The sequence below is a fragment of the Phyllostomus hastatus genome, unplaced genomic scaffold (genome assembly GCF_019186645.2).
Source record: "Phyllostomus hastatus isolate PE091 unplaced genomic scaffold, TTU_PhHast_1.1 phas_scaffold_501, whole genome shotgun sequence".
In the NCBI taxonomy this organism is placed as follows: Eukaryota; Metazoa; Chordata; class Mammalia; order Chiroptera; family Phyllostomidae; genus Phyllostomus; species Phyllostomus hastatus.
The window spans coordinates 55,337,883-55,482,061 of NW_025334033.1; the positions used below are offsets into that span (position 1 = coordinate 55,337,883).

General features: G+C 38.3%; 1 long non-coding RNA gene across 1 annotated transcript; it reads right to left on the bottom strand.

The window, feature by feature from the left end:
- Positions 1 to 29,763: 29,763 nt before the first annotated feature.
- Positions 29,764 to 109,536, bottom strand: LOC123808647. Its single transcript, XR_006783811.1, has 3 exons — positions 109,424 to 109,536; positions 30,501 to 30,613; positions 29,764 to 29,837 (listed from the first exon to the last, which is right to left on the bottom strand). It is a non-coding gene; the product is annotated as an uncharacterized LOC123808647 (long non-coding RNA).
- Between the last annotated feature and the right edge of the window lie 34,643 nt (positions 109,537 to 144,179).

Sequence of the window (144,179 nt, forward strand, 5' to 3'; positions counted from 1 at the left end):
GACGTGAAGATATGCAACAGCTATTCTTTATCCTGCTTCCTGTGCTTCTGGATCTCCATCAGAATCTTATCTGGGAAGTTATGACATCAAGGGTGCCTGGTAATACCCCCAACAGGGACACCTGTTCAATGTTTACAGCCAAGTCTAAGGTCAGAATCTGCTTCTGCTCCGAAGACCTTTTATTTGGATCAATCCTCATCTACAATATCATTACTGGGACTGCTTGCTGTCTCTGTGACAGAATCCAAAGACAGCTTCCAGTCTCAGGTTCCCATTAAAGTCCTTGGCACTCTTGAGGGTAATAATACTGTTGGCATGGCAATCCACAAATACAGATGATAATGATGTCTCAGGAAGGAAGCATCAAATGGAGACATTTTTCAAGATCTGGCAAGCCAGTCTCGTTATGCGCCCTATTGGTCACTGAAGGGCTAAGGCTACTTTCATTTCATTAATGTTGAAGCAGTGGTTTAGAATAAAAGCTAAAATTGCTCCAGTTGGGAGGAAAGGAAAGAGAGGGCAGACAAAAGCCAAGGGCTGAGAGTTGAATGATGTGTCAATATAAACAATGGAAATTGTCACCAGACACTGAGGGCAAATTACTTTCATACATAGAAATTATACTGCAATACAAAAGACTGATAGATGCTTACACAGCTGTGGTTATTAGGGCAACAAAATAACATTTGTTCAAAGCAAAGAATAGGGTAGCAGCAGGGTCAATAGGACAGGCTTTCAGATCTTACCAGCAATAGAGAAGGGACAAGTGGCAAGCAGCTCAGGCAATAAAATAATCAGGGAAACATGAATAAAGATGGAGCCCTGGGTTGATGGGATGAAGTGGGAGTGAAGTGAGAAGGGTTTTAACAAGGCCACTCCTCTGATATATAAGGCTTATTCTAAATATCTAACGGGTTACCAGACACTCTCTGGGCTCATGTTTGTGAGTTACTTGTTTTCTTTCTAATTGAAATTTGGACTGTGTAACAACGGGTATCAGAAGGAAGACGGGACACAGAAAAAGGCGGTCATTGGTCTTCTAGAAGGAGAGGCTGAGACATTATTTCCTAGCAGTGCTTTGGAATGTGGAATGTGGGTAGAAAATATTACTGGACATGGTGGTAAAGGATAAGCTAAAATAAATGTGTCTCTTCTGTTAACATCATCCCTTGGTTGATGTTAACAGAAGAAAACGGAAACTTGGTTTTCACTCCTCAAGAAATAGTATGTTTTCTTCTCTTCCCTGGACAAATTTTACCTGAGCAATAGCATTTGGTTTTGATAAACATGCCTCTTGATGTCATAAGTAAGATGATCACTACCTTTATTTACTTCTTGTCTCAACCTGAAATGTGGCTCTGGAATGCTACTTTCTCGGTGAAGGTGCCGAAGAGATGAACAATTTTACCTCTTATAGAAAGTCTATTATCACGTAGTGATTATTACTTAGTCGTTTTTATAAATGTGCAGCAAAAAGCAGAATCTGTAGCCATTGTTAAAAACTTAGTGGCATCATCAGCCAACCAACTCTAATTCAAGGGATGCTATACCCCATTGATCAGAATCTCCTTGCCATTGCTTCTGCAAACTATATGTATTTCAGGCCCCGTGACATGCTTAGAAATGTCTTCTTGCTTCTGAGCCTGAGAGCCCACTGGTCCTGGAAGAGTTAATTATGAGTTTGTAAAGCTTAAATACTTCACAGTCTCATTTGTTTCTTTTTGTTCAACAGAAAGAAGCCTTGAAAAAGTTTGACTGACATTTATGATAATTACATTTGGAGATTAAAATAATTTGGGGTTTCAAAAGGTTGAAAATTTATACACCATATTGGGCCTCACATGATTATGACTTTCCTCATATCACTTCAGTCGTGTGTTGAAATCCATTTGATGTGAATGTAATAGTCATTTTAATGGATATTGTTAATTCCTTGTTTTCAGCATAAGAGATAAAGGGGAATTTAATTAAATTCATTGTGCGAGCACTTATCAGGGGTAAAAAGGTTCACAGAATTATTATTTTTCTGGCATGACATGTAAAGAGCATTGTAAAAGCCATAGAGGAACAGTATCCGAGGGTAGCTGGCGTTAGAAGTCAGGCCAGTGTCATCTCCCAGTGGATGACGTGGAGGTCTCAAAACAACACTAAAAGGTGGCGCCTTGAAGCTACTGTTTTCATAGAAGACCGGGAAAATGTAACAGCATTGCTTGCTTCCTTCTTCAGACCTGTTGGGACTCCTTAAGGTCAGAGTTCAAGTTTCCCCAAAAGTCTCAACAGAGAGCCAAAGCTTAGGTCCCAAAGAAGTCAACTAGAAATATGGCAAGAAATGGCAAGAGCTTTAGTCCCAGTAGTTTCACTTCCTGTGCCAGTTCCAAGGACCATCAGAACAGAACCTCCCTGGGGGTTTTAGGACACTCCTAGTTACAATCCCATCCCAAAGTCCTGGCCTGGTTGCAAAGCAGCTGTGACATCACGGAGGGCAGCATTCGGGGTATCAAAGGTCCACCAAGAACTGCTGAGATGGTGTGTTTGTTTTGGTAGAAAAGGAAAACCTGAATTATTTATTCTGTAGAATTTTTACAACATATTATCTACTGACCATCTCTTTTGGGGTCATTAAGCCCAGAACCTCTGCCCTTAGCTTGCTATTCAGAATCCTGTGTCATAAGTTCCTCAGTGTTGTTAGACTACATCCAAACAGCATAATCATTAAATGTAAAAGTATATTGGGAGCTTCCACCTGGGGGAAAATATAGTTATAAGCAGTTCTAGCCTGTTGAACAGCAAATGCACTCCACAATTAAAACAAACAAACATACAAAAAAAACACCACTACCCCCTATCTAATCTTTAAAACTTTGAGTTAGGATGCTAAAATTTATGCAATAGGCATATTTATTATACGCATACACATAATGTGTATGTGCTAATAGTTTTTTCTGGGTAGAGGAATTATGCACTTTTTTCTTTTCATAGGACTATGTTGTAATGATATTGAATATGCATTACTTTAAAAATCTGCACAAATGCCTCAAAAAATTGAAAAAGTAACTAACTTATATACTAAGGTCTCTTTATCCAATATGTGGTTCTGTGTGGGTATCACTCTTCTTTAGATAGACCCATGTGGATGAAAAAGGGGCCACACACTAAACCTGACAAGCTCAGATGAGGCCCACATGGCAGCCTTACACACTCAGAGACCTAAAGTAACCACACAGGCTGATCTGAACATAGAAATCCCTAACTAAAAGCAGACCATGGTGGGTAGTCATGTCCTAGGCCAGTAGCTTCCTTGACAAAGGTAAATCTTTATCTTTGATATTGTCTGTTGTCTTTGCGCATCTAAGAAAACATATCCTGCCCTGGCTGGCGTAGCTCAGTGGATTGAGTGCGGGCTGTGAACCAAAGCATCGCAGGTTCGATTCCCAGTCAGGGCACATGCCTGGGTTGCAGGCCATGTCCCCATTGGGGGCCATGTGAGAGGCAACCACACATTGATATTTCTCTTTCTCTCTTTCTTCCTCTTTTCCCCTCTCTAAAAATAAATAAATAAAATCTTTAAAAAAAAGAAGTGAATATGTATTTAAAAAAAGAAGTGAATATGTATTAAAAAGAAAAGAAAAAAGAAAAGAAAAAAGAAAAGAAAAGAAAAGAAAAGAAAAGAAAAGAAAAGAAAAGAAAAGAAAAGAAAAGATATCCTTGAAATGTCAGAGTAATGTTCTTTTCCAGACCCCTCCAAGGCACAACTGCCAGCACCAGAGCACAGACTACACTGTTGTCTTGCTGCCCACAAACCTTCCTGATGTACCAGAAACATCCACTATCCTGTACCCACCGCTGGAAAAGATGTGTCTCTGTTTTACCTTTTATCCACTCTCAGAGTTTCCCCACTTGGCTTTCTCCTGCTGCCCCAATCTACCACCACTGAGTTTGGTGTAACCACCTTAACTTCTCTTCCTTTGATTCTGAAGAAGGCCAAAATAAAAATGAATAAATAGATAGACATAGAAATAAAATAAGTTGCAAAACTGCCATTCTCAGGAGCATTTTCTCAGTTCATTGAGATTTTGTTTCCCCAAATTGTCATCAGTTTGGCTCAAATAGAACTTTTTCTAGGCTGGACTTTTTTTAATCCACGCCCAGGTCCTTCCATACCCAACATTTATCTTAACTATCTCTCCAGGATTCAGAAGTACTTGGTGTGGAGAGAAATGTATAAAATGTAATTATAGCACCATATTCCTTAACTCTCCCAAATCAAGTGGAAAGGGTAGTGTTTTCATACACGTTATCTGGGGAGTAAAAGGGACACCATTCACCTCTCTTCCACCCTCCGGCTTCTCACATGAACTCCACAATATTGCTCTTCCTTTTATGATTCAAATTCTCAAAGGTACTTCTTGCCCCACATTTCTCAGTGTTTATCACATGGCTTCTACCTTCCATCCACTAATTGCTTAAAACTCTTCTCCCAAAGGTTACTAATGGCTTCCTAATGACCCACATAAAATATCTTTTCTCTATCTTCCTCTGCTTTGATTGTTCTGCTGTATTGAAGCTTCTCTTCTTCTTTGAAAACCAAAAGCAAACAGATTTTATTACTCAGCACTTTTGTCTTTCTTCTTTAATTCCAATGCCTATCATTGTCTTTTCTCATTTTCATAGCTATTCTCTCTTTATCACCAGTTCTCTCTTTTCCTGACTCTGTTTTCTCCTCCCATTCCCCATGTGAAAGCCATTTCCAGGTCTGTTTCTAATCTTCATGGCATTTTATTCTGATAAACATTATTTAAATACCCATTACATATTTGACACTGAGCTAGGCACTGGGTGTGGACCGAAAATGGAGTAATGTACAAAGAAGAAAGTGGTAGATTCTGTTTGAACATGAAATAACCTCTCCTGGGAAGAGACAAGCACAAGATTTTGCATGTCCTTGTAAGCCATGTTCAAGAGTTTAGATTTTACTCACCAAGCAATTAGAAGAGATTGAAGAGTTTTAAGCAGCAGAGTTACATAAGACTAACGTTTAAAACAAATTAGAAAAACTAAATAAATAAAGTCAACCAGCTAATAAATGGTAGAGCAGAAGGTGAAACACTGAGTCTGATGCCTGCCACTTGCAGGAAGTTTGCAATCTCAGTCCAAGTCTATTAGCATAATCTGAAAGGCATGGTCACAAACTGCCTTGATTTTGGGTGGTCTCACTTCAAATTCTGATGGTTTTATTTAAACTCAGAGACTTAGCTGACAATCTCCTGAATGACATCACTTTCTCTTTGCCTATGACTTTCAAGTGATCAGTGCCTTTCACGTGAGCCGTTAGCAAAGGCACACTTGTCTGCCTTTCAACTCAGGATCATCGCCCTAAATGACAACTGTGGTTTAACAAGGTGTTTGGTTTGGTGCTACTGCTGTTAAAAAACAGCCCCATCAGTACTGCAGCTTACTAGAAACACATCTTAGCTAACCAAAGTCAGCATAAGGTGATGGAGCCTGATTGCCTAAGTTCCAAATCTGACATCACCATTTATTAGCTGTACAACCCTAGGCTAGGAATTCTGAGCCCATTTTCTCATCTATGAAACAGAGATGGTGATAATAACAGTACTTAGCTCATACAGTTGTGAGGATTAAATGAACTAATACAGAATATGCTGCATAAAAGATATCTATTTCATAATAGTTATGAAAGATTATCAAGGGTGTTTCTTAGAAAAAAAATTGTAATCCATTTGTAATCACTTTATAAATATACTAGCCTTTGAAGGAGAAGTATCCAAAACAAAACAGACAGGTTTCCTCATATCCCTGCTGCAACATGTAAAGCTTGTGCTTGCCAGGTGCTTCACGACCACCTTTGTCCTTCTGACCCTACCCGAGATGTAGAAGAGCCCGAGCAACTGGGCTCTGTTTCCATCCAGACTCGGTTGGAAAGTACATCTCAAAGCACCACTTTTGACAACACAGTGCTGGAAGGATTTGAAAGTCATCCAGTAACCAAGTTGATTTCTGGTGATGATCAAATCAACAGCCACCAATGAGGAACAGAAACAACCCTAGAGACCCTGTCAGATTGAACACCTCACTAAGGCACTAAGTCCTCAAAGATTCCAGACTAGAAACTAGACAAGGTACCCGAATAATATTACACCTGGCCCCCACACCTGATCCCTGCAAAAGAGAAGCTGATAGCGATAGGGGACTCAAGAGTCAGAATTTTAGTTTAAAGTAAGAAGTTATAAGCCTAGCAAGTAATATATATGTTAAAGCTTTTGTTTCAGAAATTACTGATAAGGCCCATCCTGGCTCCTGGGAAAAACAGCCGACCTTCTGGGGCACTGCTAAAAATTACTGCCTGGGGACAAGTTGGAGGCATCTGGGCTTTTGTGTTCCAGGGAGAGACAGATGACCACTGCTTCTGGGAACAGCTAACTGCCCAGACAGGAACGTTGCAGCTTCTTTCCTCTAATCCTCCCTGAATTTCAAAGCTCTCACTGTACCTTGTTTATTCCCTGTTATAAAAAGCCTGGCCTGGAAAGAAAAGGGAAGATGGTCTGTTAGGATATGAACCCACCATCTTCTAGGATTGCTGGCCATCTGAATAAAGTGCCCATAAAGATTCAATCGCTGTCATTGCTTATTGGGTTTGGTAGTAACAGGCAGCCTGAACACCGGTCTCTTTTCTGGTTTCAATAGGAGAAAGCTTCCCTGATTCTATTCCTACACTGAAAAAATGAAAGGCTCTGGATCCATTGGTTATTTAAGTAGAATGAGCTCCTTTAGTTTATTGCTGCCATGTTTTGCCAAATGCTGAGATCTAGCCCAGGTGTCCAGGGTAATTTTAATTGTGGGACAGGGCTGTTGTGAGGAAGGGACAGAAAAATATAACACATAACTAAACACAAAAACATAAGTTCTACATATTACAGTTAAAAACTGATTTAGAGAGAAATCCAAGATGGCAGCAGAGTAGGTGGAAGCTACACTCATCTCCTCCCAGGACCAAACTAGATTACAACTAAATTATAGAACAATTATCCTGAATAACCCACTGAAGATTAGTTGAGGAGAAGTCTTATAGACAAAAATTTGCAGAAGAAGCTGCATTGATACTGGTAGGAAGGGCAGAGACGTGAAGAGTGTTGGCCCTACTTCCACAGGTGGCGGCTGAGCTCCAGAGGGATAACTCAGCTGCATGTGGTTTCCCCCAAAGAGTGTGGGGTCTAAACCACAAGCCAGGCTCCCCAGTCCAGAGCACCAGAGTAGGGATGAGGCACCCACATAACAATGGCTGTGAAAAGCAGAAAGATTTCAATCTGTCTGGCATGATTGTCCACAGGCACCCTCTTAAAAAGCCAATTGACGAAATTTCACTCACAGCCACTGTGGAAAACAGCATGGAGTCACCTCAAAAATTAAAAATAGAACTGTGATTCCACTTCTGGAAATATATTTGAAGACACCAAAGACACTAATTCAAAAGAATATATGAACTCCTATGTAGAATTCATTGTAGCATTATTTACAATCACCAAGATTCAGAACCAGCCCAAGTATCCATCAATTGATGAGTAGATACAAAAGCTGTGATACAGTTACACAATGGAACACTACTCAGCCATAAAAAAGAAGCAAATCCTACCCTTTCTGATAGCATGGATGGACCTGGAAAGCATTATGTTAAGAGAAATAAGCCAGTCAAAGAAACACAAGCATTGCATAATTTCACTCATATATGGAATCAATGAACAAAATAAACTAACAAAAAATTGATTTAAAGAATGGCAAGGAGGGAAAGATGCTAGGGAAAAAGAGAGAGGCAATTCCCCCTCCAGCCTGACCCCACTCTTTGCATGAGGCAAGGGGGAGATTAGAGACGGACTGATAAGAAGTCAAGGTATGAGACTCTTCTGTGTACTTTGGAAGTCTACCCTCCCATTTTCCAATTTCAACTTCCTATTTGGAATGTGGACATGAAATCTAGAATTGCAGCTGTCTTAGGATATATATACATATATATTCCTAGCTCATGGAATATGAATAAAATAGATGGTAAGTATATATTTTTACATATTTAAAATAGTTTTGAATTTAAAAAAGTGTTTTGGAGGGACTCAAGCCCCATTACATGGAATGTACCCATCCATTATGAGATGTTTTACAATCCTAACAATAGGAACCCAAGGGGGAAAAGTCTTAAGTACAAGCAAAACTCACAGTGTTTCTGGACTGCCTCAAACAGCATAACAATGAGCAGAGCAATACCTAGAATTATCTTTTTTAAAAAATTAGAGTGTCAGTTTTCTTAGAGAAAAGAATCCTCAGCTCATTCTTCCTGTTGCCTTTATGTCAGGCAACTTCAAACATTTTTAAGGAACGAATGAGTTCTCTTCATGGTTAATTTGGAAATCTTATACAAATCATGGGCACAATAATTGAATTAAAAGAATGAAAATGTGTATATTCCAACATCTAGTCCAAACTAGAAATAAGTTGGATAAGATGAGCTAAAAAAATGCCAAAGGATACGATTCCTTGTGTGATTTATTTGTTGATTTTAAATTGGAAAACATTTTTTAAAATTTGCAATCTTAATATTTTTGTTTACTTATTTAGACCACAAAGCAAGATATGTTTATTGTATAAATGGGATCTTCAGACAATATTGAGGAAAAATTAAAATCTTCCATAGTGACTCAATCCAGATAATCATCATTAACCTTTTACCATGTATGTTTATTTTTCATAGATTTACGTAAACTTAAATAAAATTGGAATTATACTTTATACATTGTTTTGTAAGCTAACTTTTCATTTGATAGTCTTAAAGGGTTACCTGAGTTACTACTTTTCTAAATTATGTTCTTTAAATGGCTGCATATAATCTCCTTGTACTACTATACCTAAAAATTACTCAATCATTAACTCACTGTTAGTCATTTCAGTTGTTTACAATTATAATAATGTTTCAATAAGCATCTGTGACATAATTTTGGGAATATATCACATTATTTCTTTAGACTAAGTACAAAGATGGATAATTATTAGGCTGAAGGATACAAACATTTTTAAGATGGGATACATATTGCTAACTTGTGCCAACTAAGGTTGTACCAACTTGTCTTTCCACTAACAGTATACAATAAATCTAAATTGATTGAAAAACAAAACATAAATCCTTAAGTCAAAGCGACATAACAGTGTCTGCTTCTAGTTAGAACCAAACAAGAAGGTAAAAGCAATAAAATTATAATAATTAAAAGAAGGAAGCCTAGCTCTTCTTAAACTAGTGAGTATATAAAATTGACATATTTATTCATAAGTTCATTCTAATGCTTTCTAAAGCTTTCTTTTAAATCTCATATAGCCCTTTAAAAACATTATAGAGAATAACTCAGACACCTTTTCAAGTGAGAGAGAAATGGGTTCAAGCCCTGGTTCCCTATTTGAAAACTGTGGTTTACTTACACTCTGTGAGCTTAAATTCATTCACATGTAAATGAGCATAAAGGAGGCATCTCAACACTGTTGGGAAGACCATGTGAGATAATGAATAGAAGTTGCCTAGCACAGTGTTTGATTCTCAGTAGGTGTTTACTCCTAGAGAAATCTTCATTTACTTTAAACATATTCTACTGATGGTATTTTTTTATTTATATAATGAGAATATGTTGGTAAGTTGTTGGATGAATCTAAAAACTATTATGCATTTTTTTTTGTTATTGTCAATTTGGTTTCCTTTCAGCAGGAAATATTAAGAGATAGGTCATAAATCCTGATGTAAATATTTAAAAGGAATCTTTATTTGTTCAATGTTTTAAAATTTTTAAATTACCAATTCAAACTGGGGAAAAGCAGGATCTGTCCAGCAAATACTATTTGGCTAAACTTTTTTATGGTTCCTCTTTCTCCATTACATCTCTATGATTATGAAGACCTTTTCCCTAAGGGACCCACCCACTAATACAGCCAGTATTGTATCTTTGTTCTCATCATTGTCACATTTTTTCAGCTCTTCTCAGAAGAATACTCTTTCCCATAAAGCCCAGGCATCCTGATTTCTTCCTTTCTGCTCCAATTTGTGATTTAAATTCCTCCAAGCAGTTGAGGTGGGGGGGCCAAAAATCTTACAATGAGAGACACTGAAGGATAAAGTGGTACATACTTGTCTGATGCTCTGATGAATAGCTAACATAATTGACTCAAACACATGAACAAAGAAAGTCATGAGAACTAAAACTGTGTGGGCATTGAAATATGTCATAAATGGGGGGATTATCCCAGTGAGTCACAGAACCATGCTGTCTCAAAGTAGAATACGGATCAAGAAAGGAAAATAAATGAATTTCTACCTTTTGCTTCAGAATTTTTTTTCATTGTAAATAAATCAAGCTTTAACATTTTTAAAATTCTGAGTGTGAGTTTATATACTGACTCATATCATTTTGTGAACATTTAACGTTCACTGCAAAATTAACTTTGGTAATAAGGCCCCAAAACTGTGAGAAATAAATGTTTTTAAGGCACCCAGTCTATGATATTTTTGTTGTAGTGGCAGTTGACAATATTGATGAAGCTCAGTACCTCAGTAAACAAACAAACAAAAATACTAGAATAAGGGATTTATTCTATGTGATTATTAAGAAATAGAGGCAGGTAACATAACAGTTTCCCAATGATGTCTATTTCAGTTTAGCATATAAACCAGACAATACACTTGCCACATTTCACGGAAGTATTAAAGGTAAAAGTAGAGGACACGCCTTAGCCCTGGACCCAATACTGTGTCTCTATGTTAACCACACATCCAGACAGTCTGCAAAAAATCTATTTGCCTCATTCCTGAATTGCTAACTGTTTTTGCAGTTCTCAGCTATAATTTAGTGCCAGCAGTTACTCAAAGATACAATAAAAATGATTAAAGTCAAGGTAATATTTGCTGAGATAGTCACCATCTCAAACATTTAATCTTGAATAGAAAACACAAATCTTGCATCTGTGCATAGTAGATATCATTGATGTTAGTTATCTTCTTTTATTTGTTTACTTTTTTTTGCTAAGAGAATCCTGATCTTATTCTTGTCTAGGAGAAAAATAGGTGTTCTGAGAAGCTAAGAACTTCCTTAGACTCATTATTATTCTAAATTAATCATGGCAGTCCTATCTCTTTCCTCCAGTAATTATTTAGACATTGGAATTCAGCTCTGAGGGAGGCTTCTAAAAAAATATTTTTAAAACTGCTAAAGGAGATGCAAAAGAAGAAATTCTCATCCTACATATAGATGCTGTTGAGTGAGGACCTGATACTCTGGGTTACAAAAGCCAACTTATACACACAAGAGGAGAGGCAGACGCAAGGGCAAAACCATCACACCAAGGGGTGGCAGGATGGAAAGGCAAAACCCGGAGTTACTGATAATATCCTTATAATACTGACGGAATCCTGAAATTCACCACCTTAAGACTGTCTGTTTAGTAATATAATGCATGTTTTGTTTTGTTAAGAATTTTTAATTAAATGTTCTTTTACTTGCAGTGAAAGTTATCATAAGTTGGAACTGGTTAAACACTAGACATCATTTGCAGGAAGGGTCATAAACTCTACACCTACTTAGCCTGTAACTGAATCCCTCTCTATATTACTAGTCTTTGTCCATTGTGTTCTTTCTTTCTAGCATGCCCTTCCTTTCTCCCCTGAACTACTGGCCCAATACTCTTCTGTAACACTGTCTCACATCTCCTGCAAGAATGAAATTACTCCACTATTTGGGTTTTCTACAGAATTTAGCCACTATCACTGGTGTTGTTATTATTGTACCATTACCAAATATTATATGCATAACTTCTGCCTGATATTGTACTGTTCTACATGTTTTATAGGTATTACATCTTCTGGTAGATTGTCATTTGTTCATAAATATTTATTTGTTTCCCACTTGTGTCATGTTCTAAGAAGGCAACATATTCTTCCCTATCCACTGATTTCCCTATGCCAAATCAAGGCATATGGCCAACCCAAAAATAGTATCTGTGTAAACCAGATGTACCCTATGTCCGAGCAGAAGGTTTACATGCCTACACATAGTCTCACTCTGTCACCCTAACTCTTGTCTTCACCATGAGAACAGCATGTTTCAACATGCTCCCTTAACATGACTCCCAGAATGAGAAGACGTGAAGCCCAGCAGAGATCAATCAAATCCAGCAAAATCACAGAAAACCTGCACACCTCATGTAACAAGAGAAAGAAACACAATTTGATTCTAGAAAGGCACTGAGATATTGGGCAAAAGCTAACACAAGGCCATTTAATCTCAACCTCGTGATGGTATGAGGTACCTACTAGTATTATTATCCCATTTAACAATGGATAAAACCAACTCTACTCACAGGACTTAAGATATATATAGTAAGATATATATAAACATAAATATATACCTCCTATCTGTTTCTTTTCCACTAGATTTAACTCCTTAAAAATGCAGACTGTAAATTTTTTTCATATTTCTGCAGTACTAGAACATTGTTTACTTGATTAATTATGCTGTTGGAAAAAGGAAGTTATGATTCTAGAAAAGATCTTCATTCTTACTAACACATCTTCATGGCTCTTACATTTAAATACTCTGGTACCAATAGTTTGGACTATTCACTATTTCCTCCTCAGTATCCTCTTATTTTAAATACAATATGAATCATTTGCATTTTTTTAAATAAATGAAATAATCTGTACAGTAGTCTTGTATTTTAACTTCATTAGAGCACATGCCATGAAAAAAATCTCAAAAAGTTATGTATATTTATAATGAAAGGTATCTTTAGAAAATTGTTAGTCTACTTTTTACACAGGTTTGTAAAAAGAGAAATTGAATGAAGAAGACACAGTGTGCATACCTTTAAAAAATAACAAGAGCTTCATTTCAGTAAAATCTAGCTTGGGAAGATGCCAGATATTTTGGAAACAGAATGCATAAATATTGATGGTGAATTGGAAATAGGTAGAGAAGGAAAACATAAGGGGAATACATGCAAGATGTATTAGAGTTGTCCAGAGGAACAGAAGCAATAGGATGAACAGACGGATAAATGGATGGATGGATATTATACAGAACTTGCTTATGCACTTATGGAAGCTGAGAAGTCCCAAACTCTGGAGTTGACAAGCTAGAAACCCAGGAGACCCAACCTATAACTCCAGTCCAAAGGTTGGTGGGATTGAGACCCAAGAAGAACTGATTTTTATACCAGTAAAGACCAATGTCCAGATCAAGTATTTGGCCAGGAGAAGTCCCACCCACAATAGGGATGGCAATCTGTTTTACTCAGTCTACCAATTAAAACATTAATATTATTCAGAAACATTCTCACAGACACACTCAGAATAATATTTGGCCAAATGTCTGGACACTCTATAGCCAGTCAAGGCGACACATAAAATTACCCATTATACAGAACTCCTTCATTTAACAAGTAGTCAGTCAATGTATTAAATGTCTATTCCAAGCTTGGAATAAATCTTTCTGTCAACATCCCCATAGTCACTGAATTTTCATCTTTTATCAAAGAATTAAAAAATAAGCTAATTTTAGAAACCGTGTTGTTCAACAGAATCTTTTGTACAGGTAAGAAAATAAAGCCCAAAGACACTAAGTGACTTGCTCTAAGTAACACAATTTTATTGGTAAAGGCAGAGGCAAGACTACAGCCAAGGTCAAGGGCAAAGCTCTTTCCATTATACTGCGCAGTTCTACTTCTCCTTCTCAGTATTTCTCAGTGAACCCCAGTCCCAGAAGGAGAAAGAGATGAATAGATAAACACACATAATATAAGATGTGTGAGGTGTTTATCTTGTTACAGGCACATACGCACAAGTGTCTATGAACACAGGAAGAGATAAAAGGTTTATTATAGCTTCCAAGCAATAGTAAAACACATTTTAGATATAAAAACAAGATTCCTGCAGATAAAAATGTATCCTTTCCAGTTTTTCATTCACTACAGAAAAATACAATAAAACACCTACTTTTTATTCCTGATTGAAGCATTTCAGAAGTTTAATTTTTCTCACTAACATCCAAGTAACCCAATGATGTTCATCTAAAAATGAGGGCAAAAGGTATTAAATTCATCAGCATATAAATGACTTTTCTAGATGTAAAGATGGATCACAGCAGAAGACATCCATGATTTCAAATGTTATTACTTACCAAGGAAAAACTAAAGTCAACTTTTTCATGTTATCATTCAGAATTTATTTCACTGAACTGTTCTTGATATTATCATTTACTGTTTTATGATTTCCTCCTGAGAAACCAACTATAAAATAATGGGTGTAAGTCAGTATTCTTCAGACCCTTACCACATTTCATTTTTCACTGTTTCTTTAAATAATTCTGTTAGCAAAAAAAAAATTGATAATTGACCCATACCAACTCAATACAAGCAGTAACAGCTTAGAGTGAATTTCAAAATGTCTGTCATCTTGTTTTTATTTCACAGGAAATGTGATGCAATCATAAAGACAGATTATACTAGGAATAAATGCCAGTAAATGCTTATATACTCTAGTTCTTTAGTTTTAGGATATAGTAGTTCTGGATTATTAGTTTACATTCTCTTATGAACTGTTAATAAGAGTATATGACCACTCAAAAATCCCTCATAAATTGACCAACATTTAATTGCTTATTTATTCATTCATTCATTTAATCTGCAAACATCTACTGTTAGGCTATCAAGGGTCAGATGCTAAACTTAATACTATTAGATATTTTGGAAGCTGAATTCATAAAACTTAATAACCAATTGGATATGAGTAGGGAAAGACAAATTATATAAATAATATATGCTTCCATCTTTCAGGAAGACACAGCAAACAATAGAGTTCAGGTTTATTACAATAATCTATAAAAGCAAGGTGATGGGATAACCACCTACCTGACAACGATTAAAATGGCTACTCAAAGGAGATGACATCAGGGACCTATCTTTATCCAGCAATGAAGAGGGATGAGGTTATTACTGCAAATGTGAAAAACATGAAAAGATCTAAAGGTATAAAATAACAATATAGTTTCTGTTAAGCACTAAATAGTTACGTTCAAAGACAATAGTGTATGTGGTGAAGGGGACCAAAGTTTTGCCTTCCCCAAATGTTCCTTTTGGGATATTGATTTTTAAGCCAGTTATTAAGAAACAGAAGACTCAGAAAGAACCTCTGACCCTCCCCGTTTCCTGCCTAAGAGATTAAGATGGAAAGGTGTGCTCCAGGAAGGGAATCTTAGGACAGTCTCCTCAGCATTAGATAGGAAGGACAGGAGGGATCCCAGTAGGAGCATGTTAGTTAGGTTGCCCCCTCTGTCCCATTGTTTCTGGGTTGCCTAGCAAGAATTTGTTGGACACACGCTCAGCTCTGTAAATTGCCTATTTCCCCTTCAAGTCCCAGACCCCTATCTCCCTCCTTTCTAATTTGTTCAACTGTTCAATTCTTCCTTGAGTTTTCATATTCTTATGGACCCCCAAATGTTCTTTTATACAATAACTTGGACATTTTCTCCTGCTAATCTGTCTCTGCTAATGTGACTTTTAGCCCAGCAACAAGAATTTAGAAGGGAGAAGAAAAATTTTGTTTTTTAGGTCCCACATTGGATATGAAGGATGGGACTGAAAAGGTAGGTTGGGGTTAATCTATATGTTGTGCTGATATATTTAAATACATTCCTAATGGAGTTAACACTGAAAGTTTTTACATTGCAATGTGGCAAAACCAGCGATGAGTTCTAGAAAACATTGGAAGGAGGAATTAAAGTCAATGAAGATCTGAGATAATGATAATGGGCAAATACTATAATAACTCAGGAAAAAATGGTGTCTGAAATAAACAATGGAGCTGAAGGAAGGGGATTTTTACATGTACAGTTGATCTTAAGTACTTTCAATGTCTGCATTTGCAAGTATGCCAACTCACTAAAAAAGAGTTTCACAAAAAGGAGCAGACTAAGAGAACCAATGCTGTAGAGGATGAGAAGTGGGGAGGAAGAGAGAGAAAGACTAGGAGGAGACCATTGGATCTCATAAATAGGGGACCTTCGGTGACATTAGTGAGAGGATCTCCAGGAATATTGGGAGGGGAGAAGCCAGAGTGCAATGGGAGAAGGGGGTAAGGAGGTTGATCCATCAGGAAAGAAGTATAGGTATTTTGCTCTTTCAGAGTTTGGCAATAAAGGAAATAAGAAAGGTAGGCTCTCAGCTTGAGGACTAGGTACAAAAAGAAGAGAAGAGTTTATGAGTTTTGTCTTCTGTGATTATCTAAAGTTTCAAGTAAAATAAATGTATCATGTTATCAAAGATACATAGAAAACTAGATTTAAATTACTATTTTAATTTTATTTTTTAATTACAGCAATTACCTAAAGCTAAAGTTGACATTTATCATTCATTCATTTACTCAACAAATTGTACTGTGAGCTAATTTGTCTGACATTAATCTAGACTCATATAGCAGTGAACAAAATAGACAAAAGTCCCTGATTATATTCTAGCATACAATGTCTGCCAGTAAGAGAAATGGCATTATCCTAGTCTAATATAAGTGAATAGATGATCTATGGAAGTCAGAAAATTAACATGGAAAGAAGTGAAAAATAAAAAGTATCTCCTAGAATCATATTAGGGATAGGAATGGAGTTTCTCAAAAATCACAGGAAAGAATAACAAGAATGACTTTAACTATAACAAATGGAAATAGCAACTGGTGAGCACTTCTGGCAGTTTTGTGGTGAATGGAATGGCCGGGAATGTTGGCTCACTTCTTGTTCAATCGAAAACTGTAAAGCATAATTTTTCAACTGGCACACAGCCTTTTGAAGTATCAATTAAGTATATATTCCTTTGGTAAACCCTCAATAACCCTAGAGGGGTTTTCCAAAAGAATGGATTCATCTAGTTAAATACCTGAAGGGCATCCTTTTATGCCCTTCAAGGATAGCTAAATAAGAAGATGTGATGGTTCTTCTTTCAAAATCAGAGAGATCTAACCATCCTAAGAGTGGTATGGCCCTGGGCTTGAATTCTAGTATAAACATGAAAAGCCATCTTCAATATTTAAACTGCTTGTTCTTAAAGAGACAGCTGAGGATAGACACTGACAGACGTGTTAATGGATTTTGTAACATGGTTGAGTATCTAGAAACACATTACTAATAGTATAATGCTTTTTGGCAGCTATAGCAATGCATTATAATGGTTAATTGGTTTATAGAAACTTATTTGCACATTATTGACCTATATAAATAAATTGATATACAAATAATTGTTTGGTTTGGAAGCATGTAATTTTAATCCTGGGAATCCCTGAAGATTAAAATATTACAAAACACTTTATTATTTAATTCATAGCTACTCATTTTGAATCTGTGATAGATCAGAAAAAGACTGAAACTAAAGGGAAATGGTATATTAAATCACTAACATGCATTGTACTACAAAGTTTATGTTTGACTAGAAAAAAATAAATTTTGATACTTTATTTTATCACTGCTTAAACAAATAATGTATGATGAAATTGTTCTTATCCATTCACTTTTTAGAAATTTAGCAAATTCCTAAATTACCGGGGAAACACTTTTTTGACCAGTTGTATAGTATATACTTAGAAGATATAAAACTAAATTTTTAATAGAGCTAAATGTAACCATATCTGACTCTCTGTCAATTAATCTGAATTAGTAAGATTTAACAAGATTCTTATTTAGCTTCTAGCTGATTCAGAGCAATTTTTTCTATACATCCTGTAACCTACTATTTATACAATTAACCTTTATCAGTTAATATCAGTAAGTTCACTCATGTGAGATCTCAAGCTATTCTGATTTTCTATCTCCATAAAAACAGGCGGTCCAAAACACTTACATCAGTAAAACAGTTGTCAAAATGTCTCAGAAGGATTAAGCTAGCTTTGTAACTCTGCAGGGACAATCATTCATTTATTCACACCAGGACATGGGGACCTTGATGCTGCCAGAGATTCTGAAGTGTTTGCCAGAAAAACAAAGTGGGATCTAGACCAAAAATCCACTATTTTATGTATGAATAAAGATATAAAATAAGAATTTCAGTGTAAGGTAAAATAATAAAGGGAGTTGTGTTGTTTTTTCTTTTTTAATATGAGTATCAACCTAACCAAACAGAAATATCTAGATATGTATGATTGAGGCAATTGAGAAACCATTTCAAAATGATATGACTTGATACGGCTACACTTAGCCACCAGAACAGCTAAATTGAAAAGACAGAAAAATAACAAAATTGCTGAGGCTAGTGGAGATGCAAAGCAATCAGAACTCACATGTACAGCTAGTGGTGTTGATACAGGAAGCCCCAGGGTGAGGAGAGGGGTGCAGAGGCATTCCACAGAAGGCTGCGTTTCCCCGAGTGACAGATGGGTTTCATAAAACAACGGAGGTGGCCAGGATGAAGCTAATGCCGCTACCCCAGGGCTGAGGCATGGAGGGAAGGGTGTGCCGATGGCAGAGGCTGTGCAGGTTGTTGGTGAGGGTGATTGATGGAGGGTAAGAACCCTCCTACTCCCTTCCAGAGCATGGTGGACAGGGGGAGGTGTAGACTTGCCAGTCCAGCTTGACAAAAGGACAGATTTGCTAGGGAAGCTGAGCACTTCTGGAACACAAGGAATTTGGGGCCAGGAAATTTAAGCAGAGGGAGGGCTAGCTCAAACCTGGTAGGGGGTTAGCTCAAAATGAGGCAGAGTCTCACACACTGGGCCATCCGTGTCTTTCATGGTGCATGGAAGGTCCTGGACGGCACCCTTCTGAGCACAGACACATGGGTCAGAGCACTCACTGGCCCTGGGGGCTGGAGCAGCCTTGGGCATCAGGCCATGCAGACAAAGCCCCTGCATTTGTTTTTGAACTGGTTGTTACCCTTCTCTTGGTTGTTCAGGAAGTGAAGGTATCTACCTATGCCTCCATCCTCACCAGAAGCTGTATGTCATCATTTAAAAATATCATATAAATGATCATTACTTCAAAACTATCAGGACAAAACCCTGGCCAACCAGCTAATAACTTGCATAATACCATGAGCAGTCTGGCCAAAATTTTGTCTGGATGATGTACATGATCACCTCCATAATATTATTTAAGGGAACTTAGAGTGTTTCCTGTGCCTGCTAATGTCTCCCTTCTTCACCTTTGACATATTTGAAATTCTAGACAGGCTATATTTAAACTCAAATATTCCTGAAAAAAGAATAATTTAAGCTGATACCATCTCAGGATGATTTAAATGTACCGCTTTCTTTTGTGGCGGGAGAGACTGAGAGGAAAGGAAAGGAAACATTTTTCTGTTTCTAGTATATTGTGACATTATGTCATTTAACGCTCATATCAGCTCCGTAAAGTAGGACTGATAATCCTCCTCCCGAATGTGAGGAAACAGAGACTCAGACAGGTTCGGTGACTGAGACCAGATGAACAACTTCAATGTGGGAAACTGGATTTTGTTTTCAGGTCTGACGCTTTTCTACTACACCATGCTACCTACCAGGAAGAGAAATAATTCATGAGAAAAAGAAAAAAAAAGAAAGAGAATACCAAAGAACAGCCTTGTCAACTTTCTAATTTTATCCAAAGCTAGCCTAGGTTATCAATTCAACAGATATATCTCACTAGAAATTGTGCTTAATCATGAAATGACTGATATGAAACACACCAAAATTAATTCAAATATTTAGTCCATATTGAACTTTCCCAACAAAAAAATGTGGGGTTTTTGGGGGGTGGGGGAGTGCCTGTGGGGGGAGACAGGTTCATTTTGGAAATTCCTCTGCCTCTAGCTATTATGCCCAAAATGACTCTAAAGCATGGCTGTTTTCTAAGTATTAAAAAAAAAATACCAGGATTATATTTGGTAAGTTATTTCAGTGTTTGAAATCCTTGCTCTCAGGAATTCCTAGACATTAACAAAATTAGTCTTGCTGATCTTTAAGAATATTTCTTAGAGTAGATGGAGACTAACTGGCCATTATCATTCAAATACCAGAAGATTCTCAATATACTTTCTTTCCCCGGGTGAAATAATTCTAATGTCTTTCATTCTGTCTCCTAAATTAATCTAAATTTTTTATACTTTAATAAGAAATGTCAAGGCTGAAAAAGCAACAATTCATCTGAGGCTATTCAGTATCAGCTATGATCCATAATTGCCAAATGTGTCTGCTAATATTAAACATAAACAGAAATTGGTTTTTGTTAGTTTAGTGCATATTAAACTGAAATAACCTAAACTAATGTTTATTAAAACAGGAGAAGAGGACCTAACTATATTACCCAGATTTTAAGATATTATTACTATAATGTTTTAATTTTAGAGACTGAATTAAGTAGAGAGACATAAAAATAGGGACAGAGTTAAGGAAGGGGTAGAGATAAAACAGATATAGAAACAGAGATGAAAATCATGAAATTAGATATATTCTGACTATTTCTAGACAAAATATAAAACACAAATGCTAAAAATTACTATGAATACTACTGTGAGAAATATTCATAACCACTTAGTTTATTACATATTGGAGATTACCTCATTTTTTAACAGCTATATTGATATATAATTTACATACCAGAAAGTTCACTTGTTTAAAATATATAATTCAAAGGATTTCAGTATATTAATAGAATTGTACAATCACCACCATTATCTTATTTTAGAACATTTTCATCACTCCATAAAGCAATTTCACACCCATTAGCAGTCACTCCCCATTTCTTACTCATTACCTCTTCTCCCATCCCTAGGCAATTACTAATGTCCTTTCCGTCTGTGTAGATTAGCTTATCCTGAGCATTTCATATTAATGGAACCATACAATATGTGATCTTTTCTCACTAGCTTCTTTTACTTAGTGTACTGTTTTTGAAGTTCATTCATGTTGTAGCATGTAGCAGTATTTCATTCCTTTTTATGGTTACAACAATATTCCATTGTACAGCTATATTGCATTTGGTTTTCCATTCATCAATTGCTGGGTATTTGGCTTGTTTCCATTATTTTGGTGATTATGAATAATGCTGCTATGAACATTTATGTACACATTTCTGTGTGAAGATATGTTTTCATATCTCTTGGGTAGATATCTGGGAGTGGAATTGCTGTGTCATGTGTTATATCTCTGTGCCTAACTTTTTGAGGAACCACCGAATTGTTTTTCAGAGTAGTTGTTTTATAATCCCACCAGCAATATATGAGAGTTCCAGTGTCTCACAACTTCACTAACAATCATTACTGTCTCTCTTTTTTATTATAGCCATTCAGTCAGGATAAAGTGGTATCTCATTATGGTTTTGATTTGAATTTCCCTAATGACTAAAAATATTAAGCATTTTTTCATGTGCTTGTTAGACATATCTTTTTTAGAGAACTTCCTGTTCAAATCCTTTGCCTATTTTTTAAATAGGTTGCTTGTCTTATTGAGTTGGAAGAGTATATTTTGTATTCTACATTCAACTACCTTATTTGACATATGATTTGCAAGTATTTTCTCCCATTCAGTGACTTGTCTTTTCACTTTTTTGATGGTATCCTTTGAAGCACAAACATCTTTAATTTTCATGAAGTATAACTTAAGCAGTCTTCCCTTGATTTTTAATTTTATTCCATTGATTTACATGTTTGTCCTCTAACAGTAACACATTGCCTTGATTACTGTAGCTTTGTAGTAGGTTTTGAAACTGGAAAGTAGTAGGTTTTGAAATTTGAAAAGGAATGAAATACTGCTACATGCTACAACATTAATGAACCTCAAAAACAGTTTTCCAATTTTGTTCTTCTGTTTCAAGATTGTTTAAATTATTCTGGTCCCCTTGTATTTCCATATGAATTTTAAGATCAGCTGTCACTTTCTCCAAAAAGGGCAGCTGGGATATTGACTCTGTAGGAGGTTAACTCTAATACCTTTCATTAAGTACAAACTATCATAATAAATTATGCAGTGAATGGCTAATTATTGCAAATTTGATGAAAAGTTTAAAATATGGTTACATATTATAAGCAGTTGTCAGCAATAACACTTGTTAAATAGAGAACAATTAGTTGTGAAGCATAAGAGGGATAGAAGTAAATAACCTTAGATTTTTTTGAAAAATGTATTTATGGGTGCAAGACTTATATAGACTACAAAAACGTTAAAGATATAAAAAAATCTATTGGTCCCAAAATATGATACGTAAACTGAACATTTTTAACTTATAAATGCTCTATTTAATGTGCAAAAAAGTGTAATTTTATGTTGAAGGGTCAGAACAGCCTCCCCAATATGTACACTTTGACATGTGGGTTATTTTGAGCCGAAGGCAATCAAGACCCAGCAGACTCAAGAAAAAAATTTCCCTCTCCCTTAATTACCTAGAAGAACTTAGATAGGGAGCATGGCCCAGAAAGAGAGAGCACTTTTTCTCTAAATGACCTATCTGTATGGCAGAACAAACATTTAATCACTAAACATCTGTTCTTACCATTCTGTAAATCACGCTCCTCCTCTTTGAAGGCCCAGGGCCCTATCCCATTCCTTAACTCAGAATGACACCCAAGCTCCACTGCCCTACTTGTCCGTGGGTTTCCTTGTCTTTGTAAGGCCCCCATACATGTGAAATTAAACTTATTTTTCTCCTGTTAACCTGTTTTAGACCAATTTGATTTTTAGATCAACTCACAAACCTAGGAGGGTAGAGGAAAAATTTTCCCTCCCCTACAATGACAACTAGTCAATTGCAGTGTAACTCTTGAAATGCCTATATATCAATATAACAACATTAAGTTGTAATTATATGAGTTGATGCATGATGAACCAAGATTATTTAAAAATGTTATATCAGAGATTTTATTTGGTTAAAAATTTGATAGTGTTGGTGATCATTCTAATTTTAATACATTAAAAATTACTTGGGGTAAGACTTGAAAACAATCAGAAAAACTTATTGTCATTAAAGGTCCTTAACAAGCTCTGGAATCAACTGTAAAGGGATCAAATAATGTCTCAACTCTGCAGAATAAAATACACACTTTTATTTGTTTTTTTGAAATATAAACAAATCATATGATACCTTTATAGAAGGTATCATAAATAGCATTCTATTAAATAGAATTCTATTCTATCTATCAACTGTAGGTTACTCTACAATATAGAAGTCAATCAATATTAGATCATACAATATTCTAAGGAAAACCATTTCTCCCTTTGACCCAGTTCCAACAGCATTTTCACTTGGTTTTGAAGATGAATAAATATGCTTATAAAAATACTGGATCTATTCTTAGCAATGAATTCTATTAATTACTATCTCATCCCTGTTAAAAGTATTTTTTAAATTCCATGTAGAAAAAAGTGCTTTATTGTATAAGCCTCCTAATTTCCCTTTTACTGACTAAATGATTGTATATTGACTGTTCAGAGGAGTCTCTAGTTATGTTCAGTATTTGATTATCCCTTTTAATAGGAATAGAAGCTAAAGATATTCTGAGAGCTGAATGAGTATCATGATTTGAAAAATTTGTAAAGTAACTTTCTTTGTTACACCCTTAGGTATTCCAAAAATGTTTAAACACCAGAACAATCATTTTCTTTAATAAAAACTATGTTTGTTATGTGAGCAAGATTTATAGAAGGTAAATTTTTGCCCAGCCACAGCTAAATGGAAAACATTAGCCATAATCCTTAGTTCTATTAAGACAGAAAATATTGGCAGAGAGATGGTGATTATTTCCTTTTCAAATAGGCTGGCATTTTCTAGCTCCAGATGCACTAGAAATATAAGCCTGGCTGGGGAGAATGAATAATTTCATGTTCTTCATCTAATAAATGATTCAGTAGTCCTCCCCTTAGTACTTGAACTATACCTTAAGTCAATGTGCTAATTGAATAATAAAAATCTTAAGCTACATTTGCAAATATTGCTATTTGCCCTTTTGTATATTGTTATTGCTATTTTGTGGTGTATATATTTGGTGTTGGAAATGTTAAATTTACCAATATCTAAAAGACTATGCTGAAAGAAACTGACAAGTTATTTATCCTCTTGGTAATTTAATAATGACAATTTTTAAAAATTGAATTTCATACATAGACAGTCAATAGTAGCTATTAGTATGAATATCTGAATCTTATGTAAACTTATCAGACTATTCACAATTAATATAAAATTAGAATACCTAAATACTCCATTGATTATTACAAGCATTTCTTATGAAAAGAGTAAATCAACATTTATCAAAATACATGTTTCTTTTTGTATATTGTAGAACTAACCATGTTCTGTAAAATATTAAGCCAGGAGAAACATGACTTCATTAAAATCAAGAAAAACATTAGCTTTAATAGGCAGTGCCAATTTCTATTGGACTCTTCCAACCTGTTGCTCTCCTACCACTTCTACCTGCCTTTGTGCATCCTTCACAATTCCATAAAGAACCCGTTTATGGGTGAGAACACCTAAGTTTTAGAGAAGTTACATAAGTTATTTGAAGTCAAAGTGCAATCAATACAGAAACTTGATTCAAGTTCAAGTGGATCTAACTCAAAAATTACATAGATCTTTTCATTATATCATTACACCATGATTTTCTCTACAGCTAGGAGCAATTCTTGCTTCTACCACTACCACCATCCCTGTCATCTCACCTCCATATCCTTGAAACTACAGATCTAAACCCTAACATCAAAGTAGCATGCATACTCTGGGGCAATTTAAAGTAGAATTGGGGGTTCCAGAGATCAGAACCTAACTTGAAGCCTTCAAAGCTACTAATGTGGAATCCTGCTCTGCAGAATGGAAGCCTCTGAGAACAATGGTTGTTAGAGTAAAAGGGACCAGGAAAAGGCAGACTGTGACTTAGAAGTTCTCAAACGCACCAGCTCTGCACTAGCCCTGTGTCAGTGGACCCTTGTATCTCATAGTTCTTCTAAAGAATTTATCTACACAAAAGCATTTGTGAGCAGTGCAGATTTTACTGAAGATTGTGTAGCAAAGATGGAGGAAGAGATCTAAATTACACATCTCTCCAAAAAGTTTTGAAGGCTTCCATTAGATATTTATTTTCTTTTCCAAATCACTACCAGGATTTCTCTCTCTTCTCTTTATCTGTTCCTTCCCTAGTTTTCTCGGAGTCTTCAAAAACCTCTCCCCTCTAGATTGCTGAAAATTTCAGGTCTTCCTCAGGTGCTGCCTCAAAATTGTACCCTGAACCCCATGACACTCAGAAAAATAAAGACCTTCTAATTTATATCATCCACCCTCCATGGCAGCCAATGAGAACTTGCAGTATTTTATAAATAAGCTTGGCTATCCAGAAATCACTGTCCATGAAAATTATGTAGACTGACACTACTGCTTATATATACTGTGCCTGTTACCATATTAATTCTGGCTGTCCTTTCCTTAATATGATTCTCATCCCCACTTTCTCTAATTCTTATACCTCACGTCTGACTTTGACCAAAAATCAGAATGGATCCTGCTTCAAAAAACATTATCAATAACAATCTAGCATAGTCTCATTTACTTAGCATTCCCTATGCATTTGGCAGTATGGTGAATACTTTAAAAATAATTCTATTTAAACCTCCCAACAAGTGTATGATGTTGATGTAACTTTTTACACCTGCCCCTTGGCCTTTCCCTTGTAATGAAATAAAATTTTATCTTGGCAACAACACTTTGGTGGGAAAGAGACTGTGCTCACTAAGCATCCAGGAATGTGTTACCAAACAGCTGGGGACAGGCAAGGAAGAATTATTCAGTTGACCCTGATCTCACATCTAAATGATTTAATGAGAAAAAGAAAGCATGCCATATTTAATTTTAATTCACTGAAGTTACATACTGCTTAATAACTTCTCAAGTGGGGTCACTTGCATTATCTTCCCTAATTTTCATAACAACATGGAAAAACAAATATTGCTATGACCCCATTTTCACAGATGAGGATAGGAAATAGACATTTTGAGAAACCTATAAAAAAATCTGCTAGGAAATAATAGATGCAAGAGTTGTCTTTATGTCCTTATCATTTCCTTCTGGACTTTAGGTACTTTAAAATATACCACAATTATATATATAATATGTGTATATATATATATGAATATATATGTTTACATATACATATAATAGTATGTGTGCATGTATGTGTGATTGTGTATTTCTTAAAGAAATGCCTTACATTGTTGAATTATTTAATACAGAGACTAACATCAGCTCAACAATTACCTCTCTAAATAAGTAAAAATTTCAGGTACAGTGAATTGATTCAGAAATTTATAACATAAAATTAAAAATCTAATTTAATTTCATCACTTAAAGCTCATATTTCTCATTCTTAAATGAGAGGTAATTATTACAAAATTTTATGTCCTTTCAAATACACTATTTTATTTTTATTTGCATGTGGGTGGATATTGGCATTAGGGGTACCACAGTCTTTTCAGAGCTGAGAGCTTCTAAAATTCTGAACTGAGACCTGATAATATAGATTCCTTCAAGCTATATGGAAACAAAAAGAGAAAAATAAATTGGTAGCTTGGAGAAAATGATGTCAGTAAAGAACAATCAAAATGTGCAGGAACACTGAAATCAAAACAACATTGTACATATATGTGTGTGTATAAATATACAATCAAGAAAATATGAACTACAAAACACAGATTGTATTTCAAGTAAAAAATAACTGTGAAGCAAAATGATGACAATCATAACAATAGTTAATATGTATTTAACACATACATTGTGTCAAGAACTTTATATGCATCACCTTGTTTAATCCTCACATCAACTCCTAAGGTATTATTATTATCATCTTCATTTTGCAGATAAGAAATTCAGATTTAGAAAAGGTCTACAAGAACCCAAAGTCACCCCGTGGTTTTAGCCAAGATTTCCAATGTGAGGCCACCAGCAGCATTTTCTCAGGCATAAAGGGAAGGTGGAAAGTGGGAAGAAGGATAAAACATAGAGCTGTCAGTCCATGGGGTTTTACAAAGAAGTTAGGGTAATTCAAAATAAAAAGTTGAAAAAACTGAAGTAATGCATTGCAGCTCATAAATTAAAAATTAAGGAAGTTCTGTAGCAACATGGGGCCAATAAAAAGCATAAAATTGACTTTGTGAGCTAGATAAAATGCATAATTTAACAAATGTGTTTAAGTTGGTTCTTTCTGTGGAGCAGCTAGGTGCTGGGAGGTGGAAGGGGAGCAGAGAGAGGGGAGGAGGAGACCAAAAAGGAGGACGGAGAAGATAAGGGCTGAGAAGAAGGGAAGAGCAGCTAATCCTAAGAGTAATGCAAGGGATTCTCACAGAGAGCAATGAAAAGAAAACAGGAAAAGATTACACATCATGAAAATCTAAACCATTTGGGCAAGTATTTGACTTAATTGCTTAAGGTAATGTTTGGGAAATGATTCCCTAGCTAATCTCTTTTTAGAAAAAAAAAGAGGAACATTAAGTAATTCAATCATAATCATTACAAGAGAGGTTTATATAAAATTCCCTGTTTCTCAGAGCCTCACCATAACTCTTGCTATTTACGTCACCATTTTTGAGTCCAGAGCATTGAAGCCAAAAACTGTGCAACCGTGAATAAATAGTAAGCATGCTGTGGTGACTTTGTCTTCCTTACTCAGGGTTTTCTGTGGGGTGTATATGATAGGAGTTACATCATGCATAGTCAATTGTATTCAGTCATCAGCTGATTATACACATCTCTCCCAGGAAAGCTTCCATCCTTTATACGCTCAACTCTATTACCCAACTCTGAGGCACAATGTAAGATTCATGAAGACAATGCCAGGGTAGAGGTGTGGAATGGGAAATCTCCAGGAGAATATGAAATTATTTTTATTCATTACTCAATCACAATGTGTTTATATAATACAGTGTGGCAAGCTGCATACATGATCAAAAACTCTATAAACTATAGCACCTCATATTGTGGTTATCATCTCAACAAATATGCAGAATGCTGATGAGAAGCAGAAGACAGCCATGCTTCTGGATAGCTCATATGCATTTACTCCCAAGGCTCAGACCTCAAATTTCCATGTATCAGTTGGTGAGGAGTTCTTAGACTCTCATTCAGAGCATTTTTATTTTTATTTTACATACAACTCTAAAAAAATTGGTATAGCATTGGATCAACCTAAATCTAAATCACAGGTTCTTCCATTTATTAGCTCCCATGTATTAAGTGGTAAGGGATTTAATTTTTCAAAGTCTCCATTTTCTCACTTGCAAAATAGGTATATTTCATAGGATAGGTAAGAAGATGTAAACACATTCACGTAAAGTATAAACACAAAGCAAATACCCCAGAGTTTAAATACAAGTTTTTTATATGTACATATATAGAACCTGGTACCTCATTTTGAACCAACTACCTTATCTGAGGCTGAATCAAAGAAAGAGCAATCCTCTCCAATGCAAAAGAAAAATGGGCTATTCTGGATTTACTATCCAGAATTTCTGGGCTATTCTGAAGAGATGGATTATACATTCCTCTCCCAAGTGGAAGCTTCCTAGGGGATTTTCAGGGTAACTAGTTTATCTGGTTGTCTTCTGTCGCTAGCATTGATATCTCCCCAAGAATTCAAAATGCATAGCACTCTGAACATAACCAGCATAAGAATAAACAGCCCTTCCTAACCTCATTGCACTGCATTCTAGCAAAGCACAATCATCACTGTTCTTAAAGATGAACTAAGCCATCAAGAAAGGATTAGTTGTATGTTATCAGATGCTCTAACAAAGAAGACAAAGTAAACACCAATGTTTAGAAAGGTCACCAGTTGAAGAACTAGAATTTCTAAACAAAATTTTTCAGGAAACTTAGGCATAAGCACTCAGTCAAGAATACTCACTCCTTCAAAACAGAGCTAATCACAGCACTCCAATATAGTACCACAGTCTTTGTACTCACATATAAAGATAGTTTAATCCTTTCTTTCTGCAGCTAGACTCAAGACTACCAAAGTAAGCTATCAGGTGGAAAGAGTGAGTCACCTAAATACCTGCCCTTTCATAACCTTTGCTTACTGTACTATGTTGTTTATCTTTCCTTATTGATTTGTAGTTCTTTACAAAAAACACTTTCATGATACTAAGGATATTAGCCTTTGCTTCTGAAATGTAAATAAATTTCTACAGTTTACCTGTTCTTTTATGGTTACTATTTTTTTTCTTTTTTGGCCAAACTAAGGTCTTAAATTTTAGTATAATAAAACATGATACATTTTTCTTTTATGACACCTTAGTTGCTATCATGAGAAGAAAGGCTTTTTCCAATGCAGGATCATTAAACTACCCTTCCATACTTTCTCTTCTTTCTGTGGCTTTAGTTTCACATTTAAGTCATTAACGCAATCATAGCTTACATTTCTGCATTATGCAAGGCAAACAGGTTTCCAATAAAACATTTTTTTTAAAAATGTAAGTCCTGGCTTCTTAATTCATGTAGATAAAAAGCATGGATTTTTACAATATTCCTAGCTAAAATAAATGTAATAGATATTTCGTGCTACTCTAAATGATCAAACATTAATATCTGTTAAAATAAGTAAACATTTTGGTGTTGTGATGAGAAGGAAAAGGGAGGTGACACAGAATGCTTCAAATGGGCTAAGCCCTGTCCTGATGCACTGTACGTGCCATTCATTGAATCCTCAGGAAGCTGAAGTTTAGAGTGGATAATGACTTACCCCCACAGTCACATAGCTGAAGATGGAGCATTGTTTCAACCCAGTTTGTTCTAACTTCAAAATGTATATTCGTTCTGCACAGAAACAGAGAGGCCTTACCACATGTTTAAAGGATGCATGATCATAATATTTGGGGGTTAATGCTATTTTTTTCAAATGTTATGTAGCCCATTTAATGCCTTAAATAACAGCTATTATTATCATCATGTGATATCTAAGGATAAAAACTGGGGGGGGGAAATGGCAATATAAACGATCTTTTAGTCCTGGGTAACAGGAGGACTGGAAAATGTATTATCCTTTTGTTGTTATTGTTCTAATTATGCTTTCTGAATTTCTAGACTGGAACTCAGTAAGGGGATGGCATGATAGTCCACAAAAGTTCTAGGCAGTTGGGGGATTTTGTACTTCTAGGTATAGCTCCCAACCTGCTACACTCATCTAGAATGATTAAGGACCTAGATATAAACTGCTTTGTGAAATAAAGTCAGAAAATAAAATCAATCCTGCTCATTGTTTTCAAGTAGAGCCCAACAGAATATTTATGTTAATGTTATACACACTAATTTCCCTATTATTACCATATCAATACAAAAAGTTTATAGCTCTACATTGCATGAAAAACATCACCACATACATCATCACAATTCATTTCCACAATTGCCACATGCGAGCAAAGCAGCACAGGCATTATTTCCCCTGTTACTACAAGGTGGCAGAGTTGTACTACTCCTTACCTGGGTCCTAAGGCAGGGAAATGAACAAAGGAGTGAATGAATGAATGAATTAGCAGGGGCTACAACTCAGTTCTTGACATTCCTAATTCAGTTTTTCCCACTGCGATGTTCTCCTTTAAAAAATAAAAGAAAAGTAAAACCCACCATTAATTTTAAAATACAATGAAAGCCTAATAAAATAGAGTTTTTAAATGATTTAATTTATTAACATCTGCTCTTAGATCTACCCTGTTGTAAAAAGAGATGTAGTAATCTCTGTCCCTGGAGCTATTTGAGAAGTTAACAGGACAAGTATCTGTCCTTGAGGACTGAAAAAATAACAGGTAGAACAAAAAGTCTGCTGGATTCAATTCTAGGCCTGTAATTAATATATATAAAGGATTTACAACCACTTTAATGTCTTTTTGGAAATGTTCAGTTTCTAAAATGTTGTATATACCTACTCGGAGCAGGGTGCTCTGAGGGCTACTAAGGATATACAATGTTAAGTGAGATGCCTATAAAAACCAGCATTACTATGTCCATCTCCAAGAGTGTGAGATTATGTGAGTTTTGGGGTTTTTTCATATCTCTACTTTGAAATTTTATGTAATTAGCATGCATTTCTTTGGGAATAAGAAATAAATAATATATATGAAAAAGGGTACAGTACAATGTTGCTTTATATTCCACTGGACTAGTCCTCCCTTGAAAATGCTACGCTGCCATGCTGAAAGATAGGGGAAGCCCACAATGATTGAGCAATTACTGTATTCGGGCATTTTATTAGATGGTTAGAAACATTAATCTCATTTACTTCTCAGCACAACCTGTCAAAAAATATTGTTATTCTCATTTTATGGATTTGAAAACTGAGTCTTAAAGTGAGCTGTATGGCTTTTCTTCGGTCATGCAACCAGCCGTCAGACCACAAACAAAATATTGTTTTCACATTGATGTGACACCTTTCTTTTTAATTCTGCAGACAATAGGCTTATCCCTTGCTGACAATACCAGTCTGATTGATGACTGAAATAGAAAAACATTATATGAAGTCCCCAATAGCTCCATATTTATTTTTAGTTGTATATCCCTAATATACTAAGTCTCAATTCCTGTTGAATTTTCCCTAGTCCCAATAAACTACTGTGTCAAATCCACTATATCCAACCAATTGGTTTGCTTGTTGACCAAATTTTCCCATTGGATAAAATGGAAAAAAATGTCAACTAGTTGTTTTAAGAGAATGTAGTGCAAATAATTGCCCTGAGTGTTTCATAATTGATAATGACTACTTAATACGATCCTGAAATTTTAATTTGTACATTTTAGATTAGAAACAGAACAGAGAGTAAACAGAAATGTTCAAAATGAACCTGGAGAATTTCACTCAATAAAAGAAAAATTCTACAATTATAAATTAGCATAAGGAAAGTATTTTTTTAAAGGTCAACATTTAGTCAGGAAAGTTCAAATTGAATAAACATTGATCATTAGGATGTTAAGATTCCAATATATACAGAAAGACTAGTGTTTACAGAAAAATAAGTAAAGTGAGTAGATATTTATTAGAAATAAAGTGAATTCTAGACATCATGAGAATATTTTCTTCTTGGAAAGGCTTAGTGACTGGAATTAGGAAAAAGAGGGACTTTCTGGTGTCAGTGCTCTCAGTATCAGTTACGTGATGACACTCAGTTTGTGTGTTTTCTGTTTATTATTACAGTTCAATAAATATTTGTAAGAAATGACTTCTAACAGTACAGACTAAAACATACTGAATGTTTTTTTAAATGATGATTGTTTGCCTCTTTGCACTACAGATCTTTTTTTTAAAAAAAAGAATTGTCATGAGAAGAACTTAGGTATGGGAGATATTTATTCTTTTGCAAAAGAAAAAGACAAGAGAAAAATCTCTTGAAATCACTTCACTGAAGGAAAAAAGAAGACCAATCCTCTTAGTCCTTGTATTCCATATGAGGGGTAAGAAGGAGTAATCTAAAATCATTCAAGAGAGGCTCCCAGTTAACTCTCCTTTCCTCTACACACCTGTGCCCTTGTGCACAAACACACACATACACACTCCACTCCATATAAACTATTTCTGAAAACAAGTCTTTATTCTATGAAGAGTCACTACAGAGGACTCATATACTGAATTACTAAGTGTTAACTACAGGAGTATCCCAGTAGCACCCTAGTTCACAAGCCAAGAATGGATTGCAAGATTATTGCTGATCCATAAAATTTTTAATTGTAGAGTTTACTATTTTAATCCCCTATTCTATTCAATGCCTTTTAGAAATAATTTAAAAATTGCACACTTACCTTCAACAGAAGCTAATAGCTCTCAAATGTTCAAATTCATGATGATCATTGAGCATTTGTTAAAAACACATACTGTTAAACTTTTTGTCAGAAACTCTGTTTCAGTAGATTTGTAGAGAGCCCCAGGAATCTACACTTTCCACTAGCATGCCAGATAATTCTGAATCAAATCATCAGCACATCACACCTTGAGAAATATGGCCACTATTAGAACCTCAGATATTCACAAGTTCCTGCCAAACTCTGCACAAGACTCCAGATCACAATTCAAGCCATGTGCATGGATCTGAATAACCAGATGGTTTTCATCCTGGAAATACATCAGTGAATTAACACCATGCTGGAGGAAAGCAAGGGGAAAAGGTATAACAGAACAGGTGACTTCACCATGTCCCCTTAGTGAATTTGTACAGATGTACTCTGGTTTAAGTTTTATACATTTGTAAACCTTGTTCCAGTACTTTTGCAGAACTTTATTTTGTGAGACACAAAGGCTGATGTGACAAGAAAGGGTACAATTCTGTAAACTTTTATGACATCTTGACCCATGGTTGGCTAAATCCTAACAAAGACTTTGGCTAACTAGCAGACAAACTCTGTCTTCTGCAACAAGTCCCATCTATGGAAGCTGTGACTCAACCTGTTGCAATAAGCATATAAATATTACATGTGGACTGTCATGGGCTGTCAATCACCAGAAGACATACTAATTTTTCTGAAACCCAGAACCTCATCATGCCATAAGAAACAGCTACCTTGTTTACTGTCTTTCTTGGGCAATCTTTCTCTGCATTATCATTTTGATAATTAATGTGCTTGGGGTGACAGGAGCCAAAGAAAATTCAAATGCAACCCAGAAACAACAGAAATGTGTCATCCTGGAACACACATGTGATCGGTTCAACCTAGGCACCTGCTTCTCATAATGACTAATGCCAGATGTTTCAGGGAAAGATATAGTCTCTATTACACATCTGCTTTATGTAATTGTGCAATGATGCATCACAAGGGAGTTTCCTTTTTCTGACCCTGGGTTAGCCATCAGTTGTAGCCTGAAGTTTCAGACATCAGCCCTTGAAGCCATTATCATTTCATTTTTTTTCCTCCACTCTCTCAAGATTTAAAAAAATAGAATGAAATCTGTCCAATATGTTCCTTCATTCACTTTGTACAAAAGCAATTATACTTATAGACAACCTTTTCTTGGGTTTCCACTAAGAACATGGCTGGATATTTGATACGAGGGCAATATTTGTTGGTTATAGTAAACAAATGAGAACTAGCTCACATCTGCAAATAGCTTGGAAACAAAAACTACTATACTGGTAATAGCTGAAAGTTGTATTAGGAGCCTTCCAGAATCTATATAGCTGAATGAACATAATTCAGGCAAAACTGCAAATAACTAGTAATAATTCCAAGAATTATATATGCTAACAATTTCTCTTTAATTATATCCTCTTGAAAGAATTCAATAAGCAAGAAGCATAAATGTTTACTCAATTGTTCAACATATATTTACAGAATATCTTCTTTGCGTCACTCAATATGCTAAGTACTGAGGAAATAGTTTGGGTTTTACCCTCATATAGCCTGGGAAGGGAAGTAAACAATGGTTAGGACGTAAATAGATAATATAACAACAAACGGAAATATAAGTTCTGAAGGAAACCAGCATGTTTATGATAGAGGAAAATCTAGAGGAACCTAAGAGTAAATTTTCTCCAAGAAGTGACATTTAAACTGAGAGGAAGGTTAAGAAAACTAAGATTATGCCAAGAGCAAAAGGGGAGTGTTCTGAGTAGAGGAAAAATTGAGACAAGTATTGTTGGTGTGTTTTCGGTACTGAAAGGAAGTTCATGTGCCTGGGAGTAGGTAGAAATTAGATCCTGGAGGACTTTGTAGGTTGTTGTAAAGAGTTTGGACCTTACTTTAAGTGAGACGAGAAGCCTTTAAAGAATTCCAAGTGGAGAAATGGTATGAACATACGTTTTTAAAAGATCACATTGAATGTAAAGGGGAGAATGTAATGAAAAAGACAAAGAAAGTGTGGGAGATCTGTCCCCACAGATCTCTAACTTTAAAGTGCATGTAAATACTTTGGGATCTCATTAGAATGCAGATTCTAATTCTCCAAGTCCAGGGTGGTACAGAGATTCTGCATTTCTAACAAGCTCCCCAGTGATGCCAATGCTGTTGGTCCATGGACCATGCTCTGGATGGATAGGAGAATATTCTTACAATAGTCCACACTTTTGTCTGTTTCAAGATGGCAGCTTGAGCTAGGATGAAAAATGTGGTAATAAAGGAAATTCAGATTTGAAATACATTGGAAGTTAGAACAAACAGATTCTCTATAATATGGCTCTTAATATTATAGCTGTGAGTGTGTGAAGAAGACCTCTGAAACCAACATTTCTGAAAGTAAAGGGGATCCTGAAGTTTTTATCGCTCAATATCGGCATGAATGAAAATAGCAGTTGAGGAATTAAAAGCAGAGGTAGACACTTTTAATAAGTAGGCCAGAATCTAGCTTGGGGGTTGGGGAGAGGGTTGAAGGTGCTGGTGGGTAGAATACAAATGTTGCCTGTTTGTCTGACAGCCAGGGAGTTACCAGCAGTGTGTCAGTAGAATAGAATACTGTACACACGCACAGGAAAGTACCTTGAACCTCAGAGTCAGAAACTTCAAGTCTCAGTTCTCCCACATTCTTTGTCTCTAAAAAAAAACAAACACTAGTCCCTTATACCTGTTTCTTCATTTAATGAAATATGATATGATGAGAGCATGCACATGAAAATATTTAGCATGGTACCTATTATAAGAAGTGATTAATAAATATCAATGGAACGATACTATACATCTTAATGGGGGATGGTGTTCTGCTTCTTCTAGAGATATAAAAAGAAAATCATTTAGGTAGCCGCAGGAGGGAGTAATTTCATATCATGGAGTGTGTCCCTGTGCAATCCATGTTATTTCTGCTCTACTACAGATGTTTACTGACAATAGTGTTGGAAGGCCTTTTCTTAGAGACAATAGATATCTCCTTTAAATTTAAATTGGTCCAAACATCTGTAAAGGCTACAACAATAATTTCCAATTAAATATAATATTAGGTTAATACAGAACTTAAAGAGTTTTTCCAGTCCCTGAGCCATACCTGAAAGGTTCCAAAGAAGAGAGAAGACTCTTATTAAAACTCTTAGGAAATGAAGAGTATGGCAAAACTGCGACAGACTTTTTCAGGTCTTGACGAAATAGCCATCAAGATTTTTCTTGACAACTTGGTATCAGTCTTCTACCGTTTGTCTGTTTGTTATGTTACTTGTATCAAGAAAGAGGCTTCCTAACTTTATCTTTCCAGGTTCAATTTAAAGTCATCCCTCTTTCCCATACTCGCAGAGAGAATGGAAAACAGCTGGTCATACTTTGCAACTCAGGTCAGGTGTGAAGTTAGACTGACTTCAATTACACTTCTTTTGTAATTAACAGAAAATATTTGCACACAAGCAAAGTTCCAGAAGTCCCTCAAAAGCTGTTTGATCTCTAAGTGGGTAAAACATGACCCCTGTAAATGTACTCTGCATCATTAATTCATAGTGATTATAGTCTTCCCAGTGACACAAAGGCATACTCAGCCTCTCAAAATAATAAACTCAAAACAATGAGCTTCTTTACTCTATAATCATAAAGTCATGGGCTTTATAGCTTTCTCACAATAGGGAAGAATTTATAGAGTACCTCTCGTATAGCCCTGTGGGTTTGTTTACTTGTTGAATCCTATGCCTGAAATGAACAACCAGCATCTTCTCCCAAACCTACTGTATCTACCCCAGACAAGGCAAGCATAGTCTCTCTCCCTCTCCTCTCCTCTCCTCTCCTCCCCTCCCCTCCCCTCTCCCCTCCCCTGTCCCCTCCCCTCCCCTCCCCTCCCCTCCCTTCACCTCCCCTCCCTTCCCCTCCCCTCCCCTGTCCCCTCCCCTCCCCTCTCCTCTCCTCTCCTCTCCTCTCCTCTCCTCTCTTCTCCTCCTCTCTCTCTCAGTCCCCTCCCCATTAGAATAATTCTCAAATCCCAAAAGAAGGTTCCTAACATTTCCCTTGGCAATCCACTCTGGTAGAAAAGAAAAAATAATGTTGTTCATTATCATTGAGCACACACTGTTAGGTGACATTTAGGATCATATACAAAATGTCACATGCAACTCCAGTCATCTATAAGAATGTTTCATAAAACATTGCTGAGTAAGTCAACTGCACAGAGTCCCTTAAACCAAAGTAAACATCCAGGTATTTCCTGCCCCTGCAAAATGATCCCTGTCCTCTTCCCCTCACAGCCAGGATGCACCATCAGGGAACTGAATATTCCAACGCCACAGATTATTCGGATCCTACAAACCAGTTGTTCCCTCCACTTGGTGTCATGAGAAATAATACCAAATGTTTGAGTTTCAGAGATGAAAAATCAAATCCTTCAAAGGACTTAACAATTAGATACCTATCTCTTACCTGTACTTCTGTAATGGCTTTGTTCAGGCTCTTCCTGATTCTAGTCCAACCCACTTAAGTCCATTCCATGCACCAACCCCAGAAGGAGACAACCAAGGTGCCAATTTGATCATGGCACTCAGGCAATGGGAGAGCTGAAATTGAATACATCAGACCCACTGATATTCTTGTCTGACTCCCTCACCAACCTATGAAACCTTTAAGCAGGGAACAAATCATATTCATCCCATTAAGCCCGCAACTAACACCAGGCATGGCATTTAATAGGTACTCTGCAAATGCTTGTTGAATTAGTAACTATTTGTTTATCAGAATCACAGATTCCCAGAAATGAAGATGAAGGAAGGCAAAAACATAGGACACAACAGAGAGGCCTAACTTTAGACCTTCTGTCACATCTGCTGGTTCCCCAGAGTAGTTAGAGTTGTATGTGAAATGAATACTTCATGTCACAAGTTCCTGCGGCATCCAGACCTTCTGAGATCACCATCACATCCCAAGTGATAATACAGGGAAATCATATTTTACACCAACACATTATTACTCAAACCAGGCAAAGCTGTGCTCTAGGTTTCAAGTAAATGGACAGAATGGTATTTTCTAAACACAGTTTCACTAAAATGGATTTGAGTATGTATCTTCCAGTGATACTATCTCAATGCCCACATTTGCCTCCCTGTGCCCACCTCACACACACCCAGATGCATACAAAAACACACAAAGTGTTTGATACTACAAATCTTACTGACATGTGGGGAGGGAGGGTTAAAACTTACTCACTCTTAACTGTCATTCCTCCTCAGCTCCCCAAAACTACATTATATAATCATAGTCATTACTGCCATAATAATAGTAATAATGCTTCGTGCTTCTACAGCACTTCTCAGATGATCTCAAAGCATGACTGCATCATGACTATAAACATTAAGGACATTCACCTCCTCTGGAGATGGTGTTTATAATAAGGGCAGGAGCTCAGACTTGTCCGACACCTACAAGTCAAAATTATGAGGAGACTTGCACAGATTTGTTTCTTTTATTTAGCTAGAAAAGGGTGATTTTATGGACACAGGTCAAGACAAGTCTCCAGAAGGGCCCACTGAAGAAGACCTATTTCTTATCCAACACTCACTGATCTTATCAAATACATTTTATACTGACAAGGGTGAAAAAAAATTTTAATGATTCCATGGTTTAAATCTGCAAAGTACCTTTCAAGTCATGACAAAAAATTAACCAGCTGCCCCATCTAGTCTAGGTTTCCAGCCTCAAGCCAAACTTTCTGTATGACTCAAACTCTTCCTCATCCCCATTTCATATGATGCTTTCACAGCTTCCCCAAAGTATCCCTGTATGTTCTACATTGCCATTATTATAATTATCTTCCCATGATCCCAGGGAATCACTTAGGAGACTCTAGAAAACAGAGGGAACCCATTTCACTCTTCATGGGAATAGACACACTTGTAAGAAGTGTCCTAAGTCATGGGAGGCTGAGGCATTTCTGCCCTAATCTAAACTAGAAATTATCCCTTCTTCACCCATCCAGAATATATTCAGTATCTACCAAGTACCTATGAAGTACCAGGTTAAGGCAAAGCACTTGGAACTACAATATGTAGAGATAGTTTCTCTGCTCTTAAGGAGCTCATATTCTTTGTAGGTTAGACATCATGAGAGGGGATAGATAATTAGTCTTGCTTGCACACTGTGGCTGACCCAAGAAGTTTAATCTCTACATGGCAGCACAAAAATGAATTGAAAATACCAAACAGTCATATTGCTCACCTCCTCAAAACCCTCTGATAGTTTCTCATTACACTTAGAATGGTACCTAAATTCTAACGATGATCTCCATGGGGGTCCCTGGTTCTCTGCTGCCTGCAATCTCATGCTCTTCCCTGTGATCCTTCCATGTATGGCACACTGACTTCCTTTTTGCTTATCTAAGAACCTAAGCTTGATCCCACCTCAAGGCTTCTTCTGCATCTGGTGCTTCATCTTCTAACACTCTCCCCTCTACCATCATATGACATGCTTTCTCATTTCATTCAGTTTTCTCCTCCAATGTCAACTTCTCAAAGAAGCGTTTCTTCACCACTTCTGAAATGACCACCCCAACATGTGATAGTTTACATCTTTCTTTACAGACTACTTTGTATTTTTGAACCATACTTATTCCTATCTGACAGTATAAGATATGTTTATCTGGTTGGTTGATCACCACTGGTCTTCTCCACCAGAATATAAGCTTCCTATATACAGTGACTTTGTTGTTTTCATCACTGTAACCCAAGCACCTAGAATAATATTTGATACATAGTATCTGGCCAATAAATATTTGTTAATAAATGAATAAATCATGGAGAGGCTCCCCATACCCACACTTCACCTAATAATACCATAGGATCACATATTTGCTCCAAAATGCCCTAGGGATTCTTTAAGTTCTTCAGGATGGGAAAGAGAAGGAAATGGGTTTTACTTGTTAAACTCAAATACACTACTGTGGGCTGCAAGTATAACCCATGTGCCTGAAGCCATCCTCTACTGCCCATGACTCCAGGGTTTCTCTCCAGTACAGATTAGGCATTATGACTATGATCTTAGGACTGGAGACTGGCTCTCCAGTCATCAGGAAGCATCCTTTGCTGATGTGTGTTGACCCATGGACGTAGTTAAGCCCAATAACTGTCCTTGCCTATACCTGCTCCTTCTATTTCTCCTGAAGAGACTTAAACTTATTGCATTTTCACATCCCCAGAAAGTTTCCCCATGGGAGCAGTGACAGGAACTGGATCGTTTTCATAGAGCTTCATGTCCATCTTGTCAGCCTTGAGGGGTCAAATTTTTGTATCTTGCTTCCTTATGAGGTATTTCAAATTATCAAAATAAGTTTGTTCAACCAAAAAGCTACCTCAGTTGAATTCTCCAACAGTTTGGATGCTTGTCTACAAATGCAAACAATTCTCTGTACAAAACGTTAATGGGCAAAATGTAAAGGCACAAAAGCTCAAGGCCAAAAAAACAAACACACAAATCATGAGATATGCCAAATTAGTGCGTTTGAAATTTTGAGTGGTTCAAATAAGTCTTGGAATTTAGTGTAAATATCATATTCATAATTGCCCCTAATTCTGTATGAAGCTGCCTCTCCAACAAAGATCATCTTCTCCCCAGCTCTCCCCATGCTTAATAAGAATATTGGTTCCCATTGTCAGAAGGCACTCCATGGTGAAAACAGGCGGATGGCACAGTCTTTATATCTCTTTTCTGCATAAACAAACATTTAACAGTTGGCTCGGTCTCATCTGCTGACTATAATACTAATTCAGAAAAGTGGTTTCCAATCACACAGAACAAGGCTTGTTCTGTCAGCAGTATTTCATGCCATCATCTGTCTTTCTAGACAATAAGGTAAAACACTGCACATTTTACCAAAATGTTTAGTAAAAGTCATGAAGTTGCTTTAAAAAAAACTGCATATTTTTCTGAGCTAAAGAGAGTAAGAACTGCTTTTCCATTTCTGAACATAAAAATGAATCCGGAGCTATATAGTCACATACCCATATGCTCGCCCATCCATCTGCCCCCTCAGACATACACTGGACATCTACTCCAGGGCAAACTCTGCTAGAACTCTGGCTCTAAGCTCTAAGTATTAACAAGACACAGTCCTTGCCCTGACTCAATTATCTAATGTTAAACCAAAGTTTTTATCTTCAAGAACAACCTAGCATTTAGGTCCAAACATATGTAGTCTAATGTTTTTCCAATTAATTTCTCTTTCATGACTCTCTATCAATCCCTTAATTTAATCCTATTTCCCTGATTGATTATTCATAGCCTGTAATTTACAAAGTACTTTCACATATAGTATTTCACTTAATTTTCACAATAATGTGTGAGGTAGATGTCATAAACATTATTTTATTGAAGCAGCAGCCGAACCTCAGGGATGCTGTGTCACTTGCCCAAGATCATACATGATCTTATGAGCAGAAATGGCATTTCTGACTCCATATCACTGCACTGTGGCTTCCCGTTATAAACCCTAACATCTCTTTCTAGTTTTGGGTCACACACTCAGTTAGCAAATATTTACTGAGCATTGACTCTGTGCAATAGATTTTGCCAGGCAGATGTATTTCCATCCTTGCCAACTTGCTCCTTTTTTTCCATTCTGAAATTCATAAAAAAAAAAGTTGTTCATCTCTGTGTTCCCTGAATTTAGAATTAATCTCCTCCACAATTTGTAAACAAATATTATACACTTTTATTTGGAATCTCACTTCTCAAGTACATGCTCATCTTAGTGCCACAGAAAGAGTAAGAAATTTCTCCAAAACTAATATCAATTTTTAAATTCTATTCTTATTTTCAGTAGTAGTATTTAGCCCTATCCCCTTTCCCCCATGCTGCCACCTAGAGAGAGAAGTGAGTGGATTAGAGGAGGCGGGTATTAGAGATGCACAGGTGGCTGAGCAGCTAGATGCACCGGGGTCTACAGCAAGTGCAGGTAGCAGTCTATCAGTACAAATGACTCCATCAAGCCCAGATTACACAAATAGCTCTATAATTTCTGCCACCTTTTAACCAAAGCCACTGTCCTCACTGCCTTCATCTTACATTTAAAGGTGTTTGTTGAGCTACTTGAAACCCTGGTTCAGAGATATGGCCGTTAAGAATGAAAAGATGTGAAATTAAATGCAGATGCTTCGACGTACTGGGGTCATGTCTGGGTCTGGAAATGGAAAGAAGGACAGCAGGTTTTCATATTCTCTTGAGCAAGTCCAGGACATTCTTTAAAATGAAGCAGTCAAAAAACATAAACATTTCCATTAGTCAAAGGATACCAAACCAAAGTTCATCAAATCAGAGACCGTGAGAACTTCTCCAAATGGAAATATTTACAAGAAAGAAGACTGAGGCAATCATTGTTACCAAAAACTTTTGTAAGGCATGTGCACCCTTCTCTCTCTTATTCCAAGCAAACATATTATGACATGGAAAGATAAAGAAAACAAAACAAAACAAAAAAGAGAATTAAAGGGCACAGGAGCTGAGAGAAAAAGAGTAGAACACATGAAATGAAATGAGGATAGAGGATGGCCGCTTATCAAAGAGAACAAGTGTTGATACCAGCTGTACATTGATTTAAATTCTCACTTTTGCCATGTTGTCTTTGCCCAAGTTGTCTTATCTCTATGGTGGACAAAATGATATTAAGTTTGTAGAATAAATGTGAAGATTAAATGCAATGACCCAACATGCAGTTTGACAGAACAGCTTAATAAAAAAAATCAGTAGTGATTATTGTTGTTTATTTTAGAGTAAAAGATTAAAGAGGGAAGAAGTGAGGTTCTCCCTGATATGTCGTTCTCAAACAAGATTTTTAAGAAATTGCTATTTTAAAAAGTTTATTTTGATATGCCAGAATTTTTTAATTGACTACTAATTGAATTATTCTGATAAATTTATAATGTACAGATAGAAAGTTAAATTTGTCCAAAATATAAATCAAAAATTTATTTTGTGTGCACAATGATTCTTAATCCTGGATGTTTATCAGAATCACTTGTATAGCTTTTTCAAAAAATCAGCTCCCCAGGCCTGACCTCCACCAATTTGTTTTCAGTAGGTCTTGCATAGGGCTTACTCACCTATATTGTTGTATAAGTTCCACAGGAATTCTTGTGCCCAAACAAGGTAGAGAATTGCTGTTATAAAAACTACATAAGGTTGGGCATTCTGGCAGGGTAAGCCACCATCTCTCCACTATCCTGAATCCATGCAAAACATCAGTAGGGAAATAAATACATATTCAACACAGTAGCCTTCTTTATCAAATTAAAATCGACAGTTACAAGGTCTTTTATTTTCTGCAACTATTTACTGAAACTTCCTCTACATTTATACTCATTTGTAAAACCTAGATGTGCCCTATAAGAAAGACCGTGGAAACAAATAAACCCATCCTCTAAAATGTGCTCCAGGTTTTAACCACCTGCATGGGTCTACATCTTGCCATTTATAATTCAGTGACTTCTACTTCAAATGTGTGTAGAAGCACACCTCTGAGAATGGGGAAGTAACTGCATGTATGTAGTATGTCATGTTCTCCACAGTGATGGGGGTAATATTACATAATTTAACACTTAGCTTCGATTTGCTTGTCCACTTCCATCTGTCAAGCATTGAGTGGTGTATGGAGAATGAGTTACTTCACTTCAGATTGGGTCCCTGGGGCATTAAAATTATCAAATGGGAATTTCTTCGTGAATCAAGGCAAAATGGTAAACAATGTTTCAAGTTCCAGTAGAAGAGCCATAATTGTCCACCAGTGCTTCTGAGGTGCACTTTTCATTCAAGATAACAGCTTTGATGATTTAAAATACCATCACTTTCGCCATTCCAAAAGGAAAATAGTTATAAAAACACAAAACTTTTGTCCTCCTATCACAAAGTTAACCATTTTGTAAAGCTTTGTTTGCAAAACTCAAAGAGCTCACAATGCCTTTGTTTTTAAATATGCAACAAAAATTGTTCCAAATAAATTTTTAAATGAAATGCCAGAAACTTGGGAAAATGTTCTCAGTGGGCCAAGAAAACAAAAACAGTGGATGGTGATGAGAGTCTCCCTTCTCTTTCATCAGGTTTCACTTAGCTAAGGTCAGTCATGCAATTGCAGATAAACAAACAAAGGAACTTACATTTAAACATGGTACATTCCTAACAGGACTTCTCAGCATGGGGGACACAGGCCATCTCAGGGCCTCCCTACCTCTTGGAAGCACCAGCTGCTCCTCATTGCTTGGGAAGCGAGTGTGAAGAACATCAGTGACTTATAATTAAAGAGAAGAAATTCCATTCAGCTGTAATCATAAAGGGAAATGACAGAGACACAAAAGAAATGAAGACATTAAAAAAAAATTAAACCCACTAAACCCTTGAAGGCCTGAAGTGACCTCAGATTATAAGGAAAACAGATTGCCCTTGAAAGAATTATCTTTTTGATAGGAAAGCGACATAAACTGAAATGAATTCTGAGAAAAGAAAAGACCATATTAGTATGAAAATAACAATAATTTCAAAAGCCTAACCATGTAGATAAGCTGGTGAGAAAGGAAGGAGGCTCCGAAGTCCTCTCACTACTTAACTTCTTTAGGGCCCTGGGGCCTTTTATAGGAGTTTCCAACACTGAGTTCACCAGACAGTCTTAGTCCTATCAGATAAGTTCAAGGTAGAATCACTGTGAGGTACCTTGGATATTTTCTGTTTCTTATAAATGTTTGGATATTATAAAAGTTTCTATTGGTTCACTTATTTTTACACACACACTCTCTCTCCCTCCTCGTCCTCTTCCTCCTTTCCTCTCTCTCCCTTTCCTTCCCTCTTTCTGTCTCTCTTTGCATAAAGAGAAAAGGTCCAATGTCTTTCTTACTATGTTCCCAAGACATCTAAATTGGAAACATGCCTCCTGAAAAAGACTAATCTTTCATTGAAATAGTCTTTTACAGATTTTTGAACCTGAAAGGAAATTACAGAAAACAGTCCAGCCCCCATGGGCATTGTAATTCAAACAGGGTGCCATCCCAAATATTTGCCTGGGCTCTGAGTTGAATTTGAGTTGAATTGGTACAGTGTAGGTATATGGCAAAAGAGTGGCCTGAAGTGGAAAAGCAGAGAGAAAAACCATGTATCAAAGATATGTGCATCATTTGCTTGCCAAGTGACCAAAGTATTGGTCTCTTATAGGCAGCAGAGACATCTGGCACCCTTCAGCTTCAATTTTTACATTCCCAGACCGAAGTCGCTGCCCATGAATTTACTTATATTGGGGGGAGGGGTTAAATTTATATCATAAAAAATTAGTTCTATTGTTTGAATACTTGGGAACCTAAAACAATGCATTCAGCATGTATATGTTAAGACTTTTGTAGTTTTTTTACCAGAGTCTCTCAGCTAAGCCTTGAGAACAGCATGTTCGTGAGCCTCACTCTTCAGAAGCAGCACGAAATAGTGGAAAGCACATGAATTGAAGGGCTACAGAGGCCCCATTTTAGACCCTGCTGTACCACAGGCCATGTGACATTGGAAATAACAAAAACTAACATTTACTAAGAATTTAGTATTTGCAAGGCACTGTCTGAGCCCCTGACATGTATATCACCATGCAGTCTACATAATGGCTAATGGGTGAAGAAGCCAGTATTTGAACCCATGGTGCTAGCTCTTTAGCCATGCTCTTAGTCTATGTTATACCATTCCTTGGCACTATCTAATTTCTTTGTCTGAGCCACAATTTTCTAATCTGTGAGAATGGAAGAATTGTGATAATATTAAATAATAGATAAAATTACCTTAACTTTTAAATAGTGCTGCCCTTAAGGGGGCTTCTAATACCAGTCATGATAAAGTGTTGCAGACCAAATTTCTCTTCCTACTTTAAACAACAATAAAAGTGGGAAGGAGGATGTGAAACAATGATATTCAACTACTTGACAACTGGCAGAAAAGGCCAGCGATCCCTAAGAGAACTGAAACAAAGTGAGCTCTATAATTGCCCCAGATTACTTCCTGGAGAGCTTCCAGGCTGCAGTGCAGAAAAAGGAAACCCAAATAGAACCAGAGGTCTTTCTGAATGAAGGAGACAGAACTTGGAATTTCAGGCTGAATTAAGGAAACAGAGTTTGGAATTTGAGAAGGCAAAAGCAGCTAGAGTTGTATTGGGGCAGAGTACAGTAGAGGATGGAGTTCCACAAAGAAATATCCTCCAGCGGTCTGAAGACGGGAAGTCTCGCGTTGGTCTGAGTACGAACGTGCATGTGCGTGAGAGGAAAGGATCCAAGGCCAGGGGAAGAAGGTGAACAGTTCCTGAAGCTCCCAGGGGGGTGAGTAGAATTCTTTTTCAACCAGTCTGAGTAAAAATACCTCCAAATTCATGGGGAAATAGGTGGACTCGTCAGTATAACATTACCTAAGAAGTGGGACTAAATTTGTCTTAGGCTAAAGAGTTTAGGTCTGCCCTAGTGAAACTTCAAAAAAGCCTCAAAAAGATCAGATTGAATCCAATTCAACTGTAACCCAGAAAAAAGTCAAATAATGTTCAAAGAAACAAAATTCAGCACCCAAGTACATAAAATTTACAATGTTGACATCCAGTCAAAAACTATTAGGCATACAAATAAGTAGGAAACAGTGACCTGCTTTTAAGAGGGAAATTAACCAGTAAAAATAATCCAGAAACAAAAAGATGACAGAATTAGTAGACAATGATATTAAAATAGCTACCTTAAATATGCTCAGTATGTTCAAGTAGAGGGAAAAATATGAGCATGATGAATAGAAAAATGGAATATGCGAAGAAGAACCCAATCAAACAGTCTCTAACATGAAAAACTCACTGGAAGGGATGACAACATGTTAAATAATGCCAAAGGAAAAAACTAGATCAGTGAACTCAAACATATAGCAAAGGAAAATAAAACAGAGTGAAAAAGGCTACAATATGAACAAAGCATAAGTGATGGTGGGACAATTCCAAATGATAAACCATGTACAAAATGGGAGCAAATACACTTAAAAATAGCAGCAAATTTTTTCCAAATTTAATAAAAACTATAAACCCACAGATCCTAGAAGCTCAACACGTCCCAAGAAAAACCGATATTTTTCAGTCTAATTCACATCATATTAAAATGGCTGAAAACTAGTAATAAAGAGAAACTCTTGAAAACATTCAATGGAAAATACATTACACATAAAAGGCTGAGGTAATGATTACAACAGACTTCCTTTAAGAAAATATGAAAACAAAAAGACAATAAAGTGACATCTTTAAAGTACTGAAACAAAAACACTTTCAACCAATTATTCTATAACCAGCAAAAATATATACCAGAAATAAAGGTTAATTAAAGATGCTGTCAGACGAAAGATTTAAGAATTACCACTAGAGTTTCTTTAGGCAGAAGGAAAACAATACTGGTAGAAATTTGAATCTACACACAAAGACATGAAGAGCATGAGAAGCAGTAATATATGAGTAAACATTAACAATATTTTGCATTTTAAAAATATCCTCAGCCATGGCTAACATGGCTCAGGTGGTTGGGTATTGCCCCACAAAGTGAAAGGTTGCTGGTTTGATTCCCGGTCAGGGCACATGCCTGGGTTGTGGAGTCTGGTCCCCACTTGGGGCCATGTGCAAGAGGCAACTGATCAATGTTTCTCTCTCACATAGATGTTTTTCTCCCTCTATTTCTCCCTCCCATCTCCTCCAAGTAAAAATAAATAAGTAAAATCTTTTAAAAAATAAAATAAAAATATATTTGAATGATAACTTACTGTTTAAAAATTAATAATAATGTAGTATGGGCTTCATAATATATGCAGAAGTAAAGTGTATGGCAATCACATAAAGGACAGGGAGTTGGAAGTATACTAGAGGGAGGCTCTTCAATATATGTGCATTGATATATTAGTATTTAAAGAAAGTCCTTGATAAAATAAAAATGTATATTATATTACCCTAGGAACAACCACTTTGAAAAAAGAGTATACCTACAAAGTCAATGGTGAAGATAAAATAAAATAATAAAATATTTAATTAACACAATAGAAAGTAGATATGGGACAAAAAATAGAGAAGATAGAAACTGTTTTCTGCAGTTTCTTGTAGAAAACAATACTGAGATGGTAGATTTAAGTCCAATCATAAATAATTATATAAATTATAAGTGGTCATAATATTATTCTTGTGAAATAAAAAAAACACTTGACAAGCCAAAAATCAGTGTTTCCATAATAAAGCATACATGGATGACATAATTGTAAGTTAAAAGTTCACAAAGCTAAGCATGAGGCATTATATTTATATATATTTGTAGACCTTAGCCCCTGAAGTAAGAATATACAAATTAAAAACTATCTGTACAGAGATACAGGATGAGAGAATATACAAGCTCTTAACAGTGATTAAATCCAGGGAGAATTGTGGGGAGAGAACGGGAAGTACAGTGAAAGGAAGAGGGAGCTGGTTAAGTGCAGATATCCAAGCCTCACCATGAGTGATGGATTCAGTAGATGGCAATGTGTACAGAAGTATGCATCTCCAGCTGGTGCCGACAAGTAAATGAGGTGATGAATCACACTGGGAGGGCACTATGGAATAGTTTAGATGATGGGGCCAGATGTGTATGGTCAGATTACCTGGGACTGAATCTCAACTCCACCAATCACTAGCTTGGCACAAGTCCCTTCTTTTCATTTTAATAAGGGCTAAAATGGGAATATTTGCAATAACTGAGTTATTTCATTTAAAACATTTAGCATGGTGCTTACCACATAGTCACCCGCTGATGCTAACCAATGTTGTTACACACATTTCTGAATAATCTGAATTTTTATATAAATGGTATTAGTGTATTACCCAGTGTTATGACAAGCTATATTGGATAACAAGGTGAAAGGGAAAATCAACAATGCTGATCCTGTATTTAAAATTTTGATACTGTTTGTCATTAAAATGTTTGCATTAATTTTGGCTTTTAAAATATCTTACTAAAATGTTATTTATTAGGGTTGTTTTATTTTGGTGCATAAGCTCAGTGCTTCACCCTAGCCCCAAGGATCATAGGTAAAGGAGGCAGGGCAGAGACTGATTTCTCTGATTACATGGCCCACTGATCAAATATTGTGGAGACACAGGGGCACCCTCACTCTCTGAAAGAATGAGCAACATCAGCATCGGAGAGTGAGGTGCTTTTCCACTGCTCCATGCATTTCCTATACCTTCTTTCAAACACCCAGCTCTAAAAGTATTTCTAGAAAGAATTCAGTTTATTAAAAGTTATTTGTACAACTCTTTGTAAAAATATTTCACCTTCAAAATGGCCTCAAACAAGAACAGTACTCTAGTAATGCTCAGTCCTCATTTCGTGTCAGGGACTATTCTAAGCCGTCCGTACACATCAAAATGATTTAATTCTCTCAACAGTCCTCTGAGATAGGTACCATTTTGGCCTCATTTTTATAGATGAGAAAACTGAGGTCCTTGAAGGTCACATGACTCCCCCAACATCACACAACTGGAGATTGTCAAGAGTTAAGATTTCAAACCAGACCTTCTGATCTGGGGCCTCACTCTTAACCATCTCATTACATGGCCTTTCACCCTCAAGTTTAGGAAGCAGGGATCCAGAAAACCACAGGATGTCAGCAGGCAGCAAACACATCTGGGACCTTTCAAGTCCTGCTTTTTATGTTCCCAGAGCTAAATTGCTGCCTCTATGCTAACTAGCATCACAGGCGGATAAGCACACCAACAGCTGCCTAAGTATTCAGGAGTACAAAAGAAAACGCAGTGACTTCAAGTTCCATTGGCTGGTCATTGGCAAGAAGAGACACACAGCACACATGGATCCTTGAAGTGCCCAAGGGAATTCATTCCACTTGTCAAGAGAGATTTGTGCTGACAGCAAGAACACTTAGATCACTTAGGTTTGTGCCCCCTTTTTCTCATTATGATATTTTTGCAGTCAAGGGGGGCCCTAACAGCACGGCAACTCGGAAAATGGTATCTCTGTTGAAAGCTTAATGGATATATCTTATTTTTAATGCTAATTTGTATTTACAGATAATCTTCATTGAGTGATGTTTACATAAGATACAGAGAAATGACAGGATAAAAATAGTTACTATGAAATTCTCCCCAGGCTATTAACAGTTTTAACTTCTGGCAAAAGGACCTTATTATTTACATACTTGGACAAATATAGGTCACATTCTCCTCAGATTATTAATGTTCCTCTGCAAATAACTGACATACTGAGTGTGTAAATATAGCAACTGAACCCCTTCCTGGGTTTTAATTAAATTCTAGCCTTCTTGCTCAGAGTCTTGTGTATTGGGTTTATCTTAGGATCATCATTAATATATGTCAATAATATTGCAGTCAGAGATCTTTCCTTGCCGCCTTAAAAAATGAAAAAACAAATACAGTCAGTGTGATTTATTTCCAATGATACATAACGTCTAACTCCAAAAATCTCAAGATTCCAATCCCCCAGTGTTGAAATGTCCATAAACTTCAAATGTATAATATCAACTTGAACTCCATAATCCTAGAAGAGAAGACGGTGGCGGATTCTGTAACTGAAGTAAGGAGCACACTGGTTTACATTAAAACAGTTATTTCTCTGTCAAATCCTCACAGCAAGAATCTCAGTTCAACTTTCTTAGGCCAAATGAAGCATCATGCTTATAAATAAAGCCTTCAGTCCTTTCCCTCACTAAGCAGTAAATTCTTTGCAACCTCTGGCATTTGCAGTACGAACATTTGTCTGATTTAGTTGTAGGACAAAGGTACTCTGTTATGGGGGGAAAAAAAGCATTTTGGCACTCACCCATATTCCAAAAACATTCCTAAAATGTAGGTGCCCTATGGGGTCTGTGATAGGTGGAGTAATGGCTCCATAATGTGTCCATATCCTCATCTCTGGGAACTGTGAAAATGTAACCTTACATGGCAAAGGGGACTTTGCAGATCCAATTAATTTTAAGGACCTTCAGATGGTGAAATCAGCCCAGATTATGAGCTAGGTCGAATCTAAACACATGGGTATTTAAAGTAGGAGATACTTTCTCATACAGGTTTAGAGTCAGAAACAGAAATGTGAGCACAGAAGAATACCAGGGAGATGCAATGTTGCTGGCTTTGAAAATGGAGGGAAGGGGCCACAAGCTAAGGAACACTGACACTTTCCAGAAGCTGGAGAAAGGCAAGAAAACAGATGTTCCCCTAGAGCCTCTAAGGAAGGAACACAGTCCTGTCAACACCTTGATTTTGGCCCAATGATACCTGTGTTGCACTTCCAACTTACAGAACTGTAGGATACTAAGTGTGTGTGTGTGTGTGTGTGTGTGTGTGTGTGTGTGTGTGTGTTTTAATCCACTGAGTCTACAGTATTGGGTTAGTCAAAAAATCAGTTTAGTTTTTTCCATAAAATAAAGAACATTTTTAATTTTCACTAACAACTTTATTGATATGGATATTTTGAATATGTCAGCTAGTTCCTGCATGGAATAATGTTGATTGTTCTCAGTGTCTCAATTTGATCGCTATCAACTTCATCTTGTCTACCCGACCATGGAGCATCATCCAGTGAGAAATCTCCAGCACGAAACTTTGCAAACCATTTTTGACACATTTGATCAGTCACAGCACCTTCTCCATATACTGCCCAAATCTTTTTCTGTGTATTTCAGTTGTGTTTTTACCTTTCTTGAAATAATAAAGCATAATATGCTGAAAATGTTCCTTATTTTCTTCCATCTTCAATATGAAAATGGTGACACAAAAATTCACCAATTTTGATGTTTTCTTTAAATGCATGCTAATATGACAGCTGTCACAAAACAATCTAACAAAATTGTTTCAAATGAAGTTAAAGACAACTAAGTGCTACTGGAGCCATATTAGGGAAGAAAACAAACAGACATTTTGGCCAACCCAATACTTTCTTACAAAGCAATAGAAAAATATTTTCCAGTTAATAGGCAACACAATCAACTTCACAAGGAATATTATTTCACTTTTACAACAGGCATTTTTAGCATTTTTTCATACCAAAGGAAATGCACTTTGATGGTTAATTTTATGTGTCAAATTGACCAGGCAGGGGTGCCCAAATTAAACCTTATTTCTGGGTGTGTCAGTGAAGGTGTTTCTGATGAGATTAGCATTTGAATCAGGAGACTCAGTAAAGCAGATTGTCCTCCCCAAGTGGGGGGCCCTCACCCAATCTATTGAAGACCTGAATAGAACTAGACATGAAGGAAGAAAGAATTTGCCTTTTTTGCTTACTGCCTACGTGCTTGAATTAGACATCCATCTCATCTTCTCTGGTTCTCAGACTGAGATCTATTAGCTTCCCTGGTTCTTAGGCCTTTAGACTCAGAATAAAATATACCATGGGCATTCCTGTGTCTCCAGCTTGCAGATGGCACAGCTTGGGACTTCTCAGCCTTGTAAGCCAGGCCAATTCCTCCCTCTCTCTCTCTCTCCCCCTCTCTCCATACACACACACACACACACACATATATATATATATATATATATATATACACACACATATATGTATATATACATTATATATCTTACTGGTTCTGTTTCTCTAGAAGCATTAATACATGAACTTTCTTCTTACACAGAACCATATATGCTGTTAGGACGTAAAGAGTTCATTAATGTTCTATTTTCTAGAAATAAACTAAAAGAGTGTTCTTAGGTACTAAAACCAAAACCACTGAATTGCAGACCTCAAGCTTTCAAGCTTCAACAATTTCTCATGTCTCTAAGATAAAAGATCCCCAGGATTTCCTCAGCAGCTTCTGTTTTCTTTGAAATCTGGGGTTTCCAGCAGTTTATGAGGAAAAGCAGTAGGATGGGGAGAAGAGGTAAGTGAACCAGGCCGGGCTCCTAGGTGATTTCCTTAGAACACTGGAGTCTCACACATACCTGGCAGGTCAATTTATCATTTGCCCATTTCTTAAGCAAATACTGATTGTGTGCCTCAGTGTTCCAGGCACTATGCTAGGTGCTGGTGGTACAGTGGTGAACATGACAGCTAGTGTTTTCAACCCAGCAGCTGGAATTTACAGAGTTCCTGCAGAACAATGAGAACTTTCATAAGACCATAAGAACACCTTTCTAGCTCATGAGGTTAGGCCTTTCCATACAAGAATGAAAGGGGACTTAGTAACTGTTGAAACTTACTTCACCATCCAGGTGATATCCAGACACAAAAGGATATTCAGAGTCACTAATTATCAGAGAAATACAAATTAAAACCACAATGAAATGTCACCTCACACCTGTCAGAATGGCCACCATCAATAAATCAACAACAAGTGTTACAAGAATGTAGGGAAAGGGGAACCCTTGTGCACTGTTGGTAAGAATGCAAACTGGTACAGCTACTGTGGAAACTGTATGAAGTTATCTCAAAAAATTAAAAATGGATCTGCCTTTTGACCCAACAATCCCACTTCTGAGACTATATCTGAAGAAACCCAAAACACTAATTTGGAAGAACATAAGCACCCCTATGTTCATTGCAGCATTATTTACAATCACCAAGATATAGAAGAAGCCCAAGTATCCTTGAGTAGAGAGTAGGTAAAGAAGCTGTGGTATATTTACACAAATGAATACTACTTGGCCATAAAAAAGAAGGAAATCTTACCTTTTGTGACAGCATGGGTAGACCTGTAGAGCACTGTGCTAAGTGAAATAAGCCAGTCAGAGAAAACCAAATACCATATGATTTTACTCATATGTAGAATCTAATGAGCAAAATAAACTAATAACCATAACAGAAACAGAAGCATAGATATAGATAACAAAATGACAGCTGTCAGGAGGGAGAGGGTAGACTGAGTGAAAAAAAAATGAAGGGATTAAGCAAAAAAAAAAGCATACACACAGACAACAGTTTGGTGATTGCCAGACAGAAAAAGGGATGGGGGAGATAAGAGAGGTTAAAGTGAGGATAAATGGTGATGAAAGGAACTTTGACTTGGTGGTGAACGAATAATATAATATAGAGATGATATATTATTGAATTGTGCCCCTGAAGCTGATATAATTTTATTAACCAATATCACCCCAATAAATTAAATTAGACAACAAAAAAGGTAAGAAAATGTCTTGACGACAGCCGGAAACAAAAGAAATATACATACAAAGAAACAAACACAAAAATTAAAGCAGATAATTTGTTAAAAGTTGTACAGGGTAAAAAACATTAGATTTATATAATTAAAGGCCAAAAGGGACAAAAACAATAAAACAACAAATAAATAAACAAAAAAGGCTGCTGATCCAAAATTCTACACTTACCAAAAATGTCTTTCAATCACGAAATGAAAGTCCTTTTCTTACAAGCCAAATCTGAAATAATTGTCAGTATATGTGTACTCAAAGAATTTAAAACAAAATATTTCAATTAAAAAAATTATGATACCCAGTCAGAATGTGAGTTTTCAATATTGAGATTAGCAGAAAAATTTTAAAAGGATGTTATATAAGAAAGAAACATTGTTTTATGTATTTTGAAGCTCTGCTTTTGAATTCAATTTTATATTTATATTTACTGTGCAATTCAAATTTATATTTACTGTGGTCTTATTATGTATTTTTAATTTTTTTTCAAGATGTTCTAGGATTTAAATAAATATATTTAAATTATAATAGTCTATATTGAAATTATATGATGTTATTTCATATGTAGTATAAGCAACTTTCAACAATATACTTTTTTCTTCTCTCCCATAGTGTGTGATATTATTTTCATACATTTTACTTCTACATGTTATAAATTCTGCAAGATATTATTTTTACTGTAGATAATCAATTACTGTTAAGCAATAAAATAAGAACAAATAGATATAACTAATAAGACCATAGTAGAGATAAAATTAAATTGCATCCCAAAGCACAGCTTCAAAATACATAAAACAAACTAAAAGAACTGAAAGAAAAAGGGAAATCCACAATTTTTGTTGGATATTTCCATGTTCTTCTCTTAGTAATCAATAGAATATGTATGCAAATATCAGTGAAGATATAGAAAATTTCAGTGAAGATATCAGTGAAGATATAGAAAACTTCAACAACACTATGAACCAACTTTCTCAAAAGTTATGTTTATAGGATCCTCCACCCAACAATGGAATATGTTTTATTCTCTGGTCATGGAACATTCACTATGACAGACCGTACAATAGTTTGGCCCTTAAAATAAATCTCAACAAATGTAAAAAATTGCAATCATACAAAATATAGTTTCTGACCATAATGAAATTAAACTATAACAAAAACAGAGAGATATCTGGAAAATACCCAAATGTTTAGAAACTGTACAAAGTTACTTCTTGTAAGTCTCTCAAATGTATCTTGTATCTCCTCAAACTTAAATCTATTTTGAGGTTTCTACTTCAGAGGTCATCACCATCTTTCCATTTTCTAAGACACTAAACTCTTTTACTCTTTTCTTAACTTTCTCTCCCCACCCCCAAAACCTCCTTTTCCAAACCCTGTGGAGTCCATTGGCAATCCGTGGGATTTTGCCTCGGGACAGTCAGTATTTCATGATCCCTCTATCCCTCGCGGCCAGACCCTTCTTTTCTCCCTGTGGCTATTCCATCCACTTTCCAGTCTCTCCTTTCACTTACTCCAGCAGTCCTGTCATATAGCAAATGTTATTTTCTTATAACAGGGTTTCTGGTTAAATGTACACAATGATCTCTTAGTCCTTTTGGGTACACTATCAAAAAGTATTTCTGTGGGCAAAAATATTTGGAAAACGTACTATATTACATCCATCTCTCTTTTTATTGACAGAGAGACAGACAGACAGACAGACATATATCGATTGGTTGCCCCCTGCACATACCCCAACCAGGGACTGAGCATGCAACCCTTCTGTGCAGGGAAAATGCTCCAACCAATTGAGCCACACCAGCTGGGGCTATATCCAGCATCCTTAGCTCTACAATGCATACTAGGATATTAAGAGTTATTTGGATTATTGCATAAAAAACCTAGCATGTCCCAAATTTGTTTGAAAATTAAGCTGTTGGGGTTTCTTCATATAATAACTACCAATACTCGAAGAATGAGAGTATAAAGAAAATTCTTTAGTAAACACTCCCCTAAATCACAAAATAACTTCATATTTCCTCTCCTTCAAAAAAAAATTGATGGGTCCAAGTTGGTTATGAAATGACGCCCGAGCTCTGTAGCCTAGATGTAAAGCCTTTCACACTCACTTCAATCTTCCTTTTGAGCCTGTGTTCCTTACACTCCTCACCGCCAATCCACCAAGCCCTCGTGACTCAGTTACTCTGGACTAGTGCCGGGGACTCACAAATACCTTGAACTTATCTACATCCCTCATGCTCACTGTTTAATTCCACCTATCTTTAATTCCACATATCCCATTCATTTATTTTAGAAAACATTAATTAAATATCTACTCAGTACTAGACAATGGCATCTATTCCAAGAAATCCCCAATTGGAAATAATCTTCTCCTTCCACAGTAATCCAATAGCAAGCTTTGCCTATCATATTTTTGCTGATACTATGTTTTACATGTATTAAAACACTTATATCGAAAGCTAATCCACAGATACATGAGGCAGTCTCCTGCCTAAAGTTTACATTTTTTGTTCTCTTTCCTGAACTACTCCTTTCCCAAACATATGCATGGTCATTTCCTTAGCTTTTTAAGGTCTTGACTCAAATATTCAATAGGAACTTCTCAACGAGGCCTTCTTTCATCATTCTTTAATATTGTAGTTCCTTTTCTCCATTTTATCTCATTTTTCTTCATAATATCTATCATGTTATAATGTAAATTTTACGTATTCATGTATTACAAACTCTGTCATAATAGGGATTTTCATTGATCTTTTTCATTGTAATATGCTTGGCACCTAGAACATGGCCCACCACTTAGCAGTGTGATGGATAATTTCATGTGAGCTTGGCTAGGCAATGGTAACCTGAAATGTGGTCAAACATATAGATAGTCAAATGTGACTATCTATATGTCACAGTGAAGGTGTTTTTTTAGATGAGGTGGACATTTAAATTGGTAGACTTTGAGTAATGCAGATGACCTTCCATAGTGCCAGCGGGTCTCAGTCAATCATTTGAAAGTATTAAGAGAAAGGATTAAGATCCCCAAGGAAGAGGGAATTCTGCTCTTGGACAGCTTTCAAGCTGTGGCATCAACTCTTCTCCAGCTTTCTGGCCTGCTGGCCTACCTGGCCAGTTTCAGACTTGCCAGGCCAGATAATCTCATGAGCAGATGCCTTAAATTAAGTTTCTCTATATCTATCTATCTAGATAGATTTTTTTGCTACATATGACTATTGGTACAGGTATAAATATTTATACCTATAGCTACATATCTGTCTATCTAGCTAGCTAGTTAGCTAGCTAGCTAGCTAGCTAGCTATCACTCTATCTAGATAGAAAAAGAAATGCATCCTATTGGTTCTCTTTTTCTGGAGAACCCTAATATGGTAGGCATTCAATAAATACTTATTGAATGAATAAATGATTTATTATTAATTATTTACACATACAACTCCCTTACCAGACACTAAGCTCACTAAAAGGACTGTAACCTTAATACTTATATTTCTTCATACTTATCTTTCTTTTTTTAATTCTATTTTATTGATTTTGCTATTGCAGTTACACCAATTTTTCCCCTGTACCCCACTCATCCACCCAACACTTTCCAATCTGTAGGCAATCCCCACACCATTGTTCATGTCCATGGGTCGTGCATATATGTTCTTTGGTTACTCCATTTCCTATACTGTACTTTACATTGCCATGGCTATTCTGTGATTACCTATTTGTACTTCTTAATTCCTTTACCTTTTCACCCATTCCCCTATACCACCCTCCCATCTGGTAACTATCAAAACACTCTCCATATCCATGCTTCTGTCTCTGTTATTCTTGTTTGTTTTGTTTGTTTTTTAGATTCAGTTGTTGATAGATAATGTACTTATTGATATTTTTTTGTTCATAGTTTTGATCATCTCATTTTTCTTAAATAAATCCCTCTAAATTTCATATAATGATGGTTTGGTGATAATGAACTCCTTTAGTTTTTTCTTGTCTGAGAAGCTCTTTATCTGCCTTTTGATTCTAAATATAGCTTGCTGGGTAGAGCAATATTGCCTGTAGGTCCCTGCTTTTCATGATGTTGAATGTTTCCTATAAATCCCTTCTAGCAAAGTTTCTTTTCAGAAATCTGCTGATAGTCTTATGGGAACGCCCCAGTAGGTAACTAACTGCTTTTCTCTTGCTGCTTTTAAGATTCTCTCTTTATCTTTAATCTTTGGCATTTTAATTATGATGTGTCTCGGAGTGGGTCTCTTTGCATCCATCTTGTTTGGGACTCTCTGTGCTTCCTGGACTTGCATGTCTATTTCCTTCACCAAATTAGGGAAGTTTTCATTATTTTTTCAAATAGATTTTCAAGTTCTTGCTCTTTCTCTTTTACTTCTAGCACCCCTATGATGTAAATGTTGGATCTCTTGAAGTTGTCCCTCAGGTTGCTTATGCTATCCTTGTTTTTTGGGGGTTTTTTTTTTTCTTCTTGTTCTGATTGGTTGTTTTTTGCTTCCTTGTGTTCCAAATCATTGATTTGATTCTTGGTTTCATCCACTCTGCTATTGTTTCCATGTAAAGTGTTCTTTATTTCAATTAGTGTATCCTTCATTTCTTACTAGATCTTTCTTCTGCTGTTTAGGTCCTCACTAAGTTCCTTGATCATCCTTACAATCAGTGTTTTGCACTCTGCACCTGATTGATTGTTTATCTCTATTTTGTTTCGTTCTTTTTCTAGTGTTTGGGTCTGTTCTTTCATTTTGACCTTTTTCTTTTGTCTCCTCATTTTGGCAGCCTCCCTGTGTTTGTTTCTATGTCCTAGGTAAAGCTGCTATGACTCCTTGTCTTGGTAGTGTGGCCTAATACAGTAGGTGTCCTGTAGGATCCAGTGGGACAGCCTCCCCTATCATCCAAGCTGGTACTCAAGGTATGCCCTTCATGTGGGCTGAGTACACCCTTTTCTTGTTGTTGAGCCTTGTTTTCTGTTGACAGGTCAATGGGAGGGACTTAACCAGGCCAGTCAGCTGCAAGGTTTGGCTCTGATACTAACAACCGACCTCCACTCTCTGTGGAAGATCAGCTGTGCAGGGGCAGGGTGGTGGTGCTCTGACATGGTCTGTAGCTGTCCGCTGGGTGTGCAGGCCTTGCAGTTTCCCAGGTGGTACAAGCCAATGTCAGCCACCACCTGTGTTTTGCCCAGGGTCACCCTGCCTGAGCTACAAAGCAATCTGAGATGGCTGCTACTTGTGTTGGGTTCAGAGATTGTCAGGCTAAACCAACCTGTGAATTTAGGCTGGCTGCCACTAGTGTTGTGCCTGGGGCCACTTAGCAAGAGGTATGGGGGAGCTAAAAATCCATTGAGGCCAGCTGTTGCTAGTTTCAAAGGGTTTAAGAAGTTGTGAAACATGGGATAAGACCATCCATTCATATGGAATAGCCACCATTAATAGTTGTAAATTGGGTGGGACAGAGCCTCAGGAATCTCCAGGGCAGAGCAACCAGTGTTAGCCAGGTTGATGGAGTCTCAGATATGGCCCTCATCTGCCAACTCTGTGGCTCTCTGTGGGGAAGATTCAGAAAAAGGCAATGGCTTCTGCCTGCCTTTCTGTCTGGGAGAAAGCTGTCCCCCAGTTCTTGCCTTGATGCCAGACACTTCAGTTCCTTGTATGCCACTGGTGCCCTTCAAGCTGCTACCCCAGTGCTGGAGCTCAGTGGGAGTAAGTCTGAGCAAGTCCTTGTGTGGGTTCTTTAAGAGAAGCTGCTTGGGGCTCCTGCAGTTTCTCCACTGACTCAATCCCCCCTGGTTTTTGTAGCCAGAAGTTATGGGGATTTATCTTCTTGGCACTGAAACCCTGGGTTGGGGGGGTCTTGTGTGGGGCTGGGACTCCTCACTCCTGAGCTATCCCTCCCAGATTTTTATTCACCACATGTGGATGTAGAACCGGCCTGTTTCATGTCTCCATCCCTCCTACTAGTCTGGATGGATGTGGTTTCTATAATTCTGTAGTTGTCAGACTTCCATTCAGTTCAGTTTCTGATGGTTCTGAGGGTTCTAAAATTTAGTTGTAATTTTGAAGTGGTTGTGTGAGGAGGTGAGCTGTGTATACCTATGCTGCCATCTTTACTGGAATTCCTCCTTATACCTGTCTTTCTATTTATTTGGTGTCTGATGCCACTGATCATTCATTCATTCAATGTATATTTGCTGATTATGTACCTAGCACCAGGCATTTGGCCCATGCCACAAACATGAATGTACTTCCTGCCCCTCTGGTTTTACTCTCCCCACTCTCCATTCACTTATTTAATTCCACCTACGCTTCAAAATCCAGTTCAAATATAACATCGTCCATAAATAACGAACCATTCATCTATTTAGTGAACATTAATTAAATACCTACTATGTATAAGTCCTAGGTTATGTTTGTTGAATAAACATATGAGCTTCTAAAAAAGAAAGAGTCATATGAAGAGAAATCTGGCATGATTAAGGGAAACATATTCATTAAAGTTGAACTTGTTAGAGTCTACACATTAATCGCATCACAAATACCAAGTATAAATAGATCAATTAATTGTAATCACTTTGGTCAACTCTGAAATATAGTCACCAATCAGCCAAGAGGCTATAGCACTGGAACATTTAGTACAGAAAAGTAGCACATTCATATGAAATCAAAAGGTCAAGTAAATTCAGGCAGTGGAAAGTGAACAAGTTCAAACAGAGTACAGCATGTTGGGGGTAATAAAGAAGGAAAACAGCAAAGGGTTTTCAAAGGAACATCATTTTCGCACCTCATCCATATTTTCATCATCCATCCAAGGTGATTAGTTCAGGTTAAGTGTCAGCACTGGCAAGTTAAAGCTTTATGTATGAGGTGAAAAGTAGTCTTCTTGGCTCCTGCCTTGCACTGAAATGATTTGTGAGGATAACAGAGATTGACACATTAAAAAGGTCATTTGTCCAGTCAGCTCACCACACCTCATCTTGTCTCTGTGTCACAATAAGCTTTACTTGCAGACCCTGTCTGAGAGCACATCCATATGCCTTGAGTGCCCCAGGAACTGAAAGGTCATTCTGGAACTGAGTGTGTCTCGATCATGTATGGGTGCTCCCGGTCTCCCCTCATTGCATATTTTTGTATTTAAAGCCACAAGCAGGTAAGTTTCCATCTCTTGTTCATCCTGTCAGCCTGAGTCTGAATCATAAATTATATTTTTCCATTTTACAGTCAGAAAAATCTCCTCGTCGATGATAATAAAATCAGTGGACCAGCTTCTGTCCTTCGTTACTAATGTACAAATCCTGCTGAAGTCAGCAGAATTTAAGGGCGTGCAACTTTGAGCAGAATGCATTCCAACTTTTTTTCCTTGCTGGATTTTTATTACCTGACATCTTTCTGATGCCTCTGGATTGCACAATAAGGGAAGGGTGGCCCAGTTTGGGTAAAATAAAAAATGACCCAAACCACTGACCTAAATCCTGCCTTTGAAATTTAAAATTACATTTACTAGGAAGGAAAATAGTTTTTTCGAGTGTGTGTGGTTTTCTTTTTCAAAACCCACTTTCAAATGTTGACCTCCTGAATGTTATCATACCAGTTTGGATTGGAAAACAGAAGGGTAGGTAAACATTTTTTTTAGGCTTGGTGGGGAGGTCATTCTTTCTGAATTCATTATCTGCAAAGAAGCAGGAAATACCAAGAACTTTTTTTTTAACAAAAGATTTTCTGGTCACATTACCAGATTTGACTCCAGAAGAAAACTGTCCAATTTTGTGAAATATTGAGACTTTTTGTCCTCTCTTTCTTCAAAGGTGAACTCAGGTGGTGAAGAAGCAAAGGTAGAAAAACTTTGCTTGGGGCAAGGATGACAGATGGAGGTAAGGAAGTGTCCTCCCTTGTGCAAATGAAGGGGCCATATGTACAGTCGCCACACAGATGACAGCCCAGATGGTCTGATGTAATCAACTCAAAGAGCATCCCACCATTCACCCCACAGCTCTTTCCCTTGCACCTGAGATGCGTACAGAGGTCTGTCTTTTCAGATAAGATGCCACCTCCAAACGCACTCTGTAAAATTATTTGGGACGTAGGAATCTACCACACTGCAACCATATACCCAATCATTTACCTAGTCCCCGCCTGAGCTTTGAGCACTGACCAAATGGAACATGACACAGGCAAATATAATAAAAGGGAGGAAGGACAGACTTGATACTGGAGGAAAACTTTGGAGCAAAGCCTCTGTGCACTACATTAACATCTATCCCACTATGTTATCATTCTTTGTACTCATAATTAGTACCTGTCCTAAATTCATCTCCTTGAAATTGGGGTCTTTGCCTCATTTGTTTTTGTTTCCCCACACCTGGCACAGGGCCTGACAATACAGTGCTTTCATTTGACAGTCCTTGGCTTGAGTTCAAATTCTTCCAATTACAAGCTAAGTGACATGGTGACATCGTCTCATTAAGCCTAATCTCTAAAATGGGCATAATAAATCCTTCCTTCAAATATTCTTCTGAGGATTAAAACATACTTTTAAGTGCTCTTACAATACTTGGCACAGAGTTTGCACTTAATAAAAACTATAATAGTTATTATTATGTATTCAAAAAGTTTGATGAAGCAATGAGTCCATGAATCAATCTGTCAACTAATGAAGAATTAACAAGGGGACTACAAGGGTATCATGAGTATTTTGGCGACATGAGGATACTTAAAGGGTGGGGGTGGGCAGTGCCTTAAGAACACATGAAGCAACTAACCTCAGTCTTTCTTTTTTCCCAGCACATTTTCAAAAACTCATCACATTTGGTAGGACATGTGAATAGAATAAAAGTCTCAAAGCAGCACTAAAGGAACAATAATTTAGAATAGCAATGTTTCACAGTGTCAACAGCATACACTGGTCATCTTCGTAGCTGTTTATAAATGTGTATTTGCTATTTAAATTCTTATAGAGCAAAGTTACCATATGTTTCAGTGAACATATACTCTCTTTTTAAAAGATTTTATTTATTTATTTTTAGAGAGAGGGGAAGGGAAGGAGAAAGAGAGGGAGTGACACATCAATGTGTGTTTGCCTCTCACGTCCCTTCCTGCCCCAGACACCTGGCCTGCAATGCAGGCATATGGCCTGATTGGGAATTGAACCAGTGACCCTTTGGTTCACAGCCCATGCTCAATCCACTGAGCTCCACCAGCCAGGGCATATACTCTTTTTTATGCTGACACGATGTTGGTTAGGCCTCTGACCTCATTTTGATCACATTATACCTCATTACATCATAAAAAGGGACAATTATCGAGAGCCTACTAGGTACTAAGCACATTCCTAAGTACTTTACATGAATCAATTTATTGAATGGTCACAACTCCAAGATGTAATTAGTACCCATGTAGAAATTACCATTACTCTCTTCATTTTACAGATAAGGAAACTGAGGCACAAACTGAGGCACATGGACTCAAATAACTTGGCAAAGGTCATAGAGGTAGTAAGAGGCGCAGGGATATTTGAAATCAGAGGAGCAGACTCCAGGGTTCTTCACCACTATTTCATATGCCCCAGAAGATGCCCTAGCTCCAGCTGCCTATTACAGGCACCACCAAAGCAGTATTTGTATATTGCATGCTATCTAAATAAATTTGTCAAATATATGGCTGTATACTCAGGGATGCTCTGCACACACGGTGTGTGTTCTGCTGGCAGAGTCAAAGCATCCTATAGGCAAACTCTGCTTAACTAGCAAATATGCCAAGGACCAACATGCCAAGTTGAGGAAGTTGGCAACATTGACCACGCACTCCACTATGTAATTCCCAAAAGAAACACAATTCATCCTTAGCTCTCAGCAGTAACTCCTATTTCTAATGGGATGCTGTTAAGGGCCTCTTTATTCCCCTTTCCAAATTTCCTGTCAATGGGGCAGACCTACAGACATGAGCTGGGAGGTTGTGAAGCATAGCCAGAATTCCCTAAAGCCTCCTAGCTAAACCTGCAATTCACTAGCAGTTCCTTTCTTGTGATCATCTTTGCTTAATAATACACTTGAGCAATACACTTGAGTCACAGAAAGAAAGGGTAAAAATTATTGAAGCTATGTCACTAACATAAGGAACAGAGAATCTTCCATTCAGTTTGTGTCGTGGGCACCCATGTACCTGGAGGTCTTTTCAGTCCTGTCATATAGCAAGTTACTGCCCTCAAAAATTCTGCTCACACGTGTTTTATGCATGTGCATGAACTGCTTAACAGGGCACCCCACTTTGGTTTGTTGCCCTTGGATTGATTATATCTAGATGATAAGATTCAGCAGGGGCATCCGTTTTCTATTTTCTGGACAATAGCAAGATTCAGTAACAACTGTCTAACTAAAACTTTCAAAACCATTGCAACTGTACACTGTATTGCATCCAAATAAAATGTTAGTTCTGTCCTAGAATAGGTGGATTGGATTACATGTTTATTAAAATTTGAAAAACAGGCCAAGCACTTTGGGGAACTCAACTTTGTTACCCCTGGGATCTTTACTGTCACAAGCTACCTCTCTCTTCAGTCGGAACTGGGCAACTCCTTTGAGAGCCTCATTTGAAAAGTTCTTAAATAGCCCTTAGAACACTTTCCATTCTGCATATCACCTTTCATCTCTAGAGCTGTCCATGCTGACTCATTCATCCTCTCCTCTGTCTCTGACTCAACAGAGAGTATGGCCTTGACCATGAGGAGTGTCCCCACTTGGCAGATGAAGAAAATGGGCATCTGATTGTTTCTTCTCTTCTCACATCATCAGTATTCCAGGAAATTATGCAGCACAGAAAGAACTCAATGTAATGATTGGAGAATGCCAATTCAAAAATAACCCTCACCCTCAGATCCCGTTAATGTTACCAACTACACTTCCAGTAAACTAAATACTGTAGAATTCTACAACTGTCATTAAGTTGCAAATATCTTTATACTGTAACCAAGGAGTGGTGACTGGTAGAAAGGTCTGCAGACTTCTGTCCCTCTTACAGCTATAATACAGTAACCAGCTAGACAATTAGCAGTGGGGAAACAAAGTCAGGGGAGGATAACATCAGGGTAAGTTACCATCATCTCTTACCCAGACAATTATAGGACCTTCTCTGCCACCAGTCTTGCCCACCCTGATTCTTTCCCTTCCTATAGACCAGGGTTATTTTTAGAACAACTCTTTCAGATTATATCTCTGCCCCACTGAAGACTTCCAATAGATCCATTGCCCAAAGGAAAAAAATGTAAATTCTTTAGCACAGTTATCAGCTGGCTTTTCCTACCCTGCCACCGCCTCTTCAGCTCTCTTTTTCCTTCTCTCATGTGTTACAACAATACTCACCTCCTTTAACTTCCTGAATAATGTCACACTCTTTCTCAACTCAGAACACACACACATCTCTCTTCCTGGAACACATCTCCTCTGCCCTCCCACCCACAGATGACTGCCCTCCCTCTGATTCTTCCCATAAATAGTGTCTTATTTTTAAGGTTTAAACTTTACTACCCGTGCTGAGACAGACCTTTTTATTAGCCTAGGCAGATCTCACCCACTCTCCCATATCACAAGACCTTATTTATTTATTTTTCATGCATTTAACAAATTTATTTTTGTCTTTCGTATGTGCCAAGAACTGTTTTAAGCACTGTGGATACAACAGTGAACAAAACAGATTACAAAAGGTGTGTGTTTGTGAAGCTAACATTTTAGTCAGGGAAGCAGACCATAAGCAAAATTAAAACATAAATGAGTATCAAAAACATTTAGATACTTCACCTCATTTTACACTTATATTTAATTATTTTTACTGATTGATTTTAGAGAGAGAGGAGGGAGAAAGAGAGAGAGAAACACTGATTTGTAGTTCCACTAATTTATGTATTCATTGGTTGATTCTTGTATGTGCCCTGACCTAGTTCCCTGCAACCTTGGTGTACTGGGATGATGCTCTAACCAACTGAGCTACCTGGCCAAGGCCTACTTCATTTTATTTCAGATAAAAGGGCTAGGTAAAGTTTAACCGTTAAGGTTACATGTGAGAAAAAATAGTCAGGAGGGGAGGGGCAACCATTGAACCACCCCAGGAAGAGTGCTTCAGGCAGAGGGGGTGTCAATCAGGTGAAAGGACATGAGCAGGAAGATACCTGGGATGTCTGAGGAAGGCAAGGAGCTGAGTGGCTGAGACCGACCAAGGTAGGGGACAGTTGTAAGAGAGGAATGAGGCTGGAGAAGCAATGGTAAGGTCAGGTGGACTTTGGACAACATAGGAGGGTCATGGGTTTTTTCTCTGATTGAAGTGGGAAGCAAAGCCCTCGGGAGATTTTGAGGGGAGAGTGATGTGGTCTTCCTTGCACTGTGAAATGATAACACCCTTATTCCTTGGGGGAATGGTCTGAAAGAGAGAGTTATGGAATGAATGTGTGTGTCCCTTGAAAATTCATGTGTTGATGTCCTAATCCAATGTGTCCCTACTTCGCAGGAGGGCCTGTGGAAAGGTGATAAAGGTTAAATACAGTCATAAGGGTGAGTCCCTAACCTGGTGAGGCTGGTGCCATATGAGAAGAGGCAGAGACGCCAGAGCTCTCTCCCTGCATTCAGGCGCCAGGGAGAGGCCGTGTGAACACACACTGCAAAGGAGGCCAGAACCCAACCACGCTGGCACTTTGATCTCAGGCTTCCAGTATCCAGAACTGTGAGCAGAGAGGTTTCTGGTTTTAAGCCACCCAGTCTATGGTATTTTGTTATTGCAACAGGAACTGCAATATATTTTATTATTCATTTTTTCCCAAGATGGGGTAAAAATGAAAGACTTTGTTTCCTTCACAGAGCTTAACAGAATTTATAATTAGAAATATCTGCTAGAGTGCATTTATTTCAAATCCTCACCCAACTGTGAGCTCCAACAGGCTGGTTCTGGATCTCTCAGTCACCATTCTGCCGCCACTTCTCAGCTCTGCACCCGGCAGGTCATGGAAGTATTACAAAAATTTGCTGAATTGGATAAACTTAGGGTTTCCCCTAAGAAGGGCCTAAATATTTAAGATATTGGCTCTTAAATTAAAAACATTTTCATTTAGTTTTTTTCTTTAGAGCCTTCTATAAACTGATACTATGATACTTGACATACGTCAACTTTTCTCTTTTGCATTTCTTCATTCTACAGCCATGTATTGAGTACCTGCTACAAACCTGTCACTGTGCCAGTGCAGGATGCAAAGATGAGCCCTGGTCACTTACTTCCAGTTGCTGACAGGTTTTTGTGCTGATATTATTTAATATCATACCACTTAGTGAGAGCTCAATACACACACAAAAAAGAGAGAGAATATATTTTCACCCAAGCCAAGTAACTTTAATTTTCAAAAAGTTTTTTCCTGGACTACTTAGCAATTACGTATTTTGAACTCAGACAGCACCTATTTAAAATGTAGCTTTTGTATAGGATAAGCTGCAGTCTCACATTTTGGATCACTTTCATAGGCTGTGACATTAGTTTCCTAGGGCTTCTGTAAAGGAGTACCACAAATTGGGTGGCTACCATAAGGGAAATTTCTTGCCCCACAGTTCTGGAGCTAGAGGATGAAGATGTTAGCAAAGCTGTTTCTCTCTGAGGTCTGTGAAAAGGAATCTGTTGCATTCCTCTCCCCCGGCTTCTGGTGATTTGTTGGCAACCATTATCATTCCTTGGCTTGTAGAATCTTCCCCCTAATCGCTGCCTTCATCTTTATATGGTGTCCTCCCTGTGTGTGTCTGTGTCCTAATTTCCCCTTATTTTAAGGAACCCAGTCACGTTGGATTCGTGGCCTATTCTATTTCTGTATGTCACTTTAACTGATTATAATCTAGCATGGCACTCTTGCCAAATAAGGTCACATTCTGAGGTTCTAGGGTTCGGACTTCCACATATGAATTTGAGGGAAGACACAAGTCAACTCATTACAGCTTTTAATGAAGGAATAAATCAAAAGGTCTCCTCAAAAGTTTTCCCACCTTTTTGTCCTTAATACCTGCTTGTCTTTGATAAGTTTGAAAAAAACTTATCAAAAACTTGGGGTTGAAAGTTGAAAAAAAAAGTGGCATTCCGCATTCTACAACCTGCATAAGAAAAGCACTGTTGTGTAGCCAAGAAAACAATACGGCAGGAACCATAAAGGACTTTCCTATTTCACATGTCTGATAACATCTGATTCAGCTGATCTTATTGAAGATATCAGTGAATTTCCTCATGTATAAAAGGCAGGGTCAACTTTCATGGTCACTCATGTCTCAGTCTGTCCCAGGAAGAGGAAAAGTGTTGTGTTTGTGGTAGGCAAAATTCTAAAATGACCCCCATGACCTGCACTTCCTAGCGTTAACCCTGTGATTATTACCTTGCAGAGCAAAAGGGACTTTGCAATTGTAATTAAGATTACCAATCCATTGAGTTTATGACTGGGAGATTTATAAGGTGGACCTAACATAACTATATGAGCCCTCTTAAACAGTTTCTTCCAACTGGTAGCTGAAGAGAAAGAAAGATTCAAAGTGTGAGAGGGGCCTATGGGGGCACGAACCTGAGAGTGGCCTCTAACAGCCTAGAGAGGTATCTAGCCAACAGCCTGCCAAAAAGCAGGGGCCTCGGTCCTCCAACAGCAAGGCACTAAGTACTGCCAACCAGCTGAATGAGCTCAGAAGCAAAATCTCCTCCAGAGACTCCAGATAACCCAACCTTTTGAGACCCTATACAGAGAACCCAATCGAACCTACCTGGACACTGACAGACAGAACTGTGAGATACAAATAGGTTTGTTTTAAGCCACTAACTTGCAGTGATATGTTACACAGCAACAGAAAACCAGTATATTATGACATAATGGTAAGAAAAAAAGAAGACAAACTAGGAAGAAGGAAAAGTGAGAACGGAATGGAGAAAGAAACTAGGTGAAAACTGAGAAGGACAGAGAACTAGGCAAGGAACGGACTGAGGAAAGACATAAAGACAGGAGGAGATAAGATACATGAGATTTTCCCTAACTATTTCCACTTGGTCAGAGCTAAAGCACACTTATATTTGTTTCTTCAACTGTCCCCTGTTTGCTTCTTCAACTGTCCTCTTCTAGGAGTGATGACAGTGAACTTGACAATAGAGTGTATAACACTTTATACAATTAAGTTGAAATCATGACCCAGACTACCTAGGAAAACACAATCTAATTAAAAATAAAAGGAAAACAGTACACATGAGCAAAAAGAGTAGAGGAAAAAAAGAGAGGAGGAAAGAAAAGAAGGGAAGATGAAAAAGGGAGGGGAAGGAAAGGAAAGGAGAGAAGAGAAGGAAACAGCAAAGGAAAAATGGTTTGCAGAGGAATGTGAAATTCCTTATTGGAAACCAAACTGATGTGTGTCCGACAGCACAGTGGTATCAAACTTCTCTGAAGTTCTCCAGAAGCAATGGAGAAATTGCTGTTTCCACTCTGCTTTTTAAGGCTTTTTGAGTTTCACTAGTTGCCTGGCTGCTTAAACAGCCTCCAATGCCATCAAAGGAAGCAAGCGCTCCACAGCCATGACATTAAAAAAAAAAAAAATGCCTTTACCTCATGTAGGTAGTTCTGAGTCCAGCAACTAGGAAAACACAAAATCACATCTGTTTGAAAGAGACAAGTAAGCCAATAGCAATGTTAGAATTTCCAATAAAATTCAGTAATTGAAAATAAGTTTTATTAGGAAAACATCATTTCTGGACGTCCCCTCAGCAAGGCGGAGAAAGTACTCTGACATGGTCGAATCCCAAGAAGTTTTTTTCCTGTGTCCTTCATGACTCTGTGGCTCCTTTATAGCATGTGGGGACGTTTCACTCCGTTTTTGGTGCCCACTGACACAGACCAACATCGGCATGTTGAAATAAAGCACAAAGACCAACTTGGCGTAGAATTTATAGTAAAAAGCATTACTGAGGGAGCCAAAGGGGCCAGGCCCTTAAACAAGCACACACACACAATTGCAAACTCTGTGCACAGACCTCTATGGTCAGTTTCATGTACGAATTCTTTTTTTAGTTGAGCTATTAAACACTAAAAAACAAGAGTTGAATACACAGGACAAAGTTCAGCTATACAAGCTGGCATCCAAATAATGAATAAGAAGAAAGCAGAGATACTCATCCAGCAATGTATGCTCTAGGTTCTAAGAAAACACCAATTCGATTTTCTTTGTCTGTGACTGCCAATATTATTTGTAAAGCATTCTCAACAAGTTGGTTAAGTAAGATCTCTTTCCAGCAAGAGCTGACAGACCTCTAATGGAAGCATGCTTTCAGTAGCTCCTCTGGCGGCACTCAGGAAATTCTGCATGATTATTGCCATTATATTCTACATAGATGACTGTTATATAATTGCTTATTCTCTGTCTTGTGGCCTTGGGAAGATTTCTGAAGTGATGGTTGATGACCAGCCAAACCCCAAAACTGTCAAGTGACACAGAGTTGTTTATGCCAATCTCAGGGAGGAAAAGTACTACATAATTACAAAATAACATATTTAGACAAGGGGTCAGCAAACATTTTCTGTAAAGGGCCATAGAGTAAATATTTTAGGATTTGTGAACCATATGGTCTTTGTCAAAACTACTCAACTCTGGTGTAGTGTGAAAGTAGCCACAGAAGATACAGAAATGAATGAGTATGGCTGTGTTCCAATAAAACTTTATTTGTGGACAAAAATTTGAACTTAACAATTTTCTTGTCATAAAGTGTTACTCTTATTTCAATCTCTTTCAACCACTTAAGAATGTAAAACTCATTCTCAGCTCACATCCATACAAAAACAGGTGGTGAGCTCTAATTGCCAAGAGGGTCCCTCTCCATATACACTAGTTTAGGTGTTTCCAGAATACAGCACATGATTTTACTTTTCAATTAAATAACTGATAAAAACATAATAAAAGTTGATTAAGGTTATATACAATTGATACCAGATGCACATTTCTGAATGTTGTGAAATATTAATAGAAGTTAACCTTTTCTAATACACTATAGTTCTATATGCTAGCTTTTAGAGCTTCTAGTCCATGCATAAAATTCAATGCAGAAAATTGGAAAGTCCTAAATAACTTGACTACTTATCGATTACAATTATTTTGACACTGAAATACTGTGTAATGTCATTAAACCCCAAGATTTGTTTTCCGAAAGACAGAAATTATCTCAGTTATTTGGCTGAGAATTTGATCATGAATCATGTGCAATAACACAATTACTAATGACCTATAGTCAACATCTACTCTGCCCTTCATCCTCTGATATCAGTGATCATGTGAAATGGATAAACCCAAAGAATCAAGCTAAGGTTGACTCTAACTGCAGACCCTGGGGATAACTCCAGTGGGAATTTTTATGTGGTTTATTACCATCATCCACACAGCGTGATTCATAGCTCAAGGCAGCACTAGCTATCGTTGCTATGGCACTATTTGTATGTGTGTAAGTTTTCCAATGTTTATGGCTGCATATTCTTCATATTAATGTTAAAGAGCTGTCTCACCCAGATCAATACTATCAATTAATTAATCAATCAAGTATTTTCCAATTCTGTGATTTATCCAAAGCTTCACAAAATTCCATTTATGTCTGCTTTCCCTCAATATACCACTGAAGTTATTTATACTTCTGTTCAGTGGATCTGGCCATTACTTTTTCCAAATTGTAATTTTTCCCTTATAACATAATTGAATTTAAGTTTTAGGAATCTGGTTAGGCTCCAGTACCAAAAGAACATGATTTAAATTCTTCAAAAAGAAGATAATTCCTAGCTCAGGCCTCTCCACTCTCAACAGGAACATATACGTCCTTCTTGGCTACATAGAATAAGTACCGTCCTCTTTTGTCTTTAATTTATCTCTTATTTATTTTCTCCTTTAGTTCTTCTTCAGTGTTGTTTATTGCATTCCTCCAACTCTTTTCTTCCCTTCTTGTACAGTTTCACATTTGTTTTGTTCCTTTCATATTTCCCAACCTTTCTTCCTTTCTTCCTACAAATACTAATTAGCTATCAGGTCCTGTGCTCTGCACCAGATATGCAATGATCAACAAGACACTGCTGCATGAGATGGTGGCTTAAGATATGCACAAAGAGCAAGGCGTGGCCTGGGACTCAAAGTCTCCACCCCTCTCTAAGCCTGAGACACTATGCACCTCATTTTCAAGAAACCTGTGCTTTATTCTCAGTCTCTTCAGAGTCTTTAAATCCTCCCTCTTCTTTAAGCACTCTTTAACTTCAAACACAATATGCCTCCTCAAATTGAAAAGTAGTCTTTACTTTGGCTTTGATGTCTTAATAAAATATTTTAAACATATATAAAAATAGAGTAAAATAATGTCACCAACCACTTAAGTATCACATGTTAGGGTTTTATTTGACTCAGACAAAAAATAAATAAAACATTTCAAGAACAATTAGCTTCCCATTCCTACCTAGCATCTCTTTCAACCCTTCCCCCCAATCAAGTAACCACCATCCCAAATCCTTCCCATTCAGTTTTGATATACTTTTGCTTCATACATGGGGGTCTATGTAGTTTTACTACATGTATATCTAGTTTTTAAAATAGTGTGCTCTTGAATGTTTTTTAAAGTACATTATATCACACTACCCCATTCTGAGATTTGGGCATGAAATATACTTCATATATTATCTATACTTCTGAGATGTATCCATATTGATGCATATGGTTTCAGTTCTTTTACCCAATGAGTACTATTTGTCACATAATAGGACACAAATTATTTATCTTTCCTTTTAACTGATGGACATTTACATTACTTCTAATTGTTCACTATCAAGTAGAATGTTAGAATAGACATTTTATTAGTCCACCTCTCTTTGTGGACATGGGAAAAGTTTCTCTAAAGTACTTCACCAGATGTGAAATATCTTAGGTCAGATGCACTTTCACTTCACTAGAAACTATAAACAGTACCAATTGCCTCTCCACAATAGTTGTTTCTATGTGCTCTCTTACTATTAATATTAATGTGTGAAACTTCCCCACATCCTTGCAGCAATTGGTATTGTCAGGTTTTTACATTTCTTGCTGTCTGATGGGTTAAAATGTATTTTATCATTGCTTTCTAATCTGGTTTTCCATCCTCATTTAGATATAAAACTGTTCTTCCATGGACATCTAATAATCACCTTCTGCTTAATTACAAAGACTTCACTTGTACTCATCATTCTATTTGACCTCAATTGCATCTGGCATACTGGTGATGACCAAATACAAACTCTCCTCTTGCTTTGCTTACGTTGAACAGTATTCTGGGAAAGACGAGGCCGAGAACAAGATGTCCCCTTAGAAGTTCAGATGTGAATCAGGTAGATAACTCAGGGAAGGTACTCTTCAAAGAAATATATTTAATAATAGAACTTCAAATTTGGAAAATTAAGAAAAAATTAATACAGGTAACTTTCATAATATGAAATATGTGGAATTAATATCAAAACAAATACTCCCAAACAAAATAGATTTCAGGGTTGTGCACAAAACAGCATCAGAACATATTCATAAAAAGAACTATGCTTTTGCCATACTTTCTCTAAGTTTTATTAGTGTCTTGTTTTTTAAAAATATATTTTATTGATTATGCTAATTACAGTTGCCCCAATTTTCCCCCTTTGCCCCCTCCACCTGGTGCCCCCATTCCCTCCAGCAATCCACCTTCCTTAGTTCTTGTCCATGGGTCATGCATGTAAGTTCTTTGGCTACTCCATTTCCTATACTGTTCTTAATGTCCCCCTGCCTATTCTGATCCTACCAATTTGTACTTCTTAATCCCTGCACCTTCTCCCCTATTCTCTCTCTTTACTCCCCCTACTGATAACCCCCCATGTGCTCTCCATATCTGTGATTCTATTCCTACTCTGGTTGTTTGTTTGGCTTGTTTTTAGATTCAGTTATTGATAGTTGTGAATTTATTGTAATTTAATGTTCATTGTTTTCATCTTTTTCTTATATAATTCCCTTTAACATTTCATAAAATAATAGCTTGGTGATGATGAACTCCAGTAGTTTTACCTTGTCTGGAAAGCACTTTATCTGCCCTTCAATTCTCAATGATAGCTTTGCTAGATAAGAGTAATCTAGGTTGTTAGTCTTTGCTTTTCACATTACTTTGAATACTTCTTGCCAGTTCCTACTAGCCTGAAAAGTTTCTTTTCAGAAATAAGCTGACAGGCTTATGGGAATTCCTTTGTAGGAATTCCCTTTATGGGAATTGTCTGTTTCTCTCTTGATGTTTTTAAGATTCTCTCTTTATCTTTGACTTTTGGCATTTCAATTATGATGTGTCTTGGTGTGGTCCTCTTTGTGTCCATCTTGTTGGAACTCTCTGTGCTTCCTGGACTTATATGTCTATTTCTTTCACCAAATTAGAGAAGTTTCTTTCATTATTTTTTCAAATAAGTTTTCCATTTCTAGCTCTTCCTCTTCTCCTTCTGGCACTCCTATGATTCAGATGTTGGTATGTTTGAAGATGTCCCAAGGATAGGCTCCTTAGCCTATCCTTGGTTTTTTTATTTTTTTTCTTCTTGCTATTCTGATTGAATGTTTTTTCCTTCCTTGTGTTCTGAGCCATTGATTTGATCCTCCTCTTCATCCCCTCCACTGTTGGTTCCCTGTATATTTTTCTTTATTTCAATTAATGTAACCTTCATTTCTGCCTGGGTGTTTTTTATGCTGTTGAAGTACCCAGTGAGTACCTGGAGCATGCTGATAAGCAGTATTTTGAACTGTGCTTCTGATAGGTTGCTTATTCCCATTTCATTTAGTTTTTTTTTCTGGAGTTTTGTTCTGTTCTTTCACTTGGACCATATTTTTTTGTCTCCTCATCTTGATGGCCTCCTTGTTTATTTCTATGTATTAGGCAGAGTTTCTTTAACTCTCTGTCTTAATATTGTGGCCTATTGTAGAAAAATGAACCTGTTAAGTTGTATGGTATGGAGCCTTTGGTACTTGCCAGGGCATGTCATTACTCTGGTGCTCCATGTGGGGAGAACTTGGAGAGGGCACAACACCTCTGCATGGCCTTTGGAATTTTCCCAGTAAGAAGCTGTCTCCTGGCACTCACACTTCATTTTCTCCCCACATGCCACTGGTGCCCTTCCAGCTGTTGCCCTGGTGCTGATTTCCAGAAAGTGTGGGTCTGTGCAAGTCCTAAGTCCTATGAGATGTAGGACTTAGGGCCTTTTAAGAGGAGTCTCTTAAGGATTTCACAGTTTCTTCTGCCACCCCAACTCCCACTGGTTTTTACAGCCAGAAGTTATGGGGACTTATCCTCCTGGGGCCGGAACCCTGGACTGGGTGGTTTGGACTGGGGCTGGGATCTCCTGCTCCCAAGATACCCCTCCCATTTATGATCCACCACATGTGGTTGTGAGACTGCTCATTCCCGTCTCCACACCTCTTCACACCCTCCATGTCTCCACACCTCTTCACTTCTCTGAGTCTCTGTACATCTCTGTGACTCTGCCCCACCTACCCATCTGGATGAACGTGGCTTCCTTACATTCTTGATTGCCAGACTTCTGCACAGCTCAGTTTCTGACAATTCTAGGTGATATTTGTTTTGCACCCTAGTTGTATTTTTTTGCTATAGTTGTGCTTAGAGGTGAGGCATATTTACCTACTTCTTCTATGGTAAGTATTAAATTTAATGTAACATAATTATTTCCTAATTATGTTCAATGTAGTTTATGTGTGTGATATATTTTATATTGATAAGCTTGTTATTTATTAAAATATAATAAATGTTTCATGCATTAAAAATAAATGTAATATTTGTCAAAGGTGGCATGAGCACACAACACAGTAAAGGTAGCCTCTTCAGTAAATGGTGTTGGGAACACTAGACTGATACATGCAAAAAAATGAAACTAGACCACCAACTTATAGTATACACTAGAATAAAGTCAAAATTGATAAAAGACAAATATAAAACATCACACCATAAAAGTCCTAGAGGAAAACAGAGGCAGGAAATTTTAAGAAATCCCATGTATCAACATTTTTGCCAACATATCTCCTAGGGCAAAAATAAAGGAAAAAATAAATGGGACTACATCCAACTAAAAAGCTTCTGCACAGCTAAAGAAACCATCATCAGAATGAAAAGGTAACTGACTATATGGGAGAACATACTTGCCAATGAGACATCAGACAAGGGTTTGATCTCCAAAATATATAAAGAACTCATATGACTCAACACAAGGAAGACAAACAATCCAATTAAAAAATGGGCAACGGATCTGAACAGGCACTTCTCCAAGGATGACATAACAAGGGACCAGAGACATAACAAAACATGTTCAACATCACTAGCTGTTAGAGCAATGCAAATTAAAACCACAATGAGATATCACCTCACACCTGTCAGAATGGCCATCATTAATAAATCAATAAACAACAAGTGCTGGTGAAGAAGTGGAGCAAAGGGAACCCTAGTGCACTGTTGGTGGGAATGCAGACTAGTGCAGCCATTGTGAAATAATACAGAATTTCCTTAGAGAAACTAAAAAGGAACTGTCTTTTGGCTCATGATTCCACTGCTGTGAAAATACCTTAAAAATCCCAAATCACCAATTCAAAAGAACTTATGCACCCGTATGTTCATAGTGGTACTTTTTAAAATAGTCAAGTACTGGAAACAGCCTAAGTGCCCATCAGCAAATGAGTGGATCAAAAAACTGTGGTCCATTTAATGAATGGAATACTATACAGCAGAAAGAAAGAAGGAACTCCTAACTTTTGCAACAGCATGGATGGAACTGGAGAATATTATGCTAAGTGAAATAAGTCAGTTGGTCAAAGACAAATACCTTATGACCTCACCTATAAGAGGAATCTAATGAACAAAATAGAACCACAGGCACGGAGACATGAAACAGACTGAAAGTGACCAGAGGGGTGGGGGAGGGGGGATAATGGTGTAAAGAAGAGGAAGGGACTAGACCAGGGGTGCCAAACTCATTTTCAATGGGGGCCACATCAGCCTCACAGTTGCCTTCAAAAGGCTAAATGCGATTTTAGGACAGTATAAATGTAACTACTCCTTAATTGTTAAGGAGTTGAAATTACATTCAGCCCTTTGAAGGCAACTGTGAGGCTGATGTGGCCCCCGGTGAAAATGAGTGTGACACCCCTGGACTAGACAAAGAACATGGATGAATGACCCAGAGACATGGACAACAGTGTGGGAATTTACTGTGGGAGTGGGGGTGGGATGGGCGGAGGAGGGCAAAAGGGGAAAATAGGGACAACTATAACAGAATAACAATAAAAATGATTAAAAATAAACATAATATTTGAATCTACTATAATGTCAAAAATGGGACTATGGGTCTGATAAAAGCTTTAATGATGCATCTTCCATTTCCTTTTCCATAGTTCATTTGACTATGCATGCTGTGACACATAGATTAAAAATAACACCATTTGGATTTGACCCCAGGAAGCTTTCAGTGGACCTAATGTGTAGCTGCATACAGAAAATAACCTAAAACATTGCTGATTGCAGGTCATGCATAACTGAAGTAGCAATTCGACCATTCCTTGCCCACCATCATGTCACTGATGATATGAAGCAAACAAATATTCACTGAAGAAATTTGTTCAACAAATATTTTATGAGAATTGACTCATTGATTCTTCTAGGTGAAAGAATAAATAAGAGTCTTGTCACTCACGCAGCTGAGGTTCTAGAGCTCTCTGAAAGTAATAAGCTAAGCTCTGGTCAGCAAGTCCTGTTTTACAAGTTTTTCTGAGGAATGAAGTGTTTCCATTTGGGGGAAAAGAATATGGTAGCTGTCAACGTCGGTAAAACTAGAGTTCCAAAATGTGCTAAGGCTGATATCAAGTAAATGGTCTAGATTTCTCAATATAGTCTAATTAAAAATACAAAGTAATGGCATTTTACTTTGAATGACAATTAAGTAAAAAGTTTTAAATAAAAACCATGCAAATCTTTTTTTAAGACTTTCCTCTGCTCCACACATGAAGTTGGAAATTACTAGAATGTATAACCAAGAATCTTCAAAGAATTTTAGGTGAAATAGCCCCTTTAATTGCAAAAGGTAAAACATTATTTCTTTGGTGACTTTCATTAAAACTTGTGTTCTGAATATTTCCAAAACTTTTATTAAAGATACCCTATGTTTATTTATGGAAGAAGCAGTATTCTTTATTAAGTAACATTATGGTGTTTCTTTGTGTAATTTCTATAGTTAATCTTCAAGCAGATAACTTAGCAGAGGTAACATATTTAAGGTTTGGCAAAAACTCAATCATTACCTTTTATTTTTTTGGTTGACTTGTGATGGTTCTACCAATAGGAGAGTCTATTCAACTATTCATCTATTCTGAACTTTTAGCTAAATATTTTATGGAATAAAAATATTCTTTCTCCAAGCCTTGGTATCTACCAAAAAGATAAATTATGGTTCTGTCACAGATTGTCTAAGCAAAAGGGGAGAATTAGGGAGAAGGAGGATTTCAGTATAAGCTTTTGCCATCCTAGAAACATTGGGTTGGTAATCTAGATTGTTGGGAAAATAACTGGAGAAAAAGAAAAAGCACTGATGCTCCGTGCCCTTTGTTCCTAAGCAATGCTTTTCCAAATGCTGCGCCAAAGTTCACCTAGAGAGGAATTCACCTCCTTTATGACATAATCAAGCAGGAGGATAACAGTATATGAAATACCAGATTTTTTTTTCTTTGTTTTGTGGAGATATGAACACGGATCAAAAAATGCTTGTGTTCCATGTTGAGGCTCTTTGATTCTCAAAAGGAAATATGCTGGGCTAAATTTATGAGCTGAAAGACCAAGTGGCCTATTTTTGGAATACCAGAGAAAAGACCAACTGTGTCAAACTTGAAAAAATTATAAGTGGATGTTGGCTAGTTGGCAGATATACTTTAAGCATTCAGTATACTGAATCTGAAATTTCAAGAGAAAATTTCCAACCTCATTTCTCATTATATTAAATTTAAAGCATTTACAGCTAAAACCTAGATATGGATACAGCTGAAAAAAACTAATTGCCTCAACCTGCTGAAGATTTCAAGGACAATATCTTAAAAACTATTTTAAAGTGGAAAATACTGAGTTTCATCTACTACTACTGTAGGAAAAATATGGATGGTATTTTTTTTTTTACATTGTGGCAAAAATCCCTTTTGGAAACTCACAAGAAATATTTTCTAGGCTTGGACTGTACACAACTTCTCAGAATAGAGATTTTTAAAATTACATTTCATTCAGTTTCCAAAATTAATTTTTATATAATTATGAGTGGAGTAAAATATCACCCCAGAGGAAGTAAATAGGCTTCCCATGTCACTATTTGATGTACATCAACATACACATAACATGCATTTTCTTCACTTTTGGCAAACAACAAAAATAACTGTATAATAGATTTGATATTTGGGTACTATTATATCTTTTGTTTTCCTCATAGTCTACCATATAAAATTTTATAGCAACCAAGTGTACTCAACTCTCAGATAAACAAATTTTTAAAAGTTATTATTTAAGGATTCAAGAAACTTTTTTTCTTCTAAAACCACCACTGAAATGTTTTTGCTTAGCTATTTAAAATTGTAGAAAATTAATGCGTCAAAGCTGCTATCTTTCTGATCTTGGTGGGGTTTTGGTCTTACTACACTCCCTCACCAGATTTTTCCAAGACTTGGCTCTTGGTCATTTTCCTGCCTTCTTCGTGTGCATGTACATGCATGTATGACAGTTACTTTAAAAAAAGAAAAGAAAAACTTATCATTTCCACAATCTGAACTGTGACCTCTGTACAGAGAAATCTGTGGGTTCTTGACATTTACACCAAATCTCCCTGGTGTATGTATATATACATATACATATATATTTATTTATTTCCATGTATTCCTCTGGTATGTATAGGACCCTTACTGTCTCTGGGTCTTGCCACAGGCACTGGAGATAGAACAGAACACAATGCAGTCAGGGCAGTGCCTTTAGCATTGCCCATTGATGACGTCCTTAGATATCTGCTCAACACATAGCATTCAACGTTCATTACTTAACGCTCATCATTTTCCACGTATACTAGCTCCCTTTCTTGATTAATATTTTTCGTCAGTGCTACAACCACTCCCCTATTCATCCAAATGTGTAACTGTGGGTGAACTTGTATATCGGGAAGAAAGAAAAGAGACTTTTTCTGTTTTCACTTCACACCTGTTTTTTTATTTCAAATCTGTCCTTTCCTATCATTTCCTAATTGATCCCCTTAGCATTCAGGAGTTTTCCTTTTCGGTCTATTCTGTATACAGTTGGCACACTGTTTTTAGTGTATCAACGGCATTAATGTCACATTGCTTTTCGAAAACCATCATTGCTTCACCATCAATGGAATAAATCTAAACCTGTCATTCTAGCATTCGAGACAATGCATGAAGTATAAGATACTTTTCAATTTTATCTCCAGACTCTCCAATCTATATTGTCTGCTGCAGCCAGACTGCTCCCCTCACTGTTCACAAAATATACTTAAGCCTTTTCACCTCCATATTCAGTACCTCCTGGAACCCTTCTCCCCCACTGGCCACCCCCATTTTCTTCTCTAACTGGCCAGGTGTCACCCAATTTAAGGTAGACCTATAGTACCAGCTCCTCCTGGATTTTTTCTTTAACTCTTCTAACCAACATTCAAACCTCTCCATTATCATCTTGGCGCTCACCAAATTTTGATCATTGAGCTTTAAGAAATGAGCAGTATACTTTTATCTCTGAAACCAAATTCAGTTTTCTTCAGGCTGGAGCTTTCATTTTTACCTCGTCTCTTACAGCTCCTACTGTTGTGGTAGCATTTACCTAAAGGTTTACGTTATAGAACGACTTGGTCTCTGACAGATTTCAATGTGCCACAGTCTAATCACACCCTCTAAAGGCACAAGTGAGGTGCCGCGTAAGGTGGTGAAGTTTTGATGAAAGGCACAGCTGCATCCCCTTGTAGCAATGTTTTAATGAGATCTCCTGCATGACCGTATTCCTTCTCTTCGTATTAGTTCTCAAATCAAAGAATAGCTCAGTGTCTCCATATGTACCATTTACTTGGGCTTTCACGTCAGTTGCAGAGAATTAGAAATTATTTCCTACCTTTTAGTGATGGCAAAACAAACCCTAAGAATTGCATTTTGATTTGATGTTCTCGTTGTAAATAATACTTAGGCATTTGATTCTGTTAACTGAATTAGTGTGTGGAAAACCTTTTGAAAGACTGGCTACCCAGACAAGTTTATAAAACATCATTTGCTCTCTGCACAAAGGAGTAATGGTGAGGATTATAGATTAGGGGAAAAATATCAAATGCATTTGCTGTGACTAACAGCACTAATACGGCCCAGTTCTAGCTCCATTATTGTTTATTATCTGCTTTTCAACAGTGCTCTGCATTTTTTCCGAGGAATCTGATTTAGAGATAAGCAGAATCCTCCTCAAGCGAGAACACGCTCAATGTGCAGTGTGTCGATAGCAAAGTGCTGATGGACATTGTTCAAGAATTCTGATACATCAGGAACTGTACCCCAATGGCTCATAACGTGAATCAAGTGCAGCTATCTGATTGGTTTGCCGAGGCCACACTTTACATTCTCCTGGCTGACAGTGCCAAAAAAGACAGAGCTCCTCACCCAGCACTTGCCAATTAATGTGTTTACAGTTTCTGTCAGTCTGCTAAGCAACGTGTGCCTGAAAGTCACAGATCTTTCCGTGATCAGATTAGCCCACCCCTCTGCACCATCCTTTCAAGGAAAATAGCCAGCAGTGCTTCTGAATGGACTCCAAAGCATTTGTGATGAGACTATGGTGTTAAAATCAACATAATCTAAAGGCAGAGAAATCTGGGCTGGACCACAACAAAGATAATCCCTGAGATATGAGCTTTCAAGAATTTTATATTAAGGAAAAACAGAAAGCTTTATTAGACATTAACTTTTTCAACAGCTTTTTTGAAGCATAATTTATATAGCATAAATTCAGCCCTTGCAAGTGTAGGATTTGATGCTTTTTAGAAAATGTGTGGACTCTGTAATCATCACCACAATACAGTTTTAGAACCTTTCCATCACCTACAAATGAGGGGCACCACCCCTCTGTGCTTCTAATTTGCAGTTAATCCTTATTGCCATCCCACCACCTAGTAACAACAAATCTGCTTTGTGTCTCTATACATTTGCCTTTTCTCAGTGTTTCATATGCATGAAATTATAAAATACATAGTCTTAATGCACTGAAATCCTTTCACTAAGCAAAATGTTTTGAGGTTTAAATACATTGTAGCATTTATCAGTAGTGTACTTCTTTCTATTGCTGAGTAGCACTGCATTGTATGTTTATCCATTCACCATTAACGGTCATTTAGGCTATGTTACTATGAATATTCATATAGCTGTCTTTGTGTCGATGTAAGTTTTTGCTAAAATTAAAATAACCTTTCCCCTTCAAAATTAGCTTTTTCTTCCTAAGTGTGATAATTCTGAATTCTATTAGAATGATCGATAATCACAGAAAATAGTAACCCCAGCAAGATTTTTAAAAAATGAAAAGCTGTACCTGATCCACTTCACTTGGCTAAATTTCTTTACCTGACAATGTTCTTCAACTATATTCTGTGCCCAGCTAAGTAAATACAGAGAAATGGCACAAGGTCAACTCAAAATGCTAGAAAAGGTAGCCTTTATCCAGGATTATGATTTTTTTTCTCCCAGGCACACAATAATATAAAGAACACAATAAAACTTTCTCTGACATCAACTCATTCAATGCCATAGATCTTGAGGTAAACAGAACAACAAATCTGTTAAGACTAGATTCCCAGTATTCACGATGTGTATTCTAGGATATACTCAGCCAAATACTCTTTACCTTAAAACAGAAAAAATTGCTACCAACTTAGAGATATGCAGAGAATTTTCCAGTGGGTAGACTGTCCCTCTTACAGACTTAATGCTGTGTTTCCCTAAAGCTCCGATGTTGAAGTCCTAACTCCCAATGTGGTACTGTTAGGAGGTGAAGCTTTGGGAAGTAATCAGGTTTAGATGAGGTGTGAGGGGAATTAGTGCTCTTATGAGAGCAGACCAGAAAGCTTGTTCTTGCTCTCTCTCTCTTTCTGTCTCTCTCTGCCATATAAGGATCAGCAAGTGGGGGCTATCTGCAAGTTTGGAAGAGGGTCCTCACTCAAACCTGACCATGAAGGCATCCTGATCTCTGACTTTGAGTCTCTAAAACTATGAGAAACAAATATCTGTTTTTTAAGCCACCCAGTCTATGATATTTTGTTATTGCGGACTGAGACAATTTCTTTCAATGATCTGCCCCCCCCCCCACAACCCTAAGACATACTCTTCCTTTCCCAAAACAAAACAAAATAGAACAATACAAACAAAACCGTGGAAATTAAGATGAATATTGTTTATTTGTTTCCTGTGTAACTTCTTATCTTGAAATTTTATGAAATTAGAAAAGATCTAGCAAGATATTCTACTTATTTCTGGTATCTGGTGGGTGATTTTTCAGAAGCCCTCTTTTCATAATAAATATGTTATTGCAGAGTTTTTCACATTTCAGACTGATTTTAATGTGCTTTAGTGCCAATATTTTTAATGAGGGCACACATCTCTGAAATGATCATGTAAATCACTAGGAAAATATCATTTACTTTTTTACAAAATGTGCTCAGAACAACCCCTGAGAAGCATAAACCTTAGTAAGTGAAGTGTACCCACAGTGCACAAAATCCCTCTAGTGTACGTGGCTTGAACTGAGGTCTCTGATATATGTCCCTTGCCTAGTTGCCAGAAGTTGCATGAGGAAAAAATTACCATATGCCTCTTGCGACATTCTGTTTCATGAGCCCAAATTATGCCAAGCATTGATGACACCGTGACCATGGCAATGACTTTGCACGTGATAAAATAGATATGTCAAAAAATCTATGCAACAGAAGAAGTATATAGAATATTGTCAACAGAATACATCTCTTGGGTAATCAGTAAACAACTTCAGATGGTGGGGATCCCTCTTGTGAAGACATGTTTGCATGGTCGGATGACAGGGTAGTGGGCAACTTTAGCCATAATCAGCATATTTATCTTTCAAAAACTCATCATTGTAATTACAAAAAGCTACTGTGTGTCTGCATCCAGAGAACATTTTTCAGAGGAATAGTAGTTGAACAAGTTACATCTTGCTACTATTGCCATCTTCTTGGTTATCAGATAGAAAAATGGCATACTTTTAACGTTCTGCTAGTATAGGAATAATAGAGGTTTAGGTCTTATTGAATCTGAGGTGGCCACAGGGTATCAGCTTTTGGTATCAAGATAGCTGGAGATGCCAGTATAGAGCTTAAAAGAAAAACCTGGCTGGAGAGTTGGACTTTTAGTTCATTCATGTCAGGATGCTAGATGAAGCATGGCAATGCATAAGCCGGTGAAGGAATAATTTGCTGACTGAATAGAAAGCCTGATGAAACTCCCCCTAAGTGCCCGCATTTGGGACACTTCGAAAATACAGAGGAGGATGAAGAGCCTACAAAGGCAGGTAGCCTATCTCAGAAGCCAAAGGAAATGAACGTGCAGAATACATAGATGAAGGGAGGCATCCCCAGCAGTGCCAAATGCTACAGAAAAGTCATGGATGAAAAATGCTGAAAAACGTCCATTTGATTCAGTAGTTAAGATGTTGTTAGCAATGTTAACCAGGTCACGGTGGACAGAGAGGTAGAGAGGACAAAGAGACACAACCAGTGGGGATTACTTTTTCAAGATGTTTGGCTCTGAGAAGAAGGAAAGAGACACATCATTAGCAGGAAGAACAGAGGATGAGAGGTTAAAGACATTTATTTAGTTATTTATTTAGGTAACTCAGTACCCTAAGAGAGGTCTGGGTACTAATGAGTAAAGAAACAGAGAGGAAAAGATGGAGTGCACCAGAAGAGGGATTCTAATGAATTTCAGATACTCGGCCAGTAACAAGTTGAAGGAGTGCTCCAGATGAGCACTGTTCTGGTTTAGATACAAGGATCCTAGAATGAACAGAGATTAGTTCATTCCACTAGTTATGCTGCTGATAGATGGCAGAGGCCAGTCTCCATCACAGAGCTTCCATTTCACAGCCCGAGGCATTTCTCACTGCACGGTCTGTTTAACCCTAAGAGCCTGCAGGGTGGTCCTTCCAGGGGGTGAATTCAGAAATGTCCGTGAGATCTAAGGAGGGCACACCCCAAAGAACCAAAATTCCTGCTTCCCGGTACAACCAGGAGATCTAACAGCTCCCCTGTACTGGAACAGGTTTTTCCTGGTTTTCATGATCCTCTGAGCCCAGTTCACGGCGTCAGTTTCTGCTTGCTCCTCAGTGCGTCTGCCTTGGGCCCACGGCTCTGCCTTCACCTGTGCTTTTGTCACATTCCCAGGGTAGGGCTGTTAGATAAAAGGCAGGATGCCCCGTTAAACTTGAATTTCCAACAAACAATAAGCTTTTATTTAATATAGATACATCCAATTCAATATTTGGAAGATACTTATGCTAAAACATCAGTTATGTTTATCTTACTTTCAAATTTGACTAGGCATCCTGTTTTGTTGTTATTTTTGTTGCTGTTCTTGTGGTTTTGCTAAATCTGGTAGCCCCATCCCTGGGGACAGATAGCCTAGATGACTTTCTCCTGCTCATCCTTCCTACCCTCCACTGTTCAGCACAGAGGCCACCACCTATGGCCGTGACGGAGAAGTATTCACATGCTCTGCTGGTATAGGAGTCCCCAAATGTTCGAAAAACCCTGTATCATATTATTGGTCTTAAAATGCATCTAAGGCTGTTTTTTCTAGACTTGCTTCTTTAATCATGTGTAGTCCAATAAATATCAAAATTGCCTAGTATTCCATGAGCAAGATGAATTAATGACAGATAAAGTCAATAGAAATTGGATGGAGGAGAGGAAATTGCCTCATATTTTTATTTTTCCTTGGATAATCTACAAGGCAAATAAGAAGTGGTGGTCACACTTAATCTCTCCTAGTTGGTTGGTACATAAGGTGCAGTTTAGGGGAAAAAAAATCTGGGATGTATCTGCCTCATCTTGTCTCAGAGGACTGCTTAGAGGTCAGCAATGGTGAGCTGCTGACCCAACATGGTGGCTTAAATAACAAATAGAATGAAATCAGGGCTTAGTTCATTTGTGGGGCCCTGCCCCGATGTGTTAGCGCAAGCACATACTAAGTGTGTATGGGAAGGAGTGGGAGCTCATGGCATTTACTCTGCAAAAAAACCAAAAGCACATTTTGCTCAAGCATTTCCCCTTCATTTAAAAGTTAAATCGTGTATTTCAGAGATAAATCTAAGCCATGTGTTTCACTTCCTCCCTTTACCAGCTAACTGTTCTGCAAAAGCTTACTGTCATGTCAAGGATGCCCAGAATGTCGTTTTTATTCCAAATGAGAAAACCACATTGTCCCTAAAACACAACAACATTCAACCTCAAGAATACATACACAGGGTTCTAACTCACATCTCAAAAAATACAATAATAATTTATTTTCAACTGATCAATGTATGCCCTTTCTGAAGATACTTGTCATCTGGTCAGTGCCATTGGCAGTTAAAAGCACACAGCCAGATACTGGGCTATGTGCTGTACCTTGCATAGCACACTGGGCTATGTAATGCACACTTTTTTTCATCAAGTTTTTGAGAGAAAAATAAGGATGCGCATTATACATGGCAGTGTCTGCAATATCTTGTATCTGTTCTTATGTTTTATAATAATTTGTAACATAAAATTTCTTGTACCATAATATGCTCAAAAATAAATGCTAAAATTCCTTTATAATAAAAAACAAGTATCTAAATATAAATGAATAAAACATTGAATTAAAAAATTAAAAGAAAAGAATTTTTTCCTGAACGTTTGAACCAAAAATGTGGGTGTACATAATAGATGTCAAAATATGGTACTTTACAGTCTAATCTCAATCACCCCGGTTAGGACATAGTACTAATTCACTCAACAGATACAGATACTAAAGTCTGAAGAGGTCATGTAATGAATGTGTGAAGCAAGTAAAAGGCAACACAAGTTCTGCCCAGCACAGAAGTCTTTTCATTTTCCCAGATGGTAGTATGTTCCCGTAGGTAGTATGTTCCCTGTTTAGGTAATAAAAGCTAAATCATCCCTATTTGTACATGTTGATAGTCTTAATAAACAACGTAGGCAAACGTAATTGATGCAGAGTTGATCAACCCATATTTAACTCAGTGGAGAAAAATGCACTAATATGGCACATGCATGGATCTAAAAAAATCCATCTTTTACCAAAAAAAAATTGATTGTAAAATTTACAAAAGCAAAATACCTAGATCCTCTTCATTAAGATGAGGTATATGCTAAATTCTACCTCTGGCGCTCATGGGTTTTTTTGGAAGATTGGAAGTTTTACATACAGATTGTATGTTTTGCTACTATGTGGGTACAAAAGAAGAGAAAGCATTTTCAAAGCATATGCATTACAGAAATCCAACAGGGAGGAGTGGGCAAAACTACAAGTTCTGGATTCCGACACTCCTGGGTTCCACACCAAGTTCTATTGCATACTTGCTGATTTATTCAATTATGGGTCCTTTGCTCAACTACCCTGTACCTCAGTACCCTCACTTAGAAAATGGACATAATAATACCTACTTATGGGAATGTTATAACAATTAAGTGAGATTATATTTGGAAAATAGTTGGCCTAGTGCCTCGGTCATAATAAGTATGTTGTAAATGGTGATTGTGGTTGTAGCTGAACAATCAGGCAGAAAATGCTGGCAGCCATACTGGAGTGGTGGAGTCCAATGAGGCGACATTTTCAAATAATTACAGCCCATGAGTAGGAAAAGGAGAAACCTAGCTCAGTGCTTGGCAGCGTGGGAGGAAGGGGGCAGGGAAGGTGACTGTCAGACGGCCACACAGGAAGACCCGAAAGGACTCGACAGCAAACTTGCTGTGTGTGACAAACAAAGACAGGCCACTTACATTTTTTGGCCATAAGTAAACTCAGTCTGAATGTTTCATACACACACAAAAATAAAACACTAAAGAGATTATTTTTATTGGATTAGGAGGAATAAAAAATTAGGAGAGTCAGAATCTATGTGGCTTAGCCATAGAAACAAGCATTAGCCCATGTGCCTCTTGCCTAAAAGTAACTATAGTCTTACTAGTGGGAATCTTTTAAAAAGTGGAAATGACCATTAATTGTCATTACATTGTGTTTGTTTAGTGATAATGGAAATCTGCCTTTGAGGAAAAAAATCTAAATATATCCACTTTAGGTTATTTTCACGTTTTCTTAGAGTAAGAGCCAGCAAACTACAGCTCATGACAAATATGGCCCACAGTTGTTGTTGTTGTTTTTTGAAATAAAGTTTTATTGGAACACAACCTCATTCACTTTTTTACAGACTGCTACGCCTGCTTTTGAGCAAAAGACTGCATGAATTACAAAGCTTACAATATTTACTACATGGCCCTTGACAGCAGAAGTGTACCAATCCCTATTGTACAGTGACAAGGGAAGTTTTGTGTCTCATTCACATTGGGCTGCCATAACAGAATATCACAGACTGGGCGTCTTGAATAATGGACGAGTATTTTCTCACAGGTCTGGAGGCTGGAAGTTTGGATGCCAGCCCGGCTGGTTTCCGGAGCAGGCTTTCTTCCTGGCTTTTGAGAGGTTGCCACTCACAGTGTGCTTACAGGTGGTTGTTTTTTGTTTTTGTTTTTGTTTTTTTGCAGGGGTGGGGGTGGAGAGGGGTTAGAATTGAAAGAAGAAAATAGTGAACATACCTCTCCAAGAGTCTTTTTTTAGTGCCCTAACCCCATTCTATTACGGCCTCACCTTGTTACAGGCATGCCTCATTTTATTGTGCCTTGCTTTATTAAGCTTCACAGATGTTGTGTGTTTTACAAACTGAAGGCAAGAACCTCTACCAGCAAAATGATTACCACTCGCTCTATTTCAATACTCCCTTTATTGTGGTGCTCAGGGACTGAAAATGTCCAAAATGGGCCCGAACCACATTTATCCTTAATTACTCCCTTATAGACCCCATCTCCACATAGTCACATTGCGGGTTAGGGCTTCAACATAGGGATTTGGGGGACACGCCTTCAGTGTATAGCGCACTTCAAACCTACAACATGTGGTTTAGTCTAAAATATCCATGGCTTTTTCTTCCCCATGTTCCCTCCAATGTGCCTTTCTAAACACCTCTGGAAAAACAGGTTGAAAAAAAAGAAGAGTGGAAACCTTTCCCCACTGATTATGACTAAGGAGACTATCTAGGAACCTTGCCTCAATGTTACCCTTAGCCAAGCATTTGAGCTTGAAGGAAAATAGAGAAGAAAGGACTTCTGCAGGGCAGAACAAATTCTTCCATTGAGAAAATGAAATGCACCTATCCATCCACTCCCCCAAGGGGCAGTTTTCACCGTGTGGATGCCTTTCTATCTTTGAGGGAAGAAACAGCAGTGGAAGTACTTGGGGAGACTCTGTGACCAAGTGGGTTACAAGATTCAAATAAGCATTATGGGTCAAAGTCAAGTTGTAGGCCTCATCATTCGGGCGCTATTTGCGAAGAGGATATAACTCTATTTCTCCAGCAACCACAGAGTATTTTAAGAGACACTACCTCATTCATCTTCTGAGTGCCCTTTGAAGTAAGTGTCCCATATTTTATTTCTATTTTATAAATGGAAAAACTAGGGCAGAGAGCAGTTATATGCCTCTCCCCAGAGTGAATCAATCACTAGAGGAACTGAAATAGAACAATTTTAAACTCCTTGTTCTCTATGCATTCAACCACGAGTTGGTGTACTAAAGACCTCTCCATAAATAAAGTGTCCTATGCTCTTTAGATATGGTATTACTCACACTATGAACACCGAATGCATTTCCTGCTACGCCAATATGGTGGATGAGTCTCTAACTTTGGCACGTTTTATGAACTCCCTTTTCCAATTATATGAAACATGAACATCAATAGGAAAGAAATTTTAAGCTGAATAGGTTATAGTCAAGGCACCAGAAAAGCAATACTGGCTGGAGATCCTGGCACCATACTGTGTCGTGACCTAGAAACATTGATAGGCTCTAGCACCATCTAGTGGGAGACCAAAGTAACTCATGAATTATTAAGAGGGTTCTTTGCCATCCTGGGGGTTCCTTTCATCTAGAAGTTTGGGTTATTTCCTAATTAAAGCTTCCTAGGCTTACTCCCGTGTAAGGAAGTATATCTCTTGTTGGCGTCCCTGTGGAAGTACACCATGGGTTGGACTTGGGTTACCAGTTGTAGTTTCGTTCCAATGACACAGAGGAAAAAGGATGAGGACTAGAAGTGAAAGAGATGAGTTTAAATCTATTCCACCAGCGGCTCATTAGTTTTACACAAATTACCTGATCTCTCCAAATTCCTATTTACTCATCAATATGGCGAAGTTCAGGGTAGTTGAGACAATTAAGGGAGATATTTAGTTTATTTATATCTTTGTACAATAACTCTCAACAAATAATTGTTTACTCTTTCCCGCAAAAGATTACTATGCTATTTCCATAAAGCACTGCGTTAGTGTATTAGGGCTATGCTAACAAAGTATCACAGGTTGTCTTAAACAATAGGAAGTGATTTTTCTCACAGTTCTGGAGGCTGGGAAGTCTGAGATCAAGATGTCAGCAGGGTTGGGTCCTTCTGAGAACATGAGATCTGTTCCAGGCCCTTCCTGGCTTGTGAATAAAAATCTCACGGTGTCTCTTCATGTGTCTCTTCATACTGCCTCGCCCCCCTACCAGCCTCCATCCAACTCTCCCCTTCTTACACGGGCACCAGTTCTATCAGGTGAGAGCCCATCCTAATGACCTTTTAATTTAAGTAACTCTTTAAAGAGCCTATCTCCAAAAACAGTTACATTCTGAGGCACTAAGCGGGAGAATCTCAACAGAAGAATTTGTGGAGGAAGCACAGGTTACTCGTAGCCAACAGTCAAGAGGCAAGTAATTAGCAGAGGCAGGAAGTGTGGCACAGCCATGCCGCCTCCAGGCAGAGGCGAGCAGGAAAACACACTTTTTATAGATCAAATGAAAAGACCCCATTTATTTTTTGCTTAAGGCAAACTGTGAGGCCCTTTTCCTCCAGGATCGTAGGTTCTGAGATAAAAGGAATTCTATGGGTACAACAATGTATTGTTAATTATAACAGGCCTTTCAGGTGCCCTCCACAAATAGTGGGTAGGATCAAAACATCGATTCTCTCCCCTAAATGGATTGAATCAACAACTCCTGAGTTATTATGTCCCCCCACCCAGTGCTATTCAGCTGACTCAGGAAGGACTTTTTGCAAACTTCTAGCTAATCTATAGTACAACTCAGAATCTTCAGCTGCTAAAAAACTGCTCTCTCCAGTTTTATTCTGAAAAAAAAAATGTGTCTGCCAGCATTTTCAAACTCTATTTTGTGAGGTGCACATATGTTAATATAAGCATAGCAAAGATTGTCCACCTCGCTCTTCCATTAAGCAGATTTCCCTTTACAATCTCCCAAACAGCCAGCCTCTGCACTTCAGGTTGAGAGAGAACAGAATTGCAATGCCTCCCCTGCCTGCTGTACCGTGACTTGAACACTGTTTGCTTCTTCCAATTTCTCTGCCACAGCTATTTGCATGCCTGGTATCCAGTCTCTCCCTGCCTGGGACAAAATAAAAAGCCATAATAATAAAACACAAGCAGGAGCTTCAGAATCCCAAACAATCACACTCACTAGTTATCATTATTGTTATGACCTTCATTTTCAGCAACCATATGAGTTTACTTCATTAAAAAAATATAAAAACTAAATTTTACAAAACACCTCAGTGCAAAGATAGTATCAGGCAGGACTCATTTTGGAAAATCCAAATGAAGCTGGTTCTGAAGGTCAGCTATGAATTTTTCAAGTAAAATTGCATATCATATTCAATTGCAAAGGTGGCTCGTTCTATATTTACCTGGGGTTTTATTATCAACTTGAAACACCTGTGTGGAATCGCCATGCATAGTCATGTACAGTGCCTCCCAGGGCTCATCCAGTGGGTGCCACATGAACTCCAGCTCCAACACACCATTCGGTCCTCCGTTCTCATCTAACCTGGTCCCTTAGTTCTTTTCTCCCCTTTTTTCCTCTTGACAGATCCTCCCCTTCCATTATCTCCAGCTGACATGTTCCCAGTATACAAACACTGCTGCCTTTGGGCCGGCACCTAGACCTTGGTTTCTAATATCATTCTTTAAAAACAAACAAACCATAAAATAAAACTGGGGCTAATTCTAGTCTGCTGCAGAGGGTGCACAAGAGAAGGCTAGAATGTCTTGCTATGCCAGAAAGTAAGCGCTCAGTGAAAAATAAATTTAGTTTAAAAAGGATGGAGGCTATCAAAGGAATAAGAAAACCAGCCTTAAAAGAGCTCCCATACTGGCCAGGCGACTCAATTACTTGGATTGTCGTCCCATGCACCAAAAGGTTGCAGGTTCGATTCCCACTCAGGGCACATACCTAGGCTGTTGACTCGATCCCTGGTCAGAGTATGTATGGGAGGCAATGGATGAATGTTTCTCTCTTATTTATTCTCTCTCCCTCTCTTTCTCTATTCCTCTCTAAGGCCAATGAACATATTCTCAGATGATGATTAACCAAAAAAAATGAATGAATAAATAAATAAATAAATAAATAAATAAAATAGCTCCGGTGGCTAACTTGCTGGGACAATTTGAGAAGCAAAATAAGTAACATAGAATTGGATTATAATACAAATATAAAATAAATTTATGATGCCATATTGATATAGATGATTGAATAAATATGTAGAAGAGACAAATCTTTTTATACAGAAAATTTACAAATAATATCTATAGATTCTCCACCCCCTTGTTGGGTTCTGTATGTTTGTGTCCCCCAAAAGTCATATGCTAAAACTTTAGCAGCCAATGGGATGGTATTAGGAGGAGGAGCCTTTGGGAAGTGATCAGGTGGAGCCTCGTGGGTGGGATGATGCCCTCATAAAAGCAATTCCTGCAAGATCTCTCTGTTCTGCGCCATGTGAGGATGCAGACGGAAAATAGCTGTCTATGAACCAGGAAGCAAACTTTCACTAGACACTTAATCTTCCAGTGCCTTGATCTTGGATTTCCCAGTCTCCAGAACCATGAGAAATCAATGCCTATTGTTTATAAGCCACCCATTCTATGGTATTTTGTTATAGCAACCTGAATGGACTGAGACATTCTTCTGGTGTAGTCTCCCCACATCCTGCTCCGAACACCAGCTAGATTTGTGACTCACTTCCACAGGACAGAGTAGGAAAAGAGAATAACCATAAACTTGTCATTGAGAAAGCTGGCAATCACTAATTTAAGCAAATGATCAAGGTTAATGTCCTAGGTGACAAGTCATGTGGACACCACGTACTCTCGCAAGCAATGCCATGAGAAGGGTACATTACCTCGGTGCTGTTTGTCCCCAAAGCCCATAACCCAAACCTACTCATGAAAAAAACATCAGACAAACCCAAACTGAGAAAACTGTTATAAAATATCTGAACGATTAAGTCTCTTCCAGACTGTCGAGGTCGTAAAATACAGGGAAAGGGTGAGACAGTCGCAGCTCAGAGGAGACTGGAGAGATGGGACAACTGAAATCAGAGGGGGACCCTGGACTGGATCCTGATACCGAGAAAGGACGTCAGTGGGGAAACAGGTAACATCTGAATAAAGTCTGTTTACTATCAGTGCTAATCACTTAGTGTTCAGTCTTGCTCTCCTGGTTTCATAAAATGCTGACAGGGAAACTGGGTGAAGGTTGTGCAGAATTTCTCTGTATCATCTGCAACCTTTCTACCAATCTAAAACCATTCTAAGTGAAAAGGCTATATTAAAAATCATAAAGCAAAACCAACTGTTGCTTTTCAACATTTTATTCATCTACGACTTTAGTTTCCCACCATAAAATCACCCTTTTGTTGAAAGGCAGACAAAGGAAAAAAGAACTGCAATGAATCGTTATTGGAGGATGGAGGTAAACTCACCCCTAGGCATTTGAGACATGACTCACATTCCATAAAACTGACATTTTAAAGTGTACAATTCATTGATGTTTAGCATATTTACAACATTGTGCAACTACCACCACTACCCAATTCTGGAAAGTCCTCATCACCCCCAGAAGAAATGCCCTACCCATTCCTCTCCCCCAAAGCCCTTGGCAGCCAGTAATCCACTTTCTAGATTTATAGACTTGCCTCTTCTGGATATTTTATATAAATTAAATCATACACATAATATTTGGCTTTTTGTATTGTATCCATCTTTCACTTAGCATAATATTTACAAAATTGATTCATATTATAGCTTGAATCAGTACTTTATTCTTTTTTATAGTTTAATAATATTTCACAGATATGTCACACTTGTTAATCCATTCATCGGTTGATGGGCATTTGGGTTGTTCCCACTTTTGATTACTACAAAGAGTCCTGCTATGAATATTCTTGTACAAGTATTTTTGTCAACATACACTTCCTGTTCTCTAGGGTATGTATCTAACAGTGAAATTGCTGGATCGTGTAATAACTCCATGTTTAACCTTACGAGGAACTGCCAAACTGTTTTTCAAAGGGGCCATACCATTTGCATTATCACCAGTAATACATGAGAATTCCAATTGCTCCACATCCTCAACAGTACTTCTTATTATCTCTTTTTTTATAATAAACATCCTAATGGATACGAAGTAGTATCTCACTGTGGTTTTGACTTGCATTTCCCTGATGGCGAATGATGTCAAATATCTTTTCATGTGTTCACTAGCCATTTCTGTATCTTCTATGGAGAATTGTCAATTTAAATCCTTTCCCCATTTTGGCCAAGTCATTTGTGTTCTTATTCTTGGGTTGTAATTGTTTGTTTGTTTGACATGTTTTGGATGCCAGACCCTTACCAGATAGAGGATTTGCAAACATTCTCTCCACTCCATGGGTCACCCTTTCTCTTTCCTGATAGTGTCCTCAGATGCACAAAAGCTTTAAACTTTGAAGTCTGTTTCATTAATCTATTCTTTGATTGCCTGTACTTTTGGTGTCATCTCTAACAAACTATTGCCTGGTGAAAGCAACTACTCAGGTAGTTGCTTGTTCTCAGGTGGAATCCTATTGATGCCAAGCTTTTGGTAAACTGAAGAGTGTTGGGCTGTGGGGCACTGGGTAAAGCTTAGCTTTGTTCACAGTGCAGGGAGCATTTCGTGAAGCACTCATGACTACCGAATACATCAAAATAACTGTGAGACAGGGGAACAGTGAGAAGGGAAACTCTTCTATCCTTTTATGAGGTTTTGCTAGTTTTATTAATTAAAATACTCATGGGCTTGGATGAGTTGATTTTTTTTTTCACAAATCCATTTTATTCATTTACTTTTCAATACGTTTAAATCCTTGAGGAGTACAGCATTGCACGGATTTTGGGCCCAACGGCCTCAGGAGGAAGGTTGCTTTGGAGTGTAGCATGGACCAGCCCGTTTCCATGAACACGAGTTCCTTTCCCCAAGATGACCCTGGTTTTGTTCAGTTTGCCAGCAGGAGTCACTGTGTTGTTCTTTGCTTTGTACACATAAGCACATCTCTTGCCTGGATAGAATTCCATTTTATCTCAAACATAAACACCTTCAGTTTTAACAAGAGCTGTGCGTTCCCTCTGATTCCAGAGACCCCGCTTACAGCCAGCACAAAATGGTCTTGGACCACAGCCTCCAAAACCTCTTTGTTGCTGCAAAGCCCAGTTCCCAGCAGGCTCCCCCGGCTCCAAGATGGCAGAAAAGGCTGTAGTAAGTTTAGATTTCACATCTTTAACTGAAAGTTAATAAAAATTCTAGTACTGTACAAAAGGCAAAATTCAGCAGTAAAGCTCATTTATTTATAAGATCCAACGTACTGGAACTATTTGTGTTAGAAACCTTCATGATGCATAGTGTTGATTTCATAACAGTTTTGAGGAAAACAAACAGAATATAATTTCCAAATCAAAGAATAACAAAAGAAATTGAATTTTTTTCAGTACAAGGATAGAAAATGCTGAACCCCGCTTTTGCACAATTTATGAATCTCGCCATCACTTTGTTTGGAAAAAGGCTTTTAAGTTTATTGGCTTGGTGAAGACACTGACGTGGTATTGGTCTAGAGCTCATCAGGAAGGCACAGAAAAGGACATGACACTTACATCCTCTAAGCAACACTTTTAAATATGGGATTCCTCCATAATTTTTCTAGCCCATTCAAGGCTGGAGCCATGCTGACTAAATCCCCACCAGCCTTATAACTAACTACTGCCAAGATCCTGCCTTGCTGGACCACTTTGACCCTGACTGGCAGCTAAGTTGTCAAGTTCTACAAATAGCATGTTTCCTTGCTTGGCTGGACATCTTTCCCATCTGTTTAGAATCGTTCTGAAATACCAAGTCCTCGCCCACCCATCCATACACCTGGGTGGGCAGATCAAGAAGTAGGGACTTTGGAGCTAAGTCTGTTTTCCTGGGGCCTCACCCTCCTGGCTATCGGGCTGCCTCCTGAGCTCAAACTTTCCTTTTCAAATGCAATCCACACCTACAAGCACAGGCAGAAACCCAAATGGGATTACCATTCCAAACTCAAGAATCCCCTAGATAAGCTCACTTACTGATTCCTTTCCAAAGTTTATAACATCGTACCCTATAAATCCAGCAATATCTAAGTAAATGGTTATTAGAACTTTCCACTATTGTGACAGAGAAGTAATGGCTACATTTCAATCATTTCATTGAATAAAAATTGAACACTTGAACGTGCGAAATAATAAATCTTTGGGTGAGGATTAAATATATAAATTATTCCATAAATCGTTTAGTATTCAGAGGAGAGGTTATTCCCAAGTTCTGGATGTTAAGGACAAATGTCAGAGTACTAACTGAATAGCGGTGGCCTCATCAATTGAAGACAGGTCCTTTGAGGTCAGGGCTGCGGTATTTTGGCCTCAAATGGCACACTCACGGGTCCATAGATCACAGCCTCCTGGCCATGCTTGAGTCACTCTGGATAGAATATTAAAAGGGTGGGGGATGGTATCTAAACATGAGTCTAGAATGAGCTCATTGGCGATTGAATCTTTTCAGTAAAAAAAAAAAAATTTATTCATTTTCTGAAAGATGGTAAAATGGGAAACTTCAGAATCCAAATGTTTTCAAAAACAAATAAAAGCGTTTGTCTCTCAATTACCCTCCGCATCCACTCCCCCTCCCCTTCACAGTTTTGCAGGCACAGCCAAAAGAAGTTTCCCTTAACTCATACTTGGTAACAAATGTAACATTGCCACAGAGAGAGCAGATAGAAGTCAGAAGGCTCATTGGACCAGTGTCTGTCAATGTAACCACTTCAGAATCACAGTTGTGAAATAGTTCCCAGAGTGCACCTGAGACACTGAATCAGCCCGAATTTCTGGGGATGGGCTCCTGAGGCTGTATTTTGGGGGGGAGGGGGAGATAGGCTTCAGGAAGCTAATCTTGCCGACTCCAATAATAATAAAATTTGAGAAGTATTAGTAATAGGTGCTTCAGTGAAGACGGCAGGGAGCCCTGAGGCAGAGCCGAAGTTGGTAGAAGGTAACTCACCACCGCAGAGAGAACAGATTCATGAGGAATGGGATGTGTGAACTGAGAAGAAATCACAACCTGTCATTTTCTTCAGTCATGGAAAGGGGTCTTTTCCTCACACATGCTTGGGAGCCTGAAGAAGTAATGTGCACATTCCAAGAGACATCGCCCTTGATTGAGAGCAAGACTCCTTAAGGTCAAAGTCACTAGAGGAGGCGTGTGCTGGGAGAAGGCATGAGGGAGCACAAGGGAAGAAGTAAGGAAAAGGGGATCATCTAATAGGAAATAAGACGTATTTCCTTTGTGGCCATCAAGTGAATAGCGAAGGAGTAGACATACATTGGGTTTACGAAACATCGATGCAACAGCGACACAGGAAGAACTCTGAAATGAGAATAGCAAGCGAGGAGAAGGTGCTGTGCTGTAGATGAGGCGAAACCCAGCCAGAATGGCTTTGTTCAGAGCGGCCACAGTGACCAAAATCAAGGATCCTTCTTGGCTGTGGAAGCAGACGCTACAGTGAAGAGGTGCATGCATGCACAACAGCATTGCCCGTCACACGGACAAGCTGAAATATACATAAGGGGTTGAATTTTTCAGTGTGTATTAATAATTAATCTGCTCATTAGGTTTATTAGCCAGGATTAGTCCCTAATTGGAGCAGAGCAACTGCAAGGCAAATTATTAAAATAATGAATGGAACTTTCTTTCTAGACTTGAAAAGATAAAGTCTGGCAGCTCCAGATATTTCTATGTCTAGGATGAGAAAAGAATGGGGAGGTTTTGGTCTTGGAAAACTAAAAGTGTGACTGCTTTGATATGTTTAAGTGAAGACTGAATGCTTGGAGTACTTAAGTAGGGTTTAATACAGACGCTAGGAAGAGAGGATATTTTAAATATAGATATATTTCTCTGGTGGGAGATCTTAATAATAAAGGAGGTTGTGCCCTGGCCAGTGTGGCTCAGTGGATTGAGTGTCAGCCTGAGGAACCAAAAGGAGGTTGTGATGTGACGGGGTGGGCAGGGGTATGTGGGAAGTCTCTATTTTCCTCTCAATTTTGCTCTAAACCTAAGAGTACTCTAAAAAAAATAAAGTCTTAAAACAAACAGGTATGTTTCTGTGTGTTGACATAAGTCCTCTCCCCAGCACATGACACCATGTGGCTTGTCACTACTGATGCCACATTTGTTAAGAACACCACAGCTGTGTATATGGATATGGATACATTTATGTAAATGAACTTTTTTAAAAACTGCATTTCACATGACTTTGGTATCTGGAGGTCCTATAGATCTAATAACTAAATGAAGCTATCTTTTAAAAAACCCATACTTGAAATTTGCAACTAGGAAATGGAGGAAGAGTAAAGTTTGCCAAATATAAAAAGATGTGATATTAAAGATGATTGCATCTAATATTTTACCTTACCTTCTCATGCCTACCCAAGTATGAACAAGTACTTTTAAAGCGTTATGAACTATAGCCCAGCACTTTTTAGATTCTGGGTTATCTTTGCTGATTTACATCCTTGAATATTACAGAGAGAAAAAAATCATAACTCTTTGAAAAATGCCTGGCTCCATTGATTTTTGTGGAGAGGCTCTTGTTTGGCTGAATTTAATTTAAATGTAGTTCTTTGTTATTGCTTCAAGAGGACGACAGTCATTTCTAACAAGCACAAATTATTCAGAGCATGACCCTAAATGCTGTATTTCAAATAGTCAAAGAAAACAAGCTATCCTCTAACCTACTTCGCTTCGCAGGAAGAGGAGCTGTGTGAAAAGAGAGCTGAGAAAGGACAACCTGACCCGGAGAGATTAGCCCTCACCAGGGCCCTCCTCCCACTTCCAATGGGTCTCTGGATGGGCCAGTTGCACAAATACAAGAAGATCAGGCCAGCATCCTGGAAGGGGGAAGGGGGGTTGGTATCACCCTCCTTGGGTAGCTCTTTGCCAAGTTCTAGTTAACCCAGTTACAGTAAAGCCATTGTGGACTCTTTAGTAGAGCAAGCCTCAAATCTACATGGCATTCACGATTTTTTCGATGGCCATGGCCACAGCCAGTAACTGCAATTTAGTGGCTTATGCATTATCATGAAATGGGGCGGGCAAAGGCTCAAGGGCAGTGGGTTTTATGGCAATAGGAAATAGGACACATTTTGTGCAGTCGCCAACTCCTTTGCATTTCTGAGGATGAAATGCCCCCTAGATCAAAGTGACAAAGTGGTTAGGATATTCACGGGACAGAAGACAAAAGGAGTTCATTCACTGCCAAAAAAAACAGCCTTCTGTTAAGTATTTAGAAGTTTAATAACAGTACTTACATGAGAAGCAGAATGCAGGAGAGTAACTTGAAAGTGTGCACAGTTTAACAGAAACTGGTCATTCTTCTTCACAAAAAGGCAGGCAGCCGGTGATGAGGCTTCCTTACCCTCATTCACTCGTTCATTCATCACACATACATGGAGTACCAACTACAGCTACTATTGAATATGCACTACCTAGCACTGAGCTAAGCATTACAAGGAATAGAAATATGCTTACCAAAAGCCTCTACCTTTAAGGAGTTTGCAGACTATTTGCATGAACAACTGGTGACACTGGCATTTTATTTAATAAATAAACTATGGCCCTGGCTGGTGTAGCTCAGTGGATTGAGCGTGGGCTGCGAACCAAAGGGTCACCAGTTCAACTCCCAGTCAGAGCACATGCCTGGGCTGAGGACCAGGTTCCCACTGGGGGCCAGGTGAGAGGCAACCACACATTGATGTTTCTCTCCCTCTCCCCTACTTCTAAAAATAAATAAATACAATAAAAAAATAAAATACACACAAGCAGAGATGTCAGACCACCTACACAGCACTTGCAAAGGAGCTAGACAAAAACTAGTTCCGCAGTTCTAATACAACACTCTCCTCAAAAGAATGAAAGTGTTGTGGTTAAAGTGGAAAGGGGAGAGATACATTTAGGGGGGATTTCTTGGAGTTCTGTGCATTTTTCTCTCTATATGCCCCTACTCTGTCAATGGAGAAGTTGGGGTGGGGGGAGGGGGGCAGGTCCTCCCTCCTTCCTTCATGTCAAATGAAAGACATTGCAAGAGAACCACTTGGGAACCTCAGCCTGCATCTCTTCAGAGTTTATGGTGGCAGGTCAAGGTATAGGGTATAATGCAAGACCCACACTTGAAAAAGTCTTCAGGCAAGAAGCTGGCTGAAGCTGCCCCTAGTGCATGATTTGAGGGCTGTCTGAAGAGCAAACTGTGTTTCCACTGTTGGCAGAGACAAGAACATATAAGTGTTTCCCAAATACTACACAGGGTTCACCACATGTGAGAAACAGTTGTGCTATAGCTGGTTAAGGTCATTTACCCAAGAAGGCTGTCTAGAGAGACAATATGTTTAAAGGAAATATAGGAAGATAGGGGAGTGGAAAATAAAGGTGCCTCCTGCCTATATCTGTTGGAGATCAGCACACTTCTTTTAGTATAGTACATTAAGTTAGAAAGTCTAAATCTCATTAAGATACTTGAAGATAACGTGTTATGGGGAAACAAAATTTTTAAGTCACCTAAGGCTTGTTATATATCACTAATGTGTAACTGAATAAAGGCTGGATCCAAAAAGGTTATAAGGTCTGTCTGAAATAAGTCCAGCCATTGTTAATATAACCAGAACAGTTTGTGTGACATCATTGTAACCTGGCAGCCAAGGAGACTGGACTGGAATGCACATGCATGAACAATGATGACTTCACTGTACTAGTCAATTGGAGCAGCGGATGCCATTGAGTGAACATGTGTACTGTGTGGTTATTGCATTCAAAATGACTGAGAGAGTAGAGCAATGAATTTGCATCAAATTTTTCCTTAAGCTTGAATATTCCTCTGCAGAAACTATTTGGATGATTCAGAAGGCTGCAGCTATGGACAACTGGTGACTGGTGAGCTTCAACATGGCAACATGCCTGCTCATGCATCACGTCTCATACAGAGTTTTTCAGTAAAACATCAAACCACCTAGGTGACTCAGCCCCCCCTACAGCCCAGATTTGGTACCCTATGACTTCTGGCTTTTCCCAAATTAAAATCACCTTTGAAAGAAAAGAGATTTCAGGTTGTTTATGAGATTCAGGAAAATATGACAGTGCAGCTGATGGTGACTGGGAGAACTGTGTGAGGTTCCAAGGTGCATACTTTGAAAAGGACTGAGGCATCCTTTTCCTATGTACGATGTTTCCTGTATTTTGTATCTTCTTCAATAAATGTCTCTATTTTTCATATTACATGGCTGAATACCTTCTGGACAGAACTCATGTATCTATAAACCCAAGTGGTCAAAGAAAAAAGGGAAATTTTAAGTTATTACTCAGATATTTAGCTTTCAGGACTTCATGTTTTTAGAAACTTACAGAGTTAGGAAGTTTGAGAAACTATCATTTTTATCTATACATCTAACATATTAAGACATGGCATAAAAAATGCAGAATCTGACTCAGTCTAAATGCATTTGGTCCTGTAGCAAAAAAAAAAAAAAAACCCTTAGACTGGCCTGGATGGCGTAGCTCAGTGGATTGAGAGTGGGCTGTGAACCAAAGTGTTGCAGGTTCGATTCCCAGTCAGGGTACATGCCTAGGTTGCAGGCCACGGCCCCCAGCAACCACACATTGATGTTTCTCTCTCTCTTTCTCCCTCCCTTCCCTCTCTAAAAATAAGTAAATACAATCTTAAAAAAAAACCTTTAGACTGATGGCCTTTAAGAGTGAACATATAGGTAATTACAGAGAATTTGTACTCTCTTTCTTAGAGAAGCTGAGATGGGATCAAGGTAGAAAATACAAAGTCAGCTTCTCCAGTCTTAGCTCTAACTTTCAGAATGGGTAGGTGAGGACATTCAGAGAGCAAAGGATGAATGCTGACTCCATACCCCAGCTTCCTTCCTTCTTTTCCCCCTTCCCACTGCCTTGTTCTCCACCCCCTTGACTGCTCAGCCAACAGGCCATGGCTGATCATCCCCTCATGGCGGGCCCATGGTTTGCTGCAGACCAGACAGCTAAAGTATAATCCAGGGATCATCTGGTCTTCACTCTTCTCTTCTGAGGCCCAGAGAAGTTAAGTGGCCTACCCACCATGGCATACTGGTTGGTAGCAGGGACCAAAAGAGAATCATGGTTTCCTACTTCTCTAACAGGGCTCTTTCAGCTCTGCTACCTTAAATGGAAGGTGTATAGGAAGGAGTATCAGTTCATAAACACACAGGTAAACATTGTTCTGCCTCATCCTGCATAGTAGGAAGGGGCCATGGTTTCGAGCTATTTTACATGGTATTGTCAGCAACCTCCCAAAAGGTTATTTGGAAACTTCAAAGAAGATTACAGAACCACTTTATATATATGCTATAAAGTTGCACCATATGTCATGAATCAAACAACTGATAAAATAAACCAGAAGGTCATGAAAGTTCCATTAATGCTCATGTCATCTCTGCCTAGAAAAATCACTTAATTAAATAACTTCGGGAAAAAACACTTCTATAATCTCCAATTACCTATGAAACTTTGTGTACAAACATAATCTTACATGGTTGGTGCCCAGTCAAGACAGATGTGTTAGGCAAAAAGTCATAAGGTCGTATACAGACCCCCATCAGAGTTAATGTTGTTCTCTGCGGGGTTCCCATCCCATGATATTGCATGGGTCCATGTCTTTCTAGGAACCATTTCTAAATAAGAGTCCAGATCAGCCTAGTCCTCACTCTGCAATGTTTCAACCTCACACCAGTGCCTAGAGGCCTCAGCAGAGGGTCCTCGTTCTTAAAGCAGAAGGCTTAACAGAATTACTGCTAAGGGACTCTCCTGCACTTGGGGGCACATGCCTTTATTTGACCATAGAGATAAAACAAAGTAGCTCAGATGAAATGCCAGGTCTTCCCCTGCCAACTGTTCTTCCAATGGCAAAAAAAGCAATTTTTTCCATAACGCTAATAATAAAAAATGTGCTAATGGGATTTACACAATATTGGAAAGAAGGATTATGAACAGGTAATTATCCTTTTAGGAAATTTACAGATTTCAACCAGTTAAGCCTCAGGGTATGATTATCTCATTAGTCTTGTACACTCAGAACAAATATAGAGTAGTTTGGGTGTGACCATGCTTTGCCAAAAACTAGTAAGGAACAGGCTGTGGATGCAGAAGGGTATGCACTGAGTGGTAACCTAGGTGGAATTCACACTTATGGAAGGGGAACAGCATGCGGCAGAGCAAGCTCCCCATCTTCACAGCCATTCATGTATCTGCCACGTTGCCAGGCTCCCAGAGGAACCATGCTGTCTTACCCCCCATCCTGGGGGTACATTTCTCAGAGTACTTCATGTTCTTTCTGTCCCGCACTGCAGCGGCTGACCTCCTCTCCCTCAGGCCTTCTCTGTGGCTTGTCCTTTCTAGCTGTCCCTGGAAACAGGCTTATTCACATCCACGCTTACTCCTGGGAGGCACAAGCTCAATGTGGAACTTAAACCTGCTGTTTCAGTTCGACCCTACTCTTAAAGAGTTCTCGTGAAGAATGAGAGCTAGACAGGGCACAGGAGTTCTGCTTGAGAGAAACATTCGCTGAGCAAAAAGAGTGATAGAAGAAGTAGCTAGCAACTGGTCAGAACATCTTCATCAATAATGACTAACATCAAATGAGGTTAAATAGTGCCATGCACTGGTCTAAGAGCTTTACATGGATCAACTCATCTAACACTCAACATTCTCATGACATAGATGTGCCTAGAACTCCCATTTACAGAGTAGGCAAGAAGTACAGACAAATAAAGTCCACCACTAGAGATTAGAATGCTGGAGCCAGACAGTCCTGTTCAATAGTCACATTAAAGTTAACTGAATGCTCACTTGGTTCCATGAGTGTTAGTTATGTGCCAGTCACTGTGCTATATGAGCTATGTGCATTATTAAATCCCTACAGCAACCCCTTGTACCATCATGATGTCCATTTTCACATCATCCTATTTTCTATCCAAAGTTCAGAAATGTTAAGCAATGGATCTAAAGCCAGGATCTAAACCACAGTTAGGATAAAGGAAGGTTTATTTTTCCTCCTCACTGTTGCCTCTCTACAGTTATCTGTAGCTTGTCCCTACAGGGAGTGGGTGGGAGCTTCAGAAGATGTAAAGTATCCCACGGTTGGAGGTATTCAGTGAGGGGCCAGACATTCCCCCAAATGGGGCAGCCTGTTAAAGTCCTTTCTGTATTTTCATACACCTAGGGATGCATGCTGGTCTTCGTTCACATTTTTTCATGTCTTTGTTTTCTTTTTTTTTTCCAAGTTTCTATTGTAAAACCTTGAGTTCGCAACTATACTTTTTCATTTTCTTTTTTATTTTCTCATAATAGCTGGGTGTCACATTCAATAATTCTTACTATTGCCGCAGCTCCTTCAGCTGAGAAGTTTGGGATTATACAAGGCCCTGAAAAACAAGTCCGCGTTGTCTCCTTACAAAACAGACGTGTCTTCACCCAGGGACTTCTGCCCAGAGCGAGGATTACATTGCTCAGACTTGCAATGGACTGGGTACTCCTAAGACGGCAGCATCGCCACACCCATGAATCAGCTCAGGGATGTTTTCCTTCTCTTCAGACCTGGATCTTTAGGGGGATGATAGGTGCTGGTACACTTAGAACTTTGTGATCAGTCACAGATTAAGAAGGAAGGTGTTCCATATTGAGGGAAAGTCATCAGGTTCTGAATCCAGTATTGTAATGGATTCTCCAAAAGGGAGAACATCACAAAAAAATATAATAAGGATTACCTATTATTTATTAAGCATTCACTATGTGCCACTTGACTGAACACTCCACATTTATTATTTTGTTTAATCCTTACATACAAAAGAACATTGAAATATGAGACCCATTACCAGGTTACAGATAGGAAACTGAGACTTCAGGGTCACCCAGTTGTGAGAAGTGAAAGTGGCCTTTTCAAACAACTCCTGGACTTCTGGAAGCCTGCCCTCTCAACCTGTCTCCAACAGGCCCTCCCACCATCCAACACAACCCAGTAACAGAGCATCACAATGTTGTGCCAACGCAAGAGCATAAGGATGCTGCTTATTAGAGCTGTTATGAGGGCCTTCTGTGTGGAGGGAAGTTCTTGTCCGAACTAAATTCCTGCCACAGTGATTGCTTCTTCAAAATGGGCTTGACTCAACTAGGCATTTACTGCGTAGACTCTTGCTGTACTTGCAAATGCCACCAAATCCATACATGTGGATTTAAATGCACAGTATATGTCTTACAGTGCAAATTCCATAAGAACTTTCTCTCCTTATATGCTTATTTATTTATGTCTAGTGATCCTCAGAATTATAGTTTGAAGAACTGGAGGCAGGGTCATACACACACACACACACACCAGGGCCTTGCTTTAGAACACACCAATTTTTTTTTCCTGTTGTTTGGGGCAGGGGAGCTCAATTTTGTTTTATGCCATTGAGGCTTATCTTTTTAAAGTATTTGGCTTCCAAAGCATAGTAAAAAGTAATTTAAAATTTTTTTTGACCATTTGCTTTTCATAAAATAACTTTAGGGTATATTTTGTGGCAATGACACCCTAAAACCATAGAAGTAAGGGCAATATTTAAATTATAGGTAAAAGCACAACAACCAATTACAGAGAACTTTAAATATATAAAACATTAAGACTATTGAGGCAGCCTGGGCTAGTGTGGCTTAGTGTGGACTGAGTGCTGGCCTGCAAACCAAAGAGTCACCGGTTCGATTCCCACTCAGGGCACATGCCTGGGTTGCTGGCTAGGTCCTTAGTAGGGGGCATGTGAGACACAACCACACATTGATGTTTCTCTCCCTGTTTCTCCCTCCCTTCCCCTTTTTCTAAAAATAAATCCATAAAATCTTTTTTAAAAAAAGACTGTTGAGGCAGATCCAGGCAACGAAAGAAATAGGGAATTGAGACTCTACATTGGCTTGAATGACAATATTATGAAGTTTTATCCTAAGACTTCCTTAGATATGAGTTATTCTATTACCCTCACTTCCAGGAGAGAAGGACTGAGGCCCATGGCATGGCGGTGACTTGCCTGGGATCGTGTGGGTAGTCAGGACCAGAGCAAGGCCCCAGTTTGTAATCCTTTCTCAGGCATGTCACTTATTCCCCCTGCTTGCAATTTTTGGTTTCCCCTTTAGTTTTACCCCTGATTTTCTTTCTGTACTTGTTTACCAAATAATGTTTTTAATTAAAGTGCACTCTGTCCCATTTGGTAAGAGACCCACATTCAAGTTGCACCCCAGCTGCTAACTCACCTTGGGACAACCATTTGCTCTGGGGCAGGCTCCTTGCTGTAACTTTACTCACCTGCACATCTCTCTCTCTCTCTCTCTCTCTCTCTCTCTCTCTCTCTCTCTCTCTCTCCCCCCCTCCACCCCCTCCCTCCCTCCCTCTCTCTCTCTCTGTCTGCCCCCCGCCTCTCTCACTGAACCCAAAACAGCAGCAATGACTGCACTCCTGATGGATGTACCCTAGACGCCTGGCTGCATCAACAGGGACAACTGACATGCTCTGAATTCTACAAATTGGGAAGCCCTTGTACCTCTGCCAGTTACTTTTTTAAGCACCTGGAAGCTACAGGCAAGTGATGTAACATGTTCTGTTGATAACATGCCAGAGACAAGATTAAATATTGGTCTTTCTCATGGACACTCAGCCAGTAGTCAAACATTACCTTCTTCCTTTACTATGGTGAACTAAAATATTTGTGTCGGATGGTTCCAGTGTATTTCATCACCCTGTTTTTTTCCCCCATAGGAACTCTCCTGTCAGAACAGATCAATGGCGTTCATCAGCTGATGTCAGGGTTTAAAGCAGCCCATACCAGATACTGCCCTAATCCCTTCTCTTGCAGTCTTCACACACGGGGGGGAGCAGAGAGGACTGCTTCGCAAGTGCCAGGGAGGAGGAGAGTTTCTGCACCCTCTGCAGACATTAGAAGTCTTCTCATACTGTCTCACACAGTGTCCCTAACAGCCACTAGAGATGGCACAGAGAGGGTGCCAGCTGGCACCCTACCTGCTGGCTGGCTCTCTGAAACAGGTTCAGCTAGTTAAATCAAAGTTAATTGCCAAGCCAAGATCATCCTCACCCCACATCAGAAAAAAAAAAAAAAAGATTGAAACCCTGCCACTGAAAGGAGTTGGCAGGGACCATGAGGAAGTGCCGCTGGGCACAAAGATGCTGGGTGAGCAGAGGCATCTTTTGTTCAATAGCTGCGTCTGTTCAAAATTCGTAGATTGAAATCCGCACCCCCCAGCACCTCAAAAAGTGACCTTGTTTGGAAATAGGGTTGCTGTACATGTAATTAGTTCTGATGAGGTCACACTGAGGCAGCGTGGGCCCCAATCCAATGTAACCAATGTCCTGTAAGAAGATGCACATATACAGGAAGCACCATGGGGACAGAGACGCAGGGTGACGTTTCTATAGCTAAGGAATGTCGGAGGTTGCCAGGTAGCTCTAGAGAGAGGCAGGGAAGATATTTTTTCTCCATGGTCCTTGGAAGGAGCTAGCCCTGTGCACACCTTGATCTTGTACTTCTAGGTTCCAGAACTGAGAGACAAATTACTGTTGTTTAAGTCACCTAGTTTGTGGTCCTTTTTATGGCGACCCCTAGCAACACTTGTGCAGATCATATTTCCCAAGTCTTGAAAAACACAGCAATCTATATATTACAGTAACAAGTTGCTAGAATAGAAGAGTTGTATAATTTACCATAGTTAATATTTCTCCTTATTGGATGATATATTATTTGTCTATTTCTACCCAACAAATACCACCACTTGAATGTCTCAAAATAAGGTAGAACAACAAACAAACAAAAAAATAAACTCATTAAAACAAAACTTGGGTCTTTCTGTGCAGTCCTTTCCAAAGCTGAGTACCATTTCCAATGAATAGTTAAGCCCAGCTGAGGACTTTCCATGACTCAACTGGTACAGTTGAGATGTACATTCTTTCCTTCCACACAACGAATGTTCTTGTGTAGGTGTTGTGTCCCAGACACTCTGATCGGCATTAGAGACCCAACAGTGGGCACAACAGGTAGCCATTATCTTCACAGTGGCCTGTGTTCAGTGAGAAGGACAGATATTGACCAAACAATAACTCAAATGAATACAACTCTTAACTGTGACATGTGCAATGAAGAAGCATCACCACACTTTGAAGGCAACGAGCTGGGCCTGTTCTGTATTTTAGGTAAAGGTTGCAATACTGTGAGTTTTCTGCCGTCAAAAGAGAACACCAAATATTACAGTCAGGGAACCAAACCACTGCCCCAAATAATCATCTTCATACAACACAGACCCCTAAAGAATGAAGGGATCGGAGCTGAAAGTGGTAAAGAAGAGAAGCAAAGAGGCAAATGGGGCATGGAGAGACCTAAAGGAACGAGGAACTCTGGACAAGATGCTGACATCAAGCCTCCCTTGCCCCGTTCGGGATTCAGGAACAGAGTGAAGACATGTGCCCAGTGCTGTGAGTGTGGCCGTGGTGAATAAACGGCGTGTGGCCGGGAGTGAGATTTTTGTGCAGTTGAAAGGCTCTTGCCCAAAATAAAAGCCTACCTCTGTTTGCAGCTCTGTCCTTTTAAACTGGAACATCACTGTTTCAAACGCTTCTTGCTCTGTGCAGTTGTGGGCACCCGAGCCTGCTGCCAAACGTAGCTGGTCACCACAGAAGTCGCTGAACGCTGCTGAAGATGGGAAGAAAATCCACTGAATTAGTCCCGAGCATTGCAAATGCGGCTGCGTCTCTCAATTACTTTCTCAAGTCCATAATCATTGTAGCTCTGATTACATGCAAAGATTTCCCACCTGCGGGCATAGAGACAAGGTCATCAAAGTGCTGGCATGTGTCCCCCAAGGCCACTATGGACAGATCTGCAGCTGCTGTGTCACTTGCCCTTGGTGGAATTTAACAAGATAAACTGCTTCCTTGGCATTTATACTACACTTAGCATGGGTTATATTTACACCTCTTGCCTGTTGGTGATGACCAACTTGATGATCTACTTTGAGATCTCCCAAACAACCGAGGCATAACAGATTTGAAAATACTTTGGCGACAATAAATGTCTCACTGTATGAATATATGGATCCTACTGTTTTTCCAAAACAAATATTCAGAAAACATCTCTACTGATCACTGCAGGCCGGGCTGATGAGCAAATGACACCACTGGGGTGAAGTGCTCCCTAGTGGAACAGAAATACGTTTGCGTCCTAGCACAGAATGCTATTCCGACCCTTAATTTGTCTTTATCTATTTGAGCTCACACAATTTATGTGACTGTGATAGTCGGAGATGCCAGACGACCCTGAGGAAGCTAGTCGCATCATACAATGCCCAGGTAAATAACTCGAGAGGAAAGGTATCTATTTTGAAAGTTATTAAGTTACATGGTGGGCTTATGCGTGTTTGGCACACTTGGCATCATGTTTAAAAGAAGCAGGGGGAAATGATCTCAAAAGAGGAAGACACTAGGAATATATTATCTGCAAACAGAAGAAAAGTGGAATGTTCTGGAATAGTTGAGTGTAGGTGGCTCTTTAGAGCAATGGTTCTCAAAGGGTGGTCCTGAGACCCAGCCACACCTGAGAACTATTTAGAAACACAAATATCAGGCCCTACCCCAGACCTCTGTTGGAGGGGCAGAGAGCTCAGCAAGCCATAGTTTTAACAAGCCTTTCAGTGATTCTGAGCCACAGAGTAAGGGCATGAAGACCAAAGCCCAAGCAGAGCAGAATGTCAATGTCTCCAAGAAAAGAAACTCTAACACTGAGCCTGTACATCATTAGAGGGTCTAACAGGGTAACCAATGATGATGAAGAGATTTAAAAAATTCGTTAAAGCAGACCAATTGTTAAATGGTTCTTCAACTGACTAAGTGACAGACAATGATCCCTGTCATTGTGATGTTTGCAGAATTTCCACAAGTTCACTACAAACAGTGTTTTCATCCCCAAATTTAAGCAACTGAAATCAGCCTTAAAAGCCCAGGCAGCTGAAGTTTTTGTGGTCTGGCAAGTATTTGCTATGACTCCCTTCACCTGAATCTGAGCATTTTCCTTCTGAATCATCCACTGAGTAAGAAGAATTTGAAAAGGAATTAATAAAACACATTCTTTGAGGTTGGAAAATTACAATCTCCCATGATCATGGAATGGCTAGGCCGGTGCAAGCAAATGATATACCGATAAGAGTATATACAGAATAATTTTACACTGTGTAGTCTTCTTAATTACTATATATATACATAGGGAAACTCCTAACAAGGACACTGGTCAAAGGAAATGTTGAAAGAATTGAAAATCCAGGAAAGGAAAAACACACTATAATAAAAGTATACAGTTAAGGTGGTTTGTCCAAGCTATAGCTAAGTGCCAGCGATATTTCTCCACCCTCCTCACCTCCTCAACGTTACCAGCAGCATTTAACTCTGGGATATTAACAAGAAAGAGCTTTATGTGAAAGGAAGGAGGCTTTTTTTTTTCTATTAAACTCTTTCATTTAGCATCCACCAAAAAGACACTCGTGTGCTTATTTTAAAAAATAAGTGACATCCATTTGCTAGTTCAGTCCCTCCAGGCTAAGAAAGTAAATGGATGTTTTGGCAAAGAGTCCTAACCAGCACTCAAGCTGGGTATACCAGTCATGGCTAGGAAACATTTTATTTATTCAGTATTCCCCCATAATGAAAAAAAAAGTGCAGAATTAATATGAAAAGACTGGGCATATTCTAATGAAAATTTTTTCATTAGAAAAATGAAATGATATGCCTAACATTTTTCAAATATTCTTATGAACATCATATCTCTACCACAAATAGACATTTCAAAAGATTTTTGTTAAAAAGACACTCAAAGGTATTAGCTTCAGTGTCATCAAATCAATGTAATTCCAACTTACAGAAATTATTTCACTGAAAAACTAACATTTGCTCTGCCAGTCCTGATTCTGTAGATCCAGACCTGAATTCAATTTTCTCCTTTAAATTGTTTCTCTCTCTCTCTTTCTCCTCTCTCTCTCTACCCCCTTCACACACACACACACACACACACACACACACACACACACACAGCAAGCAAGGGCAGCAGCTTCTATTCATATCTCTGCCAAAACTTTTCAAGGCATTAGAAAGAAAAATACAAAAATAGTAATTTCATATTTTCCACCTGTAGCTATAACTCTCTCCTTTCAAGACTCATTCCTCATTGGCCACATGCTGGCAAGACTCATGATGCTTTAGATGGACCTGAATTTTGGAACCTTCCCAATCTTCTTTGGCTTGCCACCAAATATATCCTATTAGAAATCATGCATCTCTTATTTTAAGACAATGCAATTTTAGGCTGGGATGCCATAGCAATTCTACAGATCATCCACCCAAGGTTGAGTACAGCTCATCCCTCAGTGGTTTTCAAAGCTAAGCTGTAAAGGAAACTACTTTGGTTACTCCAGACCTCATGATGGCTACCAAGGGGAAGAATCCCTCTTCAAAGCACCAGCCCCAAGACTGTTCAAAGGAATTCAAAAGTTTGGCTGAGGCTAAATTCCCTTGGGAATCAAAAAGCTGACAAGTTATCTGAGCTGATATATAGCCAGTTTTACTGTGATCTGTTTCTTAGACTCACTAGGCAAGTAGATTTGCTTGAGGGTAAGGAAGCCAAACACCTCAAACAAAGAAGGACTCAGGTTTCTGATGAATTAAGGCTATGCGCATACACACACAGTCTAAGAACCCAAATTCCTATGATGGGGTGTTTCACAAATGCAAAGGCATGGTACCCTTCCCCTTTGTTTTGTATCCCTTTCTTTCCCTGACCAACTAAATGGGTTTGACAGTGATTAGAATCATGTAGGTTTTGTGCTTCCCGGTTTCGGTTTCGTCAGCTGTATAAAACCTACTTTCGATGCCCCACCTCCCTCTAAATTTGCATATACACTATGTACGAGAGACAGAGACGTCAAACCTCATTACGATAGAAACCCTTGAAAGACAGACATTTCCAAACCTCTTAATCATGATTATCTTTTTCTCTCAGATAGTACACAATGTAATCCGTTTTTCTTACAACAAAATTATCTGGACAGTCTGGGAGTTAGTCTGAATGAAACTGCTAATGATAAGGAAACACAAGTAATTTGAGGAGAAATCAAATCTTGCCATTGCACTTATTTTCTTACTATCATTCCACACATTCTGATCATTATTTACCTGGAAATACAATCTGTAGGGATGTTTTTAAGGACACTTCATTTTGCCCTCCACACGATCTCCTGGGTTCATCACTAGTTTATTCAGCATGCCTGGTGCAAAATGCCTACTAGTCAGTAAATTCCTTTCGAGGCACTAAACATCTTTGATTCTCCCCTAAGAAACTCAAAGATTCATATTCTTCAGGCTGTTTCATGGACTTCCCCTACCAAGTCCAAATTACTCTACTTAATTTGATATAAGGCAATTCATTCATTTAGTCATTAACAAATATATACTGACCAGCTGCTATGTTCTAGGTAGTCTGCTAGACACTGCCCCTAAGAAATTCATAGTCTGTAATTGTATATATTTCATATTTGATACATATTTGCTTTTAATCTTATGTAGCACATAATCCATTTTTCTCATTTGTGTCATGTAGATATGCCCAACTTGGTCAGCACCCTTGAAACTATAGATATCTTCAAGTTTGGGGGAATATGTTTTTATCAATTTTCACCCCATTAAACAAAGATGTTAAGAGATAATTTAAATAACTAGTGTAAAACAAAACAATAACAAATAGTTTACTCAAATTAAGGGAATATTATAGATATATATTAAAATTTCCAGATAAAGTAGAATTCAGTAACTCAAATCCCTGATTGGGAAAACAACTAGAATGAGATTCAAGTGAGATTTGAGAACTATTTTTACCAGCAAGTTATTTCTCACTAATCCTTAACAATTACCAATTACTACTTAAATCTGTGTATAAATCTAGTACAAGTTTAGATCAATTAAGCAAATAAATTTAAATTTCATTCTGGTAACACTTTTTATTAAATTCTAATAGGCCTTGGAGTGCGTTACTTAGGTTTTGAATCCTATTGCAGTGCTAGAAAACCCTCTAAAGTGAGCCTATGAGTTAACTTATCAGCGTTCCTAGGGATGCCAACATTTTACCTTCTTGCTGTTCTCTAGCCTCTCTCTTAGGAAACACAGAGCTGTTCACGGGCACGGAAATTTTAACTGCACCAGATTCAGGAAACCCTAGGCAAATGACCATGCCTTGGAATATCTCCCCACCTGAGATAAGATCATCTGAGTTTCTCCATTCAGGGTGCCTTCCTTTGGGTTCATACTCTGCGTCACCGAGAGGGGCCCGACCACAGCCATGATTCCCTTTCACTGAGTCTCTAGCCTGTTCTAGATATGGTGGTGAGTGTTTTGCGTGCTTACTCCCCAAACATCCCTGTAAAAGGAGAATTGTATCTTTTCCCCTAAAACGAAGGAAGTGAAGTTAGAGTGGTCACAAAGCCAGGAAATAGTGAGGCGGCACTCAGTCCCTGTGCCCTTCCACTCTGGCACCTTGGGCCACTGCATTGAGCCATATCACTTTTGGTGGCCCATCATGGAAACATTTACAATAGAATTCTCCAAGATGGCAGAAAATTGTGAAACAAATATTTGTAATAGCAGACGAAAAATCAAATGACACATCTGGGGAATGGGGCATTTCTCAGGGTGATAATATGCTATACAGAAGCTTGCGAAATTTAGAGAAGATTAATATAACAATGGCTATTATAGCTAGCATTCACTGAGGACTTAACAATGCACATTCACTGTCCTCAATGCTGCACGTATCTTAACTGAGGTAAACCCCCAGGATCAGAGAAATGTCTCAGGGTTGGAGAAATCTCTGGGAAACACGGTAACAAGGAAAACAAGACTTGCCAAAAAATCTTTGTCTGCCTCAGGGACATTCTTTTGCATAGAGAGCTACCTCGGATAACTACCTTGAAAAACTACCTAGTGATGACCTGGACACATCACACTTTTCTAATCTAGGACCCACAACCTTTATTAAAAATAAAGAATACAAAATTGGTCATAAAAGTATAGCAATTATAACTAATTGTTCTTAGATTATTTTATATGTTCAAGTATTACAAAAACACATGTGATAATGTGAGAACATATTGCAAGAGCTCTTGCCAGAGACTAGGAAGAGGCTTGTGCAAGCGAGGGATCTTAAAGCTTGAATTTCATCTGATTCGTGGCACACCTGCCTCCGACCATGAACAAGAGTGCAGTGGATACATCTATCAGGATGTTGAAAAAGAGCTCCTCAGTGAAGTTGCAAACTAAAGCTACCTTTCAAATTAACCACCAACCACCCAATGATTAAACTAAAGAAAAAAAACTCACAACATGGAAACAACCAAAGTATCCCTCAATAGGTAATTGGATAAAGAAGGTGTGGTACATATATCCAATTGGAAACTAGTCAGACATAAGAAAAGATGAAATATGGCAAAATAAATCAGATGGAAAAAGTCAAGAACCATCTGATTTCATTCCTGTGTGGAATATAAAACGGAAAGCAATAAAATGAACAAACAAACAAACAAAAGCACACAGACACAGACAACAGTATGGCGGTTACCAGAAGAAAAAGATAGGGTGGGGCGGTAGTAAAGGGTGAAGGGGTAAGATCCATGGTGACAGAAGGAGCCTTGACTTTGGGTGGTAAACACACAACGCAGCATACAGATGACGCATTATAGAATTGTACAATTGAAACCTGTATAATTTCATTAACCAGTGTCACACCGATAACTTAATTTTTTAAAGAAGAATCTTTATAACTGCTGGATCTCAGGAACTGAGATAAATCTTACAGTTGGCATTGCAACTGCAGACTGAGATACATGTCATCAGGGTCAAAAGTGAAGCTAAAGGTACTTGGCTGGCAGGAAGACAGAGTGGCATATTGTTACACTCCTTAAGCCCCTTCTGGGAAGCAGCAACCAACTCGGCCTCCCGAATGTGTCAAAACACATCACAGCGTCAGACAAACAACTCAGACATTCACCGCATTTCCATTCTTGTCTATTGACCCGAGGGACAGGGAGGGGCAAGGCCTGGGGTGGCAGTGAGCGTCCTGTTACACATAATCCGCCCAACAGTACAGAATTCATTTCTTGAATTGCTATCACACCCTGGGCCCCTTTGTTGCTCAATAATAGATGGACTCATTTCCCCTCCACCTTGTAAAATCCACTTAGCAGGAATTTAATGCAGTCAGAGAGCATTAAAAAAATTCTTTAGTGGGACCACCCATTAATAATGTTACCCTAGAAGAGATAAACAAAAATAAAGTATAGATAGAAGAATCAAAGGGATCAGGTGACCAGGATCCTAACGGCTTTCACAGAGAGTGATCTAATGAAATGAACTGGCATGGTTTCCCTTTCAAAAACAGTCTTGAAATGAAAGAAAAATATCTTATGCAGGATAAAACATACATTTTTAGATGATGGACACAGACTGACTTCCTTATTTGCACCCTTAGGTTTTTTAGAAGGCTGGAGAGATTGTACCCTTCCCTGATGTTTGTTTGATTTGGTCTGAGTTAAAGCCAAGAGATGTGGTGATGGAAGTTTGGAAAAACAATTTAAAAGAAATGTATGCAGTGTTTTTTTTCTGGGATCCTAATTAACTGACCCATTTCTGGGTAACATTAGGGAAGTTGTGGGCAGTGATTATTATCTCTTTAAAGTCCTAATTAAAATGTCAAACTGTAAGGTAGAATGTCTTCAAAGCTGCATGTAATTTGATTGTGTTGGCTTATTGGAAAAAATGGCCTTGGAAATACAAATAAACCAGCCACTAAAAAGATCCCAGAAGTCCAGGCTTTATTCCAGAAGTATAATCTGTTGAACCAATAGTATTTCATAACTAACCACTCACCAAATGGTAGACATCCAAGTGTCAAAGCCAGTTTCATAACATGGTAACACATAACACGCTGCACAGCAAGGCCTCACCAGAGCATACTTGGGTTTGTAAAGGGTACTTGGGATTAGATCCCCTACACATGCTTACCAGACTTGACATGCTCTCATTTGATGAGCTTCAGAAATGGACAGCACCTTACCAACTCTCTGAATGAGGCTGCTAGAACTTCAGAGCTCTAAAAGAATCCCTGCATGCTATGGCAGACTTCTGTCACTCTCAAGTGTCAAGATGTCAGACAGAATGAAATGTCTATCACACATGTGCATGTGCATTGGTAAATAAAGCTGCCCTTTATTTAAGAAGGTGGTACGGTTATGATGCTTTGAGATGCAAGTAACAAAAAAACCCAGTCGAAACCATGACTTATTACAGACATCTGTTGTATAACAAATACACTAGTTGATTGAGATAGCATTTCAATGGCATCAGCAATAAGCCACTTCCTTTCCATTTTTCCATACTGCCCCCCTCAGGTTGCTAGCTGTTCTCCTTATCATCACAATTCGGTTGCATGAGCTATAGGCATCATCTTCTCACCTAACCACACTCAAAGAGAGAAAAACAGGATTGCTGCATCACATCCACTATCCCTTCTTAGGCATCTCTCAGGAGACTTGCCATCACATTTCATTGCCCATAATTGCATCATATACCCGTGCCTAAACATCTGTCAGAGAGAATTACTAAGGCTGGGTTAGCTTAATTGAGACTTACCTCCCACCCTCACAGCTAAGGGGAGACCCAGTCTCCTGATGTGCATGTCATACTACAAAACAAACATAGTTCAATGCTATTTGAAAGGGTGGTTGCTGGGTGGGCAACCAATAGTGGCCACCCAAGCAGGTGACTGTCTGCTGCACCACCGTCAATAGGGCCTCTACGCTGAGTACCTTCTCCTCTGGAGAACAGATATGTGATGGAGCATTCATACATGTTCTCTCTTCTGTCTCTCATGGCAACACTTATATAAAATACCTGCCAAGACCTTTGGCAATGAATAAGAGAAAAGACTATTTCCACCTTAGAATTCATACATTTATTTGAGATGCTACTGCATGCCATGAATTACTAGCAACTAATTTCAGGATTGAGTTCAAGTCCAAGAACATGACCACACCAATCCCCAAATTCACATTTGGAGTGTCTGTTTCCTGGGACCACCTGTGGAGCCAAATTTTGTATCAGTCAGTGTCCAAGCAGGAAACAGAAATTATACCAATTATTTGAATGGAAAATGTAACATAATATTTTTTAGTTCCATGTAAACTTCTTAACTAAAAAGGCAAGAACAGAACACTATAACAAGATTCAGTAAATTGTATGTACAAATGGCCAGATAGTACATATTTTCACCTTTGCAGTCACATGGTACTCAACTCTTCTCTTGCAGAATAAAAGGAGCCATTGACAATAGGGGCATAAATTTGCCTACCACAGCATGAAGGTATTATGGAGATATCGGTTGCAGAAAGCAGCCACACTCTGTGGCCTAGGAAAATAAAGGGAAGAGGGTGATGTATTTAAAACTTGGAGGCCTAGAGGAAAGACCAGAGGAGCTGAAACATGAACCGCTTAGAAGGGTGTGCTAGCTGGTGCTGATGTCTCTGAAGTGGAGCCATACCCAACTCTGCAAGCATTGGAAAAGCTGCAAAATAAATTCAGCTGTTGTTGTAGGAGGACACTGCTGATGCTAAGGAGAAAAAGTATTGCACAGTCAGAAGAAACAGGCAGGGGACAAACAGGAAAGAGAAAACCCCTTCTCCTTCCTCCAGCCTTGTCATCTCCGGCTAGTGCCCCCCATTGGCATAATCTAGCAGGGAGCCAGGTGGCCGTGCTAAAACGAGGTTTGCAAAGTCTTCGCCTCAGCCTCACAAATTGGTTTTCAAAAGAGTGGACTTGGGGCTAAGAAACAATATAGCTATCTAACTGGCACAGAAGTTAGTTCATTAGTTTCACCAGAGTACTGGAGGATATGCCACACAGAAAAGCAAGTTAAGAATGAACCACCCCCAATTTTAATTTTTTGAAGACCCACAATACCAGCAATTCTACTTCTGGGGACTTATCTGGAGAAACCCAAAATACTAATTTGAAAAAAATATATGCATTCTTACGTTCATTGCAGCGTTATTTACAATAGCCAAGCTGTAGGAGCAGTCCAAGTGTCCATTAAGAGATGAGTGGATAATAACCCTGTGGGGCAGATATGCAGTGGAATGTAGTTCAGCCATCAAAAAGAGCGCAATCTTACCATTTGCCACAGCATGGTTGGACTTAGAGAGCACAGCGCTAACTGAAATGGGTCAGCCAGAGAAAGAACTACCATGTGATTTCACTTAGATGTGGAATCTAAAGAACAAAACAAACAAACAAACAAAATTGAAACAGACGCATACGCACAGAGATGGGGCTGGCAATTGCCGGATGGGAGAGAAATGGGGGCTAAGTAAAAAGGTGAAGGGATGGAGAAGTACAGATGGGTAGTTACAGAATAGTCACGGGGATGGAAAGTACAGTATAGGGAATATAGGCAACAATATCGTGATAACTCTGTATAGGGCCAGGTGGGTACTGAAAATACGAGGGTGAACATTTTGTAAAGTATGTTATCCTCTAATCACTGTGTTGTACACCTTAAACCAATACAAAGTAATGCTGAAAGTACACTGTAATTAAAAAATTAAAAAATAAGCAAGTTTTTAAAAAATGAACCAGTTCAACTTTTTTATAAACTCCGATTACTGCGTAAACCCATTAAATAGTCTATATAAACTCTTTACTTCAGTAAAACAATTCCTTTTCTACCATGTTCTAAAGGCAGATGGAGAAGTGTTGTCTCCCTTGTTTTTAGGTTGAAAGGAGATAAAGAACTTGAACTCCTCAGTGGAGACAACGACCCCAACTCAGGTCACTTTTGAAACAGACAGGCCACCACAGCCGAGGCAGGCTCTCCTGCTATCATTATCACCGCTTCTGGGCACACACAGATGACTCCATACCCTCTCCCAAACCTGCTGGGAAATTAAAAAGAATGCTAAATCAACGTAGCATTTTTAATAAAATTGTACTGTTTTTTAATGGAGTCCTTCATTGCTATGGGTGGCAAAATGGACTGGAGGCAGAAGAGATGATAATTACTAAGCTTTTTTATTTTTGGAATCTAATCCCTGGTCAACTCGACCACACATTCTTTGCCCTCGGATATCTCCACCATTAATAAGAACAGGGATTCTGAGGCACAAAAGAACATAAAGCACACTCAGGCGGACATGCCATAATTGGAGGGCCTATCAGATAGTCTAGGTTCCATTTTCTCTAGGGTATTTGCACCAAACCTCACAGTGGACCATATACTATTTGGAGCTTTTCTTTTCTGTTCCTCCCTCTCATTCTAAGCCTTTGAAGAATGAAAAAAAAAGGGGGTTTTCATAATTATATTACCCTCTTAGGAAATGATCTCACACTACGGCCACTCAATGTTTGATCACTTCTCTATACTTTGCATCCTCGTGACGCTTTATTTCACTCAATATGGCTTTCTCAGTCACCAAGCACACACCGTGTGGTAACAGCTCGGCGCCCAGTGCTCCGGAGGTACCACAGTGTTCCCAGCATGGCTCTGTTATCAAAACGTCCACTCTAACGTTAGGAAAGCAGAATGGAAACATGAGACGATTGGATTCAACAGAATGTTAAGTGAGGTCTTTTCTTTCTCAGCATCTTAGCGAAGACTTGTACCTTGGCAAAGAGAAAAGGATATAAGGAAATATTTGCGAGTTGAAATATGTAGCCTGAGGTTTCAAGTTAAATATAAGATTTAGGCTGGGCCTTGAAGGATGAGCAGAATCTAAACTGAGGGAAGTGGGGCTGAGAAAATAGCTAAGCAAAGGCACAGAAGCAAAAACTAGTCTGTGCCAGGTGATGCAAGAGGTCAAGATTTGAGAAAACAACCGTGTGAAATGAGGTTCGTATGTGTTTATGAAAGGGCTTGAAAATGATTAGTAAAGTCTGAACTTGATGCAGTAACTTCAAGGAGGCAGGATCAGACAAGCTGAAAGTGGGGTTTTGAAAAGATTGATCATCAGTATAAACAATGGTTAGGCAAAAGGAGGGAAGGTGTTGTAAGCATTGCCAAGCAGGGGTCTAGTGCAATGGCCCAGGCACAGGCAGTAGCTGTAAGAATAAAGAGGGAGGCTCTCAGAAGGCAGAAAGGTCAGAGTGGAAAATACACACCAGCAATTGATTACTTTTTTTTTACAGAGTTTATTTGCTTATTTTTAGAGTGGAAGGGAGGGAGAAACAGAGGGAGAGAAACATCAATGTGTGGCTGCCTCTCCCATGCACTCTGCCTGGGACCTAGTCCACAACCAGGTATGTGTCCCAGCTGGGAATCAAACCAGCGACCCTTTGGTTTGCAGGCCAGAATTCAATCCACTGAGCCACGCCAGCCAGGGCTGCTTACTTTAAAAGTGTCTTCCTCAGCACCCTGGGTCTCCTGCTATTCCATCAGTCTTTAGAACTACCTTTCCAGGCTTATATGGGGACTGCTCCAGGATCCGAAAGCAAGCAGCATGTCCCTGAAGGATGATGAAGTCTTTCCAGGGCCATGCTGAGCCACAGCTTTCAGTCCCTGTTTTCATTGTACGTCTTCCCTTCTCCCTCAAAGTATTTATACTGACCCTTTATCTTCTAAAATCTCTTTTTTTTTAAGCCCTGGCTGGCGTAGCTCAGTGGATTGAGCGCGGGCTGCGAACCAAAGCATCTCAGGTTCGATTCCCAGCCAGGGCACATGCCTGGGTTGCAGGCCACGGCCCCCAAAACACTGATGTTTCTCTCTCTCTCTCTCTCTCTCTCTCTCTCTCTCTCTCTCTCTCTCTCTCTCTCTCTTTCTCCCTCCTTTCCCTCTCTAAAAATAAGTAAATACATCTTTAAAAAAAATAAAATCTCTTTTTTTTTCTAAAATGAAGGAACAAATATGCTTCCTGCTCTATAGATTGATGGGGAATAAAGGGACACAGGAGATCCTATTTGACCACTTCACACTTTCTTCTCAGGCCCCCATCTCATTCAGAACCTGCGGCTCTGAACATAACAGGGTACAGTCTTGTCTTACCTGACTTCTCCAGCCACTACCCCATAGCTCCTGCAAAACATCTCCAGCTCTTACTCAATGTTTTCGTTTGGACTTGGTCTTGGTCTTAAGCAATTCGGATACATAATGCTGCACAATAGACTTTTATACTGCATCATTATGAGCCTGTGCTATTTTATTTTTATCTCATTATTTGGAATCTAAAATCTCCAAGCACAAGGACCTTGTGCTGCCTAGGTCTGCACAGCATTGCCATTTTGTATCTCAAGAAATATTAGTTAAATAAGCTAATCTTCATGTTTGCATTCCTTGCTGAGAAGCTGGGGATGCAGACAGAGATGTCTCAATAAAAAATAACTCAACAATTTTTAAACTTTATAAGGTATGGACTTTGCTAACAGGTGAGTAAAATTTCATAAAAGCATATTTCCCTTTTAATGTATGAGACAGATTCTATACAGACATAAAACCCCAGCCTTTGAAATGTCATGTCTCAGAAAAACTCTTACAGCATTCCTTGGAAAACAACTTGGAAGTAAAACAGAACCCAGTATAAGGACTATTTCTCTCTCTCTCTTTAAACAAAATGTCATTTGTTCTTTAGCACAGTGACCTCAAAACATTATTTATAGTAAACTCTAATAGCAGGAAAGCTCAGACTATTGACAGTTAATAGCCATTATCTTTTCTGGTTTGATTCACCAGGCGCAGATTTTCGTGAATTTTCTTTGGCCCCTTTCCCATTTGTCCGAATGGCTCTTCCCCGCCCATTCTCTGGTTTACTTGTTCTTCACAGTCTTCTACCTCTACAAACTGTTAAACACACCCAGTTTCTCAGTCATTTGGTGTGTATCGAATTGCAACATTTTACTGTTACTACCTGTTATGATTGTTTAGACAAGCTAAAGATATTCATTCAATCCAGCTACTGTATAAACTTAAAAGAAACTAAGTTTTTACCAACTCCATGTACTCACCAAATCCTGCACTATTTAAACAAAGTATTCTTAAGGGCCAAGTTCTTAATACTCCTTTCTCTGTCTGGAATAGAAACAGGGAAAAAAAAAAAAAAGACTTGAACTATCTTTGGTAATTAAACACTATAGAAGTGATAAGTGTAAAATAAAGTTGGATAAAAAGAATACACAAAAATAATTTAACGTTATCAGAAGGTAACATTTAATGTTATCAAAAGGTAAGGTGTGAGTTGCATTTTATACAATAAAAAGTATATGAGAGAAAAAAATGGAAACGTCTTAGATATAACGGGGAAGTTTAAGGATAAATCATTTGTCCCAAAAAGATAGCCAGTCACTTAAATATTTTCCCTACACACGTTCAGGCGAGTGGCCTGGTTTAGACCCTATGCAGGACACTCAGAAGTAAGAGCTGGGCTCTGCTCTGAAAGAAGCTGACAATTCATTAGAGAGACAACATAGCATAATAAATATCAAATTGAATCAGAAAAATCTATCACAGACCCATGCTTTTTGACCCAGACATGTACTTCTCAGATTTTAGACTAATAAACAAACTTGGAATAACAATACACATGTATAAAATACTTTTTAGAATAACTAACCTTAGAGAAATGACAAGAGGCCTCCTGCCACAGGTGGCCACACACAGCAGAATGGTGTGCAGCCATGACAGAGGTGTACAAAAGATTGTTAATGACATGGAGAAATGTTTGTTTTATATTGGGTGGGAAATCAGGCTAACAATGAGCAAAATTGGTATGATCCCCTTGGTATTAAAAATATATACAAAAAGTCACCTACATGAAACTCACAACTAGCATCATATTTAAGGGTGAAGATCAGAAACAGAAAAATATGTCCATTCTTGCCACCTATATACAGCATTGCAGTGGAGGTCCTACCTGGCACAATTAGGCAAGAATATGAAGTAAAAGGCTTCAGATTGCAAAAGAAGTAAAACTATCTCTACTTGCCAAACATAATCTTGTATATAGAAAATCCTGTAGGAATTTGCTTAAAAAAAGAAAACAACTATTAGAGTTAATCATTAAGTTCAACAAGGTTACAGGTTATATCAAAATATGAATATTAATTATATTTCCATACAGTAGCAATGACCAAATAAAAAATGAAATCAAGAAAATAAATCCAATTAAAATAGCATCAAAAAGAATAAAATACTTAGGAAAATTTTTAATAAGAATTGTAAGACTTATATTCTGAAAACTACAAAACATGATTGAAAGAAATTAAATACCTAAAAGAAAATGTTATCATTAAATGGAAAAAAAATGTGTTCATGGATCAGAATATTTACTATTGTTACAGTGGCAATATTCCCCAAACTGATCTACAAATTCAATGCAGTCCCTATTGTCAATGTCAGAAATATCCAAGCCTATAAGAATTTTATGTGAGTATATCTGAGCTAAACTGACAACAATTGCCAGGAAACAAAATTTCAGTGGATTGAGAAAATACTCTGAAAAAATGAGTTTTAGCATTTATTTTCTACATCAGAATCAAAGGGGATTTTTTGCAAAAATCCACTGGTGGTGGATTAGGAAGGCAGGAGAAAGCAAACTGAGGAAATCTCTGGGATGGGATAAAAAGATAAAACAAATAGACACACACTTCTTTTACATAGGTGGGGATTTGTGGTCTCTGCTCTGGTGCTTCTGGTCGGGGGAAAAAATTACTTCGATGTTCCAAAGGTATGTTATCCTAGATGCAAAAAAAAAAAGACAGCAGACAGGCTCAGTTAAGGTAAAGACTGACCTTTTATAGAAACATCCAGCCAAGATGGAGGCGTAGGCAGAAATGCTTGGCTTCCTCATATAACATAAAGAAAGATAACAACCAATTTAAAAACAGAGAACAATCCAAACTGCCAGGAAATCATTTGCATGGAAGTCCAACAACCAAGGAGTTCAAGCAGGGGCATCAAACTCATTTTCATTAGGGGCCACATCAGCCTCATAGTTGCCTTCAAAGGGCCAAATGTAAGTTTAGGACTGTATACATGTAACTGCTCTTGCTTAACATGTAACAGTTAAGCAAAATCTTGGCGCTGCTGCCTGGTAGAAACAAGGTGCCGGCCAGATAAAACAAGGTGGAGGGCTAGATTCAGCCCACAGGCTTTGGGGTTGCCACCTGTAAGTTAAAGAAACATTCATCCTGACTGGTAGGCAGCTGGGGCAGAGAGGACACATGAGCAATCAATCCCACATTTGCACACAGAGAAGCGGGGAGGAACAACGGGGGTGAGAGACAGACTGTGAAACCCAGGGTTTCAGCACAGGAAAACTAAACACTCCAACTCTCTGGTTGTAAATAATCTGTGGGTGTTGTGGCAGCGAGAGAAACTCCAAGTCTCACATGAAAGTCTATTGGAGAGGCTCAAATGGTCCTAAAATATACACAAACCCAGCCACCTGGGAACTGGCACCCGAAAGGGCACAATCTGCTTGTGGGAAGTGAGAAAAAGTGGGACGAGAGCTGAGCCAGCAACATTGTTCCCTCTCTGACCTCTCCCCTACAGACAGCGCCACAATGCAGCAAGGAGTGTTGCCCCACCTTGATGAATACCTAAGGCTCCACCCTTTACCCTGCAACAGATGCACTGAGACAAAGAAATATGGCCCAGATGAAAGAACAGATCAAAACTCCAAAAAGAGAACTAAGTGACCATGAGATAGACAACTTATCTGATACAGAGTTGAAAACACTGGTAATCAGGATGCTCACAGTATTGATTGAGCTCAGTTGCAAAATGAAAGAAGAAATGAAGACTACACAAAGTAAAATAAAGAAAAATATACAGGGAACCAACAGTGAAGTGAAGGAAACCAGGACTGAAATCAACAATTTGGAACAAAAGGAAGAAATAAACATCCAACCAGAATAGAATGAAGAAATAAGAATTCAAAGAACTGAGGAGAGGCTTAGGAACATCTGGGACAGCTTTAAGTACTCTAACATCCAAATCATAGGGATGCCAAAAGGAGAAGAGGAAGAGCAAAACATTGAAATCTTATTTGAACAAATAATGAAGGAAAACTTCTCCAATCTGGCAAAGGAAATAGACTTCCAAGAAGTCCAGGAAGCCCAGAGAATCACAAAGAAATCAGACTCAAGGAGGAACACACCAAGGCACATCATAATTAAGTCACCCAAGATTTAAAATAAGGAGAGAATCTTAAAAGCATCAAGAGGAAAGGAGAGAGTAATCTACAAAGGAGTACCCATAAGGCTACCAGCTCATTTCTCAAAAAGAAACCTTACAGACAAGAAGGGGCTGGAAAGAAGTATTCAAAGTCATGAAAGACAAGGACCTATATCCAAGATTACTCTATCCAGAAAAGTTATCATTTAGAATGGAAGGGCAGATAAAGTGCTTCCCAATAAGGTAAAGTTAAAGGAGTTCATCATCACCAAGCCCTTGTTATATGAAATGTTAAAGGGGCTTACCTAAGAAAAAGAAGTAGATCAAAAATATGAACAGTAAAATGACAACAAACTCACAACTATCAACAACCAAGCCTAAAAAAACAAAAACGAACTAAGCAAACACCAGAACAGAAACAGAATCACAGAAATGGAGATCATGTGGAAGGTTATCAGTGGGGAAAGGGAGGGAGAGAATGAGGGGGAAGGTACAGGGAATAAAAAGCATCATTGATATACACAAAATAGACAGGGGGAGGTTAAGAATAGTAGAGGGAATGTAGAAGCCAATGAACTTACATGTACAACCCATGGACATGAACTAAGGGCAGAGTGGATCCTGGAGGATGGAGGGTGCAGAGAGGAAGGGGATAGACGGGAGAAAAAAATGGGACAACTGTAATAGCATAATCAATAATATATACTTTAAAAAAAGAAAAAATTACTTTGATATTCCAAAAGTATGTTATCAGGTATATTATCATAGGTTTAAAAAAAAGAAGAAGAAACTGAGACAGGCTGAGTTAAGGCAAAGATTGGCCTTTGTTAGGCAAAAATACTAGCCTAGGACATGACTACCCACCATCAACTTCACACCATGCCATGTGGTTACTCTCAGTCTCTGAGTACATAGGGCTGTCATGCAGGGCTCCTCTTAGCTTGTCAGGTTTGGTATGTGGCCCCTTTTTTGTCCACACTTCCCCTTTTTAGTCATAAATCAACCCAGAAGGTGCATTGATGGCCAGTGTTTTGATTGGATAACAAGGTCCGATGGTGCTTGAAAGTCTCATTCCTAGGAAGTCTCAGAGTCAGCGTTCGTCTTGCCGAAGGATGGACCATTGGGAATGGGGCAATTCTGTAACCTTGGATGGAAGTCAAGGTCTTTATTAAGTAAAACACTGGATCTTTTCTAGTTCATAAGCTAACATCCAAATTTTGCTGTCTATCTTTTATGTATTTTTCATCTAGTATAACATTTGCCTATAGTTTGAGTGCACAGCATATACCTTTTCAGTTTTCATAATCTGACCACAGAGGGGTTCCCACTTACTATGACCCATCTACTCCCACTGGAAGCACTCCAATATTGTTATTAATTTGATTCCCACTAGTTGTGCTTTTGGAAACTATAACCTTAAGATTTAATCAGGGCCAAGGCTCTAAGAACACAATGCTGTAAATTATAAGTACTATCTAAAACTTCTGGAGGCCATGAGGACAGTAAGAGTTTCATAAGTACAATAAATTTCCTGTGCCTCAGCAGTGCTTATGGAAGGCCATGTTTTCATAGACAGTTCAGCTTCCATCTGAGTTAATACAGTTAGAAGTCCTTGTTGGATAAGGGGATAAGCTCATTCCCATAACTGGGTTTTAGCACTTAAAATTCCTATATCAATATTCCTTTTCCACTAATTTTCTACAACTTCCCTTGTTTTTAGTTTGTCTTTTTTTACACATTCAGAAATAATGAACTTATTAGGACAAACCACTTCTTTTTAACTTCTCTTAAAAATATACACATCCCTTTCCTTCCTTTTGCAATAGCATTTTTTAAATTTCAAAAGAAAAACTATAAAAAGAGTATTTCTGACAACACAAAAGTCATCTTACACATCTGCAATAATTATTAACAGTTGGGCTATAAACACAAGGTTTGAGAAAAGCCTAAAGAATGAGTATAACTATTATTACTATGATTAATATTAGCAGACAGGTAAAGATAATCAAACTAATAAAGTTTAACATCAATTTATACGTATACAGGTCTTGTCGATGTCTTCAGATAGCTGTCTATCTCTGATGTTGGTGGCTTCTCATCCTTGAAAAGTCTTCAATCTCTACTGCAGGCGGAGGCAAGTCTCTGAGAGAGAGGCAGATGTCTACTTGCATGGTTAGGCACCAGATAAGGCCCCTTCCAACAATATTGGAGAGAGTCTTTGATTGTTGTCTTTTCCAATGGACAAAATCTCCTGGTCATAAGTCATGGTCTTGGAAGTCTTCACTTCCCCAAAGTGAACTTGTGAAATAAATGCCAGTAATTTATCAGCCCCTGTAAGCTGGTTAACTAGCCCTTTTAGTAAAAGTGATTCATATGTTCTTTCATCCAGATCCATAGGGCAACTGCTGACTATTTCATCAAGAGAAAAACTGTGTTTACAAAAAGAAGTATATTTCATGTTGAGGAGCAGTATAAGGAGAGCTTTTGGCCAAGGGATATTAACAGCATCTGAAAATTTACTGAGTTGGGTATTGACTGTACCATTTGCATGTTCCCCCAACCCAGAGGACTGGGGTGATAGGCACAATGAAATACTATAGAACAAGCTAAATGTTACAGATGGATTGCATTATTTGTCCAGTAAAATGAGTCCCTCAGTCACTAGCTCAGAGGGAATTCCCCAAGAGGGAGTTAACTTTTTCCCATGAGAATTTACCTATCATTCAGGTAGTTGCTCACCTGTAAGGGTATGTTTCAACCCATACAAATCATTACTGACACATATATTTATATCTTTGTGATGGTGACATTTGAATACAGTCCAATCACTATGCCTCAACAGGATCTAAAGGAAGTCAGAGATGTCCTTGGGGCCCATGAAATGATTTTCCAGCGTTACATTTTGGACAGACAGAACATCTACTATAGATTCTATGAGTGACAAGGCAGTAATACTGTTTACTTCATGAAATCATCTTTCTAGGATCCTACTGCACTAGCTAATGTACATGTTACAGCACAAGTAACTGAGACCTAATAGATAACATTGGTTTCTGATTGGGATCATGTCTGTTTGTCTAGAACAAAGATTCCCCCTTTTTGTTTTCATCTCCTCTTTTTCTCTACAGCTGTCCATCAGAACTGTAAAAGAGTGTCTTCTATTGATTTAAAGGGAATCAAGAAGCATTCCTGGGTCTGGGTAATTTGACTGTTTAATGTTGCCTGTCTAGCTGCAGCATCCATGGTGGCAGGTTTAGGATGTCCTGGAATTCTGATAATAGCCAACTGTTTCCATTTCTGTATGGCCTCAAGGAATTCTGAAACGTATTTTCCATTCTTTATAGGCTTCCCTGAGGAAGTTAGAAGCCTCGCTACTTCCACAACCTCCCAGAGTTCTGAGCTACACCAAGGGCATACCTACTTTCAGTGTAAATATTGGCTACTTGGTTTTCTGCCAAGTGACAAGCCCAAGTTAGAAAAAATTAATCAGCTTGTTGGGCAGATCTTATTCAGATAAATAAGAACCTTCAATTATGCCCACCATGGAAGTTACTGCATATCCAGATCAATAACACCCCTGTTCATCTTTCATGGATCCATCTGTAAACCAATTAAGTGAGCATTATCAATAAGTTTCCTGTAAACTATTCCTAGGGACAAGAAGGTGGTCAGTAAGCAAAATGCAATCCTGGATAGCTTCATCATGCAAAAAAAAAAAGTAACAAAATTGCAGGGCTAAGACTGTTACATCAAGTTCAAATAATATTAGGTGCAGAAGGCAAAAGCCAGTGGACTGACAGAAGTGTTGAATGTGATGAGAATTCAGCAGAGACTCAACAGAATGAGGAGCATAAACAAAGAGGAGCCTATAACTATCTTTTCTGTTTGCTTACACAGCATGTCTGCAGCAGAGATGGCTGTCATGCGGTGGCGGGGGGGCCTTGGCTACTGAGTCTAGTTGCTGACTATAATAACAGCTTATAGGTCTGTGATGATCGCCATGTTTCTGAGTTAAAACTTCTAAAAGTATTTCTTTTATTTTTATTAGTGGGAGCTTTAGATGATTCTTTAGAGATTTTATGGTGTGTTTCTCTTCTGGGTTCCACTGAATTAGATCAGGTCACTTTGATTTTAATGAGACATATAGAGTCTGGGTCATTAGTAAAAATGTAGAATTCAATTGTGACAATATCCAATGAAATCCTGGAACCCTCTAAGCTAGTTTTTTGTTGTTGCTGTTCATTTTTGGAAGAGAAAAGGATATTATTCCTCTGAGTCCTTTAAGGGTGATTAGTAGCCCATCTTTAGATATTAGATAACCAAAATATTTTACCTGAGGTAAATAGAATCAGAGCTTATCTTTTGTTATCCTATGTCCCTATATGGCTTGCTGGGAGTCTAGTCTGCCCTAGGGCATAAAGGTCAGACATCTACATATTGGATTAGAGTTAGAGCTGTAGAAAACTCAACACCATTCAAATCACCTTTTGGTATCTAAGACGATGGGTGGGACTCTCTGTATACCCTGGGCCATTACTGTCCAAGTAAACTTGTAATCTTCCCAAGTGAAAGTAAAGACGTATTTGTCTTTTTAATTTTTTATGGAAATGTTGAACAATACACTATGTAAATCTATCACTGAAAAATATCGGCAGTCCATAGGAATAGCTAATAGATTATGTGCACTTGGAACCACAGGATGTTTTGGAATAACTACCTTTATTTATAGCTATGAGATTTAGTACACATCTCTATCCTTTCCCAATGAGTTTCTTTACTGGAAGGATAAGAGAATTGCAGGGGCCCGTGCACAGAATTGCAAGCGCCCTCTTAAAAGTAATCTTGTGTAATGGACTAATTCCAGCTGGTGCACAACGGACACTGGTGACCAGAGAAGGCCTGAAGTTGCACTGGAACATTCTGTAACAAATGTTCAGTCAGATCCTCTTGTGCAAGTTCCTTTAAAATCATTATTTTCCCAATTGGTTCAGTATCTAATTTATTCATTTCTAAATACGATTCCCTTTTCTGGAAAAAGAGAACGTGGGCGTCGTCGGGTTCAAGAAAATCTCACCCCAGGTGAATTGGAACAGATTTGATTAGGAAAAATATTTATTTTCCCAAAACATCCCAGTGGGGAGGGATCCAGTTCTGGATTAAAAACAGTCATCGGTTGGTTAGACAGCCCTATCATTTACACAGAAGCTTCACTCTGAGGGAAAAGGCAACTTAGTTGGATACGGTTAAGAACAGGTAAAGTAGCTCCAGAATCAACCAGGGCTTTAGGAACTTCCCCTTTTCGCAGTAATTTTAATTCCTCCTAAACTATTAGTAGGGGAAAGGGGAAATGCCTTCTCATAGTCCTCAGCTTGCTTCTGTTTCTTGTGTCTTTCTAAATCCCACTTCAGTTTTCTAGAATCCTTCTTAAGATGACCTGGCTTTCTACAATAAAAAGAGAGACTCCTCTATAACAATTTCCCAGCAAACTCTAGTTAGTAATTCTGTTGCTTCTGTTCTCAGAAACCAGTAGGTACATTAACTGGAATAGGTCAGAATAGCCAGGATCACATGTTCTAGCTGTTGCATTCCTTCGGGAACCCACTGGGGTCCCAGGGAAGATTTTAGGTAGATTCCTTAATTCTTAGAATTGCTGGATTATCCTTGTCTGAATTCTTACTCTCATTTTCCCCTAGGTTGTAGGGAGCGATCGTGGAGGAGATAAAGAGGAGATAGATGGGGGTGGGGGAGAAGGAAGGAGGGGAGGGCAAGTCCAAGCAAAGGAGTTCAGAAAGCAAGGGATATAGTGCAGGAACTATAAAAGGGGTGTTGGTGCTCATTCACTTCAGAAGCCTTCTTTAGTTCAGAATGGTCTCTAAAATTTCTTACTAACTTATTTTTTAAAAAAGAGTTTACCTGTGCTCCTAGGAACTTCTAACTTTCAGTCAAGATATGCTTCCCATTCATTCAGTTTAGTTGTAGAACTGGCATTTTCTAATTTTGCATGCAGAAAATTAATTTAGATACCAAAAAAGAATTCCATTTTTGCTGTCTTAAGTTGACATAAGTGGGTTACATGAAATCCATTGGTGATAGATTAGGGAGGTAGGAGAAAGCAAAGTGGGGATATCTCTAGGATTGAATAAAAAGTAAAATGAATGCGCATATACTTCTTTTACATAGGTGGGTATAGGATAGTTAACAGTTAACAATGAACATAATAATAACAAAGAGGGTTTTGTTGTCTCTGCTCTGGTGTGGTGGTTGTGCTTTGAGGAGACTGGAACAAAACTTACTTTGATATTCCAAAGGTATGTTATCAGATATGTTATCCTGGCTGCCAAAACAACAACAACAACAACAACAACAACAACAACAAACAACAGGCAGGCTCAGGTAAGACAAAGACTGACTTTTGTTATGGAAAAACAAGTTACTTTGATATTCCAAAGATATGTTATCGGGTATGTTATCCTACATGCGAAAGAAAGAAAGAGAAGGAAGGAAGAAAGAAAGAAAGATGAAAGAAAGGAAGGAAGGAAAAGAAAAAGACAAGTTCAGTTAAGGCAAAGATTGACTATTGTTAGGGGAAAATACCAGCCTAGGACATGACTACCCTCCACCAACTGCTTTCAGTGAGGAAGTTTCAATTTCACACCGTCCCATGTGGTTACATCTGCAGGTCTCAGAGTTTGTAAGGCCACCACGCAGACCTCTTCTTAGCTTGTCAGGTTTGGTGTGTGGCCCCTTTTACAGCCACACTATCAATACACCTGCTAATCATTTTGCAGAAATAAATAGGCTGATCCTAAAATTCACAAGGAAATGCAGGAGACATGGAGTAGCCAAAACAATTTAGAAACAGAAAAACAAATTTGAAGTATTCACATTTCCCATTCACAACCTCCTGTGATGCCACAGTGATCAAGCATCATGGTACCTATGTAAGCATAAACATAGACAAATGAAATAAAATTAAGAATTTTGAAATAAACTCCTATATTAATGGTCAATTCACTTTCAACAAGAGTGCCATGAGTTAAATTCTTACTTTGTACCATATACAAAAATCAGCTCAAAATGGATCAAAGATCTAAATGCAAAACCTAAACTATAAAACTCTTAAAAGAAAACATAAGTGTAAATCTTTATGAACTTAGATTAGACAATAGTTTCATAGTTATTACACCAATAACACAAGCAATGACGATAAAATAGATAAACGGAACATCTGTCATTGTTTTGTTGTTTTTTTTTCGGTTTCTCTTTTCTTTTTCTTATCTTTCTGTGATTTTTTTGGTAACCATTATTAAAATTCCATTTTAATTTATCTTTAGCATTTTTTTAGTTTCTCTCATTCTCCAGCTTTTTTAGTGATGGTTCCAGGCATTACATTATATATACGTGACTTATCACAGTCTAGTTGGATTGTCATTCTAATAGTCTAAATGACATAGAGACACCTCATCTGCTTTTATGTCCCTTTGCCCTCTGCATTTATAATTGTAATAAATATGTTCTTTACATATATTTAGAGCTATATTACACAGTATTAAAATTTTGTTTCAACCATAAAGCAAATTTTCTGATTTTAAAACTTCTTTTAGTCATTTTAGGTAGTCATTTAAGGTAGATCTGCTAGCAACAAATTCTCATAGTTTTCTTTCATTTTATAAATCTTTTGATTTCCTCTTTGTTCTTGAAGTATGTGTTCTTCAGGTATGTGATTTTTGGGCAGATGATTCAGATCCCTAGGCTCTGAGAGTTACACAGCAAAGAACAACAACATCCCAGGACTTTCAAGCAGTGATTTTCAACTGGTGTGCTGCAAGAATTTTTAAAATGTGCAATACCTGACTATTTAGTCAGGAGCAGTGACCTCTTTTCCCATAGACTGTCAAATATTGAGTTGGCCAAAAAGTTCATTTAGATTTTGCACAAAATAAAAAACACATTTTTTATTTTCACAAATAATTTTATTGATCAGGACATTTTAAGTATGTCAGCTATCTCCCATGTAGTATAACATTGGTTATTCTCAATTAATGTCATGATTTGACTGCTATCAACTTCAAGTGGTCTACCAGACCATGGAGCATCGTCCAGTGAGAAATCTCCAGCATGAATCTTTGCAAACCACTTTGACATGTTCGATTAGTCACAATCCCTTCTCCATGCACTGCACAACTTTTTTTTTTTGCATTTCAGTTGTGTTTTTTCCTTTCTTGAAATAATAAAGCATAATATTCCAAAAAGTTGCATATTTCCTTTCATCTTCAATATTAAAATGGCTACACAAAAATTCATCAGTTTTGATAAGCTTTTTTTTTAAGTGCACACTGATATGACAGCTGTCACAATATAATCTAACAAAATTGTTTTAAATGAAGTGAAAGACAACTAAGCACTACTAGAACCATCTTATGGAAAAAAGTTTTGGTCAACCTAATACAAAAATGACAATAGCCAACAAAACAATAGCCATCTGGTGTTAATGAACCAAAATTTTACCTATCTTTTGTCATACTGGCAAAAAAAATTTATGTTTGTGTGTGCCACAGAATTCATTATTAGTTTATGTGTGCTGTGAGATGAAAAAGGTTGAAAACCACTGCTTTTAAAGGATCATGGAATGAAGCCCTGAGAAACCTACTTGGCCAAAAATAGTGTTCCACTTGTAAACAGGGAGTGAGTCCCTATAGTAACCCAGAGTAAATATACCACTATCTCTGCTGTACTGCAGCTTACGGTCAAATTTAATTTGATTTAAAAGAAATACAATAATATTATATGCCTTACACACTTAGCTTTGTAAAAAAAATGTAAGCCTCTTATACTGTATAGTTTTTATTTTGGCAGGAGAACAAGAACTCTGGTCCCAGGACAATTATATTTACCCCTTCTTTTTTTATATTTTCTAATTTGTCCATTTAACTTCCAGATCACCATAGCCCCTCTATAGTAACTGTATGCCCCTGGGTTTTGTTTTTGTTTTAAACACCCCAAAATAAGTCAGCTTTTCTTACAAAGCTACTGTTATGCACTGAAGAACCACTACTGCAGCCCCCCTGTCGAAAAGAAATTCATCAAAGGGAACTTGGGTTTTAAGGGTGATGTTTTTCTCACCTTGCCCTGGAATGTCAGCTGTGACTTCAGAGGTAAAAATTCCTCCTTTTCTGCTCTCTGTCCCTTCTGTGGTCTGGACAGGCAGGCATTTCCTGGACAATGTGAATCTACTTTTGTAGTTTCGCAGACACAGTGGACAGTGTTGGTTCGGCCTGAGGTTTCTGTGTGCCCTCTCCTCTGAAGGCTGTATTTTCTATTGCTTGTTGCTGGGTCCCCCTGAGACCTCCATTCTCCTCTTCTGTTTAAAGTATTTTAAGCTCTTTTTTGCTCTCATTTTGTTTCCAATTATTTTCCTCAAATATTAATGTTAAAAATGTGGGGCAGCCAAAAGATGCTATAGTTGTAAATATACTCCTGACTTTCAGATATTTATCTGGAGGCTAAGTCTGTCTCTGTCTCCCCAGTGTCAGACCCTATAACTTCTACTACATCTAGGAATCTCCCCAGGGATGTAGTGAAAATATCTCAAACTTAGTGTATGCAAAACTGAATTCCCACTTTCCCATTAAAATCAGCATCTCCTCTTGTGGTCCCATCCCAGAAAGTGGCAGCACTATTGCCCATCTAGCCTGGCGCTCAAGCTATCTCCCCGCCTCCTCCTGAAGCAAACTGTTACCAAGACTAAAAATCTCAAAATCGTGCAAAAATTTTCCCCCCTTCTTCCCCACTGCTATTTCCTTAGTTTAACTTCCAGTCATTTCTCTAAATGTAGCATCTAAACATGTAGTAGTAGTATCTAAACACGTAGTAGTAGTATCTAAACATGCTACTACTGTTTCAACCAGCATGGCCTGCAAAGTGCAAGTTCGCCAGTTTGATTCCTGGGCAGGCACATGCCTGGGTTAGGGGCCAGTCCCCCTTAGGGGTGTGTGCTAGAGGCAACTGACCAGTGTTACTCTATCACATTGATGTTTTTCTCTCTCTCTATCTCTTTCTCCCTCTCTCTCAAAATAAATGAATAAGATCTTTAAAAAATTAAATATACTGCTGCTACTGATGCTACTAATAATGAAACAATAATAGTAACCAACATACATTGAGCACTTTCTAGGAGCCAAGCACTGTTCTAAGTGCTTAACGTGATTTGATTAATTTAACTTTCCTCATACAGCCTTCAAAGGTAAATTAATTGTACTTTTATCCCTATTGCACAGGTTAGGAAACTGCAGGCACTGAGAAAACTGTTTTGCCCAAAGCATTACATTAGGAAGAGGGAGGTCAGGGATTCAAACCCAGGAAATCCAGCTCCAGAGCCAGGACGGTTAACCACTAACTATCCTGTTGTCTCCAAACACACCTTCATTCCTGCTCATCTCTGATCCCCCCTCAGGCCACAGTGATGCCTTTTATAAAACGGAAATAGGATCATGCCACTCACCCATTTAAAATCCCTGCAGTCTCAAAGTAGCACTAACGGGCTTCCTGTGTCTGAACATGTCCATCGCCTGCACCATTCGGGCTCATACCCCAGAGCAAACGTCCTCCCTATATGCTCCTGCCCCAGTAGCCACTTAAGAGATCCTTTGCACAGGTTCCTCTGACTTCATTGCTCCTCCCATTTTCTTCTGCTGGCTAAAATCTATTCTTAGCTCCAAGAAGTTGTGGGTAGCTAGTAACCTCTCAGCCATCTCCAGGGAAGGTGGTTTCCATCAGTCAAAGGTCAGTCTCCAAAAGAGGCGACAGGTGTAAGGCAGCAGCTTAGCATGGGCAGCAGCAGAGGAAAGGGTGTACTAGCCAGGGAGCGGAGACAAGGTAACCGCAGCATTACCTACATCCTCGTTCACATTTATTCCTCTGTCTCCTGTCCACGTGTTGTCTTCACTGCTACACAGGGAGTTTCCTGAGGACCAGGATTATAGTTTGTACTCTGGACCTTATTTGCAAGCACATTGTCTGGTAAACTGATGAATGAATGAACGAATGAACATATAATTCCACAAGGAAATTCCATTATAAATGAGGAGACAGACAAATACAAACAGAACAAAGTGAGTAGTGCAATAGAAATACAAAGGAGTGACTTGCTCAGTCTTGGGTTCCAAGACAACCCAAGACAGAGGGTTTCTGTCAGCCTTATTCTAGTGTTTCCCCTGAACCTGACGGAGGGCCTAGTCTTTACCGGGTACTCAGTGAATTCCTGTGACTATATAAAAGGATTTGTTGGACTGAATTTCTGAAATCAAGAGTTAATTAAAATTAATTTCTACTAGCTTGTACACATCAGAAGGCAGCAACTCCAAAAACAGTTCTCGAAGTCAGCATCACCTGAAGATGTGTTAAAAGTGCAAACTCTGGAGCCCCATTGCAGACCTAGCGTGAGTCAGAAACCCTGGCAGTGGTGCCCATCAGTATATTTATTAGCAAGTTCTCTAAGGAGTTTTGATGTGCAACAAAGGTTGAGAGCAACTGTCCTGAAGCAATGATTCTCAAACTCAACTGCATGTTAGAATTGCCTGGTGTGTATGTGTGTGTCATGGACTGAATGTTGTGTCCCCCACAAATTCCTATGTTGAAGCCTAATCCTTAATGTGTTGATTCTTGGAGGTGGGGTCATCATAGCTAATTCAGTTGAAGTGGGTCCATGAGGGTGGAACCCACCTCCCCACCTCCATGATGGGTATTATATCTTTAGAAGAAGAGGAAAAAATATGCTGGTGACTTTTTATACTGACAATTTGTACTTCATCTTTTTCACTTTTTTACCCATTCTCCAAATCCTATAGGGACTATAGTCGATAATTCTGTAATAGCTACCATATTTTGCCATGCATAATGCACTCCCATGTTTTTGGCCCAAACTTTCAGGAAAAAAATTTGTTTTATTTTTTTCTTCAATTTTTTATTTATTTACATGTAGATACTTGTTTTGTATTACAAAGGAATTTTAGAATTTAGTTCTGAACATATTATGGTACAAGAAATTTTGTATAACAAATAATTACAAAACACAAGAACAGATACAAGGTACAAGAAATTTTATGTACCGTTAACAAATTTACAGTATTTATACATCATAGAAAGCCAAGAACTCTTCGTCACTGTCCACATCAGTGTTGTCTTCCTCGATTTCTACATTACCAGTGTCTTTTGAAGGGTCACTTTCCTCATCCCAGGAAATCTCGTCGTCCTTACTTCCATCCATAGCATTGCTGATGCCTCATTTTTTAAACGATTTCACAACCATTTCCTTCTTGACACGGTTCCACAATCTGAGGATCTAGTCACAAACCTGGGCAAAGGAGGCTTTCTTGGTCCTGCCTGGAGATGTTAAATCATTCCCAGATGACTGCATCCATGACGTCCACTCTTTCTTCATTACGGCCTAAATGGGCTCGACGCATCAAGAGGTTGCTGTTGGCTGGTTAGCCCACCAGGTATCACAGCAAGTTGGGTTTTCGGGTCTCCTGTGATTGCTTTTGCAGTTTGTGTAAATAGTCTTTGAAGTGATCAAAAACAAGCAAAGCTGGTGTTTTAAGTAACCCTTCAGGCCTTCGTCATCAGATTTAGTTAAACCAGCTTTTCATGCCCCCTTCATTCATCCATCCTTTTTCATGCACGTGGACCATAGAGTTTTTTCTTTCAGAAACATTCTGTTAAAGATGATCATAGGTGGTAGCTTTGTACCATCTGCACAACAGGCTAGAACAACAATGAAATGTGTTTCTCATGACCACTAGACTAGCTTTAACCACCACGGTCTTTGCTCCTTTGATGCCCACAGTTCTGTTGGATGGCACATCAAGTGTGAGCACACCTCATCCATATTGGTGATTTGGGACAGCTCAAAACTGTAAGTCTTTTGAAGATTGATAACGTAAGAATGAAATCCCAAAATCTGATTCCCATAGGCTGCTGGAAGTTTGGGGGCAAGTTTCGTTCATGTCCTCATGTTCAAACCTTCTCTCTTCATAAAGTTAAAGCACCATTTAGGTGTCCCTGAGAAATCATCAATGTTTTTTCTCATGCAATCCTTTTACCTTCTTTTTGTTTCATCTTGGTTGAAACAGAGTTCCCAGTTTGACATTACTCCAGAATCCAGGTCTTCACCTCCAGTTTTTTTTTCTGTCCAACCATTGTTAATATAAAGAGAACAATTTGTATGACACCAGTGTAACCTGGCAGCCAAGGAGAGTGGACTGGAATGCACATGTGTGAACGATGATGACTTCACTATACTAATCAGCAGGGGCAGTAGACGCCACTGAGTGAGCATGTGTACTGTGTAGCTATCGCATTCAAAATGACTGAGTGACTAGAGCAACAAATCTGCATCAGATTTTGCATTAAGCTTGAACATTCCTCTGTGGAAACTATTTGGACAATTCAGAAGGCTGCAGCTATGGGCAACTGGTGATTGACAGCTTCATCATGAGAACACGCCCACTCATGAATCACGTCTCATGCAGAAATTTTTGGTGAAACATCAAATCACCCAGGTGACTCAGCTCCTCTACAACCCAGATTTGGTGCCTTGTGACTTCTGACTCTTCCCAAAACTAAAATCACCTTTGAAAGGGAAGAGATTTCGGACTCAGGAGATCTGAGATTCAGGAAAATACAATGGGGCAGCTGATGGCAATTCAAACTGTGTGAGGTCCCAAGGTGCCTACTTTGAAGAGGACTGAGGTGTCATTGTCCTATGTGCAATGTTTCTTGTATCTCGTGTCTTCTTTAATAAATGTCTATTTTTCACAGCGCATGGCTGGATACTTTCTGGACAGAGCTCGTAGGTACATACACATGTATCAGTCCTTGGTCTATCCTCCAGGAGCCTGACTTCATTTGCGCTGCATAAACACTGGTGTTTTCTAACACCAGAATGCTTAGGGCTAAGTCTCACAACTTCTAGTTTTCCTCAGCCCACGGAGCAGATCCGAATTCTGAAGCTCACAGATTTTTTTCTTTTAGAGAACGTTTTCCTCAGTGACATAACACACAGAATATGTTCATATTCACTAGTAAGGAGTATTCATCTTAACACTCCAATTATTAAAATATTAAGTGAAAACAAAACAAAATAATATTTTGAATAAGGGATTTTACTTAAGAGTCTTGAGATATGTTCCAAAAACCCCCAAAAATATGCTTTAAGAGAGTCTTTCTTCCTTGGCGAAGGAATGCATGAAATCACATTTTTGGTTATATTCTCCTGAGCTGAGGGAAAGTTGGAGAGTTTAACTCCCCTCCCTTTGTCTTCTCACTCTGCTCCCTCAGAAAGTGACCAGAGGCATCAAGCTACGTTCCTAGAGAAAGAATAAATTATTTTCCCTTTCAGGACAGACAACTTACTTTTGCAAATATTTTAAAATCAGCCTTTTGAGGTATAATTTACCTAAAATGACATTCACTAGTCTTAAACGAGCAATGTGATGGCATTGTTTAGTCAGGCACACGGCTGTATAAACACCACACCATCATGGTGCAGAGTTCTGCCATCATATCCAAAACGTCTTTCTCCCCTGCAGTTAATCCTCTGCCCCAAGCTCCAGACCTTAACACCTACATACTGGGCTGCTTTCTATCACTCTAGTTTTGACTTTTCTAGAATTTCACATAAATGAAATCAGAGAGTCTTGTGTATTTGGCTTCTTTTATTTGGCATAATATGTTTGATGGTGTCTTATTTGTTTGCATTTCCTGGCTGTTATGGACAGAGTTCTTATGAACACTTCAGTACAATTCATATGGTAGGTGTATGTTTAACATTCTAAGGCACTGCAAAACTGTGCCAGTGTGGCTGTACCATGTTGTGCTCATTTCCACAGCAAACGGTGAGTGTTTGCATCATTCTGCATCCTCACCAACACTTGCTTCTGACAGTGACTTCTTTTTTTTAGCCATTATATTGTACCTGTATAGTGCTTATTTGTGGTTTTACTTTGCATTCCTATTACATTATGATAACTAATAATGTTTTCATGAGACGTGATATTTCATATTAAAGAATGCAACCATTTAATATGTTAACATTCATGTTTATATTGATTTAATTAATAGGTTCAATCAACCTAATAATAAAATTAATTTAGTATTATTATTCTATTTAATCTTTTTCAGCACATATTAGTTTACATTGTCTTAGAGTTTGAAATGTATATCTCTTTCACATATTTTATAAACTCATTCCTAAGAATTTCACACTTTTACCACTATTAAAAATGGTACTTTTAAAATAAAAATTCCCAGTTGTTTATTGCTTATATGTAGACACACAATTGATTTTTGTGCACCAACCATGCATCCTGCAACTTTGCTATGTTCCTATTAATCCACAATTTTAAAGGATTTTCCTTAAGATTTTCAAGATAAATGTATTTGTGGTCTGAAAATAAAGCAGCTTTACTTCTTCCTTCCCAGGAGTTACAGTTAAACCTCAAGTGAAGACTTACTTTATATAATAAATATTCATTGAGCAACTCCTTACCATTACAGCTCTTGAAAAGTTAAACCACATTTCAACTCTTTTCTCCCCCCAAAAAACATTTTTTTACTATAAAAATATAATAACAGGTGATATTTTGACATTACATACTCACTAATTTTCTTGAAACAACTGTTTTCTAGTTAAGAAGTATCATATGGAAACAAATACAAATTGTATGGCTGTGTGGGTGAACCCAAAATATTTTGCTTGCATGCAAATGCACACAAAATGAGCGGAATGCGAAGGTAGCATGTATCGCTCTTCTGCCTCTGTTGGGTGTGTGTGACTTTTACTTGTTTTAAATAATTTATTCTTTCTTTTGTCTTAACAGTGACTTTGTAGCCTGTAAGACTTTTTCAGTGTAGCTTGATTGCAAGATAAGAGCAAGCCCCCAAGTATTGCCAGTTGTTTGCTGTAGGATTTCTGTTGCTTCCCACGTGTTCTTGTTCCCCTGAGCATCCCCCTAGCATGCTGTTCTCTTTGGTAGTGGCAGTCCCTGTCAGTAGCAGCAGCTGACCCAGTCTTTTATCTCTCCAATGCTGGTAGAACCATCCTCACCACCCACCATCCCCACACACAAGCTAAGTAAAGCTGCTTCGCCAGAAGCCTGACTCTCAGCACCCAGCCCATCTTCCCAGCTTACAGGGTTTAAAATTCCCAACCTCTCCCCAAAACCCAGCACTAAGGGGGGTAGCTGCTTCCTCCACTCACTACCTTTGTGACACCGTAGTGTTTCTTTCCTCTCCCCCACCACTGCTTTGTTACATAAATAATAACTTTAGAGATAGTTAACAGTTTATTAAATTAGATAATTTCTGTTTTAAAAACTGACCTGATCTGGTCTTGATGAAAGCTGGCTGATAAAGCTATTGGCATTGGGAAGAGCCCCATAAAACAGACAATCAACGAGGTACATTATCATTCACTGGGTCATGTCATGGGTTGGCATGAGTGTGGAGCTACTTATTGATGGGAAATGGATTGTTAGTGATCCATGACATTCACTGGCATGTGATTAATCAAAGCATCTCTCATGATTGATTGCGGTGAAATGCCGACTGAAGCAGGTCCTTGGGAAACCAAATGGCCACTGTCCTTCAGCACTGTGGCAATAAAGGTCACGAGGACCGTGATGTAGACTGAGTGCATAGGAACATTTACAGGGAGAAAATGGGAAGTGAAGTACTGTGAGCAGATTCTGAGGGCGTTAGACCAAGGAGGACGGAATAGAGTTCTGGAAGGAACCGAAGTTTCTTGCTGCTGATATATTTATGAGTGTTTCTGGATCAATAGTGTTCATTGAAGTTGGTTCTAATAGTTTATTTTGGTTGAGTGATACTTGACTCTGATATGATGTATTTAATGAGATTGAGATGCCAGAAGATTCCTGGGAAAATGTAGGAGAGAGCACAACCAAAGGTTTGTGGAGATAAAGAGTGTTGGAGCAGATGTATCACATGCGACCTGAACTCCCACCCCCGACCCACAGACGTACTGCAGTCACTGAGAGAGCTCTGAAGACATATTCCCCTCGCCTTGGTGAGGGGAGAACCGCAATCCTGGGAAAGCTCTCTGGTCGTTATCCTTTGTAGGGACAAAAGTGGGAGATACTGCCATTGCGATGGTCTCCCTGATGGTCAATGTGAACCTGCAGTTGCAGGGACTGAGTGTCAGCATTTAACCCACAAAAACATTATGGATGCATTTACCATCACGGACACAAGGAGTCGACTGGAAATCAGTGGACTTACAGATATCTTTGGCAGTGGCAAATTAATTAGTGTCACCGGACTGAAATAGATACATTAGTTACTAAAATGTTACCTGATCTATAAAATAAGAAAATCCTAAGTCTGATAGAAACCAGGCATGAGCTGACACAATGCAGTGTTATAGCCTCTGACCCAGTTTCTATAAATAAGCCTAGAACACCTTGATTAAAGGGGAGAGGCAGGTTCATTTGAAAGTAGAGCCTGCTGCACTGACAAGTGTATATATCACACTACAAATCTTCCTTCAAACTTCTTCCCAAGGGAATTGCAGGCTTTTATTAGTATGACTGTGTTATGGGAAAAAGAAATACCCATACCCCTTGAGAATTACAAGGCACTGGCTTTGATCTGACTCTGACTTCTAGGAACCCTAAATGCCACCAGGTCCATCAGCCGTATTGAGGTTTATGGTGACCATATAGCAAATGGAGTTAATAGTGGTGTGCTGAGAAAGATACAAGATGGAGATGTAATTGTGGAGTATATTAGAACATAGATAAATATTTAGAGCAATAATAGGAAATGATATCACCAAAAAGAGGCATAGATAGAGAAAGGAAGTCCAAGGATTAAGCCGTCACATTTAGATGATGAGATGAAAAGGAACTAGCAAAAGAGACCTGGAGGAAGCCGAGTAGGGCTACCAGGTGAGTGTGGGGTACTAGAAGCCAGGGGGAGAAAAGAGAACGAAAAATTGCATCAAATCCTACTGATCAGACACACAGGAAAAGGACCAAGAGATGGCAACAGGACTTTAG